At 46.8% G+C, this 144,179-nt stretch overlaps 3 protein-coding genes and 1 long non-coding RNA gene across 5 annotated transcripts; 1 reads left to right on the top strand and 3 right to left on the bottom strand.

Moving 5' to 3' along the window:
* Positions 1-17,841: 17,841 nt before the first annotated feature.
* On the bottom strand, positions 17,842-31,149 carry CTH (cystathionine gamma-lyase). Its single transcript, XM_073544781.1, has 12 exons — positions 30,843-31,149; positions 28,175-28,256; positions 26,909-27,004; positions 26,421-26,530; positions 25,496-25,627; positions 25,125-25,182; positions 23,903-23,980; positions 22,176-22,328; positions 20,985-21,106; positions 19,787-19,839; positions 18,554-18,692; positions 17,842-18,243 (listed from the first exon to the last, which is right to left on the bottom strand). The coding sequence occupies exons 1-12, from the start codon at positions 31,017-31,019 to the stop codon at positions 18,178-18,180; spliced, it is 1,266 nt and encodes a 421-aa protein (XP_073400882.1). The 5' UTR covers positions 31,020-31,149; the 3' UTR covers positions 17,842-18,177.
* Positions 31,150-36,903: 5,754 nt separating this feature from the next.
* Positions 36,904-52,300, bottom strand: LOC141048782 (uncharacterized). The gene is made up of 3 exons (XR_012220141.1): positions 51,987-52,300; positions 37,470-37,674; positions 36,904-36,965 (listed from the first exon to the last, which is right to left on the bottom strand). It is a non-coding gene; the product is annotated as an uncharacterized lncRNA (long non-coding RNA).
* A 109-nt stretch (positions 52,301-52,409) lies between these two features.
* On the top strand, positions 52,410-85,242 carry ANKRD13C (ankyrin repeat domain 13C). Its single transcript, XM_073544778.1, has 13 exons — positions 52,410-52,938; positions 64,995-65,036; positions 66,558-66,662; positions 70,312-70,397; positions 70,480-70,525; positions 70,940-71,006; positions 72,293-72,437; positions 78,740-78,871; positions 79,648-79,809; positions 80,243-80,322; positions 80,802-80,900; positions 82,507-82,607; positions 82,870-85,242. Exons 1-13 carry the CDS (start codon positions 52,638-52,640, stop codon positions 82,998-83,000), a joined length of 1,497 nt encoding a protein of 498 aa, XP_073400879.1. The 5' UTR covers positions 52,410-52,637; the 3' UTR covers positions 83,001-85,242.
* A 14,292-nt stretch (positions 85,243-99,534) lies between these two features.
* Positions 99,535-143,941, bottom strand: SRSF11 (serine and arginine rich splicing factor 11). Of its 2 annotated transcripts, XM_073544776.1 has the most exons (12): positions 143,619-143,941; positions 135,093-135,226; positions 127,877-127,986; positions 127,524-127,616; positions 118,648-118,697; positions 118,424-118,551; positions 118,249-118,333; positions 109,829-109,954; positions 109,649-109,738; positions 109,437-109,532; positions 101,016-101,166; positions 99,535-100,922 (listed from the first exon to the last, which is right to left on the bottom strand). In XM_073544776.1, the coding sequence occupies exons 1-12, from the start codon at positions 143,738-143,740 to the stop codon at positions 100,725-100,727; spliced, it is 1,383 nt and encodes a 460-aa protein (XP_073400877.1). In that variant the 5' UTR covers positions 143,741-143,941; the 3' UTR covers positions 99,535-100,724. The 2 variants fall into 2 exon arrangements, with proteins under 2 accessions (XP_073400877.1, XP_073400878.1); XM_073544777.1 differs by lacking the exons at positions 135,093-135,226; positions 143,619-143,941 and adding an exon at positions 128,292-131,105.
* Positions 143,942-144,179: the final 238 nt, after the last annotated feature.

The following is a 144,179-nucleotide window of genomic DNA, read 5'->3' as shown; positions in this document are numbered from 1 at the left end:
TCCTCTATCCTGACCTGTGTGCTCCTCTCTTCTGACTTGTGCGCTCCTCTCTCCTGACCTGTGCGCTCCCCTCTCCTGACCTGTGCGCTCCTCTCTCCTGACCTGTGCGCTCCCCTCTCCTGACCTGTGCGCTCCTCTCTCCTGACCTGTGCACTCCTCTCTCCTGAGCTGTGCGCTCCTCTCTCCTGACCTGTGCGCTCATCTCTCCTGAGCTGTGCACTCCTCTCTCCTGAGCTGTGCACTCCTCTCTCCTGAGCTGTGCACTCCTCTCTCCTGAGCTGTGCGCTGCTCTCTCCTGAGCTGTGCCCTCCTCTCTCCTGAGCTGTGCGCTGCTCTCTCCTGAGCTGTGCGCTCCTCTCTCCTGTACTGTGCGCTCCTCTCTCCTGAACTGTGCGCTCCTCTCGCCTGACATGTGCGCTCCCATATCCTGAGTTGTGCTCCACTGCTCCCTGAACGTGCGCTCCTCTCTCCTGACTTGTATCCTCTTCTCTTCTGACCTGTGCGCTCCCCTCTCCTGACCTGTGCGCTCCCCTCTCCTGACCTGTGCGCTCCTCTCTCCTGACCTGTGCGCTCATCTCTCCTGACCTGTGCGCTTTTATTTCCTGAGTTGTATGCTCCTCTCTCTTGAGCTGTGCTCTTCTAGAAGGTATTTTGAGCAACAGTCAAGGGTCTTAGGACTCGGTCACCCACCATTACGCTCATACTTTAAGGGCCGCATCTAAAAAAAAATCTCAAAATTTAATAACTCTTTTAGACAGGACTGATGCTGTTTTTAGAGGGAGCCATGTTTTTTTAATCCAGCACAATCACTTTAATTAGATGTGTGCCTGTGGTGATGGAGAATCACAAATTCAGCGAAATCAGATGGAGAATTTGAAAAGAAGAAGCAAAGGAAGAGAACTGTTCATCACCGTCTGCATCGTGCCCTGCAGAAAAAAGCAGACATTTTGTAAAAGTTGCAGGCGGTTCCCGGATGTTTGACTCTTTATAATTCTTCAAATATTTTTGTACAAATGCAATTTTGAGTCAAACTCTATGTCATAAAATAGGGATTATACCAAGATATAAAGGTGACCGAAAGACTCCGATGACCCCAAAAAGTCTATCAGTAACTGAAACCAATGTGTAACCCAACATAACCCATGAAATGCTACCACGGGCGGAGAGGAGCACTTTATAATTGGAGCCACTGGATGTAGCAATGACTGTAATCTCTGTGACATCAGCATCAAAAATCATCTGAAAATTAAAATCATCCGCAGACGGCAATAATGCAGAGCACGGCTCTCCAAGGGATTCTCATGCCAGTAAGCGCCAGACGCTTCTCTCCTCGCTGAAGTCACAGCGAACCGGGGAAATAAAGTGAGCGTACCGAGAAACTTTGCCAAAAGTCAAGCCGTATAAACAAATTAATGAGTTGAAATGTGTAATGATGGCAGTAACACTGGCAGAAAGAGGGCACGGAGCAGAAGGACACTAAAGGGGCAAAAACTTGTAAATTGGCACAAAATTCCACTCCTTCCAAGTGCTTACATAACGGTGATTGCTTTTTTAGTACCCTTCTGTTAAAAGGGGCATTGAAAGGTAAATGAAGACTGACTGGGCGCTGACGAGAAAAGCACTAAAAAGTAAATGAACAACAGATGGGCAGAAAGGGGTCACTCACTAGATGATACCAAGGGGGCAGGAAATGGGCACTGAACTATATGCCCATTTTTCCATTTATTGCCTTTGTGTTCAGTGCCCACTCTCTGCCCATTTGCCATTCATTGCCCCTTTAGTTCCCTTTTGTTCAGTGCCCAATTAATGCCCACTTTCCACTTATTCCTCTTTAGCAGCCTCCTCTCCCAAAAAGGTAATTAACATCAAAAGGGGTCTACAGGTTCCCCCCCAACTTCGCGCCCATTTGCCATTTATTTGTCACACTCTGACGGTTTTCGGTAAGGAAGAAGGGCATCAAACTGTCTCTGGAACTGGGACCCTAAGTATCCCTGACCTTGGGGTGCTCTGGAAGGTACAGAGGCCTGAGTCTCCGACCTTACTATGCTCCTATTAAACCCTGATCTGTCCCCTCCCCCACCCTATGAATCTTTGTGTAGAAATGTACAAGGCACAAAGACAAAACAGGAATCACAGAAAGCAAAAATCATACAAACACTCATCAAAGGTGGAGAGGTACGAGTATATATGAAAGGATAGGACTGTACCAACCAAATGGGAACAGGACAATGAGAAAAGCATACACCCAAAAACAGCATGCAACAATTTCCAGGGGCAACAACGATCAATCTCCAATTGAGCACAGCATCTTCAAAGAGCTAGGAAGCAAAAGCTTCCACTGGCAAGACAGAAAGGATCTGGCCAAGTTTTATAGGGAGAGGTAATGACCAGATCAGAAGCAGGTGAAAATGGAGCTGCAAGTTTCTGACCAGCATAGAAAGGGTCGTTAACCTCTTCAGCATCAAAGGAAACAAAATCTATTTGATATGGGACACAAATACACAGGATAAATGGAAGATTTACGACTCACAATACGTAGTGATCGTCTACCTCCAGTTCTCCCAGGAGGACATGACCAGCTCATGACATTATTGCTCCTTTAGGGGCCTTCCTTTCCATGCCAAATTGTCATTCATTACTTTTATGGATGAGTAAAAAATGGCAAATTGGCACAGAGTTCAGAAAATTCTTAGAGACAGATAGGAACTGAAAAAAGGACACTAAGTGTGGAACGTATGTATGAGCATAGTGCAGAATGAGGGCAGTGGGCAGAAAGGCACTAAAGGACAAAGAATGTCCTATGGGCACAGCATTGTCATCTATTGCCCCCTTAGGCTCCTTGAGTGCCAATGTGTGTGCCAGTCATTGCTACTTTAGTTTCACTGATTTATTGTGTATACATTTCTGTAACAGACTGAATTTCCACTGGGGATGAATCATTTTACAATTATAGACGGGAACAATAAATATCTTTGGCAATTGAGCTTTTAACATTATTTGTACCAATATCATACCAAGCTCCTTAAGGAAACACTAAGAGCGGTATTGTTGGAGGTCGGAGGAAATGTTAGATGAACCGTTGACTCCAATTCTGTTTACTAGACTCGGCTGCTGGAAAATCCGAAACTAATTCATGACAGCTACTTTGTATCTTATTGTTTATTTCCACATTGATATTTATAATTAAATTTCCGAATATTCCTCTCCATAGTTAATTACTCCACACCTTGGGAATCCAATTAGGATGAAAACTCATAACTCTTCCCTAAACTAATTTTTTACTTTAGATTTCAGCCTAATCATTTCTACGGGTTCGGAGGACATTTTATTATTTATTTATACTGAATTTACTATGATTTCTTCACAATAAAAGCCAAAAAGTCTCAGTTCAGTTCAGAGACACAACGATGAATCTGCGAATCTTCATCTGTGAAATTTGCTGTTTACGGTGGCTTCAGGTCATCACGAGAGGGAATTGTCCTGTGGTTGCAGCCACATTGAGGATCACTCTACGGGTCAGCAAAATAGGTCAAATGGGTCAATATTGATAAATGGGGATTAAATCGGTGCCCATCAAACCACCTTACTGCTGCGACCGCTTTACAAAACTAAAGAGTCAACTGCGATCCAGATCCAAATAAATAAGTGGAATGCCGAGTAATTAAAAAGGTGCATGTACCACAAATTCATAGTACTAAAAACTACAGTTTGCAACCCAAGGAACAAGAAACAAGCCTTCATACAGCTCCATCGATAGAAATCTAAAAACGTTATGGCCTTAGGAAATGGTGACACAAATCACAGTTTTTGACAGTGATGATATAAATACAAAACAGTAAAATATAAGAATACTAAGTTAGTTTGTTATCACCATAATAGTACTGATTTGGTGAATTATGGTCTTTTTATTGTAAAAGCAAAAAAAAAAACTATAACTGACTTCCATCTTTTTAGCGTTTCATCCCACTTAGATTTTATTTTCCAGTTTTTGGTCATTATATGGTAAAGGGAAAGGTTTCATTCAAAACTACAACTCGTCCATCTATAAACAAACCTTTAGGCCGGTCTCACACGTCCAGACAATTCCGGTACCAGAGCTATTCATGTCCATGTGTCCGTGTGGATACATGGTACCTCCGTGTGCCGCACGTGAGCCGCATCAGGACCACAGGGGCGGCCGCCGGGGAAGAGGCGCTACAGTAAGAGCTGTTCCCCGGCGGCTGGTGCTGAACGCAGCTGTCATTGTCAATGAGAAGCAGCGTGCACAGGCTCTGTGACGTCACCGCTAGTTACTGAGCATGCGCTGGTTGCTTCCATTCATTCCCCAGTAGTTTACAGTCAGAGCGGTCGCATTAGCAGCACTCCGCCTGTAAACTGATTAACCCCTGAGATGGATTACGTCGTGGGACGTGACTGATCGCCGGACAGGTATGGATATTGTTGGTTTATTATTTTATACTTTTCTACAGGAGAACGACGGTGCGTTTTGGAATTAGGAGTATAATAAAGATTTAAACACTGTGTGCAGTGTATTCTTCATTAAAATACTTTGTTCTTATTGAGTGTGTGTGTTTATTTAACCCTTGAATAACTCTAGGATTAGTAATCTTATTGACACCTCTCCATTACTAATCCGGGCTTAATGTCACCTTGCAATGCTACAGGGCAAGTGGGAAGAATTCGACAAAGCTCCAGAATAGGTGCAGGTAATAGATGCGCCTTTTCTGGGCAGCTGGGGGCTGCTGTTTTTAGGCTGCGGAGGGCCAAGATCAATGGCCCCTTACCAGCCTGAAAATAGCAGCCACCAGCTGTAAGTTTCGTCTGGTTGGTTCACAAACAGAGGGGGAACCCACATCGGGTTTTCATTCATTCTTCTCTCCTGCTCGCTGCTGCTGGCAGAGCAGGAGAGAAGAATGACAGCCGCATTCAGCACCGGCCGCCGGGGAACAGCGCTTACAGTAGCGCTTCTTCCGGCGGCCATCCGTGAGAATGGAGGAGAGTGTGAACTGTTCTCCTTGTGCCTGTTCAGCACATTTTGCGGACCGTGCGCTCTCACAAACACTGACATGCCTCCGTGTTTTACGTGAGTCCTTGAAAACACGCTGACGTGCAGAGACACATTCATTTTAATGTGTCTACGTGTGTCAGTGTCTCCGGTACGTGAGGAAACTGTCACTACACGTACCGGAGACACTGACGTGTGAAACCGGCCTTATACAGATATGTCGAAGGAAAAGTGAAAAAGTTCTGGGTCTGGGAAGGAGGGGAGGAAAAGAAAGTGTTAAAACAAAAACTGGCCCCATTGGGAAGAGGTTGTAGGAATCGTCCACTACTTTATATAGACCCAAGCGCATGGTTTTCATTTCTCCAGGCTATGACAAGTATTTGTATCTGGATTTTTCTGGATCATTGAAAGTTTAATTTCAACCAAACAATTTTCTTCATTAATAAAAAAAAAAAAAAAGTGAAATCACAGAAACCAGACGACATGATAACTGTAAATTAAGGTAATTTTCTCATTGTTTAAGAGCGGCACATTGCAGCCCGGCTGTGGGCGGCTTCTCTGCCTGACACAGATGGATGCCATCCTTCCACGGACCCCGTATTCTGCCCCATCGTGTGTTACAGGGGGATCTGCAGTCCGCAGCTTCTCATATCACATGGAAAATTTCACTAAATTAAATATAAATGTTTGTCTTTGGAGAATCGGATAACTCTCATTAGGAGCGTCAGGTAATATTCACCTGTCTATTGATTTTCATTTCCTTTGTTGACTCTTTATAATTATGTCTCAGTTATTTTAGCTGCTGTTCTTGCACTTTTTGACCTCCTTCATATTTGAAATATTTGTTTGCTGGGGCCAGCTCCATCTGTGCGATACATTGTTACCCTGATGTTTCTTATATTTCAATTAAACGAGTTAAAAAAATATAAAAATCCTCTTAAAAAAATAAGGGAGCAGTGACTTTACTGGCACCATAGAAGAAGAACACTTTACCCCTCAGTCCGGAGACACGCCATCGCGCTAGATGATAAAACATCGCATAGCACTCGACCCAGTGTTATTCTATGGGGCAACTCATATCTATGATTATTTTCTCATGCCGATTTGGTATGAGAGAACAATGGCAGCATGCGATTGGCAGCGAGACTGAGTTCACTTGCACCCTTACAAGTCTATGGGATGGATAGGTGAGTGGACGGACAGATGGATGGATGCATGGGTTTGGGTGGGTGGATGGATGGTTGGATGGATGGATGGATGGATGGATGGGTGGATGGGTGGATGGATGGATGGATGGATGAATGGGTGGATGGATGAATGGGTGGATGGATGGGTGAATGGATGGATGGATGGGTGGATGTATGGGTGAATGGATGGATGGATGGGTGAATTGATGGGTGGATGGATGTATGGATGGATGGATGGGTGGATGGATGGATGGATGGGTGGATAGATGGATGAATGGGTGGGTGGATGGATGGATGAATGGGTGGATGGATGGGTGAATGGATGGATGGATGGATGGATGGATGGGTGGATGGATGGATGGGTGAATGGATGGATGGGTGAATGGATGGATGGATGGATGGGTGAATGGATGGATGGATGAATGGGTGGATGGATGGATGAATGGGTGGATGGATGGGTGAATGGATGGATGGGTGGATAGATGGATGGATGAATGGGTGGGTGGATGGATGGATGAATGGGTGGATGGATGGGTGGATGGGTGGATGGATGGATGGATGAATGGGTGGATGGATGAATGGGTGGATGTATGGGTGAATGGATGGATGGGTGAATGAATGGGTGGATGGATGGATGGATGGATGGATGGGTGGATGGATGGATGGGTGGATAGATGGATGAATGGGTGGGTGGATGGATGGATGAATGGGTGGATGGATGGGTGAATGGATGGATGGATGGATGGATGGGTGAATGGATGGATGGATGGGTGAATGGATGGATGGATGGATGGGTGGATGGATGGGTGGATGGATGGGTGGATGGATGGGTGAATGGATGGATGGATGGATGGATGGGTGAATGGATGGATGGATGGATGGATGAATGGGTGGATGGATGGGTGAATGGATGGATGGATGGATGGATTGATGGGTGGATGGATGGGTGGATAGATGGATGAATGGGTGGGTGGATGAATGGGTGAATGGATGGATGGATGGATGGATGGATGGATGGGTGAATGGATGGATGGATGGATGAATGGGTGGATGGATGGGTGGATGGATGGATGGGTGAATGGATGGATGGATGGATGAATGGGTGGATGGATGGGTGAATGGATGGATGGATGGGTGGATGGATGGATGAATGGGTGCATGGGTGGATGGAAGGATGAATGGATGGAAGGATAGAAGGATGAGTGGATGGATTGATGGGTTTGGATGGGTGGATGGATGGATTGATGTGTGGATGGATGGAGGGATGGATGGGTTTGGGTGCGTGGGTGGATGGATGGGTAGGTGAATGGGTGGGGTTGGCTTAGTGTGGCTGGATGGGTGGTTGGATCGATGAAGAATAGAAACAGTGACAGCGAAATCCAAGAGTACGAGGAACCATAACGATGACAAGTGGTGGAGCAGAAATTGAAAAAGACTTAAATGATGTTAATGAAGAATATCAGCAGCAATTCCAAAATTACGTCTTGACTTCCTAAGCATAAAAGCTTCCAATAGCCGCATCCATCTAAAGAATTGGTAAAATACTTGTACAGTTCGTATTTAGGAAGAAGTGACCGGTAAAAGCCAAAGGACTTAGCACCAGGAATAAGGTCCCCGCTGGCCATTATTATCGCAGAGATGGTCACACTATGGCTACATCTTTACGAGAACAGAGTAAACATTTCTTGTCACAATCGGCACTTACTGCACATTAATTTTAAGATTTTCTATATAAGAACAAAGAGCTTATAAATGTTACTAATAAAATGTCAGACACATAAAGGTAGAACAGCAATAAAACGGAATAAAATAAAGTATAATCTCCTCTTATCATTGACGTCATTGAAGATCCTTTGTTTTGATTATTTTATTATTCTCTGTTTTTTGATGGAGCTGAGTGAGGGATTACTTTTTTTGTTTCGCTGGGATTTTTTTTTTGAGGGAGGCTTTAGATTATATTGTAACCATTTGTGGGGAGATGAGGTGATCAAAATTCCTATTAAGCCCTGGCACAGGAATGCAACAATGGCAGAAGTGTGGGCTCTTATTAACCCTTACTGCCAGGGAAACCCATCAGCACTCCTATCCTAGATCACATGGGTGATGGGGATGGAGGAAGGTCTCACTCGTCTGGCCACTTAGATGTATTATCATATTTGATTTTGGGATCTAAGGGATAAAACTGGAGTATTCGGCACTGGTGCAAATAGTTGCAATTATGCACGTTTGTACATACACAAATGATAATGGGAAGAGGTTCCAGGGTCCCATGGAACGGTCAACCATGCTCTCATTCTCAGGACCTTGCAGGATGTAGTTCTATCTCATGTCATATCTCCTAATAGGAATCTCCTAGCGGCATAATATGAGCATCCGGTAACAGATCATACTATTACCAACCTAGACATACTGAAGATAAAGATGTCATAGCCATCACTTCAGCTAATCTTGAGCAAGGTGGTGGAGACGAGCTGCTATGACATCTCACACAGCACACACAGACATGAGGGATTTCATCTCTCCTGTCAATTTATAATACATATTCAGAAGTAGCAGTAACATAGAGAGCGTTATACAGCTGTAAGGAATAGTGTAGCTGTGAATCCAGCTCTGGGGTGAGATAAAACATTTACTAGAATCAACAGCAAAATGTATATTACACAGCACTACTAAGCAATGAGCAGTGCAGCTTAGAATCCAGCTCTGGAGCGATATAAACACTACCTAGAAAGCAGCTGCATGGATCACATTACACAGGACTACTGAGCAGTGCAGTTCTGAATCCAGAACTTGGATGATTAAAAAAAAAACTTCCTAGAAATTAGCAGTTTGTGGGCATTATACAGCAGTACTGAGCAGTGTGGCTATAAATTCAGATCTAGGGTGAAATAAACAGAATAAAACAGTCACAGGGGTATCTTTACGCTCTATCACTCTACTTCTCTCCTCTCCCCTCCTTTTAGACTTTAATAGGCAGCTGTAATCTGATCCCTCAGTGAGCTGGCTGTCCATCTTGTCAAATTTTAGCAATTTTCAGAGCAAATGATGAGTTCAAGAGCAAGGCTCTAGGAGAAGTGGCTCAGAAGCGGAGAAAGGGGAATGTTTAGCAGATAAGATATATTATAAAGTTTATGCAAAATTTGACGACATTATCGGTAATGTCAGATCAGCAGTGCTGCAGCCAATCACTGGGCACAACGACTTGTGCCATCTATAGTGATTGGCTGCAGCGCTGTAGATGTGACATCATTGCTGCAGCTTTTCAGGGCCGCAGTAGAGACACCGCACTGGACCTGGGGAGGGTGAGTACCAACTTCTTATATTATTTTTATCATGGTCACAATTAATTTGTAAGTAAGTGTCATCCCTTTAAGGATCGTCTGTCTGTATAACCTGAAGTATATACGGCTCGTGACAGCTCCCCGATTCATCACGTCTTATCTTATTTTCAGGTTTCATGCAGTGCAGAACATAAGCTGCTGTGCACCCCATGTGGGTGTAGATTAAATCATGGTCCCCATCGTGAAGGACGCAGACTGCGATGCAGCGTGCAAGATAGCACTTGTGGTTCTTATAGGTGAGATTTATCTTATTTTTCTATCTCAGTCTCCGGATGAATAAAGCGCTGCCCTAAAGTGAACCCATGAAGCTCAGAGTACGAGAGCGGCCACTGTAGATTTAAGTTGGTTCTCTGCATTACCCAAAGGGGCAACTGTACCCGCCGCACCAATGCACTCGCCGCTCCATCAGATGCCAACTTTGTCTTTACTCCTCATGTGGACGCGACGCTTCCAAGGTTATTCATGGTTCAATCTTCGGTTCAAGAAAGCAAAGACAAAAAGCTTCTGCTGATTCTGTGGTTTCCCACTTTGGAGTCTTGTGGTGGGACATTTCTGAGAGCTCAGGAGCCATTAGTAAGCGGAGATCAGTAATTTATTTACTGACCGTCACATGCAACATTAAAAGTCAACATTTGTAACTGGGCCCTCCTGTATAATGTGACACTTATAATACTGGAGTCTCTTTAGGTGGGAGAGGGGCTCAGCATATACCAGGTATTGGGGTACCCACTACTTCTGCACCCCCTGTTGCTACATCAAGTGAAGGAAAGGGTTCTTTACAGTAAGAGCAGTCATACGACCACAAGAGTGAGTAATGAAACAAACTGTGATGAAGGAAAACAGAATGGATGTCTCATAAATAAGATCCAGTAGGTTCCTATTCTTATACTTTCTGATTGCTTCTGATTCTCTATAGTGCTCCACCGCCGTGCCATTACTCAGTACTGGGTTAAGCTGGGACTTGAAGTACGTTAATGTTACAGTGTGTTCTGCACCCCCTGTTGCCTCCCCAAGTGAAAGAAAAACTGTTCTGTCATTACTATAGCAAAGGGTTCTTTACAGTAAGAGCAGTCAAACGCTGGAATTCTTGACCACAAGGGCAATTCATGAGAAAAGCTGTGATGAAGAAATATAGAATGGATGTCTCATAAAGGATCCCTTGTTCATATGACCCAGCAGGGCAGGGTTCCCCAACTCCAGTCCTCAAGGCCCACCAACAGGTCATGTTTTCAGGAATTCCCTTGTATTGTGCAGGTGATGCAATTATCACCAGAGAAATACTAAGGAAATCCTGAAAACATGACCTGTTGGTGGGCCTTGAGGACTGGAGTTGGGGAACCCTGCAGTAGGGGATAAGGATGTTATACAGGGGGTCTCCCAATGAAGGTCCTGTAGATAAACACTAGAGGGAAACATTGCATATTTAAATTGAGCATTGTCCTTTATTGGAAGAAAATGAATATTATCACCTTGTGGCAGGAAAGTTCTTTTTACCTGGATGAGGCAGCGCTCGTCACTTGGTGCAAAGCTGGTTTTACACTTGCCGTCATTTTGCGGGCTGTTTTTGCGGCCCCAATAGATTTCTATGGGGCCGCAAAATCGGCCAGCAAAAATTAGTAGGAGGGCCATGCTCCGTAGGGCCATGAAAAATATTGAGCTTGTTCATTTAAAGAGGAACCGTCATTTTTATTTCATAAACCAATAGAACGTGTGAAAATAACAAAACTTCACAATATATCTGATCAGAGAAATCTGCTTCTTTCTCCTCCCAGACTGTATTTAGTGAAGGCAGATTTTCCGATAAGTGAGATAGCAGATGACAGTTGGTGCTCATAAAGTTCTATGTAGGGTAAATCATAGAATCATAGAATGGTAGAGTTGGAAGGGACCTCCTGGGCCATCTGGTCCAACCCCCTGCTCAAAGCAGGATTCGCTAAATCATCCCAGTCAGATGTCTGTCCTGCCTCTGTTTGAAGACTTCCATTGAAGGAGAACTCACCACCTCTCGTGGCAGCCTGTTCCACTCATTGATCACTCTAACTGTCAAAAAGTTTTTTCTAATATCTAATCTGCGTCTCCTCCCATTCAGTTTCATCCCATTGCTTCTAGTCTTTCCTTGTGCAAATGAGAATAAAGTTGATCCTTCTACAATGTGACAGCCCTTTAGATATTTGTAGACAGCTATTAAGTCTCCTCTCAGTCTTCTCTTTTGCAAACTAAACATTCCCAAATCCTGCAACCTTTCCTCATAAGACAGGGTTTGCAGACCGGTCACCATTCTGGTCGCTCTTTTCTGAACTTGCTCCAGTTTGTTGATGTCTTTTTTAAAGTGAAGAAGGAGCAGAAAGAAGCTAGAGACAGACACAGACATTCTGCTGCAGATTCTCCTGAAATCACACTTAGGCCGGGGTCACACTGGCGAGGATTACGGCCGAGTGAGAGGCGCTAAAAGCACGCATTACACACGGACCAATGATTCTCTATGGGGTCCCTCGCACCAGCCGTATATTTCTCATCCGTATTCTACGGTCCGTGCCAATCGCAGCATGCTGCGATTGTCAGCGTACTACGCCCGTAATACGCCAATGCAAGTCTATGGGTGCGCAAAAAATACGGATTACACACGGACCACACATGTGACTTGCGAGAAATACGCACCCGGTGTCTTTTAGCAAAGCCGACAATTCAGTGCGCGATACAGTAAACTCACACTGACAGGTTTAATAAAGAAATGAAAGAATAGATATAGACACATAGAATACATATATATATATATATATATACACACAGTATATATATATGCATTCTATGTGTCTATATCTATTCTTTGGTTTCTGTTATAAACCCTGTCATAGGGCTCCATTATATGTCCATTTTGCAAGCCTGCGAGAAAATCTCAGCATGCGGATTACATACGGATGCTGACATGCGCAAAATACGTGACCACACCTTGATTACGGATGACATACGGAGCACTGTTTAGGGGTTATTCATCCGTATTACGCATGTAAAATACTGACCGTATTTTGCGTCGGTTAGTGTGACCCCGGCCTTATAGTTCTCCATAGAACTTTATTCGCACCAACTGTCACCTCCTATCTCAGTAATGGGAAAATATGTATTTACTGATCACAGATTTTACCAGTGAATTGAGAATTTTGAGAATGAATGATCACTCTCATCTGGGGTTCCTTCTCTACAGAAACGGGGTCCCTGTGCAATCACGCTCTTTGCCACCCCCTAAGAAATGGCACATAGACTGATAATGGGAGGTGATTGTGTCCATGGTCCCACAGTGTTCCCATATAATGTCACCCAATGTAGAGTGACACAGTATAGGAAAGTGTGAGCAGCCTTTAGCACTCGCGGCGCCTCCTTTCTTCCTCCCTTTGGGGATACGATGAGATTTGTTGCATCAGTGTGCAATTAGGTGGTAATAGGTTTTGCTGGGACGTGTAGTGCTTTGCTGCTCACTGCACACTTCTCTATTCTTAAATATAAATCTATATATCCACTACTCAGTACTGCTGGGACTTGTAGTAACTCACCATTCACTTTGTAATGATTGATTAGCAGGTTCTGCTGGGACCTGTAGTGCATCAGTATTCCTACACTATCACTTTGCACTTCTATTCAGTGCTCCACTGTTCATATATTTTGTATTAGGTTAAGCTGGATCTTGTAGTACGTCAATGTTCCAGTGTGTTATTATCATTAAGTTTAGGTTCTTGTGGGACTTTTAGTTCATCATTGTCCACTGTATATTGATTTATTGCATGGTTATGCTGGGACTTCTGGTACTTGAGGGTTCAATATGCTATCATTTATTACTTGGTTATGCTGGGACTTGTAGTTCCTCTGTTTGTTTTTTCACATTATGCTCTACTTATTCCACTGTCTCCCAGGATGCTGTCTGCTAACTATGAAGCTGAATGTTAGATTTTTTTTCTGACCATGAAATCACAGAAGCATGCAAAAAGAGATGGTTCAATCCTCTCCCTTGTGTTAGGCTGGAAGTGACACGGTGATTACCCACCACCCCGTCCCACAGCGGAATAGGAGATGGAAAAGTATTCCTACCGTTGCCCTTAGTGTTAGCCGTGTGTCCCTATGACAACACTTCCTGGTCACTTTGTTATAATAGGGGATCTGAGCTTCCCTGCAATCAATCTGCCAGGAAATTCATTATTCCAGTCCTTACGGGAAGATATTAGATAAATTCCATTTTTTCCTGGTCTTCTGTAATCCACATAGGCAGGACTCAGTGTTGGGCAAAGCATTAATATATCAGGATATCACACAGATTGGAGAAGAGACGGAAACCATGGAAATAAAATGTATTCTGGAAGTGCGCACAGCTCCTGGAAACACCTTGTTACCTGGTACGGGAAGCACCTGAAGTCTACAGAAAGATAAGGAGGAAGGTGTCCTAGAAAACGGAACGACCGGCCATTTCCCAGAAATAGGAGCAAATGTGCAAATGGGCCACAAATGACAATTTACCAAAAATAAAGATAGTTCCAGCTTCGCCTCTGAGATAGATGAGGCTCGTTATGAGCTCTATATGATTCGGCTTTCTATAAAAAAATGTTGAAAAATTGAAAATGTGGCCTATTGAAAACCCTCTGGACATGATAGAGTTCCCTTGAAGGCCCTGTAAGGATACTACAGGGGTCACAGTGGTCTACAAATAGCAGATGCAGAGATTGTTATCCCACCAAGACCCTGAGAACAGAAGTGGTATATATCCTGGGATAGGATCATAGGGGGCTGTTATAGACCTTGCACAAAGGGCCAGGAGAGGGCGCTCCACAGTAAAGTGAAGAACTAGAACTTCTGTACAACTTGGCAAAACTGTAGCTCACTGCTGCCATCTAATGGTGAACATGTAAATCTACAGCCCTAAAGTTCAAGAAGTTTCTGAAATGGAACAAAATTGCAAACTGTTTGTAAATACAAGCAACCCATCTCTTATTTAAAAAATAATCAAATAAAAGATAAAAAATATTAACCCCTTAATGACCGTCAATACGACTTTTAACTGACCTGAGATATAAGAGAATAGCATCCCCATACAGGTGACAATCCAGCAGCTGTCGGCTGTACACCATAGCTGACAATTTGCTGTATCACAAATGATCAGTGTTGTCATCGTTCATATCTGTTTAACCCCTTAGATTCAAATGTCAATAGTGACTATATCATATAAATGTTTAAAGCAGTGTGATTTCTCCCTCTGTATCCCCATCGGCACCCTGGGATCATGATCGTGTGGTCCTGATGTTTGACATGGCAATTCATGAGCAAATAGCGGCCTTAGAGACTGCCGGCTCTAGCGGCCTGTTCAAAAGTCAGCGACGTTTAGATGGTAAAAATCAACTATTTCATTCCTATCATGCCACTTTGTCTTGATTCCTGAAAAGCACCTGAAGGGTTAATTAACTACTTGACAGCAGTTTTCAGTATGTCAGGGGGTGCGGTTTTTAAAATATTGTCACTTTTGGGGGTTTTCCAATACATAGGACCCCTAAAGTCACTTCAAACCTGGATAGGTCCCTAAAAAAATAATTTTGTATACAGTAATTCTTTGAAAAAGTTAAAAAAAAAAATTGCCGCTCCATTTTTAAACCTCCTAAAAAGCTAACAAAATAAAATTGCATTTTACAAATGGTGCTGATGTAAAGCAGGCATGTGGGAAATGTTATTTATTATTGTTTTGCTATGGTATGACCATTTGGATTAAAGGGATAATCATTCAAAGTTTGAAAATTGCTATTTTTTTTTTTTTTACATTTTTGTCAAATTTCTGATATTCTTTATAAACACGAAACATATCGACCTAAATTTACCATTATCATAAAGTATAATGTGTCACAAAAAAACACTCTCAAAATCAATGGAATTTGTCGATGTATTCCAGAGTTATTACCACATAAAGTGACACTGGTCAGATTTTTAAAATTTGGCTCCGTCACTAAGGGGTTAAACTTTTTACTTTATAGTGGTGCCTGTGCATGGACTAGCACCTCTACATCTCTCCTCCACTGGTCCTTACTGCTATTCTCAAATGGTGAGGACGTCTCCATCACTTTTTTTCCTACATTACTCATGACTGAACTCCTCCGATCTCGGAGTGTTTTCAGTAATGAGTATAATTTATGGAATTGTTATCTGAGCCATTCCCTATAGAGTTCGGTGCTGGTTACATTACTGTCTATAACATTCTGCCGGATCTGCCGCTAGCGGCACCTAAAAAACTCCACTGAGTTATAACCGTGTCTGTCGGGTTACTGAGGTGTCCGTCGTTATGTCGGAAATAATAGTACGTCTCCTCTACGGGCGACTGCACCATAATAAACCTCAGCAGCATCTCCACCCACATGTAATAATCATCCCCACCTCCTCTCCTGGGGCAGCAGAAATAAATGCATCCTGCCCTGTGACCCTCCACCCGACCCCATTACTGCACTTTCTATGGGCCTAGCTTGTACATTTATCATCCCCATTATTATCCATTAACCCCAGTGTCAGGTAATGTAAACGGGACACCGAATGGAAATCAATGCTCTATATGGCTCAGCCGGTCATTATCAGGCCGGGCACGTGCCTCCATACATATAAATAAATAACGCACTCACATCAATGTATAGGGGTCTCCGCAGGGGTCCTGTGCTGTGCCGGCGGTGCCCCCACACCGCTTCTTCCAGGAACAGCACCACTTGGGTCTGCTGGTCATCTGTGGTACTGCAGCTCAGCCCCATTAATGAACAAGGCATAGAAAGAAACCTCTTCTATGGATACATCCTCCCCGGAATTTCCACATTGCTGTGCCATTCAAAAGATGTTTTCAGGCCGGCGCTATCCCTTTAATAGAATGTAGCAGAGCCGACTGTCATTTTTCTGTTTGTAGCTGCATTATTGATTATCTGCTTAGGCCGAGGCTACACAGCAGCACTGGCTGAGCAGTCATAGGTAGCTGTATGTTGCAGCATAGTGCAGATGAATGGGGTCACATTGCAACCTGGAGGGAACCTGGATGAGCAAATAACTAGTCCGGACTCTGAAACTTGTTTTTTAAGGGGCCTCACGGGTCTTCAGGAGACCCCATTCATGTGCGATGAGGTACAGTGATGAGTCGCGGCAAAAGTCGCTGTCTAGCCCCAGCTTAGATTGAAAGGTTTGACCCAAGATCAAACACATATCTCCCAATGCTGGGACCCCCATCGATCCAGTCTATGGGACTGAACTGGAAATCTCCGTTTGTCCCATAGTCACGGAATGGAGAAGCACCAAGTATCATCAGCTCCAATCAAATGGGGAAGTGAAAACCCCCATGATCGGAGGTGGGACCCCCAGAGAGCAGACGTGCACATAGTTACTGTGCAGTGAGGCATCTGATGTATGTAATGGGGGCTATGCGGGCACCGTCCGGCTCCAGACAACATGGCGACTGTGCAGCTGAACAAGGAGCTCTCCTTCTCAGCAGGTTTCTGCCTCCTCCGTCCTGTCCATCCATCTGTTCCCACCTGGACCTCGCGTCATCATTTGCGCTGGCAGATTTGAAAATAAAATGCGCACAAAATGTTTGATAAAATTGGCGCAAAATTCAGGGGTTTTTTTGTCTCTTTTGCGGTTTTCTTTTTTTTAAAGTAAAAGTCACACAATTGTTTCCATGAGTTACAAAATGTAACACGATGGGGCAGGGGTCAGACAAACAGAAGCAAAATCATCCATTTTTTTTTTTATCCTCCCCTAAAAAAAAGTGCCATCCACACTTTGTCATCCATACGACCGTCTCGTCACATTCACTTGACGTCCGTCTTTTCTTTATACATCAAAATTTGACATAAGTAATAATTGGAAAAAATTATAATTGCATTGGATCCATTAATAAAATTGTGTCCTTACGACAGATTCATCCAAAAAGCGGCTCAGGGTGCCGGCGGAGGAAAATTGTGTGAACGTTTTACATCTGCTAATTTAGGCTAAAACATCGGAATAAAAAAAACCCACAGCGATGCGGCTGAAAAAGAAAAAAAATCTTTTTTCCTCAATCGACACAAATTCCTAGAAGACGAACGTGTGAGATTCCGGGCAGTCAGCTGTAGACACAATGAAGCAAGTGGTGAAATATCTGCGGGCGGAAGACAGAGTGTCTGGAGCCGCCGAGAGGAAAGTCACAAACAGAAACCATCACAGTGAGCGCGATACAGAACGTCAGGAATCTCCACCCGGCCCTACAGCAGCAGGGGCCAGTTCACGACATCACTGAAACTTCTGCAAGAAAAACTGAAACAAGAAGCGGATGTAAAAATATCGCCGGATTTATTGACGTTAGGACATAGACAATCCAGTGTACGGACACATGGGATCCAGCCAGGTGACGAGGCGTCCCTACATTATCCGGGACCCCCGACCCCACACCTTATAGGGTGATGAGAAAAACAGAATATTCTGTAACTGTGAGAAAGGGACAATGGCTAATAATACAATGCCCAATATTACACCCAGAAAATGTATAATTACAGCAGGAATCAAACTGACAATAATTAGAAAGTGCCATGTGCCTGGTCGGAGTTGTCACAGACTGTTGTCAGGTTTTATTATTGGGCACTCAGGTCGGGAATGGAAAATGGATGAAGATTTAACAGTTGGACTTCAGATGCTGTAACAAATCCTGCACCTTGGTCGGGTTTGTAAGATTCGGATGCTGCAAGAAAGGAGAGAAAAGGATGAGTTATTCACAAGTCTCACACTGCGAGGGGCGTCAGGAGAATCAGGCGTCATGTATACGACTGCGTGCAGCATGGGGGGCTTCACCTATACACCGTAATACAGTATATCAGACGATCGCAAGTTCCAGCCCCCACAATGTCGCCGTGTCTGTAAAAGTTCAATCAATATGTAAGGTCTGCACTGATGGGAACATGATGGGATTGCTGCAGATCTCAGCCTTCTGGTATAACACCCCAGGGGGTAACCTTTAGTTTTTGGGGTGGGGGGAGGTCAGCTGTACTCACCGCAGCCTGCAGTGCTTGGTCCAGGTCCTCTATGATGTCCTCTGCATCCTCTAAGCCTATGGAGAGGCGAATGAGCGTGTCGCTGATGTTCAGGACGGCTCGTGCCTCCTCTGGCACCGAGGCGTGGGTCATAATGGCGCTAGACAGGGGAGGAACAGGCAAGAATTACACGGGCCATAAAGTGCTGGAATGAGACGAGCCTCTTACAAGCCCATCTGTCCGCCCGCTCCCGGCACATTGTAGCATCTGCCGATGGAGCCAAAGTCCTAAACTGCTGGCAAAGGGGGAAATAAAAAAATGTCACTAAAAACTTGACAAAAAGTTCTGCACGAAGCTGAACGTAAAAGCAGAGATCAGATTTTTTGCAAAAGTTTTCATGGAGTTTTAGTGGCATTTGTTTGTCGGTCGGCAGTTATGGCATACGTGTCCGATCAGTGTCCGCTGGCAGAACGCCGGGCTGGAGTGTTGGCAGCTCGCCGTGTATCTGTATGCCCCAATTCAGATCAGGCGAAAAGAGAGAAGAGCAACCCCGCTGCAAAAATAATCAGCCCCTGGAGTTCACTCCAAGCCTGGGGGCAGAGCGGGGCCATGCTCTTATATGACTCAGTCACAAAAAGATGGATCCACAACTACAAGAGGGGAGAAGCATAAGTGACTGATATGGTAAGAATACGAGGGCCCCTTGTGTATAGACCCACTGACCCAGAGAGTCAGATCTGGGAGACCCCTCTACTGTACAAGAGGATACTGGCATTCGAAATGGCACGTAATAAGAGGGGGCCCAGTTACAGATTTTGTACCGGTAAGGGTGGCCATCGAGAAGTTAGGGGCATTTTTTTCCATTAAATGTATGTATATGGGGCTAAAAAACAGTTTTGAATTTGGGTTTCATGAAAAATGTTGCAACGTTTGTCTCCTACAGCCTCTGCGTTTCACTTTCTACAGCTGACTGAAGAATGGGTTAACTAAAATTCCATCAGTGAGCTCCTTCGCAAAGTCGAAAAGGAAAGTTTGGAACTACTATGTCATTCTGTCAACTCCTCTCCGCTTATTTGTGACATTAATGTACAGGAAGACAAAGAACGTAGAAGAGCCAAACGCAGCATTTACGTAAAAGGAATGTCCCCAAAAGGTGGGAAGTCTTCAATCGGCGGCTCATCAGCCGGTGCAAAACTATAACTGAGCACAGACGGAAGATCACGGCCATAGAGAGCCGGTGTCGGGAATACTTACGGATGCTCGGCCAGACTTTCATATCCACCAAGACTTTCAGCAAGTGCCAGTAACTGTGGGGTCAGAAATTAGAGGAGGTTACAATTGGAAATAATAAGACGGTGCCAAGTATTTCCAGATTAGGAGCCGCAGGGTCGAGTCAAGTACTGTAGCTAAAGTATAGGTCACATAAATGGCGCCCCTCGGTGTCTATAGGTGGTGTCTGGTATTGCAGCTCAGACTCTTACAAGTGACCACTGTGATTCCAGACGCAGCCCAGGATAAAGGCGTCTGCTCCACTCTTATATCGTTCTGGACAATCGCTGTACTCCCTGGTGACCTCCGCCGTGCTTACTCTGCCGGTAAGCAGCCGCGTTACCCAGCCGGTGCCCGAGGCTCCGATCGCAGCAGTGTAACCCCTTATATGCTGCAGTCAATCATGACCTTAGCCTCTAAGCGGTTGTGGATAGGGGTAGGAGTGTCAGTCTCTCCATGGACAGCAATGTTAAAGTGATTGCCGGTTTCTATAGCGGAGTTTATATACATTATATATAAAAAAAAATATATACAAAATTCTAAAAGTTTATTATCTATTGTCCAGAAATGTAAAAAAAATAAAAAAGTAACTCATTATATTTGGTATTGTCGTGTGCAAAGTAATAACACAGAAAAACATGTATCCTACAAAGAAAATGCTGAAACCAAGGGAAAAAAATGGGAAAATTACATTTAAGTTTTTGGACACTTCACCATCCAAAAGAAGAAGAGGAAAAAAGAAATATATCAGAAAGTCGTATGGACCTTAATACGGCACCAATAAAGTCTGCAGCGTCTACAGAGAAAAAGCCCGGACTGAAGACGAAAAACAGGAAACCCTTTGGCTTCAGACGCTATATTCTAAGAGCTAAAAACATTGCAAAGTTCTAAAGTCATTTTTACCGCAAAGTGAATATTGAAGAAAGAAAAAACAAAACCCTTAATAAATCCACCACTGGTTTTTGTAGAATTTTTACCCAATTTTAATTTCTTCCCATTTTTCAGTATATTTTATAATAAAATGGAGTCATTAAAAATCACAAAATGTCCCGCAAAAAAAAAAACAAACTCTCATGTGGATATGTGATGGCAGAAAAAAAAGGGATGGTGATAAAAAGAAAAAAAAGAAAAAAAAAAGCTCCCAGGCTGGCGTTTCATGCCTTACATCTATGGCCACATTTACCTTTATGCTCTTCAGGAAGATCTTGGCGTGTTCCAGGCTGCCTTTAATGTAGAAGGTGATCATCCCCGGCACGCCCGTGCTCTGACGCTTGGTGAGCTCGTACTGCGGGTGAGACGGGAGCCCTGAAATAAAACCAGTACAACATTAGAAGCCTAAAGTCCTGAGCTTAAAAACAAAAAACAGAATCCTACAAAATCAGAATCCACAGTATACGGTCTATGGCAAGTTCTCAGGCCCCAACCTGGAGGGATCGATGGTGTCCATTCACCAAAACCTGGGTAGGGTCGGTCTTGCTCCTGGCATGCCGCCCCAGAATCAACCAGGAGCCAAAGTTGGGGTGCAGCTCCCTTATGAGGATCGGGGCTACAAAACAGGATATGGCTGTCATACCTGTCTGATCCGGACTTATAGGGACCAGGCACACCACCGGGCAGGGTTTGGCGTCCCATGCCGGGCAAGGTCTGAGCGTCCCATGCCGGGCAGGGTCTGGGCCTCCCATGCCGGGCAGGATCTGGGCGTCCCATGCCGGGCAGGGTCTGGGCGTCCCATGCCGGGCAGGGTCTGGGCCTCCCATGCCGGGCAGGGTCTGGGCGTCCCATGCCGGGCAGGGTCTGGGCGTCCCATGCCGGGCAGGGTCTGGGCCTCCCATGCCGGGCAGGGTCTGGGCGTCCCATACCGGGCAGGGTCTGGGCCTCCCATGCCGGGCAGGGTCTGGGCGTCCCATGCCGGGCAGGGTCTGGGCGTCCCATGCCGGGCAGGGTCTGGGCGTCCCATGCCGAGCAGGGTCTGGGCGTCCCATGCCGGGCAGGGTCTGGGCGTCCCATGCCGGGCAGGGTCTGGGCGTCCCATGCCGGGCAGGGTCTGGGCGTCCCATGCCGGGCAGGGTCTGGGCGTCCCATGCCGGGCAGGGTCTGGGCGTCCCATGCCGGGCAGGGTCTGGGCGTCCCTTGCCGGGCAGGGTCTGGGCATGCAGCTTAGCTGGATATAGGAGGCCATAAAACTTTGCAACTAAACTCCGGGTCACTGAACTTACATGGAAAATTTCATTAACGGAGTCCTGCACTCACTGCTCTGTGGGAAAGGGTATGCACATGAGTTCTCCCGTCTACAGAGCCCCCAGTAGGTAACGTCCCTATGAGACCCCTTCTAGACCCCCAGGGATGTCAGCCGAACCAGACTCTGTTCTTTTACCTGGAAACAAGACTTTGTCAACACGAGGATCTCTCTCCAGAAACATGGCCACAGCCATGGCATTATGGAAATGCTGCTTCATCCTGAGGGGTAAAGTCTTCAGGCCGCGGTTACAGAGATAGCAATCAAACGGGGAAGGAATGGCGCCGAGAGCTGTGAAAGACAACACCGGTCAGAGGCTCAATCTGTAACGCAGATATCTGACATCTGTAGCAAAAGTGTGAGACGCCGATTCGTTTTAGGAATCCACAAAATCGGGTAAAAATGTAAAATCCACAACATGCACCGAAATCCATGCAAACGATTTCCCCCCACATGTGAATAGGGTGAGAGAGACCCCAATCACTAGGAAAGTACTGAAATCTGCACAGAGCAGGAGATCTAGGAAAGGGAACTGGCAAAGAACTAAACGTTGGAGCAGGGCACGGCGGAGTGATTGAATTTCTTATTGTCTTTCCTTTTTGTGCCAAAGTCATCAAAACGGCTGCACAGGCTTGATGAATTGTCGTAAACTCAAAGGTGATTTTATTTTTATTTTTTTACGTTATTTATTTTTATTTTTTTACGTTATTTTTGCACTATTTTAAAGTAAAAAAAAATAGAATAAGAAGTACTGGAGTACAATTGTGAAAAAAATGCAACATTTTGAAAAGACGCCAATTATACATTACGGTAACTGTAATAGTGAACGGGAACAAATCGAAATCAAAGTAACATTGTCTTCCAAAAAAGACACAAACTGTATTTTGAAATTTAAAAGAAAAAAAAAAAACAGCATAAGGGAAGGTTCAGACGACTGTATTTTCAGTCCAAGTGCAATCTGACAAAATATCCAATCATACTCGGACTATTATTAGTCTATGGGGCCGTGTACATGTCCGATTTTTCTTTCCTTGGACAGAGTCTAAGGGAAGAAAAAAAAATGTACTGCTTGCTCGAGTTTGATCAGATCCTCAGCCATGCAAGTCAGTGAGAGAGTGGAAACCATCAAGCTGCAATCGGATGACATCAGAGTAAAGTCCGATTTTCACAATAGGGAAGATAGAGAATTTTTTTTTTCTCCATCTTTTCATCCGAGAGAATCTGATCAACCCATGATCACACACTGATCAGAGCGTGATTTGTATGATCAACCTGATTCTCGTACGCACTCAGCCTTGCAACTATTTGTATTGCACAGGAAAAAAATGGCACACAACTCTAATGAATCGGCCCCATCGTGTATTTTTGGCTTTGCAGTACATATGTGTGCAGTCACATGGTGCTCCATATTAGGCCGGGGTAAGACTTGCGAGAAACTCGGACGAGTCTAGCACGTCAATACCCGGCACTGCCGCGGGCACTCAGGATCGGAGTGTTCAGCTGCATAGAAATACAGTGCCGGGTATTGACGTGCAAGACTCGAACGAGTTTCTCGGAAGTCTGACCCCGGCCTTATGGGGAGATCCTCTCCTACATCACGTCCAGAGATTGCTCACTTTATTAAGCATTTTGCTGTTCCAGGTTTTTATATAGCCCAATTTTCGGATCACCTACCAAATCGCATTGGAAAACTTTCTGGACTATTCCCCCTGCAGCCACAACTACAGGATAGATCAACTTTGCCTTTCATCTCTAGCTCCCCTAGTGGCGGATTATATGAACTGCATCAGAGAGTTACCAGAACAGGAACAAAGTTTCCAATCCTAATCCTCGTAATCAAACCTCCTCATTTCATCTACACTCACCGTTCTGAAGATACTTTAACCTTTCATACAATTTGTCGCAGTTCACAGAAACCAATCCCATGACGACATCACTGTGGCCTAAAATACCAAGAGGATGAAAGGTTATTAATGCCAATACATTTTCTTAATGAAAGGTAAATAATACTCAAAAGTACACTTTTTTTTAAGGCTGAGTTCACATGTGGCGTTTTTTTCGCGTTTCCGCGGCGGTTTTAACCACGCGATCTTGCCGCGAAAACGCAAAAAATAAGCATCCCATGCATTCCTATGGGATTCCGCAATGCTGTGCTAATGCTGCGGTTTTTACCGCGGCGGAATCGCTTCGCGGTAAAAACCGCAGCATGCTCATTAATTTGCGGAATCGCGGCAATCCCGCACCCATAGGAATGCATTGTTCCGCTTACTTCCTGCATGTGGCTGTGCACACCATGCGAAAAGTAAGCAGAACATTTGCGGATGGTACCCACGGTCCGGAGGAGTGGAGACTGTCCTCCAGGCTCTGGGTACCATATCCCTGTAAAAAATAGAATTTAAAAATAAAAAATATTGTTATTCTCACCCTCCGACGTCCCGCGCAGTCTTCCCGCCTCTCTCCACGCTCCCGGTCCCAGTAATCCTTTGCGAAAATGCCCGCGATGGCGTCCGTTCTCGCGGGATCGCGAATTACCGCGAGACATCGTGATCCCGCAAGAACGGACATCATCGCGGGCATTTTCGCAAAGGATTACTGGGAACGGATGCGCGGGACGTCGGAAGGTGAGAATAACACCATTTTTTATTTTTTTTTACATTCTATCTTTTACTACTGATGCTGCATAGGCGGCCTCAGTAGTAAAAAGTTGGTCACACTTGTCAAACACTATGTTTGATGAGTGTGACCAACCTGTCAATCAGTTCTCCAAGCGATGCTACAGATCGCTTGGAAAACGCTAGCATTTTGCAAGCTAAATACGCTTGCAAAATGCTAGTTTTTCCGCGGGAAAATCGCGGGAATTTAAAATGCGATTTTCCCGCGGACTGGAATTCCGGAATTCTCGCGGTAATTTCCGCGAGAGTTCCGGTACGTGTGCACTTAGCCTAATTAAGACATTTTCTCTGCAGTTTTGGAAAACTCATATGATTAAGCCCCTAACTGAACACATGGGTTTATCATGCACACACACTGCCCCCTGGTGGATAAAGCTGATACTACCATATTTCATATTGCAGCAGATTTGCTTACCATTCATATATTTGGTGGCTGAGTACATACAGATATCCGCTCCTAGAGCCAACGGCCGCTGGCAAATGGAAAGGGAGGGGGAAAAAAAGAATTTGCAATGTTTATTATATCAAATAAACCACATTAAGCTTTATGTACATGAGGTTTTGCAGCAGAAACTGAGCGGAAACTCTTCAGATCTCAAAACCTTTGAGTTTCCACTCAGTTTCTGGTCTGAAAACTCAACAAGAAGACCCCGTGTGTCCTCACGTGGGCAGTCTCTTGTCACATCAGACATTCCATGGATTCGCTACAAATAATTCTGTCTCCGCCCACTCGGAATGTCAATGTATCCACTGAAATTGTAATGACTGTTGCTTAGCGACAATCACCTGGAAATAGGCGGACATGAAGGTGTTATCCACGGCCAGGATGGCGTCCCGGTGCTTGTGGATGATGTCCGCGCAGCCTTGGATATCGATCACCGTTAGGGTCGGGTTCGTTGGGGTTTCAATCCAGATGAGCTTGGGGGCAAAAGAGAATCCGTTATTGGGTAACTCCACTATCATTCTTTGCTCCTGCTTTTCCTAATCCCTTCCCCTATGTGGTACGTCCTGCAGGTCACCTACAATATGACGTACATGTCCGGGGTTCAGCAGCTCCAAAATATAATTTCTGACTACATGACTTTAAACTACTTTATTTTATTGGAGGAAAGTCAGGAGAAATCTAGAATATCAGCCATATGCAAATTAAGCTGGAAGTGCAGTGGGGGTGTGGCCATGCACTTCATCTGCTTCGCCAAAGGGCAGGGCTGTGCCGGCCCATCGTGTACCGGGCTGTAAATGATGAGTGGCTACTGCCAAAAATTTTGGAGGCTAGATTATTTTCTTCTGTGACTAGGGGTTCAACATGTGCACTTCTTAAAGGGGTTTTACACCTTATAAAAAAAAAAGAAATAATACAGTAGTACTTCCTAAATAATTACAACAAACACGGATCGTACTCGCCCTCCCCGGATCCAGTGCCGGCTCCCCTCCTCTGGTCTGAGTGTATTGGCTACAGTGGTGATATCACGACTACAGCACACATCACCGCTGCAGACAATCGCCAAGCTTAACATCTCGTGCGGTCTAAATGTCCACTGCCCATCAGTGAGATCAGTAATTGGACTCGCGGGGGCAGCAAGTTCCCACTGGACACATCCACCCTGTGCCCGTTCCCTCATTCCTCCCCCTGGGCTTAGAACCGCTGCAGCCCATCCGGCCAGGTGTGGCAATGAGTCACGGAGAGTCGTACTGAGTCACGACATCTTACCTTGGTATCTGAGGTGATGGCGGCTTCCAAACATTTCAGATCAGAGCAGTCAACGAAAGTCACCTTCAGGCCCATTTCTGCCGCAATGTTCCTAAAATATCGGTTTGTACCTGCCGGGAAATGCAAATTAAAGAGTGACTAATCTTATGTTATCCGGATATAGGATCGCCCGTAATCAGTTCTCCTGATAGCGAAGGTCCCCATAAACATCAGATGGATGTCGGCCAAAGCCACAGATTCCCATTGAATCGCCACCATTGTAGGGATAAGTGGGTGTCCAGACTCTTCCCTTGGGTCAAATGTTGGGAGCAAGAAGGATGGGGCATATTGGAAGTAAGCATGCCTGATCCCTTCAGCTAGAGATAGGTTGCTGCCAGAGGTCGGGAAGCTGCTTATATCCTTCTCCCCATCTCTTCTGTGGCAGGTGTTTGATCTCGGCCCCCTTTCTCCATTATTGCGCTTTACTGAAAGTTGCCCTGAGCCGTTACCTCCGTACACGTCGCTGGTGCAGATGATCTGATCTCCAGCTTTCAGCAGGTGGGCAACGTTCAGTGTCGCCGCCAAACCGGACGCATAGGCCAAACCTGGATGGAAAGAAACGTCATTCCATCAAATCAATAGTAACGAAACCCACCGAGGACAACGCTGCAAAAATACATCAAACATAACATATTTCCCCGTCTTACAAAATTAAAGAAGTTGTCTGAGAAATAAACATTTTTACAACACGTTCAGAATGTGAAAAAAATAATCTATTAAAGCAGCAATGCTCCCGAGTCCACCGCCAGCCTCCACTTCTTGCAGCGGTGATGACATCCTGTGACCCCTGCAGCCAATCACAGTAACTCTCTAAAGCCAGTGATTGTGGCAGCGGTTTGTAAAGCTACATCCATGTGTCGTTTTCTGTAATTTGATGCAGATTTCTACTGCTGACACCCCATGTCTGAGCCATACCCCTGGAGCGGCCGATATGTAGCACAGCGCACCGACATTCCCATGGATGACTATTAATACATAACGCTGGCATTTTGGAGGCTTCTCTGTGATAAAAGCACTTATTCAACCGGAAAACCCCCCGAAGAATTGACTATGACCAACCAGAAAAACCTACGGAAGCTGCGGTCACTGGCTCACGGGGGTCGCAATGTGCAGGACAGTCGCTGTAAGGCGGTGCCTGGTTGGAGGCAGCTAAAGCCACTGTGGGGGCAACTAGCGAGGGGGCGTTAAAATCGGCCGTAGCAAGCCGATCACTGAGCTAATGGTGCGTTACATAGAAAATAATTGGCAAATGAGCATTCGTAAGAGCGTTCAATCACGAATATTGACATCTGCAATGTGTGGGCATGACTGGTTGGTGAGATTCAGCACTCGCCGGAATGTAACCCTATAGGAGTGAACAGGACTCGTGCTGCCGATAACAGGATGCTGTATGGGGAAAGAGCGAGAGTATCGGAGGCGGCTGCTTCCCCGTCATTGTCCGCTGGCCGGTGAATACGGAGGTAAAACAGCACTGAACGCACTTTCTATAATTGATCGGTGCTTGCAGTAAATGGAGCTTTGGTGTTAGTGCCGAGATTGGCGGCTGAGCCCAGGAGTTCGCTGCAGCGATGGAGTGGTGTCAATGAAGAGGAGGGAGGCCGCACTGGAGCTGCGCTGGAGAAGTAACGTTTGCGTTGTGATTTTTACATTGAATAAGACTAGAAAATAAATGAATATTGGGAAGACAATTGAGCCACCATTATCAGGAATCTTACAGTATTTGGCGCCATCGAGGGCGGCAACAGCTTTCTCCAGACAGTTTCTTGTCGGGTTTCCGCTGCGGCTGTACTCGTAACCCTAACAAAAAAAATATCAATACAATGAAATATTTGTTACTATTAGTGATGAGCGTAAGTGAACATTACTACAGTTTGCCTAGGGTGCTCGGGTACGTACCGAGTATCGCGGGCAATCAGATACGAACCGAGGATTGCGGGCGATCGGACACACACCGAGTATCGCTGGTGATCGGGTACGCACCCAGTATAGCGGGTGCTCGGATACGCACCGAGTATCGATGGTGATCAGGTACGCACCCAGTTTCGCGGGTGCTCGGGTATGCACCCAGTATAGCGGTTGCTCGGGTACGCACCCAGTATAGCGGGTGCTCGGGTATGCACCCAGTATAGCCGGTGCTCGGGTATGCACCCAGTATAGCGGGTGCTCGGGTATGCACCCAGTATAGTGGGTGCTTGGGTACACACCCAGTATAGCGGGTGCTCGGGTACGCAACCAGTATAGCGGGTGCTCAGATACGCACTGAGTATCGCTGGTGATCGGATATGCACCGAGTATTGCGGATGCTTGGGTACACACTGAGTATTGCCGGTGATCGGGTACGCACCCAGTATTGCCGGTGATCGGGTACGCACCCAGTATCGCCAGTGATCGGGTACGCACCCAGTATCGCGGGCGCTCGAGTGACATGTTTGAGATCCCGGTGGCTGCACGTTTCGCAGCTGTTAGACAGCCATAAAACATGCAGGGATTGCCTGACAAACACGGACAATCCCTGAATGTTTTGTAGGTATCTAACAGCCACAAAACGTGCAGCCACGGGTGACTTGAACATGTCACCCAAGCACCTGTAATACTTGGTGCATACCCGAGCATCACTAGTTACTATTGTTTACTTGGTTTTTTTTAGCTCTTTTTACTATGAGGGGCATTTATGCAAGTAATCCTTGTGCTACACATGATAGAGGGGGTCCCTTGCTCAGAGACCCCCTGAATCAGTCAGAATGGAGGCTCACTAAGTGCATATGGCTCCCGTTCAGGTGGACTGGCCACCGCTGATTCTCCTGAATGGCCTCCATGTGATACTACATTTCTCCTGGCAATATCACCTGTTTACTCATGGTGCCAGGAGCAGGACCGAGGGCATTTATCTGGTCACTCCAGGGGCTGCGTTCTGGAAGGGGTTGTCTTGGATTATTCTTCATTATTAGCCCCTGGTTTCCCAGGATTAGGGTCCCACCGATGCCGTGTGACCTCTGGCTTTTGGGACAGCCGGATGTAGTTTACCCTTTTAATATTAGTAGGGTGAAAAGAGCCTGAGCTGCAGGGATCGTCTGACGCCGGCGAGGGCCTCATTCAGTAAAGGGGCGCTCTGCGATAATGATCACTTTCGCCTGACCTGGTGTCACCTCGTCATAAAACAGTCACCAATGTCAGTGCTAGAAGTTAAACTTTGACTTGTCAGAGCCTTGGGCAAATCTCCAAGTACAGATAAAGCAAACAGTCAGCTATTTATGACCGTGAAGGATTTCACAGCGGATTATTTATCAGGAATGGCCGAGGCCAAGTGAGAGCTGCGATGTGATTGACAGCCGGGGGCTGTGATAAGTGAGGCTGGAGGGGTCTGTCAGGGATGGAAATAGCATTGGATTCAGCATCGCGCCATCGCAGTGTAAATGTTTAATAACTGATGACCTCACATCCACAGACGGACGGACGGACACCCTGCGGAGCTGCACATGGCGCCTCTAATGCTCCCGACGTCTGTATTCTCCCATAGCAGGAAAGCTTCTTGCAGGGAACGCGAAATCCATATTAACACTACGGAAAACCCCAAAATGTAGTTTTCTGTCTGAAATAAGGAATCGGGAGTGTTGTTATTTGTGCCGTACTACAGCGTGGATCATCAATATTCCCGTGTGCACCAGGACTCGGTATCGGTTCAGTCTTCGAGAGGGAATGTATCAAAACTTCTGGAAAAGTTTTTTTTTTTTTTTTGCATAAAAATAGTCACATTTAAAAAAATGGTAACTTTTGGATATTTTACAGCACTGTCACCTCTTTTATAGTCAGCGGTGCAAAATCTAAGCCCGCGTCTCACCGGCTTCATGATTCACCATTTTTCGCATATTGTTAAAAGTTTTTTCTTTATGCCTTAGTATTGTAAAGCAGGCTACACTTTTCTATATAGCAAGAAAGATGGTATGGCGACATATACAGTACCAGCCCACCATATACCAAATGTCGGGAATGCCCAACTCCTGACAAAATCCCAAATCCTGCAGCTACATCTCCACCATGAACGCTGCTCCTGGAAAGTGCTGACATCCCGTGACTAAGCAGAGTCCATGTCATGTTACATCATCCGCACCCCCCATGTCATGGACAAGAAAGCTGCGAAACCTGCTGGTGATCTCCGCACACAAAGGAGTGGTGCAAAAGCACAGCAGGACGCTGCTGCAGAACCTCTTCATGATCCTCTACAGGGAGCGATTCTAGGGCAATTTTATGAGTTGTGGGATCACGGAACGTAAAAGGAAAGTTTACAGCTTCAGGTCACAACTGGTAGAAATTAGCTGCGACGATGAAGGCATAATATATTTATTTAGGAAATCTTGTAAGAGTGTTCATTGTTATGAAACTCACCGCATGCTCTCCAGGACTATGCTGCTTGAAGGTGGTGGACAGGGAGATGGGGGGCACCACCGCCATAGAGGTCCATTGCTCAGGTTCCTGCCCTGTGTGGATTGCCTCAGTGGCAAAGTGTTTAAATGCCCCCAGGTAGCCCTGTGTGAGGCACTGCTTGCCCTCCTGGTCCTGCATGTTGCTGGCTGTGGCAGTGGGCTCAGCGCTTAACCCTCCTTATGAGCCAGATCTGGCTACATGGCATTGGTGGAGGACGAAGGCGTTGTCAGCACCATCATCACTGGAGGAGGAGAGTGACGGCCCTCTGTCCTCTGATGTCACCAGCCTCACAATGAATGGGTGCACAGTCTTTGATCACCTAGGGAAAGACACAAGAGAAAGAAAGAGGAAACTCAAGAGATACAATGTAACAATAAACACGATACACAAGAGATACAATGTAACAATAATGCGGGTGGGACAAGATATACAATGTAACAAACACGCTTCACAAGAGATACAATGTAACAATAATGCGGGTGGGACAAGAGATACAATGTAACAATAATGCGGGTGGGGACAAGAGATACAATGTAACAATAATGCGGGTGGGGACAAGAGATACAATGTAACAATAATGCGGGTGGGACAAGAGATACAATGTAACAATAAGCACGATACACAAGAGATACAATGTAACAATAAACACGATACACAAGAGATACAATGTAACAATAATGCGGGTGGGGACAAGATATACAATGTAACAAACACGCTTCACAAGAGATACAATGTAACAATAATGCGGGTGGGACAAGAGATACAATGTAACAATAATGCGGGTGGGGACAAGAGATACAATGTAACAATAAGCACGATACACAAGAGATACAATGTAACAATAAACACGATACACAAGATATACAATAAACACGATACACAAGAGATACAATGTAACAAACACAATGAAACAATAACCACAGTGCACAAGAGATACAATGTAACAATAAAGCCCACTTCCTAATATATACAATGTAATAATAACACGATAAACAATAAACACGCGATACAATGTAACAGTGAAACCTGATTCACAAGAGATATAATGTAACAATAACACAAGTACACAATGGAACAAAAAAGTGCAACATGAAGGTTCTCCAATAATTAGGATATGAGCGTAGTAAATCATTCTAGAAGCGGCAGCAAAGATTGGAAATGCATAAATATTATTGAGGTTTGTCTGAAAATAAGCCTTAATGACCTATCTGCAGGACCCCCACTAACCACTGGAAAGTGTCCTGAGCCCCTGGTGTACAGGACGGACAGAGACAACCATGTACAAAGCTCGATCCTTCCTAACATCCTGAATGCAGCAACCACTGGAGACAAAGATTTGTTGGTCCGCTGACCACGTCATAAGTCTGTGGTAACCAGACCAGGATTCTGTAAACTTCCTCAGGCCGGCACTCTAATATCAGCGCCTTCGGCCCCTCTGGCCTTTACAAGACCCCCAATAAATCATGATATGACGAGGTCCTTGTATACACCAGAGGCGCCCATGATTGTGGCATTTTACAGGTTGCTGGTCCGGCTTCCACGGAGAACAGATGTGGTCACTGGACCAGCGAATCTGCTTTGCTCATCTCTAGTGTTCGCCCTTCTGCTCCATTCAGTGTTTGTAGGGAAGTTGGAAACGGGCGAGCTTTGTAATTGTACCTGACCTTCTCCAGCCATTCTGTATACAGAGGAGCTCAGGAGCCCTTCCCAGCGGCTTAATGGGGTCCTGTGGATCATCGGTAATTAATGTTTATTTTGGGTTTCCACTAATTAAAAACGGAGTCCTACAAATTGTTTTTGCTCATCTCTACCAACTTCACCTCCATTAAATCTCCTCCTCATTATACGACCCCCGCGATCGCGGGATCACCATCAATCAGAACTAGATCACCAATCCTCTGGTCAATAAGACATAAATGCAAAAGTTGTCCTCTGTTGTCAAATTACTGAAAATGTTACTATTCTTAGAAACATCTGATTCTGGAGAAGCCGACTGACCTTGGTGTAAGAAATCTGCCAAAGAGGTAATAGTATAGGATTAAAAGATCTATCACTACATCACCTGCCAGTCCGGGATCTGGGAAAGATGGGTGACGCAGGCAAAATGACTTCTGAGTGTTAAGAAATGACTGAATAGACTTTAGGGACAAAAGGAGAGAAATTGAGAGTGGGGTACAAAAGGAAAGAGAATTGGTCGCATCCATTGGTCATTGTTGATACAGTACTGGCAGACCCCACGAAAGAGCCACACGGTCAAATTAATGTCTGTGGAGGTCCCTGAGCCAACACATAGGGGCCCAATATTATCTGAATGGGGAGGAATACTGCCATAATAGCAACTAATCATCTAAGCACAGAATAGCTGCTTATAGCTGGGGGGCTGCTGCTGAAACCCCCTCGGATCACAATAAGGCTATGCCGCGTTGCATTGCGATATATCACATTTAATAACTTTCTATGGTTTCGCATTATAACCTGCGACCTCCCACGACCACAACGCAAAGTAAAAAAATACTTCCAAACGTGTTCGATATTCTGCCGCCTGTGCCTCTTACTATGTGCAATAAGAAAAGTTGCTGCACATCTATTTATTGCGTCACTTGTCTGAGACACGTCACGTGCAGCCAAGTGGGGGTCCCCTATTTGATGGAGCAGCACTGAGCATGCTCAGCCACCTCTCCATTCAGATTGAGGATTTAGGACCACTGTTCTTGTGATTATTGGGGTCCCAGCAGTAGGACGCACAAGGATCAGTAATGCATATAATACATATGCATCATACAAAGACAAGCCATCACCACCACACCGTGCCATATAAACCGCTGTAAAGAACCTGCATACCGTAATACTGTATAATACCGCCACACGGTCACATAGAAAGGTTGCAATTCTGCAGATACCAGAGTCGGTGATGCAGCCTCATTTCATCAGCTACATTTGGTGCCTGAGACAATTGGGGAAGGTCAATGATTACAACAAGTCATCACAATAATGATGCTGATGCCGGGGTTTACAGCGCTTTATGCTGATTCATGAGCCTCTAGGAGAGCAGCGTCCAAAGTCTCCACCTGCATCACATGTCACATAGCAATAATGCACTAATGAGGTTATTCTGGATAAGTAGGGCCTTCCAGACCCGGCATCGGCTGCCCCTCGGCATGTAATACTGCCCCTCATATTAGCACATAAAAGGTGTCCCCGTCAGCTATGGTCATTTACATGGTGTGCTGCCACAATGGACAAAGCACTTCATGACGAAAAAGGAATCTGCCAGCAGCATTTCACCTCAAACCAGTGTTCACATGTACAGGAGATCGCTCCGAGACCAGTCCATTACGGAGAAGTCAGAGTTTGAATTGATATGCAAAATCCTCCCTTTAGGCCATGAGTGGGAGTGGGAATCCACTCGCGATGCCCTTTTCTGTGGCACCTGGGCACATTCCCAGGGACCATAGTGCTTGTCAGTTGTGGGCCCTTTAATTTACATTCTGAGAACGCTGTGGAGCATGCACTGAAGGATTACGTCCTGACGCTGGCCACTGCAGGATCAGGACATACTTTCTGGGCGTTGTCAGCGCGCTCTGCACTCCGGTCACACAGTTGACAGCAGCGGAAGCTCCAGCCCCTCCTGTGATGTATATATGCCCCCAGCGTCTCCTGTGATGTATATATGCCCCCAGCCCCTCCTGTGATGTATGTATGCCCCCAGCGTCTCCTGTGATGTATATATGCCCCCAGCATCTCTTGTGATGTATATATGCCCCTCCTGTGATGTATGTATGCCCCCAGCCTCTCTTGTGATGTATATATATATGCAACAGCATCACATGTGAGGTATATGTCTGTGTCTCCTATGTGATGCATATACAGCAATCCCTGTATCTCCTATGTAATGTATATACAGAAGTTTTGGTGTCTCCTATGTGATGTATACAGCAGTCAGTGTCTCCTATATGATGTATATACACCAGTGTCTCCTATGTGATTTATATACAGCAATCCCAGTATTTCCTGTGTAATGTATATAGAACAGTCTCAGTGTCTCCTATGTGATGTGTATACACCAGTCTCGGTGTCTCCTATGTGATGTATACACAGAAGTCTTTGTGTCTCCTGTGTGATGTATACAGCAGTCTGTGTCTCCTATATGATGTATAAACAGCAGTCTCGGTGTCTCCTATGTGATGTACATACAGCAGATCTCCCACTGCTAGAGTTCTATAAATGTTACATGATGAATTTCCCACTGTGAAGAGACCTGCAGTGAAATATACATTTGTTTTCAAAACTTAAGAACTTACTGCTGCGAGTTCTTTTCAAAATTCATTGTGCTCCAGACCGGCACAAATCTGGAAAAGTCGTTATGAGTAGCAACATCATTAATACAACCTAACATCATCACACCAAAGAGAAGCAGCTCCAGCCATCACATCGTGTAGGAGTTATGTAAATGTTTGACTAAATACAGCAGGATAAATTTCAAGCTGATAATTTTCTATGGACCCCGAATGATGGTTTAAATATCTAAATGGCCCCTGGCAGAAGAAAGGTTCCCCACTTCTGCTTTAGACTGACAGCCACTAGGCTGTGTGACCTCAAGCAAAAGAGCTATCAGTGAAGCATGAGGAGGCGCAAGGCGTGGAATAGAACTGGAGTGACGGAGGCTTGAAATCTACCATAGCTCTTCAGCCTCACTTGAATATCCAAAAGCTGATTTCTCAGTAACGGAGGAGCGGACCGTCCATGTAAAGGTATTGTTGGACTTGCTTTTGAAAGAGCTGCATATGTTTATAAACAGTTTGGAGGGTGAAATCCTGCTGACAAATTCCCTTTAAGTATTTTAATTGCACTCCCAAAGCGCGTACAATAAGTATCATGTGATCAATGTTCGGTGTGCAAAGGGTTTTCAAGTGCTCCTGTCACTCCAGATTAATATTCAGAGTATGTTGTCATGTGTGTGCATGAGGAATAACACAATTACCGGCCATTTTATTTCCTGCTCTCCTGTCTCTTGTAGCACATGCTGAGAAGCAGCAGCATGGAGGTCAAAATACAGCAGTTGTCATGACCCAGGTTGGATTATGACATATTTTGCACAAGTAACCTTTTTTTTTCCTTTAAGCTGTTTGCTTAAAGTTAGTTTTGCCCCCGGTGGCCATTAGGGTCATTACACTGTGGTTTAGTTCTCGTTTTGCCCCCCGGTGGCGGTTCGGGTTATTGCACTCTGGTTATTTTAGTTCAGTTGCCCCGGTGGCCGCTAGTGTTATTGCACGTCATAAGGAAGCAGGTGTGATACCCTGGCTCCTATCTATAAAGGAGTAGCAGGTGGTCTCACTCACTGTTGGTGATATTGCTCATTTCCAACCAAGTCTGGTGAAGGAAGGAACTACAGAGAGGAGTTCCTAGCAGCTCAGGGGAGCTCTGGTGTAATTGCTTCAGGCGGAAGCTGAATTCAGGTGTCGAGCTTCAGGGGTGAAGCTGAACTTTGGTGTTGTACTCTGTTGCTGGGAGCAATAACAACAGAGCAAAGCTAAGTGGTGTTTTTCCCTGTTTGTGACTTTCCTTTTGTATTAGTGCAGTGTTGGGATTAGTTTCTGCACCGTCCAGTACACTAGAAAGGGATAAGTGCAGGGCAAGCTAGGGATCTGAGGTATCCAGCTCGTCGCCAGGTGCGGAACCTGCCTAGGGATCGTCAGGAGTGTAGGGACACTGACTCAGGGGAGGGTAGGAGGTCTCCACGTCCCCGTTCCCTATTGCAGGGCCCTCCATTGTAACGTTTCCCCGGTGTTTCCCTTAACTCTGTTTAAATTCGCCCTGCTGGAGGCGGTGTATCCAGGTTCACGGGTGTTATTGAAACTCGCCCTACTGGAGGCGGTGTATCCAGTCACACGTGACATTACAGCAGTACTGAGTAGTATAGATGTAATTCCAGCTCTAGGATGACATAAACAATAACTAACAGTATACAGCAATGCTGAGTAGTGTAGCTATCAATCTATCAACTGGTGAGATAAACACTTACTAGAAAATAGCAGCATGGAGAACGGTATACAGCAGCACTGAACTGTGTAGCTGTGAATCCAGCTATGGGGTGAAACAAACACTTATTGAAAGCAGCAACATAAGGGACATTATACAGCAATACTGAGTAGTGCAGCTATGAATCTACCACTTGGGTTAGATAAACAATTACTAAAAAATGGCAGCATGGATAACTGCAGCACTGAGCAGTGTAGTTTTGAATCCAGGACTGGGGTAAGATTAAAATTTACTATAAAATAGTATCATGGAGAACGTTATACAGAGGTAATAAACAGTTTACCTGTGAATCCTGCTATGGGGTGAAATAAACACTTACTAGAAAGTAAAGTACTAGGCAGTGTAGCTGTGGATCCATTTCTGGGATTAGATGAATTACTTACTAGCAGCACGAAGGTCATTAGACAGCAGTACTGAGCAGTATAGATGTATATACATCACTGGACTAAAATAAAAACTTACTATAAAGCAGCAACACAGAGAACATTATTCAGCAGTACTGCGCAGTTTGCCTGTTAATCCAGCTCTAGGGTGAGATAAAACACTTACTTGAGAACAGCAACATAATATGTGTTTCTTCACTCTGCTCATCTTTCATCCTCCTCCCATCTCCATAGACGTCATTATACAGCTGCAGTTTAACCCTTCAGTGATTTGGCAGTCCATCTCGCTTTGACCAAGGCAAGTTTTATCTGTTTTTCATAGTGGATGATGAGTTCAGGAGGCAGCGGGGTGGTGGGGGGAGAGGTGGCACCTAAGTGTAGAAAGTAGTAGATTTCTTTGATGAGATATATTACAAAGTATTCTTGATTTATGTAAATGTCTATGACCATTTAATGTATGTGGATGTCATGATCCAGCGTGGATCTGACAGATTAAATGGATAAGTGAACTTTTTTTCCTTTGGCTAGGTGTCAAAGTGATGTGATTGCCCCCGGTGGCCATTAGAATTATTACACGTGGTGTCGTTCATTCTAAGTTGCCCCGGTGGTGGTGAGTGGTAGTGCACTTTAGTTTCTTTGGTTTAGTGCACGTAATTATAAATCAGGTGTGAGACTCTATAAAAGAGAGCCAGGTGTGTTCAATCACTGTTGGTGATATTGTGTTTGGCATTTGGGAAGCAAGCCTGGGTGAGGAAGGAGCTGAACATGAGTCCTGCGCAGCCCAGCCAGAGGGAACGAGTGGCAGCTATGTGGCCTGCAGGAAGGGCTGGCATGGCGTGGTGGAGTCACAGTTTATGTGTCGGCAGGAAGTGCTTGCATAGCTTGGTGGAGTGACGACTATGGAGAGAGTTGCACTCAGCATGCGGGAGTTGGTTGCTGAGAGCTGGACTCAAGCATGCTTGACTTTTTGGGCAGGAGCTGAACTCATCTTTGGGACTCTGTTAATGGACTTCTGCAACTGGTGGTGGACTCTGCTCCAAGGCTGCACTATGGTGAAGGATCCAGTTATGGTGATGGATCCGGGTGGAGGAGAAGATGCACACAGGTGATGGGCTCTGTTGCTAGGAGCGTACGCAACAGAGCAAAGCTAAGTGGTGTGTCCCCTGTTTTGTCATCTTTCCTCATGTGTGTTTTAGTGCAGTGGTGGGATTAGTTTCCGCACCGACCAATTCCCTAGTGAGGGTTTAGGTCAGGACGAGCAAGGGTTCTTAGGTCCCTGTGCGTCGCCCGATGCAGAACCAGCATAGGGAACGTTAGGAGTGCAGGGACCCTGGCTCAGGGGAGTTCACGAGGTCTCCACTTCCCTATTCCCTATTGCAGGGCCCACCATTGTTAATGTTACCCAGGTTCCCCCTTTATTATTTAAATTTGCCTTACTGGAGGCGGGGTTTCCAGATTTACGTGTAATACCTAAATTCGCCTGTTGGAGGCGGTGTATCCAGCTGCACGTCTTATTACTTAAATTCGCCCCACTGGAGGCGGTGTATCCAGGGTCACATGTGTCATATGGGTTCGCCATGCGGTACTCGCTGCGTCCAGACACACGTGACCGTGACATTGGACATATTGGTTCATCCGACTCTTCGTGTGGGCACAGCTGCTGTGCCAGCAGGATTACCAACGGCTGTGACTCAGTCATTCATGTATTGAGATGCATCAATGTGTAATGACTGTAGCACCAATGACAATAATAAGAGAATAAAAGGATTGGCAGCCGTCGCCATTATACCGTCAGACCTGATGGTTTTATATGGACAGTCTGAGGTCTAACAAAGCTCCGAGGATTGTCCAGTGAGATCGGCGGTATATCGCACACCTGAGAGACGGCCAAACAGATGCCGGTCATGGTTTTGCACAGGTAATAATGCATGCACATACTGAACCTCACTGTATATATAATGGAAAGCATCCGCAGCATGAGAAAAGAGCCGCAGGGACAATCATTAATCATCTTCATAATCTTTATGGCCGTGGTACTGTGCTAGGTTTTCCAGGCATGCACATTGATAGAAGACACTTACAATGATTGCATTCATCCTCCGGATCCTGGCACTCAGCAGAACAGAGGTGATGCAGATCTTGCTGATCGTCGGGGGTCCTGGGGTTGGACACTCACAGATCATACGTTTACGTCCTATTAATCATCAGCAATGTTCAAGACACTTTGACAGGTAAATGTGGTTAAATTCATACTTAAAAAAGAAAAACAAAAGGGTTGTCTGCACCCTTTTAAAATTTGGCCAACGGAAAGGGACTAATTTAAATAAGGAAAAAGGTAATATTTAATTGTCTGAACCTTCGCCGATCCAGGTCGGTTCCATCGACGGACCAGAAAAGTCCTGACTGCAGAGGCCACGCGATTGCTGACACCACCAAGAGGAGGTGACATCAAACGAATACTTATGACCAGGGAAGCCTACTGGATCTTTCGTTTAGGATCGTGCCATCCTATGGGACTAAATGCCCACAAGGAACTAATGTTCCACTATTGAGAATTCATTGTTATTATGCACATTAGTTGTTTTTTTTGTTTTTGTTTTGATTGCTGTCTGCTGGAATTATGCCAATTGCAGTTTTCCCGGATTTGGCTATATTATTGCTGTTTTTTTTGGTCTTTTTTATTTTTGACACATGCATGTGATTTTAAGCAATCATGTTTAGCATCATGTGATGAGTGAATACCTTCTAATTGGTCAACCATGGTATAAATTCCATGGAGGTTTTAGTATGTGTAGCTTGATAAAGGACACTTTGTGTTCAAAACACGTAGCCATTTATCATGTTACATCATGTCTGTCATCATCTTTCCTATTAACTTTGGTAAATAAAATTGAATTTTGTAAGAAGCTGGAACAATACCTATTTTTTTTTTATATACAACAGTCTCTGTGTATCTTCTGTGATGTACAAAGCCGTCTTGGTGTCTATGTGATGTTTAAAGCAGTCTCGTAGTCTCCTATGTGATGTATACAGTAGTCTTAGAGTCTCCTATGTGATGTATACATCATCTTTACTCATCACTGTCTTCTATCTATCTTTTCCAGTGCTGCTCCGCTCCTCTACTGCATCATAATACTACAGCTCTTTCTTAGCGGCTCTTACGTCGGACTGTTAGTTCCTCATTTAAAGTATGGAAAGTCTATGAGAGCTGGTCACACAAAAAACAATGTATGAGCTGGTTGTAACGCTAGTCACTTCTCACGGTCAAGCCGTGAGTCAGAGTGATCAAGGAGTCCCAGTCCAGAAGCCAGGAGGGTACATCATAAAGAGAAGGAAGAGACAAAAGCGTAGTCAGGTAACGTTCCAAGGTCAGAGTACCGGGAGGATAACGGATCGGAGCAAAAGGGGTTAGAACGAAGTCCAGGGTCAGACAACAAAAGATCAAACAAACAGAACATAAGGCACAGGAGCACAAACCTCACTTGTTGAATGTACGTCTGAGAGAAACTGCTCAGTTAAGAAGGCATGGCAATCACCCGGGATAGCGAACACTTGGAGCCAGCCGACACCTCCCATTCACAGATTGGATAGTTGAGCTGTCAATCAAAGCACTGACAGCTCAGCACACCCCTGAACCAGATTGGATGGCCATGCTGTCAATCAAAGTACTGACAGCTTCAGCACGTTCCTGTACCAAATTGGACGGCCAAGCTGTCAGTAACAGCATCCCAGACACCCTGAGGGATGGAACTGTGACACCGGCTCCTTACAACTGTGGTCACAAAATCCAGGAGAGACACGGAGTGCCGATGGAAATGGCAGAAGACATCAAGCAATAAGTATTTTACTGCAGGCACTGTACATACATTGAAATAAAACATTACGTTAGAGTTGTCCTCTAAATATTTAAAATAGAAGAACATCGAAGTTTATTAATATTAAGCAGACATAATTAGAGTTGAGCGAATTTGATCGGGTCAGGGCTTATTCGGCAAGCTATAGCGAACCCAACAAACAGGCTCTCCATGCATGTGTCGTGACTGTCACACAGCCGCGACGCCAATCAGCTGATCGGCCGATGCGCTCCATGTATCCAGGTTTCCTCTGCAGCTTATTCGGTAAGCGCTATAGCTTGCTGAATAAGCCCTGACCCGATCGTATTCGCTCAACCCTAGACATAATCTTCTGAATTGTACAGCGCTGCAGAATATGTTGGATCTATATCAAATTATTATTATTATAGAAGATAATATAATGATATTAACATTTGCAGATATCTATATGGCACGGAATATACTACCACCATTCCTAATACAATGTGCGTCACTACAGATGGCATTCTCTCTCTAATCCCAGGAGCCCCATGTATTCTTCTGCCTCAAGTAAACTCCTCCGTCGTCTTTTCATGCGGGCAGAATGAAAGGTTTGCGGAAGCTGCCGCCTGCTGCCATCTGCTGCTTACCCAGCGTTGCCACCTTCTCCTCTCGTGTCTCGTGCCATCTCACTGTTTGCACATACATAGCACTGACACCTGCCTGTGCCCGCTGCCAAATGCCTTTCTTAGTTGATTGCCCACATATTCTGGCTTCTTTTATGTCCAATTTTCTTCAAAGGCATTTATGCTGTTATTTTCCCATTTCGCTGTCATATTGCACCCAGGCTGTAGCACTGACTGACATTTTACAATTAATCCCTTAAGGGAGCGACCATATTTAATTTTTGCTTTTTTATTTTTTCTTCTTTTTCTAAAAGCCATCACTTTTTTATTTTCCCATCACCATACCTGTATGACGGCTTGCTTTGTGGGATGAGTTGTAGTTTTCATTGACATAATATATTTTACTATATAGTGCCCTGAAAAACATTTGAAAATATGCAATTCCACCATTGTTTTTGGGTTTTGTTTGTGCAGAAAAAAATGACCAAGTAACATGGTTCTCCAGGTCAATCCGATTATGGCTGTCATGCCCATCATGCTGGCCATGCTGCTTGCGCTGCATGATCCCCATTGTCATGCCTCGTTGTCCCAAGGTCCGGGTCCCTGCGGGCGCCCCGTGGGTCTCGCCTGTGTGTACAGGCGCTCCTCATGACTGTTATGCCGCAAGACACCTGGTGCAGTGTGCACGCACGCCTTACCTCATGGCTGCACGCCGTTGCTAGGTAACCATCCGTCACTGTCTGATTCTGCAATCCTCTGTATTCCTGGAACCCCTGATCATGTGACCTTTCTTATGTTACAGCACTGTCTGATTCTGAAATCCTCTGGATTCCTGGAACCCCTGATCATGTGACCTTCTCTATGGTCCAGCCAGTCTGATCTAGCAACACTCTCTATGACCCAGGAGGATCTGAACCGGAAGTCGTTCCCTGGTCCTGACCCGGAAGTCAAGGTGCTATGGTGCTATATCAGACCGCCCCTTCCTATGGTCGGGGGCCTGAGTATCGTGTTGCTTCCCTGCATGGCTGCTTGGTCTGCTCGGTCGCTCCCTGTATTCTGTGCCCCTGCACTCTGCTCTGTAGTGCGTCTCTGCACACGCTCTGTGCTTGTACTCTGTCTCTTGTCTTGTGCCATGTCTTGTGTTGTCTCTCATGCAGTGTTTGCTTTTGCTATGCTTTGCCTTGTAGTACTTCCTCTGTTCTCTGCCTGTTTCGCTATGTCTTGCCTAAGCTCTTCCTTGCCTTGCTGTTTGTCCTGTATTCCGTGTCTAATCTCAAGGCTCTGCCTTGAATCGGCTCTGGGCTCCGGCCTACGCTCCGCTGCTAGACTCTGTTCTATGGTGCTCTCTAGCACACTCCCTGACTAGTCTCAAGGCTCTGCCTTAACCCGGCTCTGGGCTTCGGCCTACGCTCCGCTGCTAGTTCCGCTCTCTGTCCTGGACCCTGACGTGCCCTCTGCACGCGCAGGACCTTGTCTTGAACTCTGTGTCTTGCCTCCATTTTTGGAGCGCCCTTGCACCTCTCATACTAGGCTTTGCTGTGCTGCCTCGCACGCGTCTCTGTCCTGTACCTTTGCCTAGCCCTGCCTTGTGGCTGCGTGCCCTCTTGCACGTGCCTGGTCGCTCCGTGCCCGCCTCTTGTGCCTCAGCCGTGCCGCCCCTAGTCGTGCCCGCCTGTGTGTGTCAGCCGTGCTTGCCGTCCAGTGCTATTGTGGTTTCCGCCTGTCTGTGCCTCAGCCATGCCGCCTCTAGTCGTGCCCGCCTGCCTGTGCCTCCAGCCGGTACCGCCTGCTGGCGCCCCAGTCGTGGTTTCCGTGCTCCCTTGCACTCACGCTGTTTCTCGCACTGTGCGTTTTCGTGCTACTCTTGCACAAGTCTTTCGCTTTCCTTGCTCTGTCCTGAACCTTGTCTCTCTGTCGTGTTCTGAGTTCTATGACCTGTCTTGTATCCTTGTCTTGCTAGTACCTTGCTCTGTGCTTCGCTCTTTGCCTTGAACCCTGACCTTGGCATGCCCCTCTGCACGCGCAGGACACCAGTCCTGACCTTCAAAGCCCAATGTGTTCTCTAGCACGTGTGGGACCCGCTGCTAACCTTGTACCCTGGCGTGCCCCCTAGCACGGCCAGGACCATTCTTTGTACCATGCCCCTGGCATGCCTTAGCACACGCAGGACCTTGAATCCTGGCGGCTTCCTTAGCGCGCCGAGGACTTTGGATCTTGAACCCTGGCGTGTCCCTACACACGCACCCTGTCTTGTGCTTTGGACCCTGGCGTGTCCCTAGCACACACCCTGCCTTGAACTTTGCCTTGAACCCTGGTTTGCCTGCCAGATGCCCGGATCCTGCCGATCGCCATCAGAGGTCCGGAACCCGATGACCCTGTTGATCGTTGCCTGCTGTCCGGAGTCCGACGTCATCGTGCCTTTGCCTGTACCCAGGCATGCCATCTAGCACGTACCATGCCATGGACCTTGGCGTGCCCTTGCACGCACCTTGCTGTGTTTTCCCTGTGTTATCACGTCTTGCACCTGATGTTACACTGAAGTTGTCCTTAATGAAGATACCTTGAACTTATGTCTTGTCTTGTTTCCTGCACGTCCCTGGTCGTCAGACACTCACATTGTGTCTTCCTTGAGCCGGCCGTCTGGTCCCAGCAGTCGTGGTGGCTCACCCCCTTGGTCTTGCCCCTGACATTCCCTCTATAGGGGGTGGTTCCTCACAAGGTCAGCTCGCCCTCGGTGGGTGCCACGACCCAGAGGGTCCACTCTAAAGAAAAGTCGACTCAGCTGAAGCTGACTCCCCACAATGGCAATACCAAATTTGTATATTTTAGTGTTTAGAAATGGCAGCCTATATTCGTTGTCATTCCAGTAATAGGTAAATGTTAGCAGCTTTCTCATGATCTGGAACTTTGGGAAGTCGGCCATGGACAAGCCTGGAAGGTTTCGGGGCATGAGCCATGCATCCAATACAGGTCCCCCAGGTACAAAACGCAGGTGCCCCAGACATATCTAGCCTTCTCTTGTCAAGCCCATGCCCAAGGAAGTCAGAAGCTGCAGATGATGGTGCAAAGGAAAAGCACTGCTAATTTTGGCCAATCAAGATCAGACCCCCGGAGGGGAAACAGTAAGGTCACTTGAGTGCCCTGCCATTCTGGCATCAAAAGGGAGACTTCTAGGGGACCAGAGGAAGATTTGACCACTGCTTTTTAACAATTTAGATGACGCTTTTAAAAATGTTTAAAAAAAAAACATATAAAAGGTTAAAATAAATCATATTCGGTATCGCCGTGTCCGCAAATGTCAGATCTATAAAAACTATAAAATTATTTACCCCACATGGTAAACAAAAAAATGTATTTTATTTTGTTTTTCAATCTTCTTGCAAAAATCCAATACAAATGTCACAACCAAAAAAACCTTATCTATGGCTTCAATTATGGAAAAAAAGAAAGCGGTGACACAAAATTACATATTTTTAACAAGCCCTATATATTTTTTTAACCTCTAAAATAATAGAAGAGGGAGGTAGGATCCTACATTTGGATTTTATTACTACTCTGCTTATTATTGATCTTTTTGTTATTCTAATAAATTTTGTAATTTTATAAAGTTGTGTGGAGGCATGACTTCTTAATTTTGTAGGAGCTGGTTTTGATAGTTGGAGTCCTTGTCCTTTACATAATTGGGTTATATTGTATGGCCCATGGCCTTTCGTTCCAAGACTTTTTCAGTTCAGATTATATTGATTGTACAGCTGAGGAGATGTAGGGTGTTGCAGAACCGTGGAGAGGACAGGTAGGGTGGTACAGCATGAGGAGATGTACGGTGGTGCAGCACTCTGGAGAAGACAGGTATTGTGGTAGACAGAGATGAGATGTAGGGCAGTGCAGCACTGTGGAGAGGACAGGTAGGGTGGTAGATAGAGATGATGAGATGTAGGGTGGTGCAGCACTGTGGAGAGGACGGGTAGGGTGGTAGACAGAGATGAGGAGGAGATGTAGGGTGGTGCAGCACTGTGGAGAGGACAGGTAGGGTGGTAGATAGAGATGAGGAGAAGATGTAGGGTGGTGCAGCACTGTGGAGAGGACAGGTAGGGTGGTAGATAGAGATGAGGAGATGTAGGGTGGTGCAGCACTGTGGAGAGGACGGGTAGGGTGGTAGATAGAGATGAGGAGAAGATGTAAGGCGGTGCAGCACTGTGGAGATGACATGTAGGGTGGTAGACAGAGATGAGGAGATAAAGGGGGGTGCGGCACTGTGGAGAGGATGGATACTGTGGTAGATGTAGGACAGTGCAGAACTGTGGAGAGGACAGGTAGTGTGGTAGAGATGAAGAGATGTAAGGCGGTACAGCACTGTGGAAAGGATGGATTGTATGGTAGACTGGGAAGAGATGTAGGGTAGTGCAGCACTGTGGAGAAGATGGGTTGGTTGGTAGATATAGAAGAGGAGATGTAGGGCAGGGAATTGTGGAGAGCTTTGTGGATGAGAGTGATGAGCTAATATAGTACCAGATGGGTAACCAGTGTAATGACTGGCACGAGGTGGAGGCTTCGGTGAAGCGGCTGGACAGTAGTATGACCCTGGCTGCCGCATTCAGGATGGATTGGAGAGAAGAGTTTAGTAAGAGGGAGACAGATCATTAGAGAGTTACAATAGGCCAGACGAGAATGATTAAGTGCAGATTCTGGAGACGGTTTTGAGGTGCGGGGACTCGTTACAAGTTTAGCATTGCTGTAACAGTTCTGTTATGTTTTAAGGTTATTTTTACAGCAAAATAAAAGCTGAAGTATCAAAAACAAATACAAAATAGCGGAATTGCGTCTTTTTCATGATAACACCACCCTTGGAAAATTTTTCCCAGTATTTCCAGCCCAATATATAATACAATGAATGTCGTCAGTCACAACTACAGTTTGTACTGCAGTAAACGAGGCTCACACGGCTGCAAGGATGGAAGAAGGAGCGCAAACAATGAAAAGTCCCCGATGCTAAGTGGGTTAATGAGCCTGCAGCGACACCCGGAGCGACAGGTCCAGCAGCCGCCATGTGCAGGGCCGGAGAGGGACAATATATACAACCACGTATCAGCGTCTGCACCGGCAACTGGATAATAATAATTTTATTTCTATAGCGCCGACATATTCCGCAGCACTTTACATTTCAGAGGGCACTTGTATAGACAATAGACATTGCAGCATAACAATAATCACATAGATCATAACAGATACCAAGAGGAATGAGGGCCCTGCTCGCAAGCTTAAAAGTATGAAGAAAAGGGGAGACACGGAAGGTAGATGGTAGAAATTGCTTTTGCTTTTCGGACCAGCCAAAGTGTAAGAATTGGGTGTTCATGTAATGCTGCATGAACCGGTTATCAGCCTAAGTATATAACAGTACAGACACAGAGGGCTATTGAATGCATAAAGCGTGGGAACATGATACGAGGAACCTGGTTATGGTACAAGATTTTGAATGGGCCACACAGGGACAGTTACATTAATGCATTGAGACTGTAGGCCAGTCTGAACAAACGCATTTTTAGGTCACGCTTAAAACTGTGGGGATTAATCGTATTAACCTGGGTAGTACATTCCAAAGAATTGGTGCAGCACGTAAGTCTTGGAGACGGGAGTGGGAGGCTCTGATTATTGAGGATGTTAACCTCAGGCCATTGGCAGAACGGAGGGCACGGGTAGGGTGGTAGACTGAGACGAGGGAGATGTAGGGTGGTGCTGACCAATGGAGTGTTTTGTGGGTGAGAGTAATAAGTTTGTACTGGATTCTGGAGTGGATGGGTAGCCAGTGTAAGGACTGGCACAAGGCAGAGGCATCAGTGTAACGATTGGCGAGGAATATGATTCTGGCTGCAGCATTCAAGAAAGATTGGAGGGGGGAGAGTTTGGTAAGAGGGAGACCGATTAGTAGAGTTACAATAGTCCAGATGAGAATGAATAAGAGAAACAGTAAAAGTTTTTGCAGAGTCGAAAGTAAGAAAAAGTTGAATTCTAGAAATGTTTTTAAGGAGCAGATAACAAGAGCGAGCCAGTGATTGGATGTGGGGGGTGAATGAAAGCTCGGAATCAAGTATGACCCCAAGGCAGCGGGCATGTTGCTGGGGAGTAATGGTGGAACCACACACGGAAATGGCAATGTCGGGTATAGGTACATTAGTAGAGGGAGGAAACACAAGGAGTTCAGTTTTTGACAGGTTCAGTTTCAGAAAGAGGGAGGACATGATATTAGAGACAATCACCGGTGTTTTCTAAATAGGCAGGCGTGATGTCAGGAGAAGAAGTATATAATTGGGTGTCATCAGCATAGAGATGGTACTGGAAACCAAATCTACTGATTGCTTAACCAATAGGGGCAGTATACAAGAAGAGGAGAGGGCCTAGAACCGATCCTTGAGGAACCCCAACAGTAAGGGGAAGATGAGAGGAGGTGGAGCCAGCAAAAGATACAGTAAAGAAGCGGTCAGAGAGATAGGAGAACCAGGAGAGAACGGTGTCCTTGATGCCGATGGAATGGAGCATAGTGAGGAGGAGCTGATGATCCACAGTGTCGAATGAGGCGGAGAGATCCAAGAGAATTAGCATGGAGTAGTGACCATTAGATTTAGCTGTTAGTAGATCATTAGAGACTTTAGTGAGGGAGGTTTCAGTAGAGTGTAAAGAGCGGAAACCGGATTGTAGAGGATCGAGAAGAGAGTTATCTGAGAGATAACAGATAAAACAGGAGTGGACCAGGCGTTCCAGGAGTTTAGAGATGAAGGGAAGATTAGAGACAGGTCTATAGTTAAGGGACAGTTTTGGTTGAGGGATTTTTTTTAAGTAATGGATGTATGATGGCATGCTTAAATGAGGAAGGAAAGATACCAGAAGAGAGAAAGGTTGAATATTTTTGTTAGGTGAGCGGTGACAGCAGGGAAAAGGGACTGGAGGAGATGTGACGGAATGGGGTCACTGGTGGAAGTGGTAGGTCGGGAAGATTCAAGGAGCCTGCTTACTTCTTCTTCTGTGACTGGTTCAAAGTCAGAGTGAGCTAGATGCAGTGGGGGAAGGAGGACAGTGCATGGTATGAGGGGATTGGGAGATAATTTCCTGTCGGATATGGTCAATTTTTTCTTTGAAATAATTGGCCAGATCGTCAGCGCGGAGATCCGTGGTTGGGGCCTGTACTCTTGGGTTGAGTAGAGAATGAAAAGTGTCAAAGAGACGTTTCGGGTTATTGGACAGTGAGGTGATGAGGGTGTTGAAATAGGTTTGTTTTGAGAGGTGAAGGGCAGTGTTGTAAGTTTTAAGCATAAACTTATAATGGAGGAAATCTTTGGGTAATTGGATTTTCTCCACAGATGTTCGGCGCACCTGGAGCACCACTGTAGGAAGCGTGTTTGCAGCGTGTGCCAGGGTTGTCGCCATCTGTGCTGTATTGTTTTATGTATAGGAGGTGAAGTTTCATCCAGGGCACTTTGCAGGGTTTCATTATAATGCTTTAGTGCAGAATCAGGACATGAGAGAGAGGAGATAGGGGCCAATGATGACTGCAAGTTCTTCATAAGTTTCTGGGTGTTAATGGCCTGTATGTTTCTATAAATATGAACAGTGGGGGTGACCTGAGCAGACTGGCAGTTCTTGATAGAGAATGAAAGAAGGTTGTGGTCAGAGAGTGGGAGAGGGGAGCTTGTAAAATCATTCGCTGATCAAAGCTGGGAGAAGACCAAGTCGAGGGAGTTTCTGTCTTCATGCGTTGGAGAGTTAGCAAGCTGCGAAAGGCCGAAAGAGGAGGTTAGAGATAAAAGTTGAGAAGCAGATGTCGAAAGGGGAAAAGCAATGAGGATGTTGAAATCACTCATGATGAGGGTGGGGATGTCACAGGAGAGATAGTGTAGAAGCCAGGTGTCGATCTAGGAACTGATGGGAGGGGCCGGAAGGACGATACACCACCGCCACTCGCATGGAGAAGGGGGTGTAGAGTCTGACAGCATGGACCTCAAAAGAAGGGAAGACAAGTGAGGGTGATTGACGGATAACCTGAAAGGTACATTTGGGTGATAGGAGCAGACCAACGCCTCCACCTGCTCTGTTCTCCGATCTTGGGGTATGAGAGACGTGTAGTCCCCCGTATGAGAGCAGCAGCAGCGGTGGTGTCTGACTGCTGGAACAAGGTTTCAGTAAGAGCCAGAAGTTTAAGAGAATTAGAAAGGAAGAAGTCATGGATGAAGGAGAGTTTGTTACACACTGAGCGAGAATTCCAAAGGGCATAATTGAAAGGAACAGAAGGCATGCAGGCAATATTAATAAGATTATAGGGGTTTCTGAGTGTAGCAGTTGGGGGGTTTGACAGAAAGATAGCGAGGAAACACTTAGCTAACCTAAATGAATTCAAGTCTCCAGGTCCAGATGAATTACACCCCAAAGTACTGAAGGAGATAGCAGAAGAAATTTTTGAACCCCTCTCCATAATCTTTGAAAATTCTTGGAGAACAGGAGAAGTCCCAGAAGACTGGAGAAGAGCAAATGTTGTTCCTATCTTCAAAAAGGGGAAGAAGGTGGACCCAGGCAACTATAGGCCGGTGAGTCTGACTTCTATACCAGGAAAGATCTTTGAACAAATTATTAAACAACATGTATGTCAGTACCTGGATAAGAATGAAGTGATTAAACAGAGTCAGCATGGGTTTGTAACTAATAAGTCATGTCAGACTAACTTAATTTCCTTCTATGACGGAATCACTGACTGGGTGGATCAGGGAAATGCTGTAGATATAGTATATCTTGACTTCAGCAAAGCATTTGACAAAGTATCTCATACAATCCTTATTGAAAAAATGACTAAGTATGGAATGGACAAGGCAACTGTTAGGTGGATTCATAACTGGCTTAGTGATCGGATCCAAAGAGTGGTCATAAATGGCTGCACATCCAGTTGGAAGAATGTCTCAGGTGGGGTACCACAAGGCTCTGTCCTGGGCCCTGTGTTGTTCAACATCTTTATCAATGATTTAGATGAAGGAATTGAGGGTAAACTGATTAAATTTGCTGATGACACAAAGCTAGGAGGGATAGCTAATACTAGAGAAGAGAGAGAGAGGATTCAAAAAGATATAAATAAACTGGAGAAGTGGGCAGCAACAAACAGAATGGTTTTTAACAGGGAAAAATGCAAAGTACTACATCTGGGCAATAAAAATGGAAAAGCATATACAGAATGGGAGGAATAGGCCTAAGCAACAGCACATGTGAAAAAGACTTGGGTATACTAATAGATCACAGACTGAATATGAGTCAACAGTGTGATGCAGCAGCAAAAAAGGCAAATGCAATTCTAGGATGTATTAACAGAAGCGTACAGTCTAGATCACGTGAAGTCATTATTTCCCTCTACTCCTATTTGGTCAGACCTCATCTGGAATATTGTGTCCAGTTTTGGGCACCACATTTTAAAAAAGACATCAACAAACTGGAGCAAGTTTAGAAAAGAGCGACCAGAATGGTAACCGTTCTGCAAACCCTGTCTTATGAGGAAAGGTTGCAGGATTTGGGAATGTTTAGTTTGCAGAAGATAAGACTAAGAGGAGACTTAATAGCTGTCTACAAATATCTCAAGGGCTGTCACATTGTAGAAGGATCATCTTTATTTTCATTTGCACAAGGAAAGACGAGAAGCAATGGGATGAAACTGAATGGGAGGAGACACAGATTAGATATTAGAAAAAACTTTTTGACAGTTAGAGTGATCAATGAGTGGAACAAGCTGCCACAAGAAGTGGTGAGTTCTCCTTCAATGGAAGTCTTCAAACAGAGGCTGGACAGACATCTGACTGGGATGATTTAGCGAATCCTGCTTTGAGCAGGGGGTTGGACCAGATGGCCCAGGAGGTCCCTTACAACTCTACCATTCTATGATTCTATGACTTGCTATAACATAGGGGACCAGGGTTGGGAGAGATGTCTCCTGCGACTAGGAGGATAGAAAGAGTAAACAGATGTTAAGTGATTTGTAAGAGCGTCTCTTGTGTTGGATGGTGCGAATGAACGGATCTGTGCTGTTTAGCAATGTGAAAAGAGCATGAGTGCTATACATAGGAGAGGAAAGAAGCGAGGGGCAGATATGGATGGAGTGCAGAGAGTTAGTGCAAGAACGGTGGATGTGAGTGCAGCAACCAGGACATACATTATACAAATGCATATGGTAAATAACTGTTGTAGTCCAAATTTACAGGGAATAGGTTTGTAATGTCTTACCTGTCTCCTGCCCTAACTGCCATGGTATAACTGCCAAGTACTTTGATGAAATGTACATAAATGCTAGCCCCTGCATAACAAAGGCGGAGTGTGTGGCTCCGGAACACGCAGGGGCCCACACTTCTTATTCCAACCAATCAGATAACTGCTTTCATTTTGAAAGATGTGTTAGAGCTGACATCTGATTGGTTGCTATGGTAATGTCTTGATTGGGGCACATTATGATGGTTTCCTGTCTTTTTTCGGCTCTAAGTGATACTAAATCCTCGGCAGATCTGGTGAGAACTGAAATACATACAGTACACAGCGTCAATGCCCACCAGTTACCGTCATCACAGGCTATGACGTCAGTAAACTGCGACCGCCCACCCCGGTAATGAGAGAGTGCAGACTGCGCATGCCTATTACGTCACTAACGTGCGTCTACCCCCTCGAACGCGCTGTGGAAGAAGACTGCGCAGGCGCGGCCGCTGCTCCTTACGTCACTGCGTGTAGTCTCCGCCCACCGATGTAGCTGAGTTGTCGGTGTCGCCGGTGTTGTGTCGCTGAGGAGGATGCGCGGTGCTCGCTGTCGGACATCCCGGGTGTGAGCCGCATGTTCGGGGCCGCCCTTCTTCTTGGCCCTTGGTTTTCCCCGTCCTCGCTGTTCCAATGACCGGGGAGAAGATCCGCTCCCTCCGCCGCGACCACAAGCCGAGCAAGGATGAGGAGCTGCTGGAGCCGGACGAGGAGGCGACGGCCGGGGGCACCTTCACCCGCAAGAACCGGAACAGCAGAAGCTTCAGCAACCACCGGCTGATCCGCGCCCCCTCCAACCCGGCCATAGCCCCCGGGGACGGGGAGGCCAAGCCCGGCACCTGCCACCCGGTGCACGAGTGCGTGTACAAGGGCGACATCCGCCGCCTGTCCTCCCTCATCCGGAGCCACAGCATCGGCCAGAAGGACAACCACGGTCAGTGCCGCCGCCGCTGCTGCAGAACCTCTGAGGGCAGTCACGGGGGGAGGGGGGCGCAGCTGTCAGTGACTGAGGAGGAGGTCGTGGCTGTCAGTGACTGAGGAGGGGGGTCGTGGCTGTCAGTGACTGAGGAGGAGGTCGTGGCTGTCAGTGACTGAGGAGGGGGGTCGTGGCTGTCAGTGACTGAGGAGGAGGTCGTGGCTGTCGGTGACTGAGGAGGGGGGGGTCGTGGCTGTCAGTGACTGAGGAGGAGGTCGTGGCTGTCAGTGACTGAGGAGGGGGGTCGTGGCTGTCGGTGACTGAGGAGGGGGGTCGTGGCTGTCGGTGACTGAGGAGGGGGGTCGTGGCTGTCGGTGACTGAGGAGGGGGGGTCGTGGCTGTCGGTGACTGAGGAGGGGGGGTCGTGGCTGTCGGTGACTGAGGAGGGGGGGTCGTGGCTGTCGGTGACTGAGGAGGGGGGGTCGTGGCTGTCGGTGACTGAGGAGGGGGGGTCGTGGCTGTCGGTGACTGAGGAGGGGGGGTGGTGGCTGTCGGTGACTGAGGAGGGGGGGTGGTGGCTGTCGGTGACACGGCTGTCGGTCACTGGTGGGTGGGTCGTGTCGTGGCTGTCGGTGACAGGAGAAGTAGGAATGTCAGCGGCCGAAGCTGCTGCAAACCTCTTAGGACACAGCAGTCAGTCGTGAGGGTCTCAGTTAATAGAGGCAGCTGTGGAACTGTCACTCACGGCGGGGTATGAGCTGTCAATCATTCAGGGTCACCGTTATATAACCCCTTTGGTCAAAGCTGTCAGTTATGGGGTCTGAACTGTCAGTCACAGGGGTGAGGAGGTTTGAGGCTGCCAGTCTGCTCATGTTTGGGGAGAGTTGCCAGATTTGTAAGTCACAGTGGCCGCGGAGCTGTTGTGTCAGTGAGATCAGCCGCTGGGGCCTGAGCTGCCAGTTACAGGGGCTTCCGGAGCCGTCATTCACATCAGATCCGAACCGTCATTAGCTGTTGATAGTTTTACCTCTGTCGATCATGGTGGGGACGGGGCTGCTGATTTATTATGTCAGCTGCTCCTCAGGTAGAGACGTGATCTCCGCCCTGTGCTGGTGACAACAGCTGGAGAGTCACAGGTCTCTGAGACAGAGGATGATTGGAGTTGTTATCCCAACATCTGCCAGGTCATCTGATGCCGTCTGTAATGAGACCCGGCCGCACATTCCTGCTCCTCTCAGGTATTGATAGTGTCTGTCACTGTAGTCACCTCTAGGTCATTTCCTGCCCCCCATTATTGACAGCAGCTGAGGATACTGGGGGTTGCTGTAGACGTCTCCTCCTTTCTCCATTAAGGTGCGATTAGTGCACAGTCCTCGGCAATTAGTACCGCGCAGATCACTAATTAGAGGGACGTAGCATTGTATGGCTCCCATTTCCACCAGTCTGTTAGCTGTGTGATATTTTGTGGCGCTCATCACTAGCTGCAGCCAATCTGTGGCAGAGGATGTCCGTCTTATGCATCCTTTGTTGGGTGTGGGGGTCTGGAGTGGATGGTATTACACAGCCAGCATCCGCCTCTAACAGCAGTGACCAGTGCTAGCTCTGATCACTGCTGATTAACAGTTTAATTACCGCTGTCAATCTGTGATAGCAACCTTTTAGTGGTGCGATTCGTGGAGCTGGATCCATTCTGTAGCCAATCGCCCCCTCTCTCTGCGACACAATCACTGGGCACCAATGGAAGCCGGAGGCTTTCTGTAGTAATAGTTTTTAAAAATAGTAGAAAAAAATGAAGAACAAAAGTTATACTCAAATCCTTTTTCACAATACAAGAAAAAGAAAGACAATTTGGTGTCGCTGCATCCACAAAGAGTCCAGTCTAGCAAAATGTAAAATTGTTTATGTGAAGGTCATAAAAAAAAATCTAAACTCCCCAATTGCAAAATCATCATCCACTCCATAAATATGCAATAAATAGCGATCAAAATGGTTTAAGGAAAAACTCCTTACAAGAAAGTAATAAACTCCAAAGCTTCATCAACGGAAAAATGAAGAAAGGTTCAGATCTCGGAAAACTGCAACACAAAGAAAAAACGTATTTTTATTGACAAAGCCCTGGATGTTGTGTCACCGCCCCCTTGACTCTTCTGTTTTCTTTGATTCACCTCTGCGTTTAGTTTCTTGTGAGGAGCGGGCCGGTCCCTGTGTTCGGGCATTACGCTGCACCCCTCTCTCAACAGGCTAATGAGACTTTTCTGGCAGTTTTCCCGATTTTCTCAGATATTTATTGGGTACATTTTACGTATATAAAGTTCCAGCAAAATGGCTGAGTCTTCCCAGTTGTCGGGGTACGTTCAGAGCTGGGTGTGGTCCTTAAAGGGATTGTCCAGCGCTTCTCTCTTCCCCATGGGGAGTGAGAAGTCACTGCTGATGGTGGCGTCCATCGCCCGATGTAGGCAGGTATCATTCTGCCTGGGAGGCAGTTCATGGCTGCAGTGTCTGCTGATGTGGAAGCGAGAGGTGCTGGATAATCCATTTTCAAAAGGTTTTATGGGGCTAATTATTCTACGTTCCCATTAAATATGATGTTCACATTCTGATTCTGGCAAGTCCTACCATTTACTGTATGTGGAATATATATGTATGTTGTAGCTGATGAGCTGCTGCCAGGGAAAACGGGAAAACAGGAAGGGGCACAGGGGTCATTCCCCTCTGCATGTGTATGGGTGGCAGGTCGGGAGGAATAGATGACCGTGTAAGACCACGACGTGAGCCGCCGCTGGTGTTTGGAGGTGGCAGCAAAGTAAAAAATCCAAGGTGTCAAGCTAAATGCACTGGTTAAAGGGGGTCTCCTGGATTAGACAACTAATGGCCTACTCTTTGGGGCAGACCTCCACCACTCTATTTGAATTTGCCCTAAATTATTTTGCCCTCCACTGCAGAGGATTTCTGTCCATCCCCTGATATCGGCCACGTAAAGAGGAGCTGCAGCAGTTACAGGTGGCTTTCTTTTGTTGTATACGTAGAAATAGCGGGAAGTGGCAGGAAAGCATCCAGGGATGGGACGCTCGTCCGGCCCCTGCAGGTAAAAGTACAACCGCTGCTATGGGAATGGCCGCCAAACAGAGTGCAGCAGCGCTGATCCCGGCACACCCATGTGTGGAGATATGTGACCTGGGGTGCGGGGGCAGGGATTCAGTGGTTGCCTTGATGGATCACACAGTTATTCACACCCTACTGAAATGGCTGATTACATCAAACAGTACAATACACAATTTCCATTTTCAATGTTGAATGCAAAATTTTGCTTTCATGTTAGATATACATTGGCGGGACCTGCTGATTGTTGGCTTAAACGGGCGACTAATGGTCATGGGGGTCTCGCAACTTTGCCCTTGTGGTAGATGTCAGGGGAGATCACAGAGCAGCTTGTATGGATATCAGGGCACCTCTTGGCGCCGCTTATCTCCACAGCAAACATCCAATTGGACAGATTTAACATCTGATGATATCAGGGGAAAAGGGTCTGGGATCTTCTATTATAACACCAAATCCCTGTGGTTCAGCATGAGATCAGCAGCCGCCAGGGGGTCAGTGGTCTGATCCGAGATTGGTTGTTATGCATGTATGTACAGTGGGGAAAATAAGTATTTGATACACTGCTGATTTTGCAAGTCTTCCCACCTACTGAGAATGGAGAGGTCTGTAAATATTTATCGTAGGTACATTTAATCGTTGAGAGGCAGAATCAAAAAATAAAAATCCAGAAAATCCCATTGTATGATTTTTACATAATTAATTTGCATTTTATTTCATGAAATAAGTATTTGATACAATAGAAAAGCAGAACAATATTTGATACAGAAATCTTTGTTTGCAATTAGAGGTCAGATGTTTCCTGTAGTTCCTGATCAGGTTTGCACACACTACAGCAGGGATTTTGTCCCCCTGCTCCATACAGATCTTTTCCTGATCTTTCGAGTTATGGGGCTGCCACAGGGCAACATTGATTTTCAGCTCCCTCCAAAGACTTTCGGTTGGGTTCAGATCTGGAGACTGGCTAGGCCACTCCAGAACCGTGCAGTGCTTCTTGCGGAGACACTCCTTGGTTACCCTGACTGTGTGTGGGTCATTGTCATGCTATAAGACCCAGCCATAACCCATCTTCAATGCTCTTACTGAGGGAAGGAGGTTGTTGGCCAAAATCTCACCATACCATCACTCCATCCATCCTCTCTTCAATACGGTGCAGTCGTTCTGTCTCCTTTGCAGAAAAGCACCCCCAATGTATGATGTTTCCTCCACCATGCTTCACGGTTTGCACTGTGCTCTTGGGGTTGTACACATCCTTCTTCCTCCAAAACACTCCTAGTTGAGTTGATACTGAAAAGTTCTATTTTGGACTTATCCGAACACATGACCTTCTCCCATGCCTCCTCTATCATCCAGAAGGTCATTGGTGAACTTCAAACGGGCCTGGACATGTGCTGGGGTGAGAAGGAGGATCTTGCGCACCCTGCAGGATTTTATTCCATGACAGTGCAGTGTGTTACTAATGGTAATATTGGAGACTGTGGTCCCAGCTCTCTTCACGTCACTGGCCAGTGACCATGTAGCTCTGGTCTGATTCCTGACCTTTCTCAGAATCATCCTTACCTCACGAGGTGAGATCTTGCATGGAGCCCCACACTGAGGAATATTGACAGTCATCTTTAGTTTCTTCCATTTTCTAATAATTGTGCCAACAGTTGTTGCCTTCTCACCAAGCTGCTTGCCTATTGTCCTGTAGCCCATCCCAGCCTTGTGCAGGTCTACAATTGTGTCCCTGGTGTCCTTAGGGTGTGTGCACACGTTGCGGATTCTGCTGCAGATCCGCAGCTGATTTGGCCCTGCGGATCCGCAGCAGTTTCTGCCGCGTTGTACAGTACCATTTAAGTCTATGAAAAATGAAAAACGCAGTGCACATTCTGCGGATTTTTTCGTGCAGATTTGCTGCAGTTTAAAATCCGCAGCATGTCACTTCTTTGTGCGGAATCCGCAGCGGTTTGACACCTGCTCCATTACAGGTGTCAAACCGCAGGAGAACACCGCAGGCTAATCCGCACTAAATCCGCAGGTAAAATGCAGGTCATGTGACCTGCGGATTTAGCCAAATCTGCGCGGAAAAGTCTGCAGCAGAATCCGCAACGTGTGCACACAGCCTTAGGCCGGTTTCACATTCGCGCTTTTGAGCGCAGAGACGGCCTGCGCACGGCCGCCGCTAAGCCCTGCCCCGCCTCCACCGGTATCTCCGCCTCCGGGCGCATGATGTTGCATGCGTCATGTGTCCCCTATCTTCATCACAGAGGGCGCAGGCCGTGCGCAGTCTGCGCACAGTCTGCGTTTGGCGGCGCATGCGTCCTTTTGACGGTGCGCCGAGCACAACCAAAATGCAACAAGTTGCGTTTGGCGCTGCTCGGCGCACTGTCAAAAGGACGCATGCGCCGCCAAACGCAGACTGTGCGCAGACTGCGCACGGCCTGCGCCCTCTGTGATGAAGATAGGGGACGCATGCAACGTCATGCGCCCGGAGGCGGAGATACCGGTGGAGGCGGGGCTTAGCGGCGGCCATGCGCAGGCCGTCGCTGCGCTCAAAAGCGCGAATGTGAAACCGGCCTTAGATAGCTCTTTGGTCTTGGCCATGATTGAGAGGTTGGAGTGTGATTGTGTGGACAGGTGTCTTTTAGGCTGGTTTCACATTAGCGCTTTTTAAGCGCACGCACGGCCGGGGGTAGCTCCGCCCCCGAGCCGGCTCTCTGCCCGGCGTGCCCGCCCCTTGCTTGTAGCGCCGCCTCCTAGCGCACAGCGGCGCCTGCGATCGGCGCACCCTATCTTTAGCATAGGGTGCGCAGATCGTGCGCAGGCCGTGCGCTAGTTGCGCTTTGACCTGCGCTGCACACTTTTGACGGTGCGCCGAGCACGCCGAAATCCGAAAAGTTTGATTTTGGCGCGCACGGCGCACCGTCAAAAGTGCGCAGCGCAGGTCAAAGCGCAACTAGCGCACGGCCTGCGCACGATCTGCGCACCCTATGCTAAAGATAGGGTGCGCCGATCGCAGGCGCCGCTGTGCGCTAGGAGGCGGCGCTACAAGCAAGGGGCGGGCACGCCGGGCAGAGAGCCGGCTCGGGGGCGGAGCTACCCCCGGCCGTGCGTGCGCTTAAAAAGCGCTAATGTGAAACCAGCCTTATACAGGTAATGAGGTCAAACAGGGACAATTAATACAGGTAATGAGTGCAGAGTAGGAAGCTTCTTAGGGTGTGTGCACACGCTGTGGATTCTGCTGCGGATCCGCAGCAGATTTGGCCCTGCAGATCCAGGCCCTGTACACTACCATTATAACCTATGGAAACCGCAGTGCAGACGGTGCGGATTTGCTGTGGTTTCTAATCCGCAGAAAGAATTGACATGTCAATTCTTTCTGCGGATTCCGCTGCGGTTTGCCATCTCCATTGTTGAGGTGATAAACCGCAGGTCTTTTGACTAGCAAATTTACCTGCGGATTTTGCTAAGTCCGTGCGGATCAATCCGCAGCGTGTGCACACACCCTTAGAGAAGAACTAACAGGTCTGTGAGAGCCAGAATTCTTGCTGGTTCGTCGGTGACCAAATACTTATTTCTTGCAATAATATGCAATCTAATTATGTGAAAATCATACAATGTGATTTTCTGGGTTTTTTTTTTTTAAGATTCTATCTCAGATGAAGTGTCCCTACAATAAAAATTATAGACCTCTCCATTCGTTGTAGGTGGGGAAACTTGCAAAATCGTCAGTGTATCAAATACTTATTTTCCTCGCTGTATTTCACAGATCAGTAGCAGAACGGAGCCCACCAGACGCACTACTGACCCCATAGGAAATTGTAGGATGTATCATTTGTTCCCCTTTGGGCACTGCACAGAGATTTCCTATTGGAGTGGAATAACACACAGCCTGGCCACACACAGGTTCTGTTTGTATTATGTAACTATGGAGCCGCATGGATCTGCATAGGAGCTGTATACACAACAGGTAGAAGAACACCTGGCCGGCGTTGGCTTTTCCCTGCTGTTTGCAGGGGTGCTGTAAGTGAGACTTGGGGCCATCATCATCTTCAGTTAAAAGCGGCCCTTGTTATATGTCTGGGACATTTATGACTTGTCGACAGGCTCCATTGCATGCTGTTAGGAATGTTGAGGTAGCTGCGCAGATGCAGCCCTCCATCCATTTCAGGAGAAGCTCAAAGAAAATTCTGAACGCTATCATCTGCATAGAAATTGGTTAAATGTTCTCTTATCTGATGCAACCACTAGGGGGAGCCGCACGTTATTGAAAACTTGCATGTGCAGAGCTCCCTCTAGTGGTGGCTGCAGGATTTCTCATTTACATGTGTGTTCAGGATTCAGAGCATAGTGGGCACTTGTTATAACGCTGCTGCCTTTGCTGTGGGGTCCGTCCGTCGCTGGATTCCAGTAATGTTCAGCCCCTTCCTATGAATGATGTATTTAAAGCATTATGTCCAGGATTAGTCACAGTCTTTTTATATTCTCTGCTGTGTGTCAAAACCTTCTGTTCATTCAAGGCTTTTCTCTCCAGGCCGCGCTCCCACGTTCCCATTCAGTCCTGGCCGCTAATTTTATCTGCTGGCTGCATTACAGAAAGTATTAGAGGTTTATTTATTCCTTCAGCTAATTAAGTTGTTGGGGGGTTGTAGGACCCCCCGAGAGAAGCCGGCTGTTAGCGCCTGCGAAAGTCAATAGCTGCAAGTTTCCCATGGGGAATATTCCAGATTAAAACGTAATGGATGTATGTCCGCCCGCAGTGTTACACCAGCAGCACAGGAAGTGAGCAGAGCGCGGTGCGGCCGAAGTCACACGTCAGGGATGTCACAACGCCATAGAGCAGCAGCCTGTAATCAGCTGCTGCAGAACTACAACTCCCAGCAGACGTGAGCGTGCCAGCTGCTGCAAAACTACAACTCCCAGCAGACGTGAGCGTGCCAGCTGCTGCAAAAACTACAACTCCCAGCAGACGTGAGCGTGCCAGCTGCTGCAAAACTACAACTCCCAGCAGACGTGAGCGTGCCAGATGCTGCAAAAACTACAACTCCCAGCAGACGTGAGCGTGCCAGCTGCTGCAAAAACTACAACTCCCAGCAGACGTGAGCGTGCCAGCTGCTGCAAAAACTACAACTCCCAGCAGACGTGAGCGTGCCAGCTGCTGCAAAACTACAACTCCCAGCAGACGTGAGCGTGCCAGCTGCTGCAAAAACTACAACTCCCAGCAGACGTGAGCGTGCCAGCTGCTGCAAAACTACAACTCCCAGCAGACGTGAGCGTGCCAGCTGCTGCAAAAACTACAACTCCCAGCAGACGTGAGCGTGCCAGCTGCTGCAAAAACTACAACTCCCAGCAGACGTGAGCGTGCCAGCTGCTGCAAAAACTACAACTCCCAGCAGACGTGAGCGTGCCAGCTGCTGCAAAAACTACAACTCCCAGCAGACGTGAGCGTGCCAGCTGCTGCAAAAACTACAACTCCCAGCAGACGTGAGCGTGCCAGCTGCTGCAAAAACTACAACTCCCAGCAGACGTGAGCGTGCCAGCTGCTGCAAAAACTACAACTCCCAGCAGACGTGAGCGTGCCAGCTGCTGCAAAAACTACAACTCCCAGCATGCCCTGATGACCTGCAGCCAGTTTTCCAGCTCCTTACTTTACCAGTGGTTCTTAAGCTACAACTCCTCGCTGTGTATGCTGGGGATTGTAGTTTTGGACAGCCACTGGTTTCAGACTGTCGCAGAGCTTTGTCCCATGTCTCCGGTGCGGAGAACCTTTTCGGGCTGTTACAGACTCCGTATTCACAATAATACCCTAATTACCGGACCACTGCCGCCCCGTCCATGCTCTGCACTTTTTTCCCCCCATTCTTGACCCTTTTATAATCTGTGGTAGAGTAGTGGACCGCCCCTTTAATGAGCCCGTTTCACCACCACAGAAGGCCCCGCGTAGTGCGAGCTGATTGCGTCTTGTTTTCCCGATTACGCCGGCGACATCCTCATTTCCTGCACCTGAAATATTCATCTAAAACGCTGTTTAAAGTTTTATCAGGGTAAGTTGCGCGTTTGCTGCCCCAGATCTGTCAGCCTCAATCTGCCGCTCGTCCTCACCGGCTTTCATGCTTCCTTCAGTAACATTTTCATGTTTTCTTTTTAAGTGGTGACCCATTAATAGGAATGTGCGCTCCTCGGCGCTGACACCTCGCCATCACAGGAGACCAGGGAGCTCGATAATCCCATAATATACGTTATCGACGTGACAATGGAAATGTATTCCTCTACAGCAATACCCTCCAGACTACAACTCCCAACATGTCCTGCCGTCCTGTACAGGCTGCTCACCAGACTACAACTCCCAACATGTCCTGCCGTCCTGTACAGGCTGCTCACCAGACTACAACTCCCAACATGTCCTGCCGTCCGGTACAGGCTGCTCTCCAGACTACAACTCCCAACATGTCCTGCCGTCCTGTACAGGCTGCTCACCAGACTACAACTCCCAACATGTCCTGCCGTCCGGTACAGGCTGCTCACCAGACTACAACTCCCAACATGTCCGGTACAGGCTGCTCACCAGACTACAACTCCCAACATGTCCTGCCGTCCGGTACAGGCTGCTCACCAGACTACAACTCCCAACATGTCCTGCCGTCCGGTACAGGCTGCTCACCAGACTACAACTCCCAACATGTCCTGCCGTCCGGTACAGGCTGCTCTCCAGACTACAACTCCCAACATGTCCTGCCGTCCGGTACAGGCTGCTCACCAGACTACAACTCCCAACATGTCCGGTACAGGCTGCTCACCAGACTACAACTCCCAACATATCCTGCCGTCCGGTACAAGCTGCTCTCCAGACTACAACTCCCAACATGTCCTGCCGTCCGGTACAGGCTGCTCTCCAGACTACAACTCCCAACATGTCCTGCCGTCCGGTACAGGCTGCTCACCAGACTACAACTCCCAACATGTCCTGCCGTCCGGTACAGGCTGCTCTCCAGACTACAACTCCCAACATGTCCTGCCGTCCGGTACAGGCTGCTCTCCAGACTACAACTCCCAACATGTCCTGCCGTCCGGTACAGGCTGCTCTCCAGACTACAACTCCCAACATGTCCTGCCGTCCGGTACAGGCTGCTCTCCAGACTACAACTCCCAACATGTCCTGCCGTCCGGTACAGGCTGCTCTCCAGACTACAACTCCCAACATGTCCTGCCGTCCGGTACAGGCTGCTCTCCAGACTACAACTCCCAACATGTCCTGCCGTCCGGTACAGGCTGCTCTCCAGACTACAACTCCCAACATGTCCTGCCGTCCGGTACAGGCTGCTCTCCAGACTACAACTCCCAACATGTCCTGCAGTCCGGTACAAGCTGCTCTCCAGACTACAACTCCCAACATGTCCTGCCGTCCGGTACAGGCTGCTCTCCAGACTACAACTCCCAACATGTCCTGCCGTCCTGTACAGGCTGCTCTCCAGACTACAACTCCCAACATGTCCTGCCGTCCGGTACAGGCTGCTCACCAGACTACAACTCCCAACATGTCCTGCCGTCCGGTACAGGCTGCTCACCAGACTACAACTCCCAACATGTCCTGCCGTCCGGTACAGGCTGCCCTCCAGACTACAACTCCCAACATGTCCTGCCGTCCGGTACAGGCTGCTCTCCAGACTACAACTCCCAACATGTCCTGCCGTCCGGTACAGGCTGCTCACCAGACTACAACTCCCAACATGTCCTGCCGTCCGGTACAGGCTGCTCACCAGACTACAACTCCCAACATGTCCTGCCGTCCGGTACAGGCTGCTCACCAGACTACAACTCCCAACATGTCCTGCCGTGCGGTACAGGCTGCCCTCCAGACTACAACTCCCAACATGTCCTGCCGTGCGGTACAGGCTGCCCTCCAGACTACAACTCCCAACATGTCCTGCCGTCCGGTACAGGCTGCTCTCCAGACTACATCTCCCAACATGTAGTGCGATCCAGTAGATGCGTGATCTCCAACAACGGCTTCCAAGCTCTGACACCCCCACGTTGTAGCGGCACAACTGTGTCCAGGTCAGAGACTCTCTCTGCAGCACGTCAGACACTTGCAGCAAGCAGAGTTTTTGACAACAATGAGAAGCTGAAACACAATGTACATTGTGCGATGATGAACTTTTAGGCTCCTTGGTGTTTTCTTACAATGTTCACACGTCGCTCACATTCCCCCCGAGAGAAACTTTGTGGCCGCATGACAGTCGTTGGACCCTCAAATGTCAACTTGACCACATTCACATCAGTACAAAGTCCTGTTTATTGTGGCAATTGCCCGCTAAATGCATCTATCGCCTCGCAGTGGAATAGATGATAAATGTGTGATCACCAGGGGTGGCCCCCTTGTGTGCTGTGCTGGGGACCCCCCTGTGTGAGCGTGAGCGGCCGCCGCAGGGGACCCCCTGTGTGAGCATGTGCGGCCGCTGCAGGGGCCCCCCTGTGTGAGCATGTGCGGCCGCTGCAGGGGCCCCCCTGTGTGAGCATGTGCGGCCGCTGCAGGGGCCCCCCTGTGTGAGCATGAGCAGCCGCTGCAGGGGACCCCCTGTGTGAGCATGTGCGGCCGCTGCAAGGGACCCCCTGTGTGAGCATGTGCGGCTGCCGCAGGGGACCCCCTGTGTGAGCATGAGCGGCCACCGCAGGGGACCCCTTGTGTGAGCATGAGCGGCCGCCGCAGGGGACCCCCTGTGTGATCATGTGCGGCCGCCGCAGGGGACCCCTGTGTGATCATGTGCGGCCGCCGCAGGGGTCCCCTTGTGAGTGTGTGGTCACCGCTCCATTCACTTCTACAGGACATATCTCCACATGCGCACTATCCCTCCATTCAGGTAGGGAGGGTTCTCTGCCCATGGGGAGGCGCTCATTGTTTGATTACCCCTTCTGCCTCCCCATCATACTCTACAACTTTGTAAAGTTTCACCACTGTAGTGACTGCAGCTGACTCGTCTCTTCTTTTCTCCTTCCAGGTAATACCCCGTTGCACCTTGCCGTCATGTTGGGCCATAAAGGTACGTGCCGATATAGATACTAGACCATCTCCGTCTCTGTTCCCTGTGGTTTTGTATGTGTTGCAGGACTACAATCCCCATCCTGCATCTGTCAGGACATGCTGGAAATTGTACTTTTGCAACCACTGCTGTAGGGGGAAGAAGCTTCCTAGGGATATAAGAATAATCCTGTATTGTAAGTGACCGGATTTCTCCATTGTTGTCGATGCCAATCCTGAAGTGTGGCATATTGGACATAGCTGCTTTCCACAGCAGCGCCACCCCTGCCTGTAGGTTGTGTCTGGTATTGCAGATCAGATCTATTATAGTGAGTGGAGCTGAGGTCCAGTACCAGACGCAAGCTATGAACGGGGGTGAGGAAGACTTTGGAGGAAAGTGGTTGACTTGGCTAATAACAGGTTCATACAAGGTCATGGTGTGTGACCCTATGCTCCGGGCATGTGCGGCCCCAGGATGTGCTGATTCAGCAGGCACGGGGGTGGAGGTAGCGTCATCTCTCTTGGGATGCTCCTTCCCTGCAGTGACCGCAGACTTTACCCCCGAGCCATGTCTCTCTAACTGGTTTACTTTTTAACTTTCCGATGGCCTCCTGTCCGGGGCACTGCCGTCCTGGGGATCACAGAAGATTGTGAGAGAAAGATGACCCTCAAGATGATATCTACACCATTAGCTTGTCTACAGCAGCATGCCCCTTAATACACATCCAAAGACCCTCTACACAGCCCACCACCATGTGGCAGAGCGCCTTTTGTTCCCTGCAGCAGGGGGCGCACTCTAAAACATAAATCAATAGTAAAACGAATGCAAGATAATTTGTAATATGTCTTTATCAGAGAACTCTGCTTCTTTCTCCACATATGAGCCACTTTTCCTTTCATTCCTGTCTCCCAAATTCATCAGTTACTCTGAAAACCTAATAAATTCATTTTTGGATCAAAATAAGGAGTTAGCAGCTTGCTGAAGTCTATGGAGAAGGGGTTTGGGTAGTAGAATAGAGTAAATAGAGAGGCAGGCACACGCAGAAAGATCATGCTATAGCTTTCTAGTAATTGTTTATAATATTTCTCGGATCACCGTTTCACTTCTCAGTACTGCTATATAAAGTTCTCAATACTGCTGCTTTCTAGTAAGTGTTTATTTTGCCTGAGAGCTGGATACACGGCTACACTTCTCAGCACTGATGTGTACTGTCCTCCATGATGCTGCTTTCTAGTATGTGTATTCTTACCTCAGTGCTAGATTCACAGCTACACTACTCAGTATTGATGTATAATATCCTCCATGCTGCTGGTTTATAGTAAGTGTATTATCTCTCCTCCCAGTGCTGGAATCACAGCTACACTACTCAGCACTGATGTATAATATCCTCCATGCTATTGATTATATATAGCTCAGAGACAACTGAAAGTTGGCAATAAAGCATGCAGAGGGAAAACTGGTGAAAAATGTGTGCAGCGGTCATTATAATGGTCACAGATGAAGAGAAAATGTCTAAATCGGTATGTCTTCCACTTTTTGCAGAGTGCGCTCATCTGCTGCTGGCGCACAACGCTCCGGTGAAGGTGAAGAATGCGCAGGGCTGGAGCCCGCTGGCTGAGGCCATCAGCTATGGAGACAGACAGATGAGTAAGCGGCCCCCTATACTTCATCCTTACAGGACATTCATCTCCTCGGCTTTCGCTTAACTGTGAGGTCTCGAGACGAGATGAGCATGAAATGCTGGCAGCTGGTGTCCTCTGCCCAGGGCACAGCTACACCTGGAGATCACACACTGGAGATATAGCTATATAGGGTCTTCTGCCCCTGGGCACAGCTACAGCGCGGAGATCAAACACTGAGGATATAGCTGTATACTATCCGCTGCCCCCGGGCACAGCTACACGCGGATATTACACACTGGAGATATAGCTATATACTATCCGCTGCCCCCCGGGCATTGCTACGCTGCGGGGATCACATACTAGAGGATATAACTATAAACTGTCCGCTACCCAGGGAACAGCTACACCCGGAGATTACACACTGGAGTTATAGCTATATACTGTCCGCTACCCAAGGCACAGCTACACCCGGATATTACACACTGGAGATATAGCTATATACTATCCGATGCCCCCCGGGCATTGCTACACTGCGGGGATCACACACTGGGGACATAGCTATATACTGTCCGCTGCCCCCCGGGCATTGCTACACTGCGGGGATCACACACTGGGGACATAGCTATATACTGTCCGCTGCCCCCAGGCACAGCTACACTGCGGGGATCACATACTGGGGATATACAGTAGCTATATACTATCCGCTGCCCCCAGGCACAGCTACACCCGGAGATCATACACTGGGAAAATGGCTATATACAGTTGTGCTCAAAAGTTTACATACCCTGGCAGAATTTTTGTTTTCTTGTCCTTTTTTCAGAGAATATGAAAACACCAAAACTTTTTCTCCACTCATGGTTAGTGGTTGGGTGAAGCCATTTATTGTCAAACTACTGTGTTTTCTCTTTTTAAATCATAATGACAACCCAAAACATCCAAATGACCCTGATCAAAAGTGTTGATTTCGGCTTGATAACATGCACAGAAGTTGACACAATTGGGTTTGTTTGGTTACTAAAGGTAACATCCTCACCTGTGACCTGTTTGCCGGTAATCCGTGTGTGTGCATAAAAGCTGAGTGAGTTTCTGGGATCCAGACAGACTCTTGCATCTTTCATCCAGCCACTGACGTTTCTGGATTGTGAGTCATGGGGAAAACAAAAGAATTGTCAATGGATCTACAGGAAAAGGTAGTTGAACTGTATAAAACAGAAAAGGGATACAAAAAGAAATCCAAGGAATTGATAATGCCAGTCAGCAGCGTTCAAAATGTGATTAACAAATGGAAAATCAGAGTCTCTGTAAAAACAAAACCATGGTCGGGTAGACCAACACATATTTTGTCCACAACTGCCAGGCAAATTAAGGATGCAAAGAAGATCCCACAAATAACATCAGCTGAAATACTGGACTCTCTGAAAACTAGCGGTGTGGCTGTTTCAAGATGCACAATAAAGAGGCACTTGAAGAAAAATGGGCTGCATGGTCGAGTCACCAGGAAGAGAGATATTACTGCACAAATGCCTCAAAGTATCTCGCCTACAATACAAAACAGCACAGAGACAAGCCTCAAAACTTCTGGAACAAGGTAATTTGGAGTGATGAGACCAAAATTGATCTTTTTGGCCACAACCATAAATGTTACATTTGGAGAGAGGTCAACAAGGCCTATGATGAAAGGAACACCATTCCTACTGTAAAGCATGGAGGTGGATCGCTGATGTTTTGGGGATGTCTGAGCTACAAAGGCACAGGAAACTTGTTGAAAGTTGAAGGAAAGATGAATGCAGCTCGTTATCAGCAAATACTGGAGGCAATCTTCTGTCCGGAAGCTGCGCATGGGACATTGTTATGAATGAGCCACCGTAGGAGGCAAAAACAGAAATACTAGCTAAGTCCAGAAAACCAGAGAAGTTGGCAGCTATCGGATTGCAGACCCCTGAACCTATCAACAACAACTAGCAGCAGCCGTGGGGGGTTCCTACGGTGCCCTAGACCCCTCGATCACAGCCGGAGAACTAAATAGCCTAAAGACAGAAAGGGAAATCTAAACTGCCCCAGAGCAGACCCCAAAGCAATAGGCAGCCCCCAACATATAATGACGGTGAAGCAAGATGAAAAAACACTCACACAGATAGAAAGATAGGCTGAGCAAATGATGGGGCCCAAGCTAACTAAATAGGACAGGATAGAAAAGCTGCTGTCTGCAATCTGCCAAAACCCTATCTAAACAAGAGCCAACAGACTGATAGGGAAAAAGCCCTGAAGACGCTAGGCTTCAAAAAGACTATATCAGTACTCAGGTATTTTCTGAAGACAGAGCAAAAAGGAATTCAGCTCACCGCAGCAGGGAATGACAGAAATCCAGAAAAACAAGGCAAAACAAAACCAAAACACAAATGCAAAAAGCAGAGCAGAAAACTTAGCTTTTGAGGAGCAGGAATCAGACTGGTCTCCTAGAATCCCTCAGAGAATCACCAGCAAGGCAGAAGGGCGTCGGCTGCCTTATATCCAGTCAGCAATTCCAGTCACTCAGTCATCATCATCCTGCTCAGGTGCTTTGTAATCAGCCTCACTACCTTCCTTCACCAGAAGAGGGAGTTCATCAGACCTCAATGGTGAAGGGGAAAATGAACTCGCAACAGGACATACTTGGACCTTCCAACATGACAATGATCCAAAACACAAGGCCAAATCAACCTGTCATTGACCACAACAGAACAAAGTGAAGGTTCTGGAGTGGCCATCTCAGTCTCCTGACCTCAATATCATTGAGCCACTCTGGGGAGATCTCAAGCGCACAGTTCATGTTAGGCAGCCCAGGAATTTACAGGAACTGGAGGCTTTTTGCCAAGAAGAGTGGGCAACTTTACCATCTGAGAAAATAAAGAACCTCATCCACAACTACCACAGAAGACTTCAAGCTGTCATAGAGGGGGCAATACATGGTACTAAGAAATGGGGTATGTGAACTTTTGATCAGGGTCATTTGGATGTTTTGGGTTGTCATGATTTATAAAGCGAAAACACAGTAGTTTGACAATAAATGACTTCACCCAACCACTGACCATGAGTGGAGAAAAGGTTTGGTGTTATCATTCATAGTCTCTGAAAAAAAGGACAAGAAAGCAAAAATTCTGCTGGGGTATGTAAACTTTTGAGCACAACTGTACAAGCTCTTGAAAGGTCATGACCTCTTATAACTGTCCCATCACCTGATGATTGGGAGCAGAAGTAAAGAACATGGTGTATGTGCCCCCCCCCCCCCCCGATTCTCTGGGGGGCACTTGGCAGCATGTGTTGGCTGACCCCCTAGTGGCTAAACATGTTACTGCAAGCAGGGTTAGCAAAAAGCATCTCACTTTACAGCCTACTGTAAAAATTAAATCTTAAAGTATCACTTTCATTACTCTGATCGGGGGGGTTCAACTATTAAGACCCCCATCAATCCTAGGATTATAGGGGCTGCCGCTCAGCAGGGCTGGTGATATCACTGTGAAGAGGAGTGATTATTTGGGAAGGGGAGTGGTTGTCTCGGGTGGGGTCTTGGTCTATATTCATGGCAGATGAGGGATGGTTTATAGGGGCAGCTGAGATATAAAATGGGTTATTACGGTAAATCCCTACAATAATCCCGTCTGAAGCTCGGTCCCTTTAATGTTCTTCTCTTTCAGTCACTGCGCTATTGAGAAAACTGAAGCAGCAATCCAGGGAAAGTGTGGAGGAAAAGAGACCTCGTCTGCTAAATGCCCTTAAAGAGGTAACGTGCCGATAGCGAGCTGGAGTGTAACACGGTGTCTGTGTGCCGGCTGATATAACCTGCTCGTCCTTTCTGCTTGCAGCTTGGAGACTTCTACCTGGAGCTTCACTGGGATTTTCAAAGTTGGGGTAGGTGGTCGGAGACGTCCTGCGAGCAGCCCCTACCCCGAGTGTGAGACCCTCATCTCTTCTGTCTGGAGGTCCCGGCACTTCCTTTCATTACTCACATAGTCTATTGATTGGCAGTCTTTGTGTAATACTCTAGTCCTCCTGTGGTGGCGCTGCAGGGAAGATGAACGCTTACTGCCAGAAACCTGCACTGATTACGGGTGATGGAAGCTTTTTATTAAAAACAATTTGTTCCCAGCAGTTTCCCCGTAAATATTTCAATGCTGTAAGTTTTCTCGTTTAATGTCCGGAGTCCTGTAGTGAAAAGCATTAGTAGCGGGGGAGAATGGAGGGTGTATTGGCCCCTCGGAGGTCGGGACGTGCAGCCTGCTAGGAACCTGTATATTCACGTGCATTGTGTCTCTCTCCGTCCAGTGCCTTTACTGTCCCGTATCCTGCCTTCTGATGCATGCAAGATCTATAAACAAGGTATTAATATCAGGTGGGTGCCATCATGTCGGCCCGGATCCGGCAGGTATTTCCAGCATTGCAGTAAATGTCGTCTTGTGTATTGTAACATCGTTATTTAAAGGGATATCCCAGCAAAATCCTCTATCCCCTATTGTAAGGATCGGTGATTGATAGAGTTCTAATGTCTCCCCGTGTACATGTGTGACCAGTGTCCCCACCGTCTATGGGAACGGCAGTCATACATAGTCCATAAGAAGTAAATATGGTGGTCATGTTCTCTACAGCTCCTATAGACCCACGGAAGTGAGAGGGTCCCATCCATTCCCATGGGAGACGCACAACCCCCCTCTCTCAGGATTGTTGTAGTCCTGGGGTGAAATCTGCACCAATCACATTTATTGCCCATCGTGTTTATGGGTAATCAATGTTTCTTGTTGGCCATCCCCTTTAAGGGTATCAGCGTGTTCATTCCCTGTGGTGATGGTTACTATATGAAGGTGGCCATAATTAAAGGGGTTTTCAGCGCACACAGACTATATGTCCTTAATTACGTATCCTCGCGCTGGTCACAGCACAGAGATTGCCAGAATGTGCTCAGCTGGCAGCTCTGAGCGGTCATGTCATAGGTTGGTGAGTGGTGGTTGGTGATGTCATGGAGGCGTGGCCTGTGGTCCTCAGCCCGCAGCAGTGATGTGGCCTGTGGTCCTCAGCCGGCAGCAGTGATGTTGTGGAGGCGTGGCCAGTGGTCCTCAGCCGGCAGCAGTGATGTCGTGGGGGTGTGGCCTGTGGTCCTCAGCCGGCAGCAGAGATGTCGTGGGGGCGTGGCCTGTGGTCCTCTGCCAGCAGCGGTGATGTAGAGACGTGGCCAGTGGTCCTCAGCCGGCAGCAGAGATGTCGTGGGGGCGTGGCCTGTGGTCCTCAGCGGGCAGCAGTGATGTGGCCTGTGGTCCTCAGCGGGCAGCAGTGATGTGGCCTGTGGTCCTCAGCGGGCAGCAGTGATGTTGCCTGTGGTCCTCAGCCGGCAGCAGAGATGTCGTGGGGGCGTGGCCTGTGGTCTTCATCCGGCAGCAGTGGTGTGGGCGTGGCCTGTGGTTCTCAGCCCAGCCGACAGCAGTGGGGGCGTGGCCTTTGGTCCTCAACAGGCAGCAGTGGGGGGCGTGGTCTGTGGTCCTCAGCCGGCAGCTCTGCAGTGGGCTCTGGACAGTGATGTCATGCAGTGACTTCACAATAATAGCCGCCGATTGCTGGGGGTTCAGGAAGCTGGACCCCCCTCCCCCGCATTATGTAGTAGACCAGTGACGATTTCTCCTCTTCCAGGCTCGACACTACTCTCATAGACTTCACAGACATGAAGTGCCAACGAGGGGACCTCAGCTTCATCTTCAACGGAGACGCCATCCCCTCGGAGTCCTTTGTGGTCCTAGACAACGAGCAAAAGGTTTACCAGAGAATACATCACGAGGTGAGTGACGGCTCCGAGTACAGGGGATCAGCGCAGCCCTCTTACCTGCGTAGTATTGGGGCTATTGCCATGTTAGTAATTTCTAGGATATGTGATCACTTTTATACCCAGTGGGGGTCCGACCTCTGGAAAAAAAACCCTTTCTCGTTCGCCTTATTGGGGGGACACAGAGACCATGGGTGTATGCTGCTGCCACTAGGAGGCTGACACTATGCACAAAAAAGATTAGCTCCTCCTCCGCAGTGTACACCCCACCGACCGGCAGGAAATTCCTCAGTTTAGCTTAGTGTCAGTAGGAGGTGGACACGGGTCTTTCATTAGACCCATATCTACCTCGATGTGCGTCGTTCCTTTTCAGGTTTCGGGAGGGATACAGTGTGAACAGTCACAACTGTACTCCCACAAAGAGGCTATGAGTACGGCGTGTACTGCCACCCCGTATCCTCTTAGTTCTCACTGCCCCCATCCCTTATGGGAAATATGGAAAACAGAAGCCGCAGAGACACCATCACATGTTTCTCAACGCAAGCAATGACCAGCCAGGTCTTTCCCCGGGAAGGAACAACCACGGGAAGGGTAGTCTCCAATGAAGGAAACCACCTATGCCAAAATATGGTATCCATCCACAGACAGCTGTTTCGGGGTATTGCCCCTCATCAGTGTGGAGTAGGAAACTGGCTGGTAGGAGCAATGCCTAGTAAAAGACTGTGAAAATGAGGATGAATGAACTCATGGAGATCAACATCCAACATCCATTTGGCATTGCTCCTACCAGCCAGTTTCCTACTCCACACTGATGAGGGGCAATACCCCGAAACAGCTGTCTGTGGATGGATACCATGTTTTGGCATAGGTGGTTTCCTTCATTGGAGACTACCCTTCCCGTGGTTGTTCCTTCCCGGGGAAAGACCTGGCTGGTCATTGCTTGCGTTGAGAAACACGTGATGGTGTCTCCGCAGTGTTGGATGTTGATCTCCATGAGTTCATTCATCCTCATTTTCATAATTCTAAGTCTGAACGTTGCCGTCCGCCAGCTGCCTGGACTTCAGCAATCCCGTTCAGCATGATGCCGTCCAGGAGCCATCTACTGCGCCATGTGAAATCGAACCCCCCATTCCTGGTTGGGCCTCGTCTCTTTCACAATCTGTGGCAGACCTCACCAGGGTGTCTCAGTCCCTAGTGGCCGTTTTTGATAAGTTACCCCTGGACACTTCTGCAGGGTCCAGCAAGGTCGCAAGACGTTCCATCTGAGCCAGCTAGCAGAAGCTGCAAAAGGCCCAGGCAGGATCCCCGGCCGGAATCCTCTCCTGGCCTCTCATCTGCACCTAGTCCTTCCCAGCAGTCGCCCTCCCGTGCCTCCTCACCCGAGTCAGGTGAAGCGTTCTCAGATATGTCCTCTGAAGGGATTTTAGAGCTGGATTCTGACCAGGACGCGGACATGAAGGTTACAGTACAGAACCTCATTGCTGCGATTAACCACACCTTCGAAATATCTGACTCCCCTGCGAAATCCTCAGATCAGGAGGTTTCGTTCAGACGGGCAGAAACACCACCCAGGGTATTCACTTTCCACTCTGAGTTTGGCAAGATCCTTGCCAGGGAAAGAGGAAATCCGTCCAGGCGATTTCAAAGAGGGAAGCGCCTCGGCGTGCTGTATCCGTTTGCTAAAGAGCTCACTGACAACTGGTCTGCTTCTACGTCGGTGGACGCACCCGTGTCCAGACTTTCTAATAACACGGTTCTCCCGCTTTCAGGTGTAGCGTCGCTAAAGGATTCTAATGATAGAATTATAGAATCCTTGGCAAAGTCAGCATTCGAAGAGGCTGCAGCGGCGCTATGTCCAGTCTTTGCCTCATCTTGGGTGGCAAAGGCCATAGCCACTTGGGCAGAGGATCTCCGTAAGGGCATCCTAGATAAGGCCCAACCAGAGCAATTGGCCGATCTGGCCAACCACATTTCCCATGCAGGGGATTATCTGCTTTCTGCTTCCTTGGATGCCGCGTCTTGCGCTGTTCAGGCGTCAAACAACGTCGTGGCAATCCGACGGACCCCCGCCAAGGCGTCAGTTTCGGCCCTTTCGGGCTTACCATCGCTTCAATAGAGAACTTCTCTAACCAACAAAGACCACAGGCACGCCAGGATAGAAAGACGATGTCCTTCAGACCCACTCCCTCCTAGCGATCTCACTCCTCCCAGGGCAGACCCTCCAGGTCCAGATCTGGACGGTCCACGTCAGCATGACTATCAACGAACTCCCGAGGGTCCCTCCCAATTGGGAGGTCGACTCCGTTTCTTCTGGGACATCTGGCTGACCTCAATAGAGGACGCTTGGGTCAGGGAGGTTGTATCTTCAGGGTACAAGATAGAGTTCATTTCACGTCCACGGGATCGCTTCTTCGAGTCCCGTCCTCCAAAAGATCCAGCCTTAGTTCCGGGGTTTTTTGCATCCACCGCCTCACTCCTCAGTTCCAGGGTGATTGTGCCCGTTCCCGAATCATAACGTTTCACAGGGTTTTATTCAAACTGGTTCGTGGTGCCGAAAAAAGGCACCATCTTGGACCTCAAGATACTCAACAGGAGAGTCTGATTGCGTCATTTCCGAATGGAGTCTCTTCGGTTAATCGCTTCCATGGAGACGCGGGAGTTCATGTGTTCAATAGACATTCAAGATGCCTATCTACATGTTCCCATATTCTCCGGACATCAGAAATTCCTGCGTTTCGCTATTCGCCAGGAACATTACCAATTTGTTGCACTGCCGTTCGGTCTTGCCACCGCACCCAGAGTATTTACAGAGATCATGGCGGCGTTGGTGGCCTTGTGGAGAATCAGAGGTCTCGTTCTTTTTCCGTACCTCGACGACATTCTGATCAAAGCTCCATCCTTTCATCAAGCTCTCTAAAGTCTTACCATTGTCCTAGACACCCTGCCCAATTTCGGGTGGCTCATCAACAAAATGAAGTCCTGTCTTGTCCCGACACAACGTCTTGTGTTTCTGGGTCTATGGTTCGACACTCGTCGATCGAGGGTTTTTCTCCCTCAAGAGAAAATTGGCTCCCTGCAACGGGATGTACGATCGTGGCAGATCATGAGACTTCCATCTCTCCGGACGACCATGAAAGTCCTGGCAAAGATGGTGGCGGCAACAGAGGCGGTTCCCTTTGCCCAATTTCACTCCAGACCTCTCCAACTCGCCATCCTATCCCGGTGGAATAGGTCTGTCCTTTCCCTGGATCGCCCATTTCGTCTTGCAAACCGCGTCAAGCAGTCCCTCAATTGGTGGCTGACGTCTCCTCTCATCTCCCTAGGACGGTCATTCCTCCCCATTCACTGGCAGATTGTGACAACGGAGGCCAGCCTCCTCGGTCGGGGGGGGCAGTGTTCCGCAATCACACTGTTCAGGGTCGTTGGTCAACTCAGGAGTTAGCCCTGCCAATCAACGTCGTCGAGATACGAGCGATTTATCTGTCTCCCGTTCACTGGGAGAGACTTCTCAGGGGACTGCCTACCCGGATTCAGACACACAATGCCACGGCTGTGGCATATGTCACACGCCAGGGAGGGACGCGGAGTGTCTCAGCCCTGGCAGAAGTGTCCAAGATTCTTCATTGGGTGGAGTTTTCAGTCCCGGCAATATCCGCGGTGCACATTCCTGGCGTGGACAATTGGGCCGCCGATTTTCTCAGCCGCGAGGGTCTCGCGGCGGGAGAGTGGTCCCTACATCCGGAAGTATTTCTTCAGCTTTGCCATCGTTGGGGATCCCCGGACGTAGATCTGCTAGCTTCTCGCCTCAACAGTAAAGTCCCACAGTTTGTATCCAGGGCTCGAGATCCTCTCGCGGTGGGCGCCGACGCTCTGGCCATTCCTTGGTCGCAGTTCAAGCTCCCCTACCGGTTTCCTCCCCTGCCTCTTCTTCCCAGGCTGCTGAAGAAAATCAAGGCAGAAGGAATTCCAGTCATCCTCATCGCCCGAATTGGCTCAGAAGGGATTGGTTCGCGGACATCGTCAACCTTCTCGCGGACGCCCCCTGGAAGCTTCCAGACAGAGCAGATCTGCTGTCTCAAGGTCCGATTTGCCACCCCAATTCTCGGCCGCTCAATTTAACGGCGTGGCTGTTGAGACCGGGGTTTTGGAACGATTAGGATTTTCCGATCGAGTTATTCATACCATGATCCGAGCCAGGAAGCCATCGTCTTCCAAAATTTATTGCCGTACTTGGAAGGCCTATTTCACTTGGTACGAGACCAATGACATTCCGCCCATGTGTTTTTCGCTCCCTTCTGTCCTGGTGTTCCTTCAAGCAGGGCTGGATGCGGGTCTTGCCCTCAGCTCTTTAAAGGGTCAAGTGTCGGCGCTGTCCATTTTATTTCGGAAGACGTTGGCATACCGTCCTCAGGTTAAAACCTTCATTCAATGTGTGGCTCACACGGCTCCTCCGTACCGAGCGCCCGTAGATCCATGGGATCTTAATCTGGTCCTCGAGGTTCTGCAAGGTCCTCCATTTGAACCTCTCAGGGATGTTTCCCTTTCTCTCCTTTCGTGGAGAGTAGCCTTTCTGGTAGCCATCACCTCCATCGGGCGCGTGTCGGAATTGGCGGCCCTCTCTTGCCGCTCTCCTTTCTTGGTACTCCACCAGGACAAGGTAGTTCTGCGGCCTCCGCCCTCTTTCCTCCCTAAGGTGGTGTCCGCTTTCCACCTGAATGAGGACATTGTTTTCCCGACCTTTTGTCCGAGTCCAGCTCACCCACGGGAGCGGTCCTTGAACAAGCTGTACTTGGTCAGGGCGATGAAGGTCTACCTAACTAGGACGACTTCTTTGCGGAAGACAGATTCTCTCTTCACCATTCCAGATGGGGCGCGGAAAGGTCACCCGGCCTCCAAAGCTACTATTGCTCGCTGGATCAGATCGGCAATTTTGGAGGCCTACCGGGTTAAACATCGAGTGGCCCCTCCGAGGATTAGAGCGCACTCTACCCGGGCAGTGGGAGCCTCCTGGGCAGTACGTCACAGAGCTTCCGCGCTGCAGCTTTGCAAAGCTGCAACCTGGTCATCGGTTCACACGTTTGTGAAATTCTACAAGGTCCACACCTACGCTTCGGCGGATGCCAGCCTAGGTAGAAGGATCCTGCAGGCTGCGGTAGTGAGTCCGCTGGCCTGATGGAAGTTTGTTTTTCCCACCCCAGGGACTGCTTTGGGACGTCCCATGGTCTGTGTCCCCCAATAAGGCGAACGAGAAAACAGGATTTTTTGGGTTGCTTACTGTAAAATCTGTTTCTTGGAGCCTTCATTGGGGGACACAGCACCCTCCCATGTTCTACAACTCCTGTTATTAGATTGGTTGGTTGTTTACAGTTGAGTTGTCTGTTCTGTTTTCAATCTATTCCGTTACTTCTCCTACTGCTTTCTCACTAACTGAGGAATTTCCTGCCGGTCGGTGGGGTGTACACTGCGGAGGAGGAGCTAACCTTTTTTGTGCATAGTGTCAGCCTCCTAGTGGCAGCAGCATACACCCATGGTCTCTGTGTCCCCCAATAAAGGCTCCGAGAAACAGATTTTACGGTAAGCAACCCAAAAAATCCTGTTATCCTCATAATGTGCTCACTGCACTGAAATAGAGCTGCTCCACTTCTAAGGTGTATAGGACTATGGTGCCGCACTGTGTGTTACAGAGGAGCTGATGGGCAGCCCCAGGCTCGGACCACCTGAATGCCACTTGATTGACGGCAGCATATAAGTACTTAAACAGCAGTGACCAGAGCTTGTGCTAATCGCTGCTGATAAAGGCCAATGAGTTCAGCTCCTGAGACCGCTCCACACCCGCCATGTCAGGAGGTTAGCGCTCATCCCACTACCACGTCCACAGGGATGTTGGAGGTCCTGGAATTAGGCTGAGGGTCTGTCATTTTTATCCAGGGCTCTGCAGGTGCAGAAGGCGACCTATGTATTGGGCGACTACTGCACACGGTGGTAAATCAGGTCTGTGGCCACTTTTATCCCATAGTCGGTGGGGGGTCCCAGAGGTCAGGCCCACACGATTATAGTGGTGGTGCATCATATGTCGTTACTTTGCTCTTTGGTTTGGTTGCTCTGATTCAGCAGATTATTTGTAAAGCTGCATGATAATCCCTATGGGAGTAGAGATGCTGGGGCTTGTAGTTCTGCTGTATTTCTCCATATGAGGACTGGGGTAGGACAATATAAACCCTTATGTGCTCAGCTGGAGTCCACACATGGCAGAACATATTGGCGTGGCGTCTTCTCTCCCTCGTTGGTAATAATCGCTTCGAATTTCCGGTTTGCAGGAATCTGAGATGGAGACGGAGGAAGAGGTGGACATCCTGATGAGCAGCGATATCTATTCTGCAACCTTGTCGACGAAGTCCATCACGTTCTCCCGTGCCCAAACCGGCTGGCTTTTCAGGGAAGATAAAACGGTATGCGGGCGGGCGCGGAAAAATCAAACCACACAATGGGTTAATCTATCAGAAGAAAGCATCTGCAGTGCTTCCACTACCTAGTGAGATGGCAGCGGAGCGCCGCCCTAGTGGAGGGAATCATCAGGTCTTATGTACTCAGAGAGGCAGCAGGAGACTTTCATGTCATTTCCCTTTTAATATTTGGGGAGGATTATGGATTACTGTAGGCAGCCGTGTGTGTAAAGTGTTGACGGCCCTCAACCCTCTGGGCCTGAGTATAGAGGAGCAATATGATCTTTGTTGTACTGGCAAAAGAGTTAACAAATGACCTTTTCCTAGGATAGGTCACAAATATAAGTTCATTGGGGTTCTATACCCGGCACCTCCACTGATCAGATGTCTGCAGCCCCCCGCAGGGCTGCGTGTGGACGTTGTGTACAGTGACATCACATCGTGGGGCTAATAAAGAACTATTCTGTGCCGGAGGTCACACGTGCTCAGTCGTCCTGTCCTGCTTATCAGGATAGGAGCAGAGACCGTTTAGTACACGACGATTAAGTCTCCTCAGCTATAAACAGTCAACTGCCAGATGGGGAAGGAGAGTGTCTCAGCGTCAGCTGCCAGATGGGGAGGAGACTGACCCAGCATGACCTAGTGGCAAAATATGGAATAAAAAAAACGATTTTATGCTAAAAAAACCGTAAAATGACTTAAAAACGTCCAGTAACCAGCCGTGGGATCACTCGCCCCTTTAATCAGCTGCATCTAACAGAGTCCTTTGCTTATCTCTCAAGGAACGTGTGGGAAACTTCTTAGCCGATTTTTACTTAGTGAATGGATTAATATTGGAATCTCGTAAAAGGAGAGAACATCTCAGTGAAGAAGACATCCTGAGAAACAAAGCCATCATGGAGAGCCTGAGCAAAGGGGGGAACCTGATGGAGCAGAATTTTGAGGTACGTACTCGGTGGCCCTAATCCTGAAGACTCTTATGGATTCGGTAAATGCAGTCATGCTTTTGTATTGAGGGCCGTGAGATAATGATTATGGGGGTTGTTATATTCCCAGCTGCCTCTTGGCTTGCTTCTTGCCGGGGGTGCAGTACGTTCCTGCTGATTGACAGTCCAGAACAGTGACATGATTAGTCCGCTGGTGCTGTATGAATCGGCTTTACTTCTACAGCATCGGAGGACCGCAGGGGCACTGAAGACGGCCGAACAAGCAATCCCACCAGCCACAGAGCAGCTTTTACAGGCTTTTTAGGAAAGCGTTTGTAAGAGGATTTTTAATGAGGCAAACTTCCTAAATTTTACACGAACTGTGCAATTTTAGATGAGAATGACCCTATAATTCATGGCCGTGCACCTCTAACATGTGTTTCCATTGCAGCCGGTCAGGAGACAGTCGCTGACTCCTCCGCCCCCCAACACCATCACGTGGGAAGAGTACATGTCCGCTGAGAACGGCAAGTAAGTATCGGACAAGTGCGATGATTTATAACATTTGTATACCCCCCCACCCCTTCTATATACCGCCACCTTGCCTATGAGCTGTGCACAAGTGTCCCCGATAGCAGAGCTCCCTGCAGACTGTGTGCCACACGGAAAAACTGACCAGCACCTCCAAACAGAATAAGAAAAGTGTGAATTGGTGCAAGCCGCCACACTAAGACCTTATTCTACCATCTTACTTAGCTGCTCCCCGCACCCTAGAAATTATGCTTTCTACAGATGAGAGAAGATTTAGTAAGTCTAAGTCAACTTCACGAGGTTCAAAGTTTTCTTGGTTGAATTAATAGATTTGTCAACTCCCGTTATAGTGTGAGCTGAGAGCAGGTGACATCAGTGTGCGTGTACACATGCACGGTGTCGCGTGTGTGTCGTGCGAGCACACAGTGTCTTCTGTGTTACGCACTTCTGCTTCATATATTCTCTCTTTTTGACTTCAGAGCTCCACACCTTGGAAGGGAGCTCGTCTGCAAAGAGAACAAGAAAACCTTCAAAGCCACCATTGCCGTGAGCCAGGACTTCCCTCTGGGAATTGAATCGTGAGTTCGTGTACAGTGATTTGATACGGCCCCCCCCCCCCCCCCCCCCCCGGCGCGCGCTCATGCTGCTGCCGACAGAATTGCATGCTGGTGATTGTGGTCATCCCCAACTCCTGTGCTTGGGTCCCGTTTGTCAGGGCTGTAGTTTTCCTTTATAAGATCGCTGGGGCCGGAGTCTTGTGTGTGATGCGAGTGCTGCCACGTTCTTAATATTCACGATCTGCGGACTTCCTGCACCCACCATCCTCTCCTTATACACGGTGTAGGGTGTAATCTGTCTATCAGCAGCAGGAGGCGCCGCAGATCATTTCTGGGACTCGTCACTGCAACCAGCGATTTTATGAAAACTAGTAAGTGACCACGAGCTGCAATCGGTCTTTGGGTCACCACTTTATGCTCCCCTCAGGACGGCATACAATAGTGCTCACAGACCCCCTTCATTCCGGTCAGTGGGGTGAAATCTGCGGCAAGCCCCACTGAAAAAGAACAGGATTGTGCTGGAAGTCCAACACCCCCTCTGTTGGTAGCAGGGCCATATTGGGGTCAGTGTATTGACTCTCATGGCACACAGATATTCAGTCCATGTCTGATGGGTGCAGTAGATCTCAGTGCCTGGGAGAGGGAACTGATGGGTGCCGGAGATCTCGGTGCCGGGGGAGGGAGAACGGATGGGTGCAGTAGGATTCGGTGCTGAGGGAGGGGGAACTGATAGGTAGAGTAGGACTAGGTGCGGAGGGAGGGGGAACTGATAGGTGGAGTAGGACTAGGTGCGGGGGGAGGGGGAACTAATGGGTGCGGTAGGACTCGGGGGAGGGGGAACTGATGGGTGGAGTAGGTCTCGGTGCCAGGGGAGGGGGAACTGATTGGTGCAGTAGGTCTAGGTCCTGGGGGAACTGATGGGTGCAGTAGGACTCTGTACCAGGGGGAGGGGGAACTGATGGGTACAGTAGGACTTGGGGGAGGAGGAACGGAGGAGGAACTGATGGGTGCAGTAGGTCTTGGTGCCGGGGGAGGGAGAACTGATGGGTGCAGTAGGACTCGGTGCCGAGGGAACTGATGGGTGCAATAGGTCTCTGGGGAGGAGGAACTGATAGGAACAGTATGTTTCGGTGCCGGGGGATCTGATGGGTGCAGTAGGTCTCTGTGGAGGGGGAACTGATAGGAGCAGTAGGTTTAGGTGCCGGGGAACTGATGGGTGCAGTAGGTCTCTGGGGAGGGGAAACTGATAGGAGCAGTAGGTCTCTGGGGAGGGGAAACTGATGGGTGCAGTAGGTCTCTGGGGAAGGGGAACCGATAGGAGCAGTAGGTTTTGGTGCTGGGGGAACTGATGGGTGCAGTAGGTTTCGGTGCTGGGGGAACTGATGGCTGCAGTAGGTCTCTGGGGAGGGGGAACTGATGGGTGCAGTAGGTCTCTGGGGAGGGGGAACTGATGGGTGCAGTAGGTCTTGGGGGAGGGGAACTTTCCTTTTCCTGCAGATTAGTAAAGATTTCACGTGGTAACAATAACTTCATGTCAAATTAGAGAATCTTGCAGAAGGCAGAGGCTGAAGCGTGGGGTCCACATATTGCTGGGGGCAGGTGATAACATGTCGTTTTTGTCTTCCAGACTGCTGAATGTCCTCGAGGTGATCGCACCATTCAAGCACTTTAATAAACTACGAGAATTTGTACAGATGAAGCTTCCCCCAGGATTCCCTGTAAAACTAGGTATGTGAGTCGGTAACGGAGGTTTTCCTCTCCTGTTATTGGTGACCTGTCTCTAGATGGATGGGGGTCTGACTTTTATAACGGATGTCAGATGTGACCCCCAACAATTACTAGAAAATAGCAATGTCGCTTTGCCACCAGTCCTTGTACCATTTCCTAACGATGGGCCTGGGGTCTTGGCAGTCAGCCGATGCTGACCTGAGACGAACCCTTTACTTCTTGCTTTCCATTGACCGCCTGCACTCTCCTCTTCTGCTCGTAGATATCCCGGTGTTCCCAACCATCACAGCCACTGTAACGTTTCAAGAATTCCGCTATGGAGAGTTCGAGGAGTCCATTTTCACGATACCGGACGACTACAAAGAGGATCCAAGTCGCTTCCCTGACTTATAATTTCCGTGATGTCCTCTACCCTCACTGACCTGTCAGTGCCCACTGTAAAAGTGGCCGCATTGGACACAGCATTGGCCAGGAAGGCTCATAAAGGCAAAACATAACCGGTCCCCTGTGGTCATCTGCCTCCGCGTGACGCATCCGGTGTAGCAGCAGGTCCCGCGCTCCAGCACCACTAGCTGCAAGATGGCGGCACTATGGGGCCCCCGGGTCCACACCTTACTCCACTTTCTGGTCTTACACTTTCAGTTTTGTTTGTTTTTTTTTTCCATTCCTCGCTGCAGTCAGGGCCATTCAGCAGAATTCTTGGATTTTACACATCGAACTTTTAAATCATTTTTGACTTTTTTTTCCCATAAATTATCCACAATGTAATATGTATAGATTCGTTTTGGCTGGATATATATCTATATATGTACAGAAGAGAAGGGATTTCTTTCTGTCATTTAATCGTGTCAATTCAGTAAATCGTTACAGCCAGCACCCCCCTCCTCCGCCACGTGGAGACAATCGCTCGGCACTTATTGATTATCGCGGTGGACGCCATTTTTAATCTCCTTTCTCCATGTGGTTTTTTTTTCATGGTTTAATTTTTTTTTTTTTTTTTTTTATTTGTCGTAAATATTTTGTTTATTTTTACATGCTTTAATTTAATTTTCCGTTGCTCTACATTTTGACGCAAGAACTATCTTGAAGGGGATATTTGAAGGAAAAAAAAACCAAAACCATGGGTGCTTTCTTTTAGAAATTGCAACTAATCTGACTACAGGTTGTCTCTGTTTTTGCAACCCAGCCACAATAAAGCAAACACAGCTGACCTGTAATACTGTGTGCAACCCATGAGCAAGGGTGGCGCTGTTTTTTTTTTTTCTTTTTTAAAAGAAAGCTGCCATAATGTTTTGTTGGTTTTATTTTTTCAGCTCACCCTTTTATGAGCATTTTCCTCCTTTTAGAGGGAGATTAAAAAAAACACAAGTCATCCTCTACTGGTCTGAGAAATGGCTGCACACACGTTTTGTTCCTGAAAAAGCTGGGTGTGTTCCAATATGGAAGCCCCCTAGATATCTGTCCACCATCCATCCCTGGTATGATCTCTGAGCTTTCCCAGAAACAAAGCAATGTGACGTTTCAGACTATTGAGGACACTAGATGGTGACGTGTGGATGTTTTTTTTTTCCCCTATAATGCTCCTATGTTCTGTATACTTCTTATGTTTTGCTTCTCTTAGGCTAGTTTCACACTAGCGTTCTTGGGTGCAGGGCCGCCGCTAATCCCCGCCCCGTCCGGTCAGTTCCTCCTCTGATCACATGAGGCTGCATGCGATCAGCGTATCCTATATTTAGCGTTGGATACGCTGATCGTGCGCTTTTGCCCTTTTGGGTATGCGCTCAGCACCATAATGCAACACAGCGCGTTTTTGGGCGCAGCGCCAGCAAATCAGACCAGCGCACGATCAGCGTATCCAACGCTAAATATAGGATACGCTGATCGCATGCAGCCTCATGCGATCATAGGAGGAACTGACCGGAGGGGGCGCGATCGGGGGCGGGGCTTAGCGGCGGCCCTGTGCTGTGCCTAAGAACGCTAGTGTGAAACTAGCCTTATGTTGCAGAATCTGTTGCATCTGTTCATCAGTTGTAGGGCGGGTTCTCTTTTTTTACATCGTACAAAGGCTCTGCAGCTGCGCGAACTGTGTCCCCCTGGGCAAGTTACCATGATGCAGCAGCTAGTGATAGAAGCTTTAAGGGGCCCCTTTAAGGCTCCACATAAAGGGATGACCTAAGCAGCGCTCTTTTTGTACAAGCCGCCGTCCCCCCTTCTCGTTTTTAGTACCGCAGTATCCGTGTCCTGCATCTCAGCGAGCTGAGGTTTTGTATATACCAAGATTCTACAGAAAAGGGGGCTTTTAAATATGAATTGGGGAGGGTAAAAAGACTACATTTATCATGGCGGACTCTGCGGTGGCGGCGTTTCTGCCTGCCGGGCATACTGGATAATATGAATCAGAACTTCAGGCTAAACATTCAGGTCTTCCAAATCGCTGCTTTATACCGAAAGGGAACGAAGCGTCTTCTCCCCTCCCCCGGCACCACAGGACGCGCCGTGTGCGGATTTATACTGGAAGCCGTTAAGACTTCACTCGTTTTATGCCATTTTTTTTCTGTTTTTGTAACTCATTAATGACCATTTCTTGCTGGATCCACACATAGTACTGGTTTAATTAAAGAAAAATCAGTCTCTGCTCCTGCGTCGCGCCGTTTGTTTCCTACTTGTATGTATGTATGCGTGTTTGTGATGGGTGGCCTGGATTAAAAAAAAGCATAATTTTTATTTTTCCCTCCAATGCACAACCCTTTAGATGTAATGCTTTGAGGAGCTTGGGCTAGTGGCCGTGTTCATGGTCCATGGCAGCTGGACCAGAGCTCTTAGGATCACTGGCTCCTCGTCTGACGCACACGCGATGTTGTGCCGGATGGTGCAAGGAATGCCGACAGGCTGAAGGGAGGTTCACACGGCTGTGCTTCAGTGGCCATGGACTACTGATGTGGTTGCTAGACTGGGGGTCCTTCCAATATTTTTGCTCAACTATGCATTTTCCATCCTAGTACTAGACTTGGGGACCTTATTCTGGTTTCCTGCAGCTGTCTTTACTGGACAATCCCTTTGATCCCAGCAATCAGCAAGTTATCACCTAACCTGCAGTGAGGGGATAATCTGCTAGCTGTCCATCACAATGACTTCCATGACTTAATCTCTAAACTGAGGCAGCTGCTTAACTTGGTGGCTCCTAAGTTAAGTACTTTGTGGAGGACACTGCCCCTTTTAAGACTTTGCACCCTCCCCATCCATAGAGGAAGTATGTAAACAAAAAGCGGAAAAGCTGCGTTTTCTCCTTTATAGAGCTCCTTAGGACACTGGAGAATGCTACTTCAGGGGGATCCAATGTTCCAATCTTATGTGAAAGGGGTTGTCCCTTGTATTCTGAAATGCTAAAATCACCTCTCGATGGCAGTGTGACACAAAATCATAGAATGGATAGAAGGGTACTATAAAGAAAGTTTCTGGGTTACTAACCCGCAAGATAACCCACAGGGGTAGCTGCACCAGAAGGATCCTATACGCTGGAGCAGGGAGATGAGAGCCAGCAAATATACAGGTGCTGGCATGAAAACGGCACGTAAAAAAATGCTGTGGGGACCGGGGAGTGTCTTCCCCCCCCCCCCCCCCTTTGGCAATGGAGCCCACCTGAATCCTCACAAGGATAAAAAGCACGCGGCATGCGCCAGCCGGGAAACACCGCTGTCCGTGTCGGGGGGGGCGTGGTCTGGGTGACGGCCCCTAGAGCAGAGAGCTAGAAGCAGAGGAACGGAGGCCGAGAAGGGACAACCGCCAACGCGTTTCGAAGGTGCCCTGACGAAGGTCCGTGCACCTTCGAAACGCATTGGCGATTGGCCCTTCTCAGCCTCCGTTTCCCTGCTTCTAGGTGACGTCACCCAGACCACACCCCACGACACTGACAGCGGCATTTCCCGGCTGGCACATGCCGCGTGCTTTTTATCCTTGGTGAGGATTCAGGTGGGCTCCATTGCCAAAGGGGGGGGGCACTCCCCAGTCCCCACCCATCCTCTACCTGGGGTGCACAGCATTTTTTTTACGTGCCGCTGTGTTTTCATGCCAGCACCTGTATACTTGCTGGCTCTCATCTCCCTGCTCCAGCGTATAGGATCCTTCTGGTGCAGCTACCCCGTGGATTATCTTGCGGGTTAGTAACCCAGAAACTTTCTTTATAGTACCCTTCTATCCATGCTGGATCAAACATTCACCTCAAGGTAGGCAGACGGTTTTCTTCATTTACCTGCATGTTATGCCTCCATGATCTCTAGGGGTCATTCCATATCAAGTGATCCAAAAATGAATATTTTTTTTACCTGACGTCTTTAGATTTTTTTTATTTTTATGAAGTACAACTTTAGTTAATTACAAATTAAAAGTTTTGAATTTTTTTTTCTTCATCAGTTAATTTTTTACAGACTTCTAAAGTTGTGAAAGAGCGAATTTTGGCCTGGTATGGCTTTACATTTTTTATCATATCTTGGGCTAGAATTAAGATACAAAGGTGGGAGAGGCATCATTTTTCTCAGAACGGTAACGGTCACAAGACTATGTTTCTTTACATTTTGTTTTTGAGAAATCAAATTCATAATTTTGATGCGCAATTGTGAAAAAAACGTATGTTTTAAAATGGTGAAAAAATGCATGTGCGTTACTTGTGTTCTTGTTTATAGTTGTACAGGGATTCAACTTGGGATCTATCAAATTTGTATTTTTTTTCCTTAAGCCTTGAATCATCTGATTTTATGTTTGTGAGTTTATTCCTTTTTTCTTTTCAAATTACAAAGTATTGAACTCCACATTTATATGTAACAATACAGAAACACTAAAAACAAATCCCAGAATAAATCCATCTTAATCATCATAACACAACTTGCTCAGCATTTTCAACCTGAATACATTGAACAAACCAAAAGAAAAAAGGTGATCATATCCTCAAGTGTGATTTTCTAAGTGGTCTCATCCTAATTATATGTTAAAAACAAGATTAACCCCTTCATGACCCAGCCTATTTTGACCTTAATGACCTGGCCATTTTTTGCAATTCTGACCAGTGTCCCTTTATGAGGTAATAACTCAGGAACTCTTCAACGGATCCTAGCAATTCTGAGAATGTTTTTTCATGACATATTGGGCTTCATGTTAGTGGTAAATTTAGGTCGATAATTTTTGCGTTTATTTGTGAAAAAAATCAAATTTGGTAAAAATTTAGAAAATTTCGCAATTTTCACATTTTGAATTTTTATTCTGTTAAACCAGAGAGTTATGTGACACAAAGTGGTTACTAAATAACATTTCCCACATGTCTACTTTACATCAGCACAATTTGGGAAACAAATTTTTTTTTTTGTTAGGAAGTTATAAGGGTATAAGACCAGCGATTTCTCATTTTTACAACAAAATTTACAAAATCATTTTTTTTAGGGACCACCTCACATTTGAAGTCACTTTGAGGGGGTCTATATGGCAGAAAATACCCAAAAGTGACACCATTCTAAAAACTGCACCCCTCAAGCTACTCAAAACTACATTCTAGAAGATTATTAACCCTTCAGGTGTTTCGCAGGAACTAAAGCAACGTGGAAAGAAAAAAATGGACATTTTAATTTTTACAACAAAAATTTTCTTTCAGCATCAATTTTTTCATTTTCACATGGGCAACAGGATAAAATGGATCCTAAAATTTGTTGGGCAATTTCTCCTGAGTACACCGATACCTCATGTGGTCATAAACCACTGTTTGGGCGCACGGCAGGGCTCAGAAGGGAAGGAGCGCTATTTGACTTTTGAATGGAAAACATGCTGGAATATTTAGCGGACACCATGTCGCGTTTGGAGAGCCCATGTGCCGAAACATTGGAGCTCCCCCACAAGTGACCCCATTTTGGAAACTAGACCCCCCAAGGAACTTATCTACATGCATAGTGATCACTTTGAACCCCCAGGTGCTTCACAAATTGATCGGTAAAAAAAAAAAGTACTTTTTTGTTCACAATAATTTTCTTTTAGCCTCAGTTTTTTCATTTTCACATGGGCAACAGGATAATATGGATCCTAAAGTTTGTTGGGCAATTTCTCCTGAATACATCGATACCTCATATGTCATCATAAACCACTGTTTGGGTGTACGACAGGGTCCGTAAGTGAAGGAGCGCTATTTGACTTTTTGAATGGAAAATTAGCTCCAATTGTTATCGGACACCATGTCGCGTTTGGAGAGCTCCTGTGTGCCTAAACAGTGAAAACCCCCACAAGTGACCCCATTTTGGAAACTAGACCCCTTATGGATCTTACCTAGATGTGTAGTGAGCACTTTGAACCTCCAGGTGCTTCACAGAAGTTTATAACAGCAGTGAAAATAAAAAAAATCTTTTTTTTTCCTCAAAAATGATTTTTTAGCACACTATTTTTTATTTTCGCAAGGGTAACAGGAGAAATTGGGCCAAAAAAGTTGTTGTGCAATGTGTTCTGAGTACACCGATACCCCATGTGTGGGGGGGAACCACAGTTTGGGCGCACGGCAGGGCTCAGAAGGGAAGGAGCGCCATTTGACTTTTTGAAGTTAAAATTACCTCTAATCATTAGCGGACACCATGTCGTGTTTGGAGAGCCCCTGTGTGCCTAAACATTGGAGCTCCCCCACAAATAACCCCATTTTGGAAACTAGACCCCCTAAGGAACTTTTATAGATGCATAGTGAGCACTATGAATCCCCAAGTGCTTCACAAAAGTTTGTAACGCAGTGCCATGAAAATAAAAAATATTTTTTTTAACTCAAAAAATTATTTTTTAGTGCACAATTTTTTATTTTCACAAGGGTAGCAGGAGAAACTGGACCCCAAAAGTTGTTGTCCAGTTTGTCCTGACTACGCTGGTACCCCATATGTGGGTGGAGGACCAGTTTGGGCACACGTTGGGGGTCGAAAAGGAAGTAGTGACGTTTTGGAATGCAGACTTTGATGGAATGATCTGCAGGCATCATGTTACATTTGCAGAGCCCCTGATGTACCTAAACTGTGGAAACTCCCCACAAATGAGCCCATTTTGGAAACTAGACCCCCCCAAGGAACTTATCTAGATGTGTGGTGAGCACTTTGAACCCCCAAGTGCTTCACAGACGTTTATAACGCAGAGCCGTGAAAACAAAAAATCTTTTTTTTTGCTAAAAAAAAATGATTTTTAGCCAGCAATTTTTTTTTCCACAAGGGTAACAGGATAAATTGGACCCCAAAAGTTGTTGTCCAGTTTGTCCTGAGTACGCTGATACCCCATATGTGGGTGGGGACCACTGTTTCGGCACACGTCGTGGCTCGGAAGGGAAGTAGTGGCATTATGAAATGCTGACTTTGATGGAATGGTCTGCGGGCGTCATGTTACATTTGAAGAGCGCCTGGTGTGCCTAAACTGTGGAACCCCCCACAAGTGACCCCATTTTGGAAACTAGACCCCCCCAAGGAACTTATCTAGATGTGTGGTGAGCACTTTGAACCCCCAAGTGCTTCACAGAAGTTTATAACGCAAAGCTGTGAAAATAAAAAATCATTTTTTTTCCTCAAAAAATGATTTTTTTAGCTCGCAAATTATTTTCCCAAGGGTAACAGGAGAAATTGGACCCCAAAAGTTGTTGTCCAGTTTGTCCTGAGTACGCTGATACCCCATATGTGGGGAGGAACCATTGTTTGGGCGCACGTAAGGGCTGAGAATGGAAGTAGTGACATTTTGAAATGCAGACTTTGATGGAAAGGTCTGCGGTCGTCGCTACGTTTGCAGAGCCCCTGATGTGCCTAAACAGTAGAAACCCCCACAAGTGACCCCATTTTGGAAACTAGACCTTCCAAGGAACTTATCTAGATGTCTGGTGAGCACTTTGAACCCCCAAGTGCTTCACAGACGTTTATAACACAGAGACGTGAAAATAAAAAAATCATTTCTTTTCCAAAAAAATAATTTTTTAGCCCCCAATTTTTTATTTTCCCAAGGGTAACAGGAGAAATTAGACCACCAAAGTTGTGCAATTTTTCCTGAGTACGCTGATACCCCATATGTTGGGGTAAACCACTGTTTGGGCACACGTCGGGGCTTGGAAAGGAGGGAACACCGTTTGACTTTTTGAACGCAAAATTGGCTGGTATCAATGGTTGCACCATGTCGCGTTTAGAGACCCCCTGATGTGCCTAAACAGTGGAAACCCCTCAATTCTAACTCCAACCCTAACCACAACCCTAATCCCAACCATAACCCTAACCCCAACACACCCCTAACCCTATCCGTAACCCCAATTCCAACCCTAACCCTAGTTCTAACCCTAATTCCATCCCTAACCCTCTTTCCAACCCTAACCCTCTTTCCAACCCTAGCCCTAATGGAAAAATAAAAATAATTTCTTTATTTTATTAGTTGATCCTGCCTATGGGGGTGATAAACGGGGGGGTTATTTACTTTTCATTCTATTTTGATCACTGTGAGAGTTTTTCACAGTGATCAAAATAGAATGAAGGGAAATTGCAGCCGGCGGGCGGACTGCGCATGCGTCCGCCATTTTCAAGATGGCGGCGCCCATGGTCCGGGACCACGGGACACCGGGAGGTGGAGAGGGACATCGGAGGTACCGGGGGGGGTCGGAAGGTGGGGGGGCGCACAGAGAGTCAGTCGGTATCGGGGGCCAATCGGCCCCGTGAGCCGGTAAGGGGGGGGGGTCGGATCACGGTCTCAGCCTTGTCCGATACTACTGCATCGGCCATGGCTGGATTGTAATATTTCATCAATTTTCATTGATGAAATATTACTTTCGCTCTAATTGGCTGTTTCACTTTTAACAGCCAATCAGAGCGATCGTAGCCATGTGGGGGCGAAGCCACGCCCCCTGTGGTGAAGAACAAAGCCCCCTGTATCTGCGGGTCGGGTGACCTTTCAGTGACCTAGGTCACCCGACCCGCAGGGGGGCTTTAAAGTCATGACGCCACATAGGCGTCATGGGTCGTTCTGGCATGACTTTTCATGACGCCTACGTGGCGTCAAAGGTCGTGAAGGGGTTAAAAGAACCAATATTTTTACCACCTATTTATACATGTAACAATTCATCACTAAACGTGTCATTTATGACGTGTTTAAGAAGAATAGTACAGTAGTTAAATCCTCGTTCTATAAAATATGAACTAATCAAACAAGTAATAGTACATTTTTAAACTGGCCTTTTATCATCAATTTGTCCCTTCTAGTGGGTGAAATGTAATCTGGTCCATAAGCGCTTACTAGCAATGGCCATTTCCTTTTGTGTCAGAGTATGTGCGGCCGGTCATGGTGTTGGGCTGATTTTTGTTAACTTTTAAAATGTCTGGTTTTCTTGGATACACAAAGGATGGCGCTGGGCCAGAAGGATGCAAAAAAGTCACTTCTACTTCTTCATTTTCACAATTTTTGGAGAGAACAGTAGCCTGGCACCCTCGCCGATCATATTCACAGGTCACATAACCAGTTATGTCATTCATTGCCACTCTTGTGCCGCCTTCTACCACTTCATGCACTTCACTGTCTTTGCTGAATGAAAAAAATCCTTGTTTTTATTTCTGTTTCACTACATGGAATGACAGTGTGGTATTGCTGAGTCCCTTTGATGCGTTCTGCTTCCTGTAACCGATGCTTTAACAAACTCTCCTCCTCTTTGTAGTCCTGGTTTGTACAATACATGAACTGGATGTTAAGAATATTTTTCTCACTCCATTTTAAAAGTTGCATGGGTGTTAAGATTTGGTCTGAATATGGCCTCTGGAGGCTAGCCCGGGCTGCAAGGCGTTTCATGGTGCCTCCTAAACCATCACATACACCTTTGCCATCAGCAGTGGCAAAAAAGTGCAATTCAGCTTCCACTCCAAAGTCTTTCTTGTGATGGCATACATTTATAAAGTGTTTCCTGTTTTTATACTGTGCAGAAGAGCCGAGAAGTAGTAGACCTTGCTCAAACTTGGTAGGATGTCTGTTTTTATCACTGAAATCAATTTTTTTTTTTTTTGGAACAAATGAACAGCTATTGAATCACGAAGTAAGCACTCAGATATCATAACTACACTTCTGTACTTTATTTCTCCATTCTCATTGTAATAGATCGCAAAAGGGTGCACAGTTGCTTGTTCATTGTTCCAGTGAAATGACTGTGCTTCATCCTGAACAAAGGAATAGTTCTCTGAAAAGTCTAAGCTTATTACTGCCTCATTCATAGAATCGCAGAGTTGGAAGGGACCTCCTGGGCCATCTGGTCCAACCCCCTGCTCAAAGCAAGATTCACTAAATCATCCCAGTCAGATGTCTGTCCAGCCTCTGTTTGAAGACTTCCATTGAAGGAGAACTCACCACTTCTCGTGGCAGCTTATTCAGTTTCATCCCATTGCTTCTAGTCTTTCCTTGTGCAAATGAGAATAAAGTTGATCCTTCTACAATGTGACAGCCCTTTAGATATTTGTAGACAGCTATTAAGTCTCCTCTCAGTCTTCTCTTTTGCAAACTAAACATTCCCAAATCCTGCAACCTTTCCTCATAAGACAGGGTTTGCAGACCGGTCACCATTCTGGTCGCTCTTTTCTGAACTTGCTCCAGTTTGTTGATGTCTTTTTTAAAATGTGGTGCCCAAAACTGGACACAATATTCCAGATGAGGTCTGACCAAACAGGAGTAGAGGGAAATAATGACTTCACGTGATCTAGACTGTATGCTTCTGTTAATACATCCTAGAATTGCATTTGCCTTTTTTGCTGCTGCATCACACTGTTGACTCATATTCAGTCTGTGGTCTATTAGTATACCCAAGTCTTTTTCACATGTGCTGTTGCTTAGCCCTATTCCTCCCATTCTGTATATGCTTTTTTCATTTTTATTGCCCAGATGTAGTACTGTAGTTGTTTGATGCTTTCTTTGAGGGGACTGTAGTAGTCAGACTGTTGGCGAGCTATAAATGAGTGTTTCTTAAGGACTATCAGCTGTTCACAAAAACATTCTACAAAAAGTTCTGCACTTTTAAAAACCGTGTCAAAAGTACATCTGTCAACAGATATCCACTGTTTATAAGTTATATTATCTACCATAGCCTCTTCAAAATAATTTAATATTTTTTCTTTGAGAGCCAATACTGAAGGACATTTTGTGCAAATGTTGAGATAACAACTCCAACTCTTTTCTGGACACAATATTTGAGACAGACAGACTTTGTAATCGCCAAGGTTGGACTCGCCAATCTGAATATCTTTCAGCTTACCCCCTTCAATTATGAGCTTAGTGTTCTGGTGTATTGTACATACGCATACTGAGTGTGTACCACTACCACCAGCCAGGACACAATTCTTCGGTCGCAGGTCAGCAAATTTTGAAAATCCTATTTTGGCAGAAGTGGAATTTTTTTTCTTTAAAAAGTTCATAGGTTTCTTTCAAATTGGTAAGAACCAGCCTCTTCTGGACAGGAGTTTTCTTACCGTTCACTTTTATTGACACACAATCTTTCTTGCCAGGCATAATTCGGCTCACTTCATCACTATTGTAAAAAATCTTTAACTTTACCCACTATAGCTTCATCTAATGTTTTACCTGGTTTAGGATCAGGACAAGACATGAAACCTTTTTGTTCAACTAGAGATTTGGCTTTTCTAGCCATTCTATTGCCAACGTTAAATTCATTTTCTATTCTTTTGCAAGTCCAACTCTTCGGTAGTGTAGTCAGTATCATGAACTGTTCACTTCTGCTGTGGGTGGATTTAAACTTATCTTTAAGCTGCAGAATGATCTCTGAATCAGTGTCATTTTTTCCTTCACCTTCTACTGTTTCACCTGCCAGCTCAAGGGTCAATTCTTTTGTAACTTTTTCTAATTTTTTTTGGCAATAACCTGGATAATGGATTCTTTTTTTTTTGCAATGGGTGATTCTTCAATGTTAGAAAGTGATATATTCAAATACTCTATTGTTAAATCAGGAAGGATAAAATCCTCTGTGTTGGAAGTTCCAGGTTCTTCGAAATTTTCTGCCTGCTGAGCATTTTTCTCTTTTGCAAGTTGCTTTCTACAACTGTCACACATTTTCATGCCTGCATTGATTGATGGATTTATATGAAACATCCAATCTTATACCGGCCTAAGATTTTTTTCTTGTTGTGTGTCCAGTTTTTTCAAAAGGATTGCAACAGCATATATTATAAAATTCTGTTCTTTGAGAAGTAGCAGCCATTGCTGTGTGAGAAAAAGTTAATATGTAAGGAAGATGGGTAATAAAAATAAAGATTTACAGTGCACTTGAGATATAACGGTTACTATAAAGTGAGTATTAGGGCTAATGCACACACAGCTTTTTCTGTCTGCGGATAAACGCTGTGGTTTTGGCAGCATTTTTCTACCGAGTTTTCACTATATCTGTATTAGTCTTTTTAATCGCTATTGAATACAATGGCAGCTTTTTATATAAATAGTGATACAGGTGTTTATTGCAGATGAAAAAATAGTGCAAGCAGTGATTTACTCACTCTGTGTTTCAAAAAACACTGCATGTGTTTAACCCCATTGAAATCAACGGGGGGCATTTTTCTGAACGATGATCACTCAGAATAGCGCTGTGTGTGTATTAGCCCTTAATAAGAAAAGCATTAAACTATTAATATAAGTTTACTTAAACTTTAAACACACTCACCAATATTGTAGCACAGACTCCCTTTATGCCGTAGAGACTATTGTTTGTTCAAGAGTGAACATGTCAGGACATGAAAGCTCTGTCTTCCTGACTCTGCGGTGGGCAGATACTCAACATGACTGACAGAGCTGCTGGGCCTGTCATTTGCTCTGCATTCACTGTCTACCCCTGTTCATTCTCAGGTTGAGCCCTAACAAAGCTTTCTCCTCTGTCCTCTCCTGCTTCTAAGCTGTAACATAATAAATACAGTAATATCTAAAAATCATGGATTATTTGGTAAATATAGACCCCACACTTCTAGACCACAGGCTGAACAGATCTGAATTCCAGATTTTGGAACTGACACTGTATAATTTAATTTTTTAAAATATGATCCCATCTTGAATTTTGGTACAGATGTGGCTAGGCGCATAGCAGGTACATGTGCAGTTTTTGAAATTTCTAAATTAAACATTTTTTTCAGAAATGCGCTTTAAACTTTTGCGTTTGCATTCGCATGGGTAAAATATTAACAAAGATACTCTTTTGACATATCTGGTCAAAGCCTGTATCGCTCTGGGTAGACTAATGTTTATTTTGTTTGTCTATCTTTTTTCTAGCCTGAGTTATGAGGAGAAATGTTAATGCAGGCAACACCGAAATTCACACTTTTTCTGAACTTTGAAAATAAATTAAAAAAAAAAATCTAGAATTTTTTTTTCCTTCACATTTTGCATTCTCTGACACACTATTACCAAATAATCTCAAAAGAAGTAAAAATCATTGGTTCACTTGACATGGAATGACCCCTAGGTATTGCTTCTCTGACTTTTGATTCATACAGCAGTAACTTTAGCGCAGTGCTTTCTTGCTTTTGCAAACCTTTTTTTTGTCAGCTATTAGCACAGAGCCTGTCTTAGCACCTGCAGCTCTAGTTTGTATCAGGTGGAGCGCCGGTGTATTTATCTACATTTATTCACAGAATCATAGAATGTTGGAAGGGACCTCAAGGATCCTTGTCCAACCCCCTGCAGGATGTACTAAACCATCTCAGATGTCTGCCCAGCGTCTTTTGGAAGACTTCCATTGAAGGAGAACTCACCACCTCTCGTGGCAGCTTGTTCCACTCATTGATCACCTCCTTCACTGTCAAAGTTTTCTAAAATCTAATCTGTATCTTCTCCCTTTTCAGTTTCATCCCGTTACTTCTCGTGTTTCCATGTGCAAATGAGAATGATAATCCCTCTACACTGACAACCCCTCAGATATTTGTAGTCTCCCGTCTTTTTTTCTTTTTGCAAGCTAAACTTTCCCAGGTCCTTTAACCGTTCCACGTAGGATATACTCTGCAGTTCGCTCATCATCCTGGTAGCTCTTATCTGAACTTGCTCCAATTTTTCATTTTTGTTTTTTAAAATGTGGTGCCCAGAACTGGACACCGTATTCCAGATGAAACCTGGCCAAGGAGGCGTAGAGGGGGACATTTATTTCATGTGATCTAGACTCTAAGCTTCTCTTAATACATCCCAGAACTGTTTGCCTTTTCTTCTGCTGCATCAAACTGTTGACTCATGTGCAGTCTGTGATCTATTAGTATACCCAAGTCTTTTTCACACATACTGTTGCTCAGTTCTATTCCTCCCATTCTGTAGATTTAATTTTCATTTTTCTTGTCCAGATGTAGAATCTTGCATTTCTCCTTTAAATACTATTCTATTAGTTGCTGCCCATTGTTCAAGCTTATCTGGATCCTTCTGAATCCTTTGTCTTCTCTGGTGTTAGCTAGCCTCCTAACTTTGCATCGTCTGCAAATTTGTTTACCTTCAGTTCCCTTATCTAGATCATTTATAAAAAAATCTTTAACACTGAGGCCAGGACAGTGCCTTATGGTACCCCACTTGAAACACTCTTGCAATTGCATGTGCAACCATTTATTACCACTCTTAAGGCCCCTTTACATTTAGCGATGCACCAGTGATCCCGACCACGATACGACCCGGTCAGGATCGCTGGTGCATCGCTAAATGGTCGCTAGTGAGCTGCCACACAGGCAGATCTCACCAGCGATTGGCGGTCGCTCTTACCTTTCAGACGCGGCGAGATTGTCCATCTTCCGCCTGCATCCATGGCTCGCTCGTCGGCGCCAGCAGGAAGCGGACGACGAGAAATAGACCAGGCCGATCTCGCGCGATCAGCGATAGCCAGCGGGGGAGCCGGTCAGAGGTATCACATGTAGCGATATCGCTGCTGCGTCACAAAATCGGTGACGCTTTAGCGATATCGCTATGTGTAAAGTACCCTTAAGAGTATGATCACTGAGCCAGTTATGAATCTACCTAACCGTAGCCTTGTCAATCCCATGCTTGGTCATTTTTTCAGTAAGGATAGTATGAAGTCGATATAGTATATCTGCCACATCTCCCTGATCCACCCAGTCAGTGATTCCATCATAGAAGGAAATTAGATTAGTCTGGCATGACTTGATGCTACAAACGCATGATGCCTCTGGTTAATTACTGTATTCTTATCCAAAGTACTTGCATAATTGCTGTTTAATAATTTGTTCAAAGATCTTTCCTGGCATAGAAGTAAGGCTCACTGGCCTGTATTTTCCTGGCTCAGTCTTTCCTTTTTTGAAGATAGGACATTTGCCCTTCTCCAATCTTCTGGGACTTCTACTGTTTTCCTGGATTTTTCAAAGATTCTGGCTAGTAGTTCTGTAATTTTCTCTGCCAACTCTTTCAGTACCCTAGGATGTAATTCATCTGGACCAGATGTTAATTCATGTAAGTTAGCCAAGTGTTCCCTCACCATCTCTCTGTGGATAGTGTGGATTCTTGTTTTCCTTTGATGGCACCATGAAGATCAGTTGATGTTGCATTTGCTTTCTTAGAGAACATAGATGCAAAATAGGAATTTAAAAGTTTGGCCTTCTCAGCATCATTTTTGACCACTTCACCCTTTTCATCCTGTAAAAATATTATAGCATTTTTACTTTGCTTTTGACGTACCCCATAAAATCCTTTTTTGCTAGCTTTGGTCTCCCTTGCAAGCTTCACTTCATTACTGGCTTTAGCTCTTCTAACTCTTGCCCTGCGCATTCCATGCAAACCACATTATATTCTTCTTTAGATCTGCCCTCCTCTTTCCATTTGATATACATTATTTTCCTTTTTAACAAGTGATTAAGTTCAGTGTTCATCCATCCTGGTCTATTTAAATGCTTCCTTTTCAGGATTGTTACAGATTGTGCGGTGAAAATTTCATTTAGCAAGATCTGCCATCCTTCTTGGACATTTCTGTCCTTTAGAACATCCGGCCATTGGACCTTTCCGACGCCCAACCTTAAAGTCTTCCTCCTCTTGGAATCCAAAATTTGAGGATAGCATGATTGCTGCCTCCCACATTTCCAGCCACCTTTACTTCCTCAACCATTTCCTCCCTGTTGGTAAGAATTAGGTCCACGATTGCAGATCCTCTTGTTTTCTCTTCTACCTTTTGAAAGATCAAGTTGTCAGCAAAAGAAGTTAAGAATTTTCTGGACCCATTACTTTTGCCTGAGAGATTCACAACAAATATCTGGATAGTTAAAAATATCCCATGGTCACTATGTTGTACTTTGAGAACAGAGATATCTGATGTAAAAAGATTTCATCCATATCTTCAGTCTGACCAGGTGGCCTATAGTAAACACCTACAATAGTGTCCTTTCTGTTCTTTTCTGGTTGAATTCTTACCCAAACAGTTTCTACAGTGCTACCAGTCTCTGAAGCTTGGACATGTGGCAGTTCCAAAGCCACCGTGTGGAAGCAGAGGTTTCTTGCATTTGTTTGTGATGCATTTTCTAAAAATGAAGCCCTGAGCAGCTGTCATATTTGTAAACCTTTTTTGGGAGGGATCTGGTGCAGTGAGCCCATTACCTCTTGGCTGGCTGTGTACAGCTGCCCTTCATCTATCACGTGGAGTCTGAGCTCCCCCTGGTGGTGGCTACAGGAAGTCAGACCAGAGAATGACAAAGTTGCAAAATTTCTAAAGGATTTGGATCTTTGATTTGTGCTGCAGCAGCATGACCCTACGTAGGTTCTCTCATTCTTCCATAAAACATACTGCTTGTTGCCTAGGTCACCAGCCACCTCTGCAATTTATCAGTGGTGACCTGTTTCCAAGGTAATGAGTGCAGCTCCAGTGTTTGGTCTAAACAGTCAATCTTCACCTGAAGAAAGAATGTATCCCCACTCCCTCCGGTCTGATCACAGATCAGGGATCATCACGGAGACAACGTCCATTTATATATTTTATTATCAAAGTTTCTCATAAAACAAAATTTAATGAACTGTACATGGAGATGGCACAGATTAGAGCCTACAACTGTTACTGATAATGAACGAAAGTGAAGCCTCAGAGAAAAATAAAATGCACCGGCTACTCAGCATATAATAGAATGGACTCACGGCACCAGGGAAAGGGAGGGGGACACAAAAATATATACCGGTATATAGGAAGATGGGTGGGGGGGGGCACAAACATCCAAGTAAAATGCACGGATATCTCTCCACTCATTTACAAAAAGCAAAAAATATTTCTTGTGGACATTGTAGAAAACACAATGCGACCGGAAAACTCCATTACTGAGTATGGAAACTACACCCCTCAAAGAGTCCTGACAGCCGTTGGCTGCTGGGAGTTGTTTTTAACAGCTAGTGAATGCTGCCCTATAGGAAAAAAAAAAAAAAAAAAAAATCATCTAAAGGTCCCAAAGTAAAAAAAGAAAAAGCTGAACTGGATCAAGAGGTTTCCCGCCCCATCACAGACTACTGGTGTATGACACGTATGTGTCCTCAGGGGAGACTGCTGGGAATGATCCGCAGCACAGACACAGGCCAAAGGCATCTCTACCGGAGTCGCCCAATAATGTATCGCGAGTGCACTTGATGACGGCAGAGTCTATGATGGGAAACCCCCACATCCAGTCTACAGAAAAAAGGTAGAGACCTATTAATAAAAGCATGACGAAGGCGCATAGGCTGGCGCAGTACGGCGGCGAGCGATCGACCTATGTTAGGAAGAAGAGTTTTAAACCTTTGACTCTCCCCGCTGATGGCTGCCCTCCATTAATAATGGTCTGGGCTATGTCCCAGGATACTGTGAACTATTTGGGGTCTAGGATATGAGGGAACTGGGCATCTAAACAACAGAAGATACAACACATGCGAGGTGGGAGACGCATGCAACGTATTTGTTAAGTTGCGTCACATTAAAGAACTTAAGGAAGGGATTTTAAGTTTTTTTTCTGTTTTTATAGTTTTTCTTTAAAACCACACAAGACAGGTTATATCCACTGTCAGACAAAACCTCCGGTATAAATCTAATGACTTCTGTAGTTTTACATTCACCAATAAGCTCTGTGCTGCAGACGACCAAACCTTAAATAGAAAATTAAATCACATAGTACAGATGGGGAGGGGATGCACTCAATCGCTCATATCCATGTCTTCCTCGTGATGGTCATCGCCATTCACTTTGGAGTCCTTTACCAATTCCACAATCGACCCCTCTACTGTCTCGTCGTTCTCCTGTGGGGGGCTAGCTTCGGTCACCATATATTCTTCTCGCTTGTCTTTTTCGCTGTCGTAACCCTGCTCCTCCTCATCGTAGTCCCGTGTCACCTGCTGTGCAGAGAAAGAAGCAGCCAGGTAAAGCTTGTGGTTAGAGACCGGAGTGTGACAGTATGCCATCACCATGGCTTGCGTCAGTACTCTTACCTTCACGTCTTTCTCGCTTTCTGATCTTCGCTCTCGATCCTTCTCCTTGTCCTTTTCTTTGTCTTTGCTTTTCTTCTTTTTGCTGGAAGATCTCTCCCTTTCATCTCTGCTCTTCTCTCGGTCTTTATCCTTCTTCTTTTCTTTTTTGTGCCTAAAATGCAAATTTACCAGTCAGTCCACAGAAAACAGATAAAGCAACATTTTCTATGTTTTTTTCTTGGAAATAGTGTTTACATGAAAGTTATTGAAACCCCTGAAAAAGAGGCCAAAGGCCCCCGGACAGAGGACAGAAGATGAATCTAGATTTCTGTTGACATGAAATATGAAGCATGGACAAAAACATAAAAATTGGGATTTTTGTTTTTTGAAACGGAAAATATTCCCCTAACTAAAATCACTTCAAAGACCACCCATAGTCTCACATATTCCTTGATTTGGAGGCTTTACTTTCCTAAGATCGTTGAGAAACACTGGAGCCAAAAGACACCTTATTGCTTTGCCAACAACTTCTGTTCCCTAAAGGTGTTTTCATATCATAAATGGGAAAATGTACAAATCACTTGTATAAAACACACAACTTTGCAATTTACTTTTATTGTCAATAATGGAGGGAGTTTTATTAAATTTCTACAGACTGCAGAGGTGGCCGGTAACCTAGGTAACGAACAGTCAAAGGCGCTGGAGAACCCCTGTAAACAAGAAAAAAAAGGAGATTTTTGTGTACTCACCGTAAAATCTCTTTCTCTTAGCCTTTAATTGGGGGACACAGAACCTTGGGTGTTATGCTGCTGTCCACTAGGAGGCGACACTATGCATAATCTGAAAAAGATTAACTTTGGCTCCTCCTCTGCAGTATACACCCCTGGACGGCGTCAGCCTTCTCCAGTTTTGTGCCAAAGCATAAGGAGGAACGTAACCAAATAACATAACCATGCCTGTAAGAAGGCTACTATGTACGAGCTCAAAGAACAATATGAGAACTCAACAGGAAACAACGGCCCGTAAGGGCAACAGGGTGGGAGCTGTGTCCCCCAATTAAAGGCTAAGAGAAAGAGATTTTACGGTGAGTACACAAAAATCTCCTTTACTCTGTCGCCTAATTGGGGGACACAGAACCTTGGGACGTCCCAAAGCAGTCCCTGGGTGGGAAGCAGTGGACGAATATTGTGCTGACAGTCCCCTAGACTTGGGGTACTGCCGCCTGCAGAACCAGTCTACCCAGGCTCGCATCCGCTGAGGACTGGGTATGAACACTGTAGTGTTTCGTAAACGTGTGTAGGCTAGTCCAAGTGGCCGCACTTGCACACTTGTTGTGCCGAAGCCTGATACCGAATGGCCCAGGAGGCCCCTACTGCCCGTGTAGAGTGTGCCGTGATACCGGCCGGAAGAGGGGAACTGTTAAGTCGGTAGGCCTCATGTATGGTGGACTTGATCCACCTGGCAAGGGTAGCCTTGGAAGCCGGCAACCCCTTGCGACTACCTTCCGGAAGAATGAAGAGGGAATCAGATTTCCGGAAAGGTGCAGTCCTGGACACGTAAATCCGCAATGCTCTGACGAGGTCAAGCGTATGCAGAGCCTACTCCACTCTATGAACCGGAACCGGGCAAAGGGAAGGCAGTGAAATCTCTTCATTAAGGTGAAAGTTGGACACATCCTTCGGAAGGAAGGATGGTACCGTGCGGAGAACCACCTTGTCCTGGTGAAAGGCTAGGAAAGGCCGTCTGCAGGAAAGTGCTGACAATTCCGACACTCTGCGTAACGAGGTGATCGCCACTAGAAAAACCACTTTCTGAGACAGAATGGAGAGTGGAACTCCTCTAAGAGGTTCGAAGGGTGGAGTTTGCAATGCTGTCAGGACCAGATTGAGGTCCCACGTATCCAGCGGACGTTTGTAGGGAGGAACCAATCGGGAAACTCCCTGGATGAAAGTCCTTACTTGCGGTTTAATAGCAATGCGCTTTTGAAAAAGGACTGAAAGCGCCGACACCTGACTCTTAAGCGAACTTAAGGATAGCTTGGCATCTAGGCCCGATTGAAGAAAACCTAGTACCTTCGGGAGGGAATAAGGGAGTGGGACTTGTCCATGAGATTCGCACCAAGAAAAGAAAGCTCTCCAGGTACGATAATAGAGCTTGGCGGAGGCAGGCTTCCTTGCCTTGATCATAGTTGCAATGACTGCCGGTGAAAAACCTGCCTGGGTTAGAATCCAGGTTTCAAGGGCCATGCCGTCAAATTGAGAGCCCCTGAATTCTGGTGGAAGAACGGACCTTGAGACAGAAGGTCGTGACGGTCGGGTAGACGCCAGGGGGCGTCTGCCGTAAGTTGGACGATGTCGGCGTACCAAGTAAGTCTGGGCCAGTCTGGCGCGATGAGGATGGTCGGAACTCCCTCTTGCTTGATCTTCCTCACGACCCTGGCGATTAGGGGGAGGGGTGGAAAAATGTACAGGAGTCGGAACTGGGACCAGTCCTGGATCAGGGCATCCGCTCCGAGCGACCGCGGGTCGTGTGTCCTGGCCATGAAATTGGGAACCTTGGTATTGAGATGGGATGCCATTAGGTCCACATCCGGGGTTCCCCAGCGTTGACAGATCTGGTAAAAAATCTCGGGATGGAGAGACCACTCCCCCGAGTCCATTCCTTGCCTGCTGAGGAAGTCGGCTTCCCAGTTTTCTACACCCGGAATGTGTACCGCAGAAAGTACCGACCTTGTGTCTTCCGCCCAGCGGAGGATATGAGCCACTTCTCTCATCGCCTGGGCGCTGCGGGTCCCGCCTTGGTGGTTCACGTATGCCACAGCCGTGGCATTGTCCGACTGTATCCGTATGTGCGAGGCTGCAAGCAAGTGATGAAATGCTCTCAGTGCCAAGAGAATGGCCCTGATTTCCAGAACATTGATAGGCAATGTCACTTCCCTCGGTGACCACTTGCCCTGTGCCCTGTGATGTAGGTGCACCGCCCCCCAGCCTGTCAGGCTTGCATCGGTAGTCAGGATCTTCCATTGTCCTGAGAGGAATGGCTTCCCTCGTGTAAGCGAGTTTGGTTTGAGCCACCAATGCAGGGACCTCCTGGTTGATGACGTCAACCTGAACTCCCTGTCGAGGGAGAGAGGATTCCTGTCCCAAGATCTGAGTATGGCTAGTTGAAGGACCCTGAGGTGAAACTGGGTAAATGGCACTGCCTCTATTGCTGCTGCCATCCTGCCGAGGATTCTCATGGCAAACCGGAGAGATCGAGGAGGACTGCGAAGGAGTGTGCGAACTCCCAGACGGATGGCCAGTGTCTTGTCCTTGGGAAGGAGCACCAGGCCCCTGGCGGTGTCGAATACCATTCCCAGGAATGTTAGAGTCCGAGTTGGGATGGTCAACGATTTCTGTAGGTTGACTAGCCATCCCAGGCGACTCAGAGTGTCTAGAGTGATTGAGACACTGACCTCGCAGTCTTTGAAAGTGGGAGACTTGACGAGGAGGTCGTCCAGGTACGGGACGACTAGGATGCCTCTTGAGTGCAGGACGTCCATGGTGGCCACCATGACTTTGGTGAACGTTCTTGGAGCCGTGGCGAGTCCGAACGGAAGGGCAACAAACTGGTAGTGGTTTTGGTTGACCGCGAACCTGAGAAAACTTTGGTGGGCGGGAGCAATTGGTATGTGGAGATACGCATCCTGTATGTCTATGGAGGCGAGGTATTCTCCCTGCTCCATGGATGCAATGATGGACCGGAGGGACTCCATGCGGAAATAACGGACCCGTACGTAATTGTTGAGCTGTTTTAGGTCCAGTATGGGTCGGACGCCACCTCCTTTCTTGGGGACTACGAACAAATTTGAGTAGAATTCTCGGAATCTCTCGTTCGCGGGAACCGGCACCACAACTCCTGACTGAAGGAGAGAGGAAACCGCTTGGTGGAAAACACGAGCCTTTTCTGGTGGTGTTGGAGGAACAGAAAGGAAGAACCGATTCGGTGGAACGGAAGTGAACTCTATCTTGTATCCGGAAGACACTATTTCCCTGACCCACCTGTCTTCTGTAATAGGCAGCCAGACTTGCTGAAAGAGTAAAAGTCGGCCGCCTACTGGTGGGGTGTCTTCCGGAGGTCTCGAGTCATGATGAAGTGAAGTTCTGAGGTTTTCCTCCCTTGGGTTTCGCTTGGCCTGCTTTCGACTGCCAAGCCCTGTCCGGTCGCTGCTGCGTCCGTGGGTTGTCTCTGCGTGGAGAACGGTTGCGGTTTTGCACTGGGCGCGAAACGGACCAGCCCGAGGAATTCCGAAAGGATCGGAATCGCGTCTGGTTTCTTCGTTTAAACGTGCGTTTCGGTTTTAGTTGAGGGAGAGAGGTACTCTTACCCCCAGTGGCATTGGCTATCATGGTGTCCAACTTTTCGCCGAAAAGTCTTCCAGTAAAATACGGAAGTCGCGTGAGGGACTTCTTTGAGGCCGCATCCGCTTTCCATTCTCGCAGCCAGAGGATGCGTCGGATCGTGATGGCGTTTGATGCTATTCCCGCTACACCTCTGGCGGAATCCAGGGCTGCATGAATCATGTAGTCTGCTACCACTGCCATCTGGACCGCTTGGTCCGAGAGTTTGAAGCCTGAAGACCCTCCTGTAGTTTTTTGGCCCAAGCCAGGATGGCCTTGGCTGCCCAAACTGAAGCAAACACAGGGCCCAGAGAGGCGCCTGCCGCTTCGAAAATAGAACGAGCCATGCGTTCTACTTGCCGGTCTGCTGCGTCCCTGAGGGTTGAGCTATCCGGCAGAGAGAGTAAAGTCTGCGCTGCTAGCCTAGAAACCGGAGGGTCCACTTCAGGTGGATCTGTCCATTGTTTGGTGTCTTTCTGTGGGAAGGGGTACTTCGCTTCCAAATATTTGCGATTAGCGAATTTTTTGTCAGGCTGCGCAAACTGTTTGGTAAGTATTTTCTCAAACTCATCGTGATTAGGGAAGACCTTAGGTGGTTTTTGAACACTTTCGAAGCAAATCCTATGTTCTGGGACTTCCGGGGGCGACTCTGGAATTTTTAGCACCCGATGAATGGCAGAAATTATGTCCTCAACTAGCGCTGTATTGCTAGGGGGAGAAGGTACCACGGACCTGACCGTTTTATTAGCTGAGTCGGAGTCACAGATGCCCTCCGAATCCTGTGCCTCGCTAAGGTGATCCCTGGAGGGCGACCTGGGGCGGGGGTCTTCTGTGGTGGGGGATCCCTGTGGTAAATTGCACTGTCTGTCTGTGGCAGGGGGCTGCCCAGGAGACCTGGAATGACGCTGTCTCTCCCTAGAGGGGGACGACCTTGTGCTATAGTGCGACTCAGGTGATCGAGACCTGTGGGTCCGCTTACGTCTGTGAGAGTCGGAAGCAGCATGTTCCTGAGACAAGCTGTCCGTTTGCTGTGTACCGTCCATAGCCGGGGCCCGACTCTGCAGAGCTTGCAGTAATGTAGCAGTTAGGTTGTCTATGGACTGTGACATAGACTGAGACATCTGAGTTGCCCATTCCGGCGTGGCCTGTGACACTGAAGCGTCAGTAGGGACTCCCTGGGGTTCTGACCCAGAGTTCTGGATGCAGTCCCGGCAGTGCGGATACGTGCTGCCACTAGGGAGCGTGGCTTTGCAGGCTGTACAGAATGCATAGAAACATTCCTGCCTGGTTCTCTTCCTTGAGCCCGGCATAGTGCACAGAGGCTGGCTATAAGGGATCGTACAGGGGTGGCTACGCAGAGGGAACCCACAGAAAGCCTTATAGGAAGTATAGATTCACAGCTGAGTAATGAGAACCCAGCTGTGAGCTTACCCCACCGGTGTGCCCCTAGGTCCAGCGCAGACAGATCCCAGTTCTGTGCCCCCCGGAGACCGCTATGATGCTCCTCTCCTGGATCTCATCCAGAAAAAATGGCCACCGGGGCTCTGAGGAGAGGGAGGAGGGGGCGGAGAGCTGAAAAGGGCGCGCTGGGCTGTGTAAAAAACGCGCCCTTTCTGCCTCAATCCGCCCCTTCTATGACACTCCAGCGTGTCATTTTGGTCATCCGGGGGGTGGGCCGGGGGGCGGGGAAAAGGCGGCGGCTTCAGCTAGGCCGAAGCCGCGGCCTAAATTAGAAGCCTGATGCCCAGGAGGGCTCCAGAGCGGCGCGGTAGTCCGGGGGGGGGCGGATTTGTACCAGACCCCCCCAGAATGGTCGACTGGATAGCGGTGGGGGTAACAGGGGTAGCGGTTTTTGAATGAGGGGCCCCTGAAGCGCTATGGAGCCGCTGCTGTTGCAGAGACAGGGACGCAGAAAAGCCCTGTCTCTGCTGTGCCATCCAGTCCGCACCCTCCCCCGGCCCCAACAGGATCCCTCAGCCAGCCTGGGGTCCCTGGAAGCTGAGAAATGCTGCCTGATCTCCGACCCTACCTGAGGCGTCTCAACCTAATACCCCCTGCGGGGGATTAGGGAGGGTGCGTCTGCCACCGTCAGGGGGTCTTCATCCTCGCCTCAACCTCAACCCAGACCCCTTAAAGGGGTTGGGGAAGGAGGGGGGGTCTCGACCTCGAACCAGGACCCGAGGGACTGGGGAGGGAGCGACATGGGGAAAAAACCACCTCGACCTCAACCGGGTACCCCTAATAGGGGACCGAGGAGGGAGCCATGCCGGGAGTCTCGCTGGAGACCCACTTTTCTTCATCTGTATTTTGAAAAAAAGGAAAAAAAAAAAAACGGAAGAAAAAAGGTGTGCCTCCTTGCGACACTAAGCAAAAACTGGAGAAGGCCAACGCCGTCCAGGGGTGTATACTGCAGAGGAGGAGCCAAAGTTAATCTTTTTCAGATTATGCATAGTGTCGCCTCCTAGTGGACAGCAGCATAACACCCAAGGTTCTGTGTCCCCCAATTAGGCGACAGAGTAAAAAACGTACACAACTACTGGTCTAAAGTGATACACAATTCAGGGGTTCATCAAAACACAACTGCAGCAAAAGTTAACTGCCGCCTGTACAGTTACACGTGCTTCTCACAAAATTAGAACATCAGTTAATTTAGAGAAAGTGACTCTCCTCTATTCTATAGAGTCATTACACACAGAGTGATCTATTTCACGTTTATTTCTGTTAATGTTGAGGATTATGGCTTACAGCCAATGACAACCCAAAAGTCATTATCTCAGTACGTTAGAATACTTGATAACACCAGCTTGAAAAATAATTTTAAAATCCAAAATGTTGGCCTACTGAAATGTATGTTCAGTAAATGCACTCAGTCGGGGCTCCTTTTGCATCAATTACTGCATCAATGTGGCATGGAGGCGATCAGCCTGTGGCACTGCTGAGGGGTTATGGAAGCCCAGGTTACTTTGATAGCAGCCTTCAGCTCGTCTGCATTGTTGGGTCTGGTGTCTCATCTTCCTCTTGACAATACTCCATAGATTCTCTATGGGGTTAAGGTCAGGTGAGTTTGCTGCCAATCAAGCACAGTGATACTGTTGTTTGTAAACCAGGTATTGGTACTTTTGGCAGTGTGGACAAGGGCCAAGTCCTGCTGGAGAATGATATTTCCATCACCAAAAAGCTTGTCGGCAGAGGGAAGCATGAAGAGCTCTAGAATGTCCTGGTAGAAGACTGCGCTGACTTTGGTCTTAATAAAACACAGTGGACCTACACCAGCAGATGACATGACTCCCCAAACCATCACTGATTGTGGAGACTTCACACTAGACCTCCATCAGCTTGGAGTGTGGCCTCTCCACTCTTCCTCCAGACTCTGGGACCTTGATTTCCATATCAAATGCAAAGTGTACTATCCTTGTGGAGTGTGTCAGTGACTGCCTTCTGGACTTCTACCAAGTCAGCAGTCTTCCCCCATGATTGTGGAGCCCACTGAAACAGACTAAGGGACCTTTTTAAGCACTTATTAAGACTTTGCAGGTGTTTTTTGTTTTGTGTCTTCATTGGCTGTAAGCCATAATCATCAACATTAACAGAAATAAACACATGAAATAGATCACTGTTTGTAATGACTATATAATACGAGTTTCACTTTTTGTATTGAAGACCTGAAGTAAATTAACTTTTGGGGGGGGTATTTCCATCTTTAAGATCCTATCCCTATATGTAGTGGATGTAATAATATTAGCAAATACCTCTAATTAGAAATGTAGTTTCGTTCTTCTGATTCACTGTCACTTACCCCATGCGCGGACATCGCAGTAGTTCGGTATCCATAGTTACGACGACTAACTGCCACTATAAGAGTGGTCATAGCCATGGATACCTAAGCTACTACAATGTCCTGCACATGGGGTAGGCGCCATAGCGAATCAGATGAACTAAACTACATTTCTAATTGGAGGTAATATTATTATGATGCCTCCTACATATTAGAATAGGTTCTTGGAGAAGGGAAAACCCCTTAAAGTAAAGGAGCTAGATTGCACTTCACTTATCCAGCTAATACCTTCTAGGTGATGGGGTGCGAGATGCTTTCCTCTTTGGCGATCTCATTTTTTTGGGGGATCGAGATGCGCTGCGACTCTTCCTGCGCCTCTTGTCCCTGCAAAAGTAAAGACAGGAGAGGATGTAAGAAGAACACAGCAGAGGACTGGCTTCATGGTGAAGGAAGAGCACTCTTCTGGCCTGCAGACCAGTGAGCCTGCGCCAGCACTGTACCTGCTTGTGCTTCGGGATCGCCTGCTTGTGCTGTAGCTCTTGGGTGGGGTTTTCGATCGTTTTTTCTCTTTTTCTTCGCGCTTTTTTTCTCTACAAGAAGTAAAACCAGGGTGAGATTTTTTTTTTTCTACATCAATGGCGAGTGGATTGTTCTTGGTTTGGAGAAGTGTAAATGACTACCTGGATTTAGATCGAGAACGGCGGCTTCTGTCTCTTGAGTGAGAGTGCCTCCTTCTGGGGCTCTTCGAACGTCTGCGGCTCCGGGACTTTGAATGAGATCTTCTTCTTGACCTGCTTCTTGAACGTCTAAAATAAATTTAAAGAAAAAAAAGCTGAAAGCTATTCGCAGACTGTATGTTATGTACAGATGTATTCAGGGAGCTCACATCCACTGCGGGCATAGTGGCCTCTTAGGCCTGTTTCACACATCAGTTTTTGTCCATCAGTCAAGATCCGCCGTTTTGCAAAAAAAAAAAACGGATCCGCCATTTTGCTTGGCGGATCCGTTTTTTTTTTTCCCCATTGAGTTGCATTACCGGCAGATCTTGACGGATGGCCATCCGTTGGATCCGTTTTTTTGCGGATCCGCCAAAATTTTGACGTCCGCCGACATGTCCGAACGGAGCATGTAACGTTTTTTCAGGCGGCAGGATCCGCACTTCACACTGCGCATGCCCGAAAGACTTCACTCAGCCTGAAATTTAACCCTAAAGTCTGTTCTGGCGGCTGGAAAAAAATTTCTCTCTAGGCTACGGTTCCTTTAAAATTCTTCATTCATCGGATCCGTCAAAAAAACGGTCCGGTGGCATCCATTCACATCAGTTTAGCAACGGATCCGCTTTCCGCCATTTTGGCGGATTTTAACTGACACAAAAAACTGAAGTGTGAAACAGGCCTTACCATCCAACTAATTTAAAACGGCGTAGGGAGAAAAAAAAAGTCAAAACGCCAGAATTACGTTTTTTTGGTCGCCGCAACATTGCATTAAAATGCAACAACGGGCGGCCAAAAGATCGTATCTGACCCAAAATGGTTATCATTAAAAAGTAAGCTCATTACGCAAAAAAATAAGCCCTCACCCAACCCGAGATCATGAAAAATGGAGATGCTACAGGTCTTGGAAAAGGGCGCCAATTTTTTTTTTCTTTTAACAAAGTTTTTACATTTTTTTTCACCACTTAAAAAAGAACCTAGACATGTTTGGTGTCTTATCTATGAACTCAATGACCTGGAGAATCATAATGGCAGGTCAACTCACATAAGTACGTGTCGCACTCTCAGTGTATGGCCCCGTTGTGCACATACATCTAAATGCCACAGAAATGATGCCGGTTAACAGTGACTAACAATGGTATGTATGTAGGCACTTACTAGGAAGATGACTGCGAAGGTAGGGGGCGTCCTGTTGGTCCAATACTTTGCGTGGAGTTCGGTAGGCATGCTTCAATAGGGAGCATCCCCTCGATGCTAGGTGATCCCCCCTGCCCACGTGCCGATGTGGTATGGCGGTAAGCTCTGGCCGTCGTGCAGTAGCGATGTGAGCGGGGGCGTGGTTAAGGTGAAGTCACAAACCGTATGTGGGCCAATAACCGACGCGTTTCGAAAGGCACGGCCCTTCTTTCTCAAGGGCCAACAGGACACTCCTACATTTGCAGTCATCTTCCTAGTAAGTGCCTACATACATACCATTGTTAGTCAATGTTAACCGGCATAATTTCTGTGGCATTTAGACATATGCGCACAACGGGGCCATACTCTGGGAGCGCAACAACTACTTAAGTGATGCCGTACTTTTTCCATATATAGACAGGACCACACACAGAGCCTGTCAAGTGGTCAGCAGCCCCAGCAGCATTATTTCTTTTAGGAGCGCCAATGTGTACGTATTATACTATTTATAATGGCAGGTCAGTTTTAGCATTTAGCAAACCTAGTAAAAAAGCAAAACAAAAAGCAAGAGTGGGATTGCAATTTTTTTCCCCCGCTTTAGGTGTCGTTCAAAAGTACAACTTGTCCCACTAAAAAACAAGCCCTCACATGGTCAGTGACAAAAAAAAGAAAAGAAAAAAAGTTATGGCTCTGGGAAGAAGGGGAGCAAAAATCGTAGTTACTTACCGTTAACGGTATTTCTCTGAGCCCATGACGGGACCACGGAGAGAGAGGATCCGCCCCACGGGGACAGGAAACCTACAGATAAAAAGGCGGTACCTCTCTCCTGCATCAATTGTTTTACAGAGCATTAACGGAACTTCAGCCTAATACTAACACAACACTTTAAGAAAAGGAATTTCTATAATCAAACTGCGTAGAGGGGACACCACGTGACTTTTTGACTAAACTGTATTTACCATAAGTGCGCACCCCACGAGTGTAGGGAGGGAATATACCGGTGCCGTCATGGGCTCAGAGAAATACCGTTAACTGTAAGTAACTACGATATTCTCTTTCCCCCCATGACGGCACCACGGAGAGAATTTCAAAGACTATATATTAGGGGGGGACCACTGCCTCCAGCACCCTTCTACCAAAGGTTAGATCTGAGGAGGTGGCCAGGTCCAGCCGATAGTGGTTGAAGGAAGTTGAAGGAGAGAACCAAGTAGCGGCTCTACATATCTGTTCAATGGATATGCCTGCACTCTCTGCCCAGGAAGCTGACACCGCTCTTGTGGAATGGGCCGTTATTCTGCCTGGAATGTCTGCCCCTTGTGACGAGTACGACAAGGTGATGGCATCCCTTATCCACCTCGCCAGCGTGCTCTTTGATGCCTTTCGCCCTTTCTTTGGCCCCTGGAAGCAGACAAAAAGAAACCTATCCTTCCTACACTCCCTGGTGGCCGCCAGGTATTCCATTAGGCACCTCCTGACATCTAATGTGTGCAAGGTCTCTTCTCCCTTGTTTTTGGGATTGGGGCAAAAGGAGGGGAGGGAGATTTCCTGAGTTCTGTGGAATCAGGACGCTACCTTATGCAGATAGGCTGGGTCTGTCCTAAGTATCACCCTGTCATCCAGGATCTGTGTAAATGGAGGGAAGGCTGAAAGGGCCTGGATATCGCTAATTCTACGGGCCGATGAGAGGGCTATCAAGAGGGAGGTCTTGAGAGATTAATTTTAGCGGTGCTTCCTGCAAAGGCTCGAAAGGGGGCTTGGTCAGGGCTGAGAGTATCAAGTTTAGATCCCAGGGAGGGGTGTTTAGGGAAGACACGGACCTGGACCTACTGGCTGCCTTAATGAACCTGGACAACCAACGATTCCCTGCCAAGTCACAGTTGTATAGGGCCCCCAGGGCTGCCACTTGAACCTTTAATGTGCTGGTAGCTAGGCTTTGCTCTAAGCCCTTTTGCAGGAACTCCAAGATCTTTGGTATGGGTACCTTCCCCTTTGGACTGGCCTTTGATACTGAAAGGAACTTCCTCCAGACCCTCCCATACTGTTTAGTGGTTATCGGTTAAATTTTGGGAGAAACCTCTGTTAATTAATAGTGCCCTTTCAAATTCCAGGCCGTCATATGTAGCTTCTCCACCTGAGTGTGCAGTACTGGGCCCTGGGAGAGTAAGTTCGGGATATCCAGGAGGACCCAAGGATTGGAGATGGACATTCTCCTCAACCATGAGAACCACGTCCTTCTTGACCAGAAGGGGGTTATTAATATTACCCTTGCTTTGTCTTCCCGAATCTTCCTCAGAACTGATAGAATTAGGGCTATTGGTGGAAACGCATAAGGGGAAAGTGCCAGGGGGTCATGAGGGCATCCAGGGCTACCAGATTCCCAGAGGGGTTTATGGAACAGAAGGTGTTCACCTTCCGATTCGTCCTGTTGACGAATAGATCTATATCGGGTTTCCCCCATAGTTTCTTGACCTGGTTGAAAATTTCCTGGTTCAACTCCCACTCGCCGTCTCAGCTGTGTGCGACTTAGAAAGTCCGCCGTGACGTTGTCTGTCCCTTTTATGTGGAGTGCCGTCAGTGAGCCTAGGTTTACCTCCGCAAACTGGAGGATCGATCCTGTCACTGCCATTAGGGTGCGGGACCTTGTGCCCCCCTGGTGGTATAAGTAAGCCACTACCTTGCTGTTGTCTGAAAAACACCCTTACGTGGTGGGATCTGAGGGATTCCGCAAAATGCAGGAGGGCGAGCTTTACCGCTAACAACGCCTTCATGTTCGAGGAGGCTGTCTTTTCGTCCTCTGTTCAGACCCCTTGAGCTACCTGATTGTCCAAGTGAGCCCCCCCACCCCCTGGGGCTTGCGTCTTTAGTGAGGACTCGTTACCCAAGGAACCCCCCTGGATAGGTTGGAAGATTCCGTCCACCACTGTAGTGACTGCGCCGTTTCGGGTGATATGTCTAACCGCCCTTCTAAAACTCAGTGAAGGGAAACTTCTACCGCTAATGTTTCCCACTGTAGATCCGTTGTGTGGGCTTGAGCCCATTGCACGGCTGGTACACAGGCAGTCATCGACCCGAGCAGGGACATGGCCTTCCTCAGTGTTGTTGCTGTGTGAGTTATTGCTCCTGTTGCTATCTGCTTTATGTGTAGCATTTTCCCTTCCGGGAGACATTCCTGCCTGAGGGAAATCGATAGTTATACCCAAATACTCTTGTACTTGGCTCTGGACCGTCCGGGATTTTGGTAGGTTTAGAAGCCAACCTAGGTCAGTCAGAGAATCCATGGTCCTGCTCAACTGGTCCCTGCAGTGTGATGGGGAGTTGCCTATTACTAGGAAATCGTCCAAGTATGGGACTATTAGTACGTCCTGTTCTCTTAGATGTGCCATAACCTCTGCTATGATTTTTGTGCACGAATGGGAGAGCCTTGAACTGGTAGTGCTTTATTTCTCCCCTTATGGTTACTGCTATCCTGAGAAATCGGCGGTAGTCCGTGTGTATGGGGACGTGGTAGTACGCGACCTTTAGATCGAGTACAGTCCTGTAACAGGATGGAAACATTTTCACCGCAGAATTTATTGTTTACATTTTGAATGGGTGGATTACCAGACACCTGTTTAGTTTTTTCAGGGTTATTATTGTCCTGAATGTCCCATCTGGCTTCTTCCTCAGGAAAACAGGGGAATAGAAGCCTTCTCTTTCTTGGTGAGGGATTTCTTGCAGTACGAATTTCTCCACCAGGGTCTGGATTTCCTGTTGGATTGCGGCTTGTTCTTCGGCCGACTGCCTCTGTGGGGTCACTACGAAAGAGGGTTGCGGTGAGGTGAGAAATTTTAATTTGAGGCCTGTTTTTATGATGTCTAAGATCCATTGACTGTTCGGCCCTCTTCTTCCCAACCTGGGAAAACATTTCAATCTTCCCCCTACCTGGGAGACACCTTCATTGGGGTGGCTTTTGGTCTGCCGGTTTTCCGAACATGAACCCCTTTCCTTTGCCTCTTCTATCTTCCCACTTGTCCTGGGAATTTTTGGGCGGCTTCCTCTGGATAAATTTCCTGCTCCGAAAACGCTTGACGGGGAAATTGGATGGATTAGGGAAAGACCTCTTTATCTCCCGCTTTGTCAAGTATATTGTCTAGCGTAGGTCCGAAAAGGAATTCACCTTCACAGGGAATGGAGCAAAGTTTGTTTGCAGGTCCCCAGTCCAGCACTTGAGCCATAGGGCCCTTCTGGCTGCGTTCGAGAATGAGGCTGCCCTGGCTGATAGCCTGATTGAATCTGCAGATGCATCCGCTAAAAAGGCCGCTGCTCCTCTCATCACTAGGATTGCGCTTCTCTGGGATTTGTTTTTTAGCTGATCCAGCCACACCATAAGGGCTCTAGCCGTACAAGTGGCGGCTACGGCGGGTTTTAGGCCTCCTCCGGCTGCCTCCCACGAACCCTTCAGGAACATATCCGCTTTTTTGTCCATGGGGTCTTTTAGTGTACCCATGTTCTCAAACAGCAGAGAGAATTTTTTGGAAGCTTTTGCGATGGCTACACATCCACCTTTGGTGCTTTGTCCCAAAAAGAACAGCTTGGATCTTCAAAGGGGTATTTTCTTTTGGGGGCTAAAAGGCCTTTTTTCTCCAGTCTTTTCCACTCCCTCTGTATTAGCGCCTGAATTTTATCGTTCATAGGGAATGATCTCCTTTTCTTCTGCTCTAACGCACTGAACATAGCGTCCTGGACAGTCCTTTTGGGCCTGGTGTCCACTAGTCCCATAGTGGTCCTGATTGCTTTTATTAAATTATCGGTTTCCTCTAGAGGGAAACAGCTGCGACCTTCCTCGGCAGAGGACGAGGAGTCGGATGACGGGCTGTCCGTGTCTGATGCAGAGGAATCGCTCCCCCTATCACTGTGATCTGACTCGGGGTCCCTACTTTTAGGCTTCTTATGCTTTTTATTTTTTTCCCTGGTGGGACTTGAGGGTATTCTCTACCTGATGTTTTATTAGGTTTCTAAGGTCGGAAGCGAAGCCTGAGGATTCTTTGCATATAGTGTGCTCTATGCAGGATTGACAGAGCCTTTTCCCCCACCCTGCGGGGAGCTCCTCTTTACAGAGTGGGCAAACCTTGTGGATGGCCTTTTGCGTGCAATTCTTCCCCTATAAGAGGAGGATAGGCCCTAGTTATAATATGTACATTCACGCAGCTCACTCACCCACTGGACCGAAGAAGGATAGAGAGTCTGAAGGTGCTCCCGGGTCTGCAGGAGGCTTGTCTTTTGGTACCCCTGTCCCACCAGACTCCTTGCTGCGCCGGGACTCCAAGTGGCTACTGCTACTGTGTCGCTGTGAGCCTGTGGGATCCTTCTTTCGTGGCTTTGCTGCGATCGGCGCTGTTGCTGCTGGGGTCCTGCGTCGGAGGACATGTCCCGCAGCTGCTACTCTTCCTGTGCCAAACTCATGATTTCAGGGGACAGGTTAGCGTGGTGCTTCCTGCGCCTTTCAACCGAGCGCCGGCGTGTGTGTGTGTGTGTGTGTGTGTGTGTGTCTATATATATTATATAGACACACACATACATACAATAACTATATATATATCTCTATATATCTCTCTATCTATCTATCTCTATCTATCTCTCTCTCTATATCTATCTCTCTCTCTCTATATCTATCTATCTCTATATCTCTCTCTCTATACACACACACACGTGTGTGTGTGTGTGTGTGTGTGTGTGTGTGTGTGTGTGTGTGTGTGTGTGTGTGTGTGTATATATATATATATATACACATATACACACACACACTGCGCACTCAGCGCCGGCACCCAGTGATGCCTAGCGCTGCCCCCACGTGAAGCTGCGGTGCCCTCCCCGCGCGTGCACACTCCCAGGCCTCCCAGTGATGCATCGAGTCAGCCTCACGTGACCTGGCGGCGCTCCGCCCCACATGACTACGCCACGCTCCGCCTCGCGCCTGCGCACTGCCGCCGTCCCCGGCTCCCAACAATGCCTTGCGCCAAGGCTGGCGCGGTCCCTGCCATCTTGCGCACCCGTCAGCCACTGGTCTCCGGTACCTGCCCCCGGCCGCCCAGGCCCGCTTCTAAGGGGGACGTCATCTCCGGGGGAGGCGTTCTTCTGGAGTGTCCTCTCCCCCTGCGGAGGCCCGCTGACCCAGCGGCGGCACCTCGGGTAACCGCCCTAGCTGGGACAGGGGGCTCCCGCTGTCATCCTCCAGGCTGGTCGGCCCCGGCATCCCACAATGATGGTAAGCCTGTAGGTTCCCTATGGGGACAGGAAACCAACTGATCTGAGAGATGTACCGCCTTTTTATCTGTAGGTTTCCTGTCCCCGTGGGGCGGATCCCCTCTCCCCGTGGTGCCGTCATGGGGGAAAGAGAAAAATAAAAATGCAAAACCAAAAATACCTCTGGTCGTTAAGTGCAATTTTTTTTTTTATTTAATTCACCATGTTCACTATATGGTAAAACCGACTTGCCATTATGATTCCCTAGGTCAGTACAAGTACACAGATACCAAACATAAATTTAAAAAAAAACTAAGTGGTGAAAAAAAAATTACGAAATTAGTATGAAAAAAAAATACTTTGCTTTTGTCACCATTTTCCGAGACCCGTAACATTCTCATTTACAAGGATTTGAGGCTGGGTGAGGGCTTATTGTTTGCACCTGAGCCGTAGTTTTTACCTATACCATTTTGGGGTAGATAAGATGTTTTGATCGCCTTTTATTGAAATCTTGCGGCAACAAAAAAAAACAAAAAAACACCCCCATAATTCTGGCGTTTTGTTTTTTTTCTTATTCAGCTGTTTACCGATCAAAGTAACTTATATTTTTATAGATCGGACATTTCTGAACGCAGCGATAACTAAATTATTTTTTTATGGTTTTATTTTTAGGAGATGGAACTGCTACATACATGGTGGGAGCCGGCAGTGGAAAAGATAGCACGAGGTGAACGTCTCTGCTATGTTTGTAGCTGGGCTTCATAAGTAATTTAATGTCTCTACATACTGCAATGTATGGTCTCTAATGGAATAACAACAAAACAAACTAGCCCTCACACAGCCATGTTGCCATGGAGAAACAAGAATAAAACACAATTTTAGGCTAAAAATTTAAGACGCAAAAATGGAAACTGACCCAGTATGGAGTGTCTGCTAAAGAACAGGCGCAGAATTTCCCTATTATCAGGACTTATAGTGACATTTCTCACCTGTGTCTGGAGGTGGAGGGTGTTCTCCTTCTCCTGGAATGGGAACGTGACCGTGAACGTTTTTTAGATTTGTCATCCTTTTTATCTTAAAAGGGGGGAAATATACAAATTTTAAAAAAAAAAACCTTATGAAAAGAACAAAGAAGAAAAGAAATATGAATAGCAAGGAACGTACCGGGCTCAATGGCAGCAGAAATCAAAGACTGGGCTTCCCGGACCCTCTTCATGGCTTCTTCGATGTCTTTGTTAGATGCGTCAGATTTCAGACTTGGTGACACCAGTCCAGCTGTCACGTGATTCAGTCTAGAAAAAAAAAAAGCACTGATCAGTCAAAGCAGCCGGAGGTCCAAACCTGCCGGCTGGAGGGGGGACATTACCGACTAGTGAGTTATCACTTACTTTGGATCAACTGTGCTCATAAGTTTTAATAACTGGTCTGCTGCAAGGGACTGGAGAGAAAAGACGACACGTCATTAACAAAGCGGACAGGTGTTTGTCAGAGGAAGACATCAAAGCTAGGTCTGTCTCCTTCCCCAAGAATCCTCACATTACCAAACAACATGGCCGTACATATATTTGGGCTATAACATCTTGCCCTCTATGAGGTCACTGAGGCCGATAACCTAGGCAATGACATGTAAATATTTAACAAAAACTAACATACCGGATACACATATTAGAATTTCAAAGAAGGAAAATAATGGAGGGCAACTCCCTTGATACTAGAATCCTACAAAGAATTGGAGCTTTGTGCCCCCAAAAATATAACCACAATGTATGCACATCAGTATAGAAAGTTTATCAGGTTGTTACTCACATAACATACAGCAAGTACAGACATAGTAAACAGATGGGTTCAAATGGTAAAGACCAGGCAAAAACACTCCAAAGAGAGCTCATGTCATAAGAAGATTGCACATATTCCCAAAAGATCAACCAGGAAGATTATGGGATTGAAAAACCAACCTGACAGGTTCAAGGTAATTCCATGCAGGCTGAGTATTCATGTCACAGTTTGTAAGGAGATTTTTTTGTGTATGGATTTAATAATGTAGAATTGCGGTGTCCCACTATACTGTTAGATGAGAGGTCCATCCGACCACAATCCTCCCTCCTCTGGGGGCTGTGTCACAGCCCCCCCAAGGAAGCCCACCACACAAAAGGCACTTTAGGGCTATGGGAAGCACACTCATCATCCCACCTAGGTAAGCACCTTATGATAGCACTGTTAATGGCACTTTATGAACATCACTATTTTCTGGTCTAAAACTTCATGTAATGTTGTGTGGGAGGATTTTGCTTGGATGGACCTTTCCCCTAAAAGTATAGTGGGACGCCACAATTCTACATTGTTATTAAAACCATACACAAAAAAAGATCCCCTTACAACCTGTTACATGAATACTCAGCCTGCATAAGAATTACCTTGAACCTGGTCAGGTTGATTTTCAATCCCATAATCTTCCTGGTATATATTTTGGGTATATGTGCAATCTTTATCATGACAAGAGCTCTTTTTGATAAAGTGTTTTTGCCTGGTCTTCACCATTTGAACCCATCTTCTTACTGTCTGTACTTGCTGTATGTTATGTAAGAAACTAATAAACTTTCTATATTGAGTTGCATACATTGTTTTTTTTTTTTAATTTGTTTATTAAACCATAAACAGGGTGTACAACATACATACTGGTACATAATGTTAAGCATAGTACAAAATATACATGTGTTTCACATGACATTAAAATGTAAGGCAAAATGTGAATACCAGTTGTATAGAAGATAAAGCAAAACAATGTCAATTAAATCACAATGGTCTTATGTTATTACTCGAGTGACGAGATCTAACTAACTTCTAAACCGTACCTACATCTACAAAAACAAAAGCTATTCCGCAGCCTACTTCCAGACAATTAACTATTTATTATGTGACATCTCCACTCTACAAAGTGAGGTGAGAGGAATTCCACCTCTCCCAAATCTTCTCAAATTTACACGGGCACCCTCTGTTTTGATACAACGTACGTTCATATCGGATAATCGAATTCACTAAATTGATCCAGGACCCGAGAGAGGGAGATGAACCTCCCATCCACCAGAATGCCAGTACCTTTCGTGCCATAAACAGTGTCTCCCTTAAGAAAATCCCAATATATTGACCCCCATGTCTCCTCATCCCATACTCCAAACAGACAGACCAGTGGTTCAAGGGGAACAGGAATTTGTACCAGAGATGTTAATAATGATGTCACCTCCTTCCAATATTGTGCAACAATAGGAGAGTACCAGATCATATGAATAAAGTCTGCGTCTATGGAATGGCATCTCAAACATTCCGATGACTGGTATCGGTCCATCTTAAAGAGTAGAGTTGGAATCAAATATGATTGATTTATAATATAGAATTGTATCATCCTGTTATTAACAGACGGAGATACCCTGATTGGTGACTCCAGGATTTCTTCCCACTCCTCTCCCCGTATATCTGGGATGAGCCTTTCCCACTTCTTAACGGAGTCTATGGTGGATTCTGTCCCTACTGACAGCATATACAGTGCCTACAAGTAGTATTCAACCCCCTGCAGATTTAGCAGGTTTACACATTCGGAATTAACTTGGCATTGTGACATTTGGACTGTAGATCAGCCTGGAAGTGTGAAATGCACTGCAGCAAAAAAGAATGTTATTTCTTTGTTTAATTTTTTTTTAAATTGTGAAAAGTTTATTCAGAGGGTCATTTATTATTCAACCCCTCAAACCACCAGAATTCTGTTTGGTTCCCCTAAAGTATTAAGAAGTATTTCAGGCACAAAGAACAATGAGCTTCACATGTTTGGATTAATTATCTCTTTTTCCAGCCTTTTCTGACTATTTAAGACCCTCCCCAAACGTGTGAACAGCACTCATACATGGTCAACATGGGAAAGACAAAGGAGCATTCCAAGGCCATCAGAGACAAGATCGTGGAGGGTCACAAGGCTGGCAAGGGGTACAAAACCCTTTCCAAGGAGTTGGGCCTACCTGTCTCCACTGTTGGGAGCATCATCCGGAAGTGGAAGGCTTATGGAACTACTGTTAGCCTTCCACGGCCTGGACAGCCTTTGAAAGTTTCCTCCCGTGCCAAGGCCAGGCTTGTCCGAAGAGTCAAGGCTAACCCAAGGACAACAAGGAAGGAGCTCCGGGAAGATCTCATGGCAGTGGGGACATTGGTTTCAGTCAATACCATAAGTAACGTACTCCACCGCAATGGTCTCCGTTCCAGACGAGCCCGTAAAGTACCTTTACTTTCAAAGCGTCATGTCAAGGCTCGTCTACAGTTTGCTCATGATCACTTGGAGGACTCTGAGACAGACTGGTTCAAGGTTCTCTGGCCTGATGAGACCAAGATCGAGATCTTTGATGCCAACCACACACGTGACGTTTGGAGACTGGATGGCACTGCATACGACCCCAAGAATACCATCCCTACAGTCAAGCATGGTGGTGGCAGCATCATGCTGTGGGGCTGTTTCTCAGCCAAGGGGCCTGGCCATCTGGTCCGCATCCATGGGAAGATGGATAGCACGGCCTACCTGGAGATTTTGGCCAAGAACCTCCGCTCCTCCATCAAGGATCTTAAGATGGTTCGTCATTTCATCTTCCAACAAGACAACGACCCAAAGCACACAGCCAAGAAAACCAAGGCCTAGTTCAAGAGGGAAAAAATCAAGGTGTTGGAGTGGCCTAGTCAGTCTCCTGACCTTAACCCAATTGAAAACTTGTGGAAGGAGCTCAAGATTAAAGTCCACATGAGACACCCAAAGAACCTAGATAACTTGGAGAAGATCTGCATGGAGGAGTGGGCCAAGATAACTCCAGAGACCTGTGCCGGCCTGATAAGGTCTTATAAAAGACGATTATTGGCTGTAATTGCAAACAAGGGTTATTCCACAAAATATTAAACCTAGGGGTTGAATAATAATTGACCCACACTTTTATGTTTAAAATTTATTAAAATTTAACTGAGCAACATAACTTTTTGGTTTGTAAGATTTATGCATCTGTTAATAAATCCTGCTCTTGTGTGAAGTTTGAAGGCTCTAACCTATTTGCATCTTATCAAACCTGCTAAATCTGCAGGGGGTTGAATACTACTTGTAGGCACTGTATGTATATAGAGAGGAGATGAGACCCTGAGGGCCCTGTGATTTAAGGATCCCTTTCAAGGGTAAAGACAAGATACCATTATCTATACATCTCATGTGCGATTGAAATGCTGACCTTAGTTGTAAATAACAAAAGAACTGGGATCTCGGGACATTGCGGTTAACTTGTAATTGTTCAAAAGATATCAGAGTTCCACGATCATCTAGATCACCTATCGTAAAAACATTATACTGAGCCCAGAACTCAGCAGATGGGTGTTCAAGTAATGCTCGAAGGTAATCATTATTCCATAGGGGCATTTCAGCTATAATATCCTCAAATCCAACTACCCTTTTAATGTTTCCATACTGATCGTGCCAGACGAAGCAGGGGTAACAGCCGAGGGACATTTATTTTCCTCATTTCCAAAAATCCTAGCGGGCAACTAGTTTGTGCGGCATGAAGCAGATCTTCAGAATTAGGGAGGTGACCGTCGGACATCCATGTACTTATAGTTTAAGTTTGGGCCTGGTTTTCCCCCATATAAAAGATGTGATCTGGGAATTCAGATTTGCAAAAAAAAAGATCTGGGCACCACTACAGCACTATGTTGGAGAAAGTAGCTAAGCTTGGGGAGTAATATTTTAATTACATTAATACGTCCGGCTACAGACAGTGGAAATTTACCCCAGATCGTAAATTTGGCTTTGACCATCTCCAGCAGTGGATGTATGTTAAGTTGCAAATCAAACTTAATGCCTTGAGAAATATGGATACCCAGATATTTGAAACTAGTTACAATGGGTAATGAGGAGAGAGTCTCAAGTCGTGGCATTGGAGCATGGGAAAGAGGCATTAAAGCAGACTTCTCCCAATTTAGGTATAGGCCAGAATATTTCACTCTTGTCAGGGTCTCCTCCGCTTTGTCCGTAAATATCACCATATCGTCAGCATATAGGCCTATGGCGTCTGTCCGACAAGCCATTTCTATACCAGCAATATTAGGGGAAGATCTTATGCGAACTGCTAGTGCCTCAATCGCAAGAGCAAAAAGGGCCGGGGAAAGGGGACACCCCTGATGAGTCCCCCTATGTAATGAAAAGGGCTCAGATATGGAACCATATACAATGACCCGGGCCTTGGGCTACCTGTATAATATACTGACTCATTTTTGGAATCTATCACCGAATTCATATTTCTGCAAACACGCACGGAGAAAAGGCCATTCAAGAGAATCAAAGGCCTTGGCCGCATCAATTGATGCCAATGTCCATTCATTGTCCGGCAAAAGGGAGGTATATTGGACCACCGATTGGACTCGTCTAATATTGATGGAGGTACTCTTACCAGGCATAAAGCCAGTTTAGTCAGAGTGTATGAGGTCTAATATGACCGAGTTCAACCTGTGGCCAAAATTTTCATAAAAATCTTATAATCCACATTTACTAATGATATGGGCCGATAAGATCCACAATCTAAAGGGTCCTTCCCCTCCTTTTTAAGAACTATTATATTAGCCTCATAGAAGGATTCCGGCATGGATCCCCCCTCCCAAATCCCCCGAAACACCGTCAACAAAAGGGGCGCCAATATCTCCTGGTACTTCCTATACAATTCCACAGGAAATCCATCCGGTCCAGGGGCCCTCCCAGAGGCCATATCCTTCATGGCATCCTCTATCTCCTCCAGAGTAAACTCAGCATCAATGAAAGCCCGTTGGGAAGAACTTAATGTGGGAAACTCTATATCTGACAGATAGCCGGGGGTGTCTAAACTATCAACATCAGTCTTAGAATTGTACAATGAACTATAATAATCATAATAGCATTTCAGTATTTCCTCAGTTGAAGAAACCAAAGTACCATCCGGGTTACAAATCTGTAATATTGTATTAGTTGTATTATGTTGACGCACTAAGTAAGCCAAAAATTTGCTTGCCTGATTCCCCAGCTCAAAATAAGATTGTCAGGCAAAAAAGTTTACTTTTGGTTTTATTGTCTACGGTATATGTTGAGTATATAACCTTTGAGCAGTCAACCATTCCACCCTATTGCTGTTAGTTTGGTCAGATATGTAGGCGGCCTCCGAATCTTTCAGACGTCGCTCCATCTCATCATCCTCTCCCGATGTCACTCGCTTAATGTAAGAGATCGTGGAGGATAAACAACCCCTCAGATGAGCCTTAAGAGTGTCCCAAAATAAATTGATATTCCGGGGTTCAGGGTGGGACGAGACGAAGCAACGTAACTGATCTATCGTTCTATCAGGCGATTTCATCAACTTCAGCCAAAAAGGGTTCAATTTCCATGTTATCCTATTGTTCAATGGTCCGTATTTAAGTTTAAGAATGACCGGACTATGGTCTGAAATCCCCCTACTGCCATGTTCATTATCATCCACCCATATCACCAGGCTGCTGGATCCAAAAATATAATCTACACGAGACAGGGAGCGTTTAGTGGAGGAATGGCAAGTATACTCCCTCGTCTCAGGGTGGCGCATTCTCCATAGATCCAGCCACCCGCTACCCGCCATGAATTGTGACAGCTGGGATGTAGCCGTGGGGGGGGGGGGGTTCCACTCTGCACTCCATAACAATCTCAGCTTATCAAGATGATTATTCATAACCAGATTAAAATCTCCCATGCAAATGACATGCGTATCTGGATAATTCAGGGCAAAACTCAATGCTTTCTGGATAATTGACATATTGGCTGGGGGAGGGTTGTAGATACACAAAATAACATTTCTTAGAGTTGATCAGCACATGTACAAACACAAACCGTCCCTCGGGATCTTTCCGGGCCTCCCTGGTTTCCCACCGAACATCTTTATGTATTAACAGTAAAACCCCCCTTGAATAGCTGGTATGGAAAGCATGTATAAACCATTGTACCCACACCGAACTGGGTCTCTGGTCAGGTGCGTCTCAACCAGAGCCACAATGTGAGGGCGATATTGTCTAATTTGTGAGAACACCCTAATTTTCTTTCAGAGGGTTTTTATGCCTCTTACATTTCAGGTCATGCATATCAACTCAGAACCCATTACCGCCTATCTGGATAAGTTGCATAGTGGTGTCCGAGCACAATGCAGAGATCACCTAGATAACAAAATTGGCATTGGCTGCGGCATTTATGTAAATAACTATAAAAACTAAAACTTTTGGAAAAGAAAAAAACTGAACAAGAACCTAGTAATATAGGAACACAGTCTCACGCCCCCATCAAAAAACAACCAAGGGGATACCATCACTGAACACATCGTCCGGTATTGTTGGTAACTGGATACTCGCCGAGAATTAGACCTTTGACTGAAAGGATCCGAATTAACAGCTGTCACATTAGGGTTCCTTTGCAGGGGATCCCCTATGGGACCACAGCCAGTCAGTCGCCTCCACTGGATCTGTGAAAAACACGGAGGTACCTCCGTGAAGAACCCGAAGCCGGGCCGGATATATCATTGAATACATAATGTTTCTGTCCCTGAGCTGCTTCTTGACTTCGATGAATTGTGCCCGCTGCTTCTGAAGTTCCATGGAAAAGTCCGGGAAAACGGAGATCACAGCATTGTCGAACTTAAAGAGACTTTTTAGTCGTGCAAGACGCAGAATGGCATCTCTGTCCTTACAGTTGAGGCATGCCAGGAGAGGTCGAGGCGGGGCTCCCGGAAGAAGGAGTTTTGTAGGGACCCTATGAGCCCTTTCAATAGCGAACACTGAAGAGAATTCATCTCCCAGTGAGGTCTTAAGCCAGTCTTCCAGAAACTGCTCAGGATGCTGACCTTCCGAGCGTTCTGGCAGACCAATGATGCGGATATTATTCCGACGCATTCTGTTCTCCAAGTCATCCGCCTTCTGCTTCCAAGCATTCATAGAGCCCGCCACTTTCGTTAATTTGGCCTCCATAGGTGCAATGGTATCCTCTACCCGGGACACCCTCGTCTCCACCTCCGTAATGCACCCCTTCATGGTCTGCATATCTTGACGAAGCCTCCCCACCTCCGTGTAGACATGCTCTATTTTCTCAGTCAGGGATGTCCTAGTTAGAGAGGTAGCCTGCATCAATTGCTCAGACGCCTGTTTAAGAGTCAATTCTTCCTGCTCAGTCTCCTCCTCACGCCCAGAAGGACGATTTTTGCGCTGAACTTGAGAAGTATTTCTAAGAGGCTGTGCACTTTCAGAGGGATTGGGTCTTGCAAACTCTTACTTTTTCTGCTACTCTTGACCCCTTAAATCGACTCATGGTTAACTGTAGTGTGATCCATTAAGACAGATAGAGGTATATGCTTGGATCTTTCCCACCACAGATGGTGAACACAGCAGGGCTATTAATAGAGGATTGTAGCTGAGGATACAGAAAGGAGGCCAAGTGAAATTGTGAGGACGGTGACCGGTATTATGCCAATAGAGTTCCTTGCGGCTAGGGGAGAGAGAGAGAGGAGAGGGGGCCCCACAGAGACAGCAGCAATAGAGGGGGTATTCAGAGCCTCCCACAGTGATGGCGCCAGCCGATGTAGTGATTAATCAACGGAGGGGAGAGAGCACACAGGGCCCAATCTTCCAGGGCACTCACCGCATGTCCCCTCTTGTCTGCCAGCATGTATCTTCACTGCCCGAATAGCGTTGCAGCGGTATGGGCTGACGTCGCAGCTCTCAGTGACAGAGCACGCGTCCCAAGATGGCGACCGCCTCGTGCAGGATCAGCCGCCCGCTCCGGTCTCCCCGGTTGTCGGCTCACCAAAGCCGATCCACATCCTTCTGCGGGGGGGACCAGGGGGATCCAGGCAGCTCCAAATATACCACGGTAAGAGGTTCCAGAGTCCAGGACAAGGCAGGATTCTGAGGAGCTCTTTCAACCAGCATCTCCTCTCTCCAGCTACATAGCCACGCCCCCCCCCCCCCCCCAGGTGCATACATTGTGTTTCTCTTCTTAGTGGTTATATTTTGGGGGGCACAAAGCTCAAAATCTTTGTAGGAGTCTTATGACATACATAATAGAATTTAAAATCCCTATGTTTTGAGAATAAAGATTTTAAAAGGCAAACTGCAAAATTGATTTTTTGTTTTAAAGTTTAACCCATTCAGGAAGATGAGTCAACCCCTGTAAATACAGAAAACAATGTTTTATAGGCTGTGGATGGTTATTTGGTACCTGGGAGTTTAGGTTGGCTCCAGGAAGAGTAAGGGCTGCAAGTGTAGAATCCAAAGCAGGAGCTCCCAAAGCAGCGAGTGGTACAGCACCGAGCTACCGTCCATATGGAATGAGGAAACGGGGAAAAAATATAATCAGTATGTAAAATATATAATAAAGGAGAAAATACAATTAACATTAGAGCTGCCCGACCTGTGGCTCTACAGCTGCTGCCATTATGCCCTAATAACTGCGGGCATGCTAGGAGCTGTAGTTTTACAGAAAATGCAGTGCAACAGATGGAAGAACTTTTCTGGACATATACTGCAGGTAAAACCACACACACCAAGTAAAGCCCGTGACTTCACACTCACCTGACCCAAGGGGTTTGGAGTCGGAAGAAGTCCTCCGCCAGGAAGCAGACCTGTGACTGCATTAGCTGGGGCCACAAGTGACAGGGCTTTAGACTCATCAGGAATTATTCCTGTAGAAAAACCACATCTGCATTAGACGCACGGATCCGAGAATAATAAAAAGAAAAAAAAAAAAATAACACACAAAATACAAAAATAATAAAATGCAGAAAATAAAAGGAACACCCAGATAATCTGCCACTGCTCCACCACTTATCTGACTGCCATAGTCTACCATTACAGAGACATCATTGCACTTGCAGATTTTTTTTTCTACACATGGTTAAGAGATTCTAGATTAAGAATAAAGATATTGCACAATACACACTACTTTTTTTTTTTGCTTTGTGTGTTAACACTGCCAAGATTTCATCACCTGTACTCGATTTTTAATTCATGAACCAAACGTAAGCAAGCACAGTCGGCTCTCCGGGGGTGTGCTCTCTGATTAATGAACAACGACTCGTGTCGGCCGCTTCACTATAAAGCACACAGAAAAATCAAGATACACAAGACAAAAAAAAAGGTTGGTTTAGGAGTTAATCATATGGAACAGTTCACTAGCTGTCTTAGCATACCTACCATAGAGTGGTGTACAGATAGACTGTGAGGAGGTGCAGGAGAAGTGGGAGCTTTAAGTCAGGCATTTTCCTTACCTGTGCAGCAGCGATCTGGGATCTGCCACCGAGAACCAGAGCCGAGGAAACTTCACAAGCGGAAGGCAGCCATTTCTGCTGGTGAACCGTAATATTGACTCTCCAGCCTCTGATACATGGCGCTCAAGGCCTTTCCCATCTTGTAAAGCGATGACACGTAGCTGGTGACGAGCCATCACTTTATGGGGTGCGACCTCTAGGACAATCAATGCTGGTTACATGTTGCCTGCGCTTCATGGTTTTCTCTGCAGACAGGCGCAGAGATCCACCCGCCAGTGCAGGAAAACTACCGCACGGTCTCATAGGTGAATGCGGCCCTGAGCAGCCTAGTGGCCAAGAGAGCAGCTGTGAAGGAAAAACTAAAGTCGGCAGCTGAAACACCCTTCATTCTCCAGATCAGTGGCGGTCCAAGAAGTCGCATCCCCACCGATTATAATCACTTCACATGATGGGAGGAACCTTCTAATGTGTGCCTCCAATTATGCAGAATAGCAGACCAACCATATTCACACTTAAATCATGTCCAGACATGGCTCTGAGCAGCGAGATGCCCCGGCCGTGGTCTGTGCCGTGCTAAGGTTTCCAGTGTTGCACAGGAGACCACATGGACTATGGCCGGTCCCTGCTGCCATTCAGAGCAAAATCGGTATTAAACTTTGCGCACGCTGCAATCATAAAGATAAAAAGATGAACTGCAGCAATTTTTTATATAACTGGAGGTCCACTTTATAATCTACTTAAATAGTTTGATGTAAATGGGGTGGAAACAACTGAGTGTGTCCAGAGCTCTAACTTACTGAGAGAGTGCATGGCCTGGATGTGACCCCATATCCCCCCGGTGTCAGCCACGATGGACTGCAGCTAAAACATTGCATATTTATAAGCTTAATAAGGCCATGTTCACACATTGCCTTTTTGCAGCTTTTCTTAATGCAAATTTTAAAGTGGATTTTACAGTGCCAGCAATGTCTGAGATTTTAGAAATCTCATGTTACACGGTTTTTTTCCTGACCACTTGAGAAAGCTGCTGCGTTTTTGAAAACTGCAGCATGTCACATCTTTCAGTGTATTTGCAGCATTTTTTTCACCCATTGAAACCAATGGGTAAGTGCAAAAACGTAGGTACAAGTTTTTGCTGTAAAAACCTAAGGAAGTTTAAACAGGCTTGTTTGGGGGCCACTAAACTTTATCAACATGCACAAGAGACAGCAAAAATGCGGCAATAAAAAAACACAGCAAAACTTACAATTTTTGTAAGTACCTTAAAATTTGCAGTAAAAAACGCAAAGTGTGAACATAGCCTAACTCTCCAATAGTCGCTACAATAAAGATAGACTTCTCTAAAAGTTTCCATTGTAGGGGCCGTGTCGTCACAAAATCCCTTTTGACCCCGTCACTAGTATCTGGCTCCACACATATTCCGGACGACTTGTGAATACATGGGTGGCAAAAAATTGGACAGCCGAGGGCCACAAACTGATCCAGGGTAAATGAACATTGGTTCTTTTGATCGAACGCCCTACCTAAAAGTGTGTTAACCCCTGTGTGGGGGGCTGCTCATCACCAAACTGTATGTCAGCACTAATGGCAAGAGGCAGGGTCGGCAAAAAAAAAAAAAAAAGGTTACAGGGTGACGGTCGAGGCCCAGGGAGGTGCTGCATGTGGATTCAACGTGGAAGTCCATGTGTAAGTTGCTCTGTATGAAGTTAGATGCATGCAGGCCTGCAGCCAGTATTTAAGAATGGCGTATAGGCAATCACATACTGACCCGCCACCAGACTCTTAATCAGTAGCATCCGAGGCCTGTAGCTCAATGCAAGTTAGAACTGTAGAAATACTCAGTCCCTTCAGCCTCATTTCACAGAAGAAAAAAAAAAAAAATAGAAGCTTGGCAACTTCAAGTTGCAGTGAGGAATAATAACGGAACGCCAGGATCAGTAATGACACCCCAGCGGATACATAATGGCACAGCACATGGCGTCAGGACACCACAGCTCCAGCAACTGTGTAGTGGTTTTCTTGGTACTGCAGTTTAGATGACATTCACTTCCATAGGAGCTGAACTGCAGAACCAGAATGTGGCCATTACCCAGTGTCTGCTCCGTACATTGTGTAACCTGGTAATTAGTTGATCGCTGGGGGTGTCAGACCTTTAAGATCATCAATACCTTTAGCTCAGACATCAGAACAGTTGCATTCCCCTTGTGGAGCACAAGGCTATTTTTTTTCTTTTTGCCAGGACGTCAGTAAGAGCTACTCTACCCTGAGGAGAAAGGATTTGTCTGTCTAAAGCCCCCACCCAAAGAGGAAAAAATAAATAAAAAAAAAAATCAGATTGTGAGCAAAGCAATGAAAGAAAACAAAGTAAATCAAAAAGAAAACCAAAATGTAACTAGAGATTTGCAAATACCAGTAATATTGTCTTGGCTTAACAAAATGCATGTCAGCATAAAACATACAACATATACAGGGCACTTAAGAGAAACTGGACAAGCTGGAGAAGAAAACGGTTGAGTGGTATTTTCAGCAGGGCCTGGTATATAGTTCAGGCTGAACCAGGGAAAAGAACTGTAAAACACAACAACAAAAAAGAAAAACCACTGTTAAATAAAGGTCATGGTTCCTTCCACCTAAGCTGCGAGCTGTAGACTTTAAGCAAATAGATATTACACCGCGGGCGGCAGAGAGCCGATGATCGGAGGAGGGTGAGGGAGTTGGACGACCCTTGGGTCTTCGGGTGTCTCACCAAACATTGCATATGTATATGGTATACCTCACGGGGAGGGGGCAGTCATGCAATTGTCCGGGATAAAACCAAATTGGTCATATGTAATAGAATAAAAAAAAACAAAAAAAAACTAAATATAAGACGCTCTTATGGAGAGACAGCATCTAACAGATCATGCATTGGATTTTCCAGTTAGGACAATTGTAAAGCGCATTTTATATATAAAAAAAGAGAAAATACAAATGAAAAAAAATGAAAAAGCAATGAGGACCCTCACCAGGTATTTTTCATGCGTCATGGTTTATATTTTTACACTGCCGCTTTGTTAGAACCATGAAATACTGCGTGGATATGTAGAAATGAAAAGAAACAAAAAAGAAACAGACAAAAGAAACAAACATTAACCAATGCGCCTGCAAAATCCGGCCCAAATCTGATCATTCCCTCCCCGACAAAGCAGCACACCAAATGACCGAGCATTTGTCCGGCCTTGAGATTGGTTCCATTGGTGCTCTCCAACCGGTGGCAACACTACAACTCCCAGCCTGCTCCCATAAGTAGCTATCACCTATCCACATGGGTTGGGAGCCAAATGCAGAGCCCCCCTGCAGACAGAATTGCCTCTGCAATCATTCTCTAGTGTGGTGATCAGTGGGGGTCTCAGTAGTCGGACCATCACCAATCTAGGAGTTATAACTTATCCTATGGATAGGTCATAGCTTCTTACCTAGACCCCTGCCAACCTTTACGGAATAGTGAAAAGCCACAGATTGGAGACCACTAGAGACACCAAAACATTTACATAGGGGAGTTATAAAAGTCATACCGGTAGTAGATTATTTAGTGGTTTAGTGGCAGAGAAATTAGATCATAAGCAAATGATGGCACTTCGGCGCTCCCTCCACGTGGTCGAGTGCTCAGTGCACGGCCAATCCTCCAACAGCACAATCCCTTTAAGATGATGAATGGTAAGCACCTCGAGGGGCAAATCGGGATGAGTGACTCCATTAGTCTGATCAGTCACGCCAGGGTACATGACATTTCATTTTGGCAAACAATGAGAGGACTGGTGAATGGTTCTAGACTGGTCCATAACCATGGAGGTCCCTTTACCCCGCCGGTCTCATCACTGCAGGTACAAAGCATTTATTCGTACTGTGTTGTCCTTTCTTTAGAGAAGTCAGGACTGAATACACCTTGGCTGCTTATGTCGTACTGCATCTGAATTTTAGGGAAAAGGATACTAAAATGCCAGGCAGCGAGCATGAATGGCAGACATGTTATTGCCTAGCGGGACCACAGGTGTGGGGGGGTAAGGACAGGACGACAATTAGGGACCTCTGAGACATAAGTTTGAAGGTCCGGCGGAGGCGAAGCCTCACGTACATGGATGCCAGGATTGCAGTCAGGGATTACTGATAATGAAGAAAATGGCACAAGCTGTGTAAAACTGATGGAAAGAACAATTTGTGTAAACCTAAAATCTGGAGCGGAGAAGCATTAAATATTTCGCTTTCCCTACAGCCATAGAATACATTTATCTACACACGAGGGTTGTAAGTGCCACGACCTAGAGCGGCACAACCCGTGAAATATTCTACACGCCCTTACTCTACAGCAGCTGTAGGGTCACGGTCACAGAAAAAGCCCCAAAACTGTACAGCGCTGTCCTACAATGTCAGCTTTCAAGTTCCCATCTTGCTGTAAAGAGGAACAGAGAAATGTTTTTTCCTCCAATTCTCTATTAGAAAATTTAGGATTAGAAGAAAACAAAAAAAAAAAAAAAAATATGTTTCCTTCCAAAACCTAGACCACACGTCACACATATACCTAGCCCCATGCACATCCATTAAAAGGAGCTGTAGAAGTAGCAACAACCTCATTTTCAGAAGGAAGCGACCATGTTTATCTAATCCAGAGCATCCCCTTTAAGTATTGTGGGCCTGCGATGTACACAATAACGCTGAGATTGGGCCAAGATCATGTGGTGCCCACCGACCGTCACATTGGGTTGTGCAGTATGTGAATGCAGCCTAAGGGAACAGCCGGACGGTGCGGTGGCAGTGCAACCAAAACTCCGCCAAGACGTGCACGGGTCAAAGACCGAACAACTGTGAAACAAAATTGTGCATCAATGGGCGGCACTGTCTGGCCACAGCCTTAAGGCTTACATAGTTTTGTAACTGTCCCTTATCTGCAACAAGGTCACAACTCCAGGCCTGACCACGGGCCTCGTGCCAGGAGCTAAAAGTTTGTGTCCCAAGGTCCAGAGGGTGGGAAATTGAGGCCTTTATGATTCATTCAGACATCCATTTTCAAACATATGTGCCCTAGCTCTGCGTTTCATGGATAGAAAATGTACCCATTAACGTCTACGGTGCAGTTCACATGTCCGTGTTTTCTTTTTGTGGACAGTGTGCATTTTTGTTTCTAGCCATGGATCAAAATTTCCCCATCAAGTCTATGGGTCTGTGAAAATCATAGACCGTACACAAATTGCATCAGTACATAATTCATGTGCAATGAACATTGCAAAACTATATATACAAGAAGTTTTGCAATTTATTTATCCATATGTTAAAAATGACTGACATCTGAATGAGCTCTAATGTGGACTTGTTGTGATCCATCCCTTGTTATATACAGTATATAAGGGATGTACGGAGGGTCTGGGACAAGTTTCCCCCATTAGGATTAGTAGTAGTTTGCATGAAGACCGTCACTTGCGTACAGGCAGCACCCACCACTCATTCACAAAGCTGCATTTATCTGTACGTCCACAAGGTAATGACAAAGCCATAAATACGACTGTGCGAATGAGAGCGTGCTGAAAAACTGGTCCTAAGGAGCCGACCCCGGGCGTCACAGCCACAAGGACTTCATCCATAGACCTGCATGTACGTGCCCCTCACCCATAAACACATCATGTAATGAAAAACCAATCACAAGTTATAGAAGTGTCCACATAATAACAGTGATACCTATTCAGGAAATTATCCATGTGGTCAATATGGCTGCAAAGAAAACTGGATAAGTCAGTGGAGAACAATTCCCCCAAAGTCATGTAAGTTACAAAGAAAAGCATCTAAAACTAACATGCCCAAAGGATATAAAAAAAAAGAACAAAAAAAAAAAAAAACAGATAAAGCCATACAATGTACATGTAAAGAAAGAGCACGTCAGTAACCAGTAGTTACACCGTGAAAAACACTTGGGGACGCGAGTGCTTGCTGGCGTCTAGTTTATGTCTACAATCCCCTGAAGCAGAAGAGGACCCAGTTTTTTCTGCCATCAGGAAGGGCTTTGCAATTGCCTTCTCCACTACAAGAATCACACACACAAATAACAGAGAAGAGAGTTTATTATATGGCAAATAATGAGGCATAGAAGGATGCAAAACTTAAGAGGGAGAGAGGAGACGTAAACGCCCTGAAGGCCCATTCTGCACCGTGAAAAGTCACAGACTTACTAAATAATAAACCACCACTGATCCGTGGTACACCCTCCTCATCTTCATTGCAGCCGGAGCATATTAAATAGGAATGGATTGCAATCACTATCCTCATAATGCATGTACAGCAAAAATAGCGTTAAAAATCTAGAATTTGACTAATGGGTTTTGCAAGTTAGACCAATACTTCTGCAGAGACAAATGTAAGGGAAGGCTCAGTGTACCAGGGATCACCAGTAATAAACAGAGGTTGAAGCATGCAGACGGCGCTCCCTCAAAGCCTACAAGACGCCCTCTACCTCTCCTTGTGCGGCAATGTGAATAAGCAAGTGGGGTACAAACCTTCTGCGTAGGGCACGACGATCAGCGCTCGGTCCACAAACACCGTGTTGGTCAGATGCTGAGCGACCACGGCAGAGTCTGGATCATGGAACTTTACAAAACAGACACGAGATGTTACAGGCAAAGGAGAATCACTAAAAAGGAAGAGGAAAAACCAAGGTGAATGCAAGATCACAGCAGTGCGACGCAGGAGGTGAAAAGTACTTTGTATGTAACAAGCAAGGTGTCTGCCCCCGATTAATGGGGGATTCGTTGCACGTCACTCACCTTCCTGCGCAGATTTCTATCTTGCGCTTGGAGAAAGAGCACTCCGACAGTGATGATGGGCAGACAGGACACAGTCATAGAAGGCAGTGATTCTATCACATCCACAGACTGACACTTCCAACTCGCACAACAAAGGTGGTGTGAATTGTGCTGAGATACTGTGCAACAAAGCTTTTGTTGGTTCAACTTTTAGACAAGATGGCATTAAAATTACACCAAATTTATTACAGCGTGAGCTACTGCAATAAACGTGGAGAATTGTAAGACTGCCAAGTCCAAGCTAACGCTGCCTAAAAGATAGCTATAATAAATCTGCCCATTGTGTCAGTGGGATATTGTCTGCATAATTTTTGCACCTAATCTCACCTACACACGTACACAATGTAGTTCCAAGTGCACCCAAATACTTGTTGCCCATTTTCCGGCCCACGTGGCCAGATATCACATTTGCCGGCTCACACAGGGGGTTTAGATGTGGGCCAGAAATCGCTTTCTTGATGCAAGACTATGGGGCTTCTTTTGAGTTTCATAGACTTGCATTACAAAAGCATCTCCATCCCACACAGCATGATATGGCAAAACAGGGGAGCAAAATGGGCCAGAAGAGGACGGAAAATTGGGGCAGATGGCGATTTGAGACAATCTTTTGTCTTAAATACCTACCGTATATACTCAAGTATTTGCCAACCCAAGGCCCCTAATTTTGCCACAAAAAAACTGGGAAAACGTATTGACTCGACTATAAGCCTAGGGTGGGAAATGCAGCAGCTACTGATAAATTTCAAACATAAAGATACGGTACTAATAAAAGTAAAATGGTGGCCCCATAAGAAGAAACCTTCAAGAAGAACCTGAAGACCCACCTGTTCCAACAAGCCTACAGCCTGCAATGATCCTCGGTCTACTCAACCACCGCACAATAAATTTCAAAAACTGACCGTCACATCCAAACATAAGCATAGTGTGAACAGGTGCTTAACCTAGAGTCACCAACTCCTATACATTTCAAGCAAAAAAGGAAGCACACTGTAGCGCCAAACCATGCAAACATGAAAAATGAATTGCATTACTGCATTAGAAGTATGAAAAATTGAGAAAGTTTAGCGCATAAAATGGCCACGTTATGTGTACCTGGAAGCCAACGTTAAGACATTTCTCGTTTTCCAGGTCCCTATTCTATGCCAATCCTCACTAAAACTGTAGTCTCCATCTGAATGGGAACCTATGAAAAATTCCTCTGTTAGGACTGAAGTCTATATCTCTGTGGAGGGTAAATGGCCCTGGTTTGATTAAAAACGCCTGCAGCTAACAGGTGGAGTGCTCAGCAACTGTTCACACTATGCTTATGTTTGGATGTGACGGTCAGTTTCTGAAATTTGTATTCATTATCCTTCTGACTGAGCACTCCACCTGTTAGCTGCAGGCGTTTTTAATCAAACCAGGGCCATTTCCCCTCCACAGAGATATAGACTTCAGTCCTAACAGAGGATTTTTCATAGGTTCCCATTCAGATGGAGACTACAGTCTTAGTGAGGATTGGCATAGAATAGGGACCTGGAAAACGAGAAATACCTCAACGTTGGCTTCCAGGTACACATAACTTGGCCATTTTATGCACTAAACTCTCCAATTTTTCATACTTCTAATGCAGTAATGCAATTCATTATTCATTTTTCATGTTTGCATGGTTTGGCGCTACAGTGTGCTTCCTTCTTTACTGAACCACCGCACGACCTGCTCTACGCTCTCCTACTGTATCCTCACCCATCCCTGTAGACTGTGAGCCCTCACGGGCAGGGTCCCCTCTCCTTATGTACTTGTGTGTCCCCAGTCTTACACATTTATTGTACCTGTCTATATTTCCCCTTTTCACATGTAAAGCACCATGGAATAAATGGCGCTATATAAATGAATAATAATAATAATAATAATAAGATGCTCCATATTTAAATACGCCCCATATAATGCTGAAGAAAGGTTAATGTTGGCCCCATAAGCTGCTCCAAATTAAGATATTACCCATATAATGCTGCCAAAGGTTAATGGTGGCCCCATATTAATATATGCCCCATATATTGTTGCGATTTAAAAAGAAAAAAAAAAAAAACTGACATACTCACCTCTCGTCGTTGGCCGCTGCTTCTCAGTGTCGCCGGCTCTCTGCAGTGACTGTTCAGGTAGAAGGCGCACAGTAAACACGTCATCGCACCCTCTGAACTGAACGTCACAGCCAGAAGACCCGGAGACTGAGCACAGTGGTTGAACGGGGGACAGGTGAATATGGCATGGCTCACCCTCCCCCAGTTCTACTCGCCCTCCTGATGTCTGCATATCCGGCTCTGCTACATCTCAGTCCCGTCGACTGCATCTCTCCTCCTGTCTTCCTCCTGTGCGGTTACATGGTACCGCTCATTAAAGTCATGAATATGCTCTCCACCCCTATGGGAGTGGAAATGCATCCATATTCATGACATTAATGAGCGGTGTCACGTGACCGCACAGGAAGAAGCAGACAGGAGGAGAGATACAGACGCCAGGACTGAAATGTAGCAGTGCCGGATATGCAGACTCCAGGATGGTGAGTATGATGTCTTCTGCTCTACCGCAGGCTTTCTGGCGTATGACTCGTGTATAAGCCGAGAGGGTCTTTTTCAGCCCAAAAAAGGGGCTGAAAAACCTGGCTTATACACAAGTATATACGGTAATTAGAAGAAATTGCTAAGACATTCTAAATGAATGCAGATGCTACATAAGTGTAGACAGTTCAGCAGCAAATTCATGACCACACGGCCTCTTGCTCCACCTTATCAACTGGAATTAGGCAAAAAAAATTTAAAATAATATTTATAAATATTAAGTTACCAAAATGGCAAATTTCCTTACAATTCTGCATATTTGGCTTCTGTTGTGGGATCCACACTATGCATTGCAATGGATAATATCCGGAGAAAGATCTGACATGCTGCAGATAAAACAATCCACACCGTCGATCAGGTCACACTCGTACATATTTTTATGATAGTGAATGAGACTTGGTAAAATCTCATCAATTTCACTGAAACTGTGATATATTGCCACCTGCAAAACTAGGGTGGAAAGGTTGCAGTGTTTCCACCAATATGAACAAACTTGTGAGAAGAAAAAACGCAACAATCTGACAATCCACTTCGGGAGGAGCATATGGTATATATGGGGAAAGATGTCTGAAGATCGATTTGAAGAAAGCTTCTTCAATGAAAAATGAGAAACTTGGCAGTGAACAGCGAGCGGAAGCATTGCTGGCACACACTTCCCGACTGCTCTGCAACACAGTGTACCTTGGCTCACAATGATAGCTTCTATTGTGACGAAAATAACTACAGCAGGTTCAAACCCAGCATGCAGGAACATTACAGGGGTTCACATTTACACCGGCCCTTACACAGGACTGCAATTACATAACGATCACAATCATCAAAATTTACATCTTCGTGAAAATCCTTCCAGTACTACTTGTTGCCTTGGTGACAGAATACCTAAGTGGCTGGTGTCCTAAACAAGAGGATGTGCTTGCAATCTGTTTGCTATAAAGCTTGTAAGCGCTGCTAAGAAGCCAACAGGATGGCTGTAAACCTTCACTACTCCATGGAATTCAATGCAGTGGCACATCAACCTCAGTGCCGTCTCTCCGAAACTCAAAGAGCCTCAATTCTCAGGATCACTGGTGGCCCCAAAGAATGGAGTGTTATTTCCTAGGGGATAACTAATCCTTTAAAGGGCTACTCAAGAGTTAAGCAGAGGAGAGAAACTCCTGCAGCAGAATTGGGGGGAAAAAAAAACTGTTCAGAAATGAAGTCTTGCTGCAAATTTTCATTAAATTCACACTTAAAGCCAAATTTAGTTCTTTCCTTTACACAAAATAAGTAACAAATTTTCTAATTTGCTGAAACCAATCTATTTCTGGTCTGTCTCATAATTCAACAAATAATTATAATTGAGAAATCCAAAAATGCCACGAAGAAGCCAAATTTCCACCACACAACTCCCTCTATCTGGTATCTATGCTGCAATCATTACTAGGAGGTGCAGAGGCCGATCTAGGCGGTCGAGGAGACACAAGTCTTAACAAATTTGTTCTTTGGCCAATTTCACCTTCTGTGCAGTCTAATAATCGCTGTCAGCACTTCTCTGCGTGCACAGGATGCGCTGCTGACATTATGCAAACTGAACATGGATTAAGTGACCATATTAACCATAGTTTACCTCCTCACAATTGCATCTGTTCATATAAGAAAAAAAAAAAAAATTATAAAAAAAAAGCCCATGATGGGATCACGTACAGGACCTCACCATTGCTCCACAGGGCCACGTGTACCCCACCCGTCTTTGCTTAATCTTCTCAAGTGGCGTCAATTGGCTGCAGTGGTCAAGTGCCGTCAAGTCAAAAACAGACTTCATGCTTTCTCTTCTTGGCCAGAGCGCACATGACCGCTGCAGCAACACAAGGTCCACAAGAGGGGAAAAAAAGGAGACCAGCTGACACAGGCAGCAATACCGAGGAACGGCGAGATTCAACCATTAAAAAAGAAAAATATATGGACTATCCCCTCTATTGTGACTGACTACCCTCAATAGTGGATGTAGAGAAGGAATAAGAACCAGATTCTTAGGGGGAGACTAGCAACCACTGGTTGAGTCGGTAGAACGCCGCGTCGGTAATATCAGCCGCTACATGACAAATTCTGCACCTCCAGATGGGACCACCACCAAACAGAGCGGAGGACCCCAGACATGGTGTAAATAATCATCCAACAGCCACAAGATCACAAAAACGTCTGCTGACAAACCATCAAAGGTCCAAACCTAGGGGACCACCACTATCCTGGGAATGCATGGGGAAAGGTGGGGTACCAATCTTTTGGAACAACCAACTATTGCGTAGATTACGGGGTACAGGAGTCTGCTCGAGGACCACTATCCTGGGAAAGAAGGCACAGAGCTGGTGTAAAGCTGCAGCCTCTTCACAACTGTGCCCTGGATACCTGCACTAAACCAGCTTAGTGCCCTCCTCCATTCTCAGGGACTGTGGAGGTCCCAAATGCTTAGGCTGGATCCTGTCTCGCCCGACGCCCCTATGCTCTATATGGGATAGGCGTTACAGCTTAATGTCTTATAGAACTAAAGGATATGCAGCCAGCCTAAAACAAGACTGACAGATCTTTATCTCCCACAACATTATCTGTCAAGAGACCCCCTGCCTCGCTTTTTTTCTTAGGAAATTAGAGGTCCCTGAGGTTAGACCCCTTTCCTGCATCATCTTCATTCTCAGGATATTGGTGGTGTCAGACCCCCCTCCTGAGTTCAGGGACCATCAATATTCAGAGAAAGAAGGGGATGCAGGAGGAGTCTGACCTCAAGGACCATAAATATCCTAGGAAAAAATGGGATGTAGGAAGCAGGGCTGTGGAGCTGGGAGTCAGGGAAACTGAGGAATCAAGAGGTATGGCTTACCAATTCCACAGCCTTGACTTCTACACCTCCTTCTTGATATTGATAGCCTGAGGTCAGAATCTGTACTGCATTCCCTTCTTTCTCGGGATAATTATATAGTCACTGAGGTCAGACCCCCTCCTACAACCTCTGGATACTAGTGGTCCCCGAGGTCAGACCCCCGCCTACATCCCCTTCTCTCTCTCAAGTTATCGGTGGTCCCCGAGGTCAGACCCCCGCCTACATCCCCTTCTCTCTCTCAGGTTATCGGTGGTCCCCGAGGTCAGACCCCCGCCTACATCCCCTTCTCTCTCTCAGGTTATCGGTGGTCCCCGAGGTCAGACCCCCGCCTACATCCCCTTCTCTCTCTCAGGTTATCGGTGGTCCCCGAGGTCAGACCCCCGCCTACATCCCCTTCTCTCTCTCAGGTTATCGGTGGTCCCCGAGGTCAGACCCCCGCCTACATCCCCTTCTCTCTCTCAGGTTATCGGTGGTCCCCGAGGTCAGACCCCCGCCTACATCCCCTTCTCTCTCTCAGGTTATCGGTGGTCCCCGAGGTCAGACCCCCGCCTACATCCCCTTCTCTCTCTCAGGTTATCGGTGGTCCCCGAGGTCAGACCCCCGCCTACATCCCCTTCTCTCTCTCAGGTTATCGGTGGTCCCCGAGGTCAGACCCCCGCCTACATCCCCTTCTCTCTCTCAGGTTATCGGTGGTCCCCGAGGTCAGACCCCCGCCTACATCCCCTTCTCTCTCTCAGGTTATCGGTGGTCCCCGAGGTCAGACCCCCGCCTACATCCCCTTCTCTCTCTCAGGTTATCGGTGGTCCCCGAGGTCAGACCCCCGCCTACATCCCCTTCTCTCTCTCAGGTTATCGGTGGTCCCCGAGGTCAGACCCCCGCCTACATCCCCTTCTCTCTCTCAGGTTATCGGTGGTCCCCGAGGTCAGACCCCCGCCTACATCCCCTTCTCTCTCTCAGGTTATCGGTGGTCCCCGAGGTCAGACCCCCGCCTACATCCCCTTCTCTCTCTCAGGTTATCGGTGATCCCCGAGGTCAGACCCCCGCCTACATCCCCTTCTCTCTCAGGTTATCGGTGATCCCCGAGGTCAGACCCCCGCTTACATCCCCTTCTCTCTCAGGTTATCGGTGGTCCCCGAGGTCAGACCCCCGCTTACATCCCCTTCTCTCTCAGGTTATCGGTGGTCCCCGAGGTCAGACCCCCGCCTACATCCCCTTCTTTCTCTGGTTATATGTAGTCCCTGAGGTCAGACCCCCTCCTACATCCCCTTCTTTCTCTGGTTATATGTAGTCCCTGAGGTCAGACCCCCTCCTACATCCCCTTCTTTCTCTGGTTATATGTAGTCCCTGAGGTCAGACCCCCGCCTACATCCCCTTCTTTCTCAGGTTATCGGTGGTCCCCGAGGTCAGACCCCCGCCTACATCCCCTTCTCTCTCTCAGGTTATCGGTGGTCCCCGAGGTCAGACCCCCGCCTACATCCCCTTCTCTCTCTCAGGTTATCGGTGGTCCCCGAGGTCAGACCCCCGCCTACATCCCCTTCTCTCTCTCAGGTTATCGGTGGTCCCCGAGGTCAGACCCCCGCCTACATCCCCTTCTCTCTCTCAGGTTATCGGTGGTCCCCGAGGTCAGACCCCCGCCTACATCCCCTTCTCTCTCTCAGGTTATCGGTGGTCCCCGAGGTCAGACCCCCGCCTACATCCCCTTCTCTCTCTCAGGTTATCGGTGGTCCCCGAGGTCAGACCCCCGCCTACATCCCCTTCTCTCTCTCAGGTTATCGGTGGTCCCCGAGGTCAGACCCCCGCCTACATCCCCTTCTCTCTCTCAGGTTATCGGTGGTCCCCGAGGTCAGACCCCCGCCTACATCCCCTTCTCTCTCTCAGGTTATCGGTGGTCCCCGAGGTCAGACCCCCGCCTACATCCCCTTCTCTCTCTCAGGTTATCGGTGGTCCCCGAGGTCAGACCCCCGCCTACATCCCCTTCTCTCTCTCAGGTTATCGGTGGTCCCCGAGGTCAGACCCCCGCCTACATCCCCTTCTCTCTCTCAGGTTATCGGTGGTCCCCGAGGTCAGACCCCCGCCTACATCCCCTTCTCTCTCTCAGGTTATCGGTGATCCCCGAGGTCAGACCCCCGCCTACATCCCCTTCTCTCTCAGGTTATCGGTGATCCCCGAGGTCAGACCCCCGCTTACATCCCCTTCTCTCTCAGGTTATCGGTGGTCCCCGAGGTCAGACCCCCGCTTACATCCCCTTCTCTCTCAGGTTATCGGTGGTCCCCGAGGTCAGACCCCCGCCTACATCCCCTTCTTTCTCTGGTTATATGTAGTCCCTGAGGTCAGACCCCCTCCTACATCCCCTTCTTTCTCTGGTTATATGTAGTCCCTGAGGTCAGACCCCCTCCTACATCCCCTTCTTTCTCTGGTTATATGTAGTCCCTGAGGTCAGACCCCCGCCTACATCCCCTTCTTTCTCAGGTTATTGGTGGTCCCTGAGGTCAGACCCCCTCCTACATCCCCTTCTTTCTCAGGTTATATGTGGTCCCTGAGGTCAGACCCCCTCCTACATCCCCTTATCATATTGATGTGCCCAAGGTCAGAAAATAAATGTAATTAATAACACTTGCAGGAAAAAAGAATCTGCCTTAAAGGGGTAAACAAAGCAAACCCAACAGGCCTGGATGTGTGAGCAGGTGCGCGGTGCTGAGGGGGTCGCCGCCGGCCGCCATCTTGCCCCGCCATCTTCCCCCCTCCCCGCCGCTTCCTCCGGTCACTTACTCTGGTGGGAAGAGTCTCAAGTCTTCGATTTTGCCCAAGAACCCGAAGAGGGTTTTCATCTGCTCAGTGCTGGCGCTGGGAGACACGTTCGTCACCTGGATCACGTCAGTGCTAGAAGCCATTTTCCAAGCCTCCTGCTTTAACACATTAAATACGGAAACAAAAAAAAACAAGAGTAACACACAGGATTAGTAATCTGAGGACGAGAGCGGCGGAGTCCCCGGCGGGAATGGCGGGAGCGCGGCCGGTCACAGCGACGACAACGGAGCCGCCGCCATGAAAATCTACAAAGGAGCTGACAGGGCCGCACTGTCCCACAATGCATGGGGCGCGCCTGCGCAGTACGGGGCTCACCCCAAACCACGCCTCCTAGCGCTTCCCGCGCACCACCATGGACACGCCCCCTCCTGACTAGAAGCAGAAGAATCCCATTCCCTCGTCGATGCGGTCAGGGTGGGTCGTGTTGTCTTGCTGGGACTTGTAGTTCTCCCACAGCCGGAGAGGATAGAAACCATTATAATAGCCATTTATAAAAAAAAATAGATAAAATAGTAGAAAAAA

This window comes from Dendrobates tinctorius, unplaced genomic scaffold (assembly GCF_039654945.1).
Source record: "Dendrobates tinctorius isolate UK_male_01 unplaced genomic scaffold, ASM3965494v1 ptg000138l, whole genome shotgun sequence".
Taxonomy (NCBI): Eukaryota; Metazoa; Chordata; class Amphibia; order Anura; family Dendrobatidae; genus Dendrobates; species Dendrobates tinctorius.
This window is presented reverse-complemented; position numbering and strand designations above follow the sequence as displayed.

What these genes read in the sequence shown, in the direction of transcription:
- CTH (XM_073544781.1), bottom strand. Translation starts at nt 31,019, where the DNA reads ATGCAGGACCAGGAGGGCAAGCAGTGCCTCACACAGGGCTACCTGGGG. An exon ending in ATAGTCCTGGAGAGCATGCG is followed by an intron (nt 28,257 to 30,842) that starts GTGAGTTTCATA and finishes TTTTTTTGTTAG; the next exon opens with GGTTACGAGTACAGCCGCAG. An exon ending in CACCAGCGACGTGTACGGAG is followed by an intron (nt 26,531 to 26,908) that starts GTAACGGCTCAG and finishes ATTTCCCGGCAG; the next exon opens with GTACAAACCGATATTTTAGG.
- ANKRD13C (XM_073544778.1), top strand. Translation starts at nt 52,638, where the DNA reads ATGACCGGGGAGAAGATCCGCTCCCTCCGCCGCGACCACAAGCCGAGC. An exon ending in CTGGGATTTTCAAAGTTGGG is followed by an intron (nt 70,526 to 70,939) that starts GTAGGTGGTCGG and finishes CTCTCCGTCCAG; the next exon opens with TGCCTTTACTGTCCCGTATC. An exon ending in TTTTCAGGGAAGATAAAACG is followed by an intron (nt 78,872 to 79,647) that starts GTATGCGGGCGG and finishes TTATCTCTCAAG; the next exon opens with GAACGTGTGGGAAACTTCTT.
- SRSF11 (XM_073544776.1), bottom strand. Translation starts at nt 143,740, where the DNA reads ATGGCTTCTAGCACTGACGTGATCCAGGTGACGAACGTGTCTCCCAGC. An exon ending in TTGAGACTCTTCCCACCAGA is followed by an intron (nt 135,227 to 143,618) that starts GTAAGTGACCGG and finishes CTTCCTTTTTAG; the next exon opens with TGATTCTCCTTTGCCTGTAA. An exon ending in GAGCCAACCTAAACTCCCAG is followed by an intron (nt 118,698 to 127,523) that starts GTACCAAATAAC and finishes TTTTCTCTCCAG; the next exon opens with TCCCTTGCAGCAGACCAGTT.